Below are 144,179 nucleotides of genomic sequence, written 5' to 3' on the forward strand. Positions count from 1 at the left end.
GCAATACTTAAGGTAATATGACAAATAAGAAAAGAATAAAAAACAAAAACATGCACAACAACTTCATATACTGTGGTCTGTTTCCCAAACAGTGGGTCGGCACCCATTTGTGGGTCGCGGACCCATTGTTATGGGTCGCGAGTAAATATCCCTGTTTTTTGTTTAATTTTTTTAATTATTATTTCTAAAGATTTTCAAAAAAAAAAATTAAAATAAGACATTTTTAATCATTTTATAAATAAATTCAAAGAAAATCCATAATAAAAAGTTTAAGAAGTAGTGAAAATTGTAAATATGCACGGCTATTTTCACTCCCCCGTCCTGGGGAGACACTACTAAAATGTTTGGGATAAATGCTCTAATTATTCTTTCTTTACATGTTCTCACAAACCTTCAAAATCATTCTGCAGAGAATTCCACAGTTTGAGACAAATAACTGAAATACACATGTGTTTAGTAGTCAGTGCGTACCAATAGAACTCTAGCATGGATGCATCCGATCCTATGCAGCAAACATTTGCCGAAAATAGTCGATCTACAAGCTCACAACGTGTCCATACTTATAATGTCTCAATTAAATCTTTAAGTTTAATTAGTCCTGACTTAATAAACAGTCTGTTGGTTTGTTCTCTTGAATCCACCTTATGAATAATTCTTACTGTTCTTTTCTGCCATAACAATGGCTTCATGTTGCTCAGACATGTTACCATGTACTTCCAGAGTAATTAAGATATGGAAAAACAAGCGAACAGTACAGAATTCACATTGCGTTACTTACTTTGCTCTTTGTGTAAAACAAATATACTCTTACACCTTTGATTTCCATGTCAGTTTGTCATCATGCTATATGGGATTTCCATGTTTGTCATCAATATTAACCCGCCCGGCCGCCCCACCCAAAAAAATCCCCATCTAAATTCACATAGGCCTACTGTTTCAATATCATCTCCATAGAAAATACATTTGTTCAAATTTATTTATAACATATTTTCATCTTTTAAGTTTGACCATTCATGTAAAAAGTGTATGCTCCAAGTCCGAGTTTTGTGGGAATCTCAGACTTGCAATGACGTCATAATGAATTGGACACTTTTTGCTGGTAATACATTTGAGATTAAGTCCAAAGGGAAGCACGCACATCTCAAGACAGGTATCATACCTGACGAAGACCGGTCCTGGGTCCAAACGTTGTGTCTAATATACAAGTAACCTGGGAGCTCCAGAACTGCTTTCCTTTTTCAATGTACGTATCTTTTGTTCAGCACCTGTGGAATTGACCTATAGCTAAGCCCCTCCCCAAACTGCTATGGTCCAAGCATAACATGGTTTGACAAACCTCTCCACCAATAGTTTTCCTATATGATAAAACATTGTTTTAAAAAAGAAATGCCACGCACATATTTTTCCACTGCATATAGAAGGCCTTGTTGATGGATTTGGAAGAGATTTTGAAGGTCTGGTTCAAAAAATGAACCAGTATTTAATGTTTAAAATCCATGATATTTACATTGGAATGAATGAGCCTGGCTGGAAAGTGTCCAAGTGGGAGTGTCTAAGTGGGAGAGGCCGGGTCTTAGCTATAGGTGAATTGTCTTGAGATGTGAGTGCTTCCCTTTGGACATAATCTCAAATGTATTACCAGCAAAAAGTGTCCAATCCAGTATGACGTCATTGCAAGTCTATTAACTTTTTGTGTAAACACAAACATTGAATGCCATTGACAATGAATAGCCAGCTTTGAGTGTAAACACAAACATCGTGTAAACATCAAAAAATAGGAATTAAAAAAATTCCAAAAAATCCAAAAATTAAATGGCGGACAAAGTACTCACATTTCCATTGTGTAAACAGTAAACACAAAACATCGAAAACGATGGTGAGGGCGCAAATTGTGATTGGCCGGAATGAGATGATGTATGGTGATGTATGATGATACGAGCGCCCCTCACTTCACACGGGTGTGATATTTAAGTATCACATGGACAGGTAACCACTAAAGACTAAAAGTTTGGGTTTTACTTTCTGTCTTAGTTTTGCTCCTTCAACAGTATTCCCTGACATGTATGGCTTGTTAATCTGAGCACAGTTTAGAACATTTATAAATTTACAGGATTAACAGGGTCTTAAATGATGAAGCCCTTGATCTTAAATGTTATCTTTGTTAATGAGGAGGATATGGTGAAATTGCTCACAAGTTTTATATACCCTAGGGCATAGGAGCAAAACAACAAGAAAACATAATTCATCTCTTAACTGGAACTGGTAATGTGGCTTTCAAAGTGCAACAGCATGCATAGGCCAACATCAGAATATAAAAGATACTCAAGGTCAGTAAGTTCAGTGTTAGAATATCCTGTGTGACATCCATTCATGGGTAAGACCCACACAGCCTATTGTCCTTTTAATCTGTCTGTAACTGGCAACTGCAGAGGTGTAATAGACCAACAGCATAGATAGACAAGCACTCAACCTGCACAAGAGTCATTATCTTGTTGTATTTGTTTATATATATATTCCATGGTTTTAGATATCTGTGTCATGCTAACTACCCAAGGACATTTTGTGGGATATGCGATTGATGTAATGAATGATAAAGTTAAAATCATGCCTTAAAAGAATATCTCGCAGGACATCAAGTCATGCATAATGTATACATGCAGGTCAGTTGTTTCTCTTAGCTTCAGACTCACCTAAACTGTCTATTTACCATTTTATCTAATTACCTACACTTCATTTCTTAATTCCTTCAGCGCCACTAGATCCTAGGATCTATAGTCATTCCTCCCAATTACTCACTTTGGTTGAACTATAGCATGATTGTTAGCATGACATGATGTATACTAGCGTTGATGATGTTATGTGATGTGATTATTGTATGCCTTTAACCCATTTTGACCTGAGATCAGATTCTAAAAATGTCTTCTACATCCTGACAGTTTTCTGACAAAGCTATGTTTCTATGTCAGTCTTCGATTTTTCAAAAATAGCAGACCTACAAGCTCGTAGCGCGCCACTCGGTGGCGCGCTATGAGCTTGTAGATCTGCTATTTTTCAATAGCTAAAGCATAAAATAATGCTAACACCAAAAGGGGTTAAATGTCTTGATTAATTGAACACACAGGACCACAATGGAAACAAGCCCATAAGGCTTTTTGTGTTATCCTTTTAACAATCATTGTAAAATCGTATACACCTCTGTACTATTTGCAAACTGATTGTTTTCAATCAAACAATCAATCAATCAATCAATCAATCAATCAATACAATCAGAAACACTTTCATTTTCTTATAATATTGTGTTTGAATATTTATTTATTTATAACTATTTTGTTAAACTGCTCAAAAGCAGTTTAATTAAATGATTACAATATGGTTATTTAATCATTGTTTCACTTGTCAGTTTTAGTATTACAACCAGAAAAAACCTTATGAGATAGAATTATTGCTCTCCTCCTGGGCACATCACTGCTTGGAACTTCAGATTCAGAAGCCAAACTGGCTCAACTTTGACAACTACGGTATCTTTATAGCCATGAAGTTACTCCTTCAAATCAATCCCAAAGTCTTCTTCTAGCAACAAACCCTTCCCACCGCCTACACTTTCTTTTTTCCCCCTTTCTTTTTTGAGCGACAATCACAAATCACCCGATATATTATGCATCGGAATAATTCTATGCTAAATGCTACAACAATTGGCAAGAAAGAAAAATTGTTCTGTCACTGCTTTACTCCAAGCTCCAGAAATATGCCCCAGTCCATTAGGGGATACTTATCATAAGACATTCAAAACACCAATTAAAACATACATAACTCTTACCCAATCAGTCAAGCAGTCAATAAACACCATGCACTACTAACAGATGTGAGGCATCAGGCAGCTTGGCTGTTATTATCCCTTTGCTTCCACCTTTCTTTTCATCTTTGAGTCTCCGTTCTTCATCTGGCTTTTCTCCTATTAAGAGTTCTGAGATATTTCCCACTCGTTCCTTCAGACCTTCCAAGCGTTTCCTTCCCCGAACGGGACCCCTGCTGTGCCCCAAAAAGTTTTTTTTTCCCCTATTGTGATCCCTTCCATAAATAAAATAAATAAATATGTAATGTACAATATTTTGATCGGAGCATTGCAGCTTCACACTAAATTATGTATATAGCGACGATGGCAAGGTGGTCAAAAGATATTACAGATAAAATATGCTACATATACTGTAGACAAGTTTTATTTTGTAATCCTTTAACTTCTTCAGGACAGCCTGGCCTATGAGTACAAACATGGAATGGAAAATGAGTGAAACTAGAGGTTTCAAGGTCTTAAAACTAAACACCTGTTACACATGTGATAACAGGCTCTTCTTAATCTGCATACAATCATAACAGTAATATGTTTAAAGTGTTTTGGTGGTGGATTTTGTCCTATAGTTCATACCAAGTAACTTTAGGGTTTTAAAGTTTACATAGAAATGAGTGAAACCAGAGTGATCTCCCAGAGATGACCACTCACTGTGATCTGTCTGTACAAAAACTCAAGTGAAAGATAATCATCATTGTATACAAACTATAATACATATGCACTGTATTCCTATAGGCCTGCGGTTCGCAAACATTTAATTTTCAAGGACCCCAAGCATTTAGGCCATCGACCTCCACATCTCTGGAGAGTTACATGCAGTCTTGTAAGGGTCAAATTAGCTGGGGGTTCCTGGACCCTACTTTGACAACCACAACTAGACAAATCAGTGCAGGCTGCACTGGGCGCAATTATGGCTGTGGTGTCACATTAAGCGCATCTTGACACCGCAGCATTGGTTGTGTACACCTGGCCTACAGAGCTATGTCTATGGGTACCATAGCAGCAGTCCATGGGTCTAAGTTCAGACAGAAATTAATAGATGGACTTTTTTCACTGTATTTTAATATACAGCTTTTGTCCCCACAACACGTCTCAATATTTGCCATTGACAATGAAAGGAGAAATTAGGTCAAATGTCTGCCAAATATGACGTAATTTTTTGGCAACACAAACATTAAATGCAATTGACAACAATGAAGGGAAAATTCACGTCATATGCAGACGAGCAAATCGGCTAACCAATCACATATACAGCTTTTGTCCAACCACGTCTCAATATTTGCCATTGACAATGAAAGGAGAAATTAGGTCAAATGTCTGCCAAATATGACGTAATTTTGTGGCAACACAAACATTAAATGCCATTGACACTGAAGGGAAAGTGTATGTCATATGTAGACGAGCAAATCGGCTAACCAATCACATAAATTCAGTTCTTCATGAGATTATGTATGATGATGTATAATGATAAGAGTGTCCCTCACTTAACACGGGTGTGATTTTTTTAACCTATTATGTAGGTTATGAACCCATCAATATACCTGTACCAATACAGTGTATACCATTCACTAACTTTGGTCTTTAATCTGAAAATCCATCACATACAACGTAAAAGGACAATACAACACTCTGAAGAAGGACTGACCGAGAGAAAGACATTGGATCACACATACTGTATCTCAGTTTGGACTCTGTAGTATTAATCATGTTTGCAGTCTTGTTTATTGATCACGTAATCTAAACAATGAAAACTTTAGTCATGCCTGTCTTTCTCTGGGTTAGTCCTTTGGTAGTGCTACTACCAAAAGTGTTTTATTGATCTGTTTGTCCATTTCTGAGAGCACCGGGACTCTGAAGAAGCTGGCAGAGGCACTAGTGTGTTAGGTAGACTCAGAAAGTTTTCTTTTGGCTTGTTTACAATTATTGACAATTGAAGAAAGACCATGGTTTACAGTGATTTTAGAGGCATTGTTAGGCACAATGCAGAAGGTCTGACACTCCCCAATTATTATCTATCGTATTAGCCATTATGAATGTGAAATGAATCAAGAATGCGCAATAATTGTATGGCCTATTCCGCACCTATAATGTTAGCAGAAACAGATCTTGTTGGATAGGTCAAACAGGGATAGTTTCAAGACAAGCCGACTTGTGTAGTGGTACTGATGTGATGCGGCCACAGGTGTGTTTTTATGTAAGACTAGAGCGGTGCCCGTGTTGTGATGTCAGAACAGGCCAGATCCATATATGGAGATATAGGGGTGATCAGGTCCAGAGCCCGGGCAGAGGCTTTTGTGCTGGTTCTGGACAACCGGAAATGCAGAGTACCCGTTCCACCCATCTGTCTGTGTCCCTTTTATGCCCATATATGAAGATTTCGGTATGTGTCTCTCTGTGTCCCTTTATACCTATATATGGATGGACATATTCTGTATCAGGCATGCCCAAATATGGAGTGTTGTGATGTCAGACCAGGCCAGTTTATGGAGCTCTGTGTCAGGCATGCCCAAATATGGAGTGGTGTGATGTCAGAATAGGCCAACTCCATATATGGACCCTGGACAGGGGCCCTGTCCAGAGCCCGGGCAGAGGCCGTTTGTGGCGGTTCTCGACTACGTAGCACAAAGAGACAGCAAAGAAACCTTAAGACAAAGATATGGACCTGCAGAATGGACTGTCTAATAAGACAAACAAATAGAAATTAATTGTGCTATATGATCTACGCTTACAACCACTTGAACATCAGGTTGGCCAAAAACAACAGACATCCCGACGGCCTTTGCCGCGTGTCTTCTCCCATCTCTCTCCCCATTTCCTGTCAGTCTACTTTCAACCTATCAATAAAGGCAGAAAAAGCCAAAAAAAAAAATCTTTAAAAATAAAAATCCCTCCCGAGCCCACCACAGCTCATACCATGCCCGGTGGGTCTTATGCTAAATTGTTTATTTTCGAAAAGCCCAAATGGGCTGCCGTAAAAAAGGCAAACTAACACTAAGATCATGCTCTGAGCTCTGCTCAGGACGGAAGCATGCATTTTTTGACCTCTACCACTCGTTCTTGGACATAATAACATCTTCACCTTTAAGGCAAGAAAATGGTTAGTCCGGAATTCTCCTTTAACTGTCTTGCTCAGAGACACATAGATACAGTATGCTGGGCAGGCCAGGATGCAAACTGGTGACCTTCTTCTGACTACCGGACGGCCTCTCTACCCACTCAGTTACAGCCACCTGGGGCATTCATCAGCAGACTACAATATATAGTCAATCTGAGAAGATATTATATGCACTTCATCATACTGTAGGTCCATAGTTCGCTTCCTGGTTGACATAGAATTAGATCCATCTACAATATTCACCGCTGTCTCTCTCCAAGCTGTCAGATCTTTCCAACTGTCTCAATAGCAGGATAATAAACAGAAACCCCAAGGGTAATGGACTGCCCACTTGGCTGGAAAAAACAACGTATAATATTATAATACTTTAGAAGTCTTGGAACTGGAATATAGACTACAACAATACAGTATTAAATGTCTTTGAATTCCATGGTCCATACAGGATATGGCCCTGAACCTATACTTCTAATGATGTGTTTCCGTTCATCCAATCACAAACCACAAGTGATGCCAAGTGTCTCTGCATGTGTATATGTGTGCGTGCATGTTCGTGTGTGTGCGTGTGTGTGTGTGCGCATGTGTTGAGAGGATAGAGACAACTGGCAGATGCCATCTCCATTTTACAACTCAGGGACAAGTGAGGGGAGTGTGGAATATAAAGAGGGCAGGTGGCACTAGTCAAGTGAAGGAGCACACTGTCCCACTTTGCAGTCTCTATAATTAATCTTTCTTTCTTCCATGCCAATCTCCCAATGATGTTATCAGTTCTTCTTCCAGTATATTTATTATTACTTGCGGTAACAAAACAAGATGGAAACAACGTCTTCAATCCTATGGAGACCTGAGAACAATGTTCCAGGGAGGGACTTCAGTCACCGTGTGAAACCAACAAGAACAGACACGGCGACACCTGGCATTTCTCAGTTAAAGTGTGCTGTTGCACACCGCTGAGCATACGGGCAGAGCATGCCTCTTAATTGTGCTAGTTTGAGCATACGGACTAGAAAACATAGCCTATACAAGTATGTTTTTTTATTTTATTTTGTATTAACAATTTCTTGCAAAGTACAACAAGAGCATAGCATGTGTCAGGCCTTTTCCGAATGACAGGTTGAAAGTTGTCAATAAACATTACACCAGATTTTTCCTTCATAGTAGAATTTTTGTCACCACCAGAGGTTTCAGCCACACCCAAAGCAAAGAAAAAGAACCAACAGCAAGTATTGCGAATACAATGTATTCTTGGTGTACACGTACGATTGCACATACAAGCTGTTATTTGCATACAGTATCATCAAATCAGTCCTTTATGATTGTAGCCAGCCACCTTAATGGTTTATGTATGGCATTCCACCCCCGATCTCCCTCAAAGTCTACTCCCCTCTTCCAATGTTCTAATAAAATATTGTCTTAATTGGCGTTTCTTAATTTTCTTCATTCACTTAAGCATAATAGACACTTGTTTATCAAATGGTCAGAAATAACCATAGACTGTAAAAAATAATGGGCAACGCAAACTTGCGATTGAGTTGTGCACCCACCCAAAGACCCATTCTGAGAAAGGCAAAACCATGATTATGCTTTTCCCAAACTTCAGAAGCCAACAATATTTGTGAGCTCACAATTCATTCCAAAACACTACCACTGCGATGAAACTAAAACTCTTGTACTTGAAAAGAAAAAAAGGACATCTGGACTTGAATGGTCTGTACATTGTTGAGTGATTGAAAGTCATGCTGTGTAACCTTTTCAATTAAGCAAAAGTTAGGTGTTGCCAAAAAAACCCACTAAAATGAATGTTACTTACAGTAGTGTTACACAGTTGGACTTTAAAAAAGCAGCTAAAAAGGGATGTGGATTTAAAAACAACAATTAAGGCAGTTGAAATGACTCAAATGATTGTTTAGGAAATAAAAACTATATTTAGCATACATTGGAGCTGCTATGACCATGACTTGATTTCTACATCTCCTGAGTCCTGAGCCAACTGAAATAACAACCGCTTTCCCCACACCTTCCCTGAAGTCCTTCCTCTGGGGGCTGGCACATTTCCAACCTTAGCAATGGCTTTGGTGACCTGGATAGCATTTTCAAATGAAACGAAAACTCCAAGGGCTCCATTTTCGTCACCGCTAAACCCCTTATCCCTAAACTTCTTTTCCTTTTTTACTATTTTGAAGAACATTTTTGAATAGTTCAACTAGCCAATCTACATTGACACGTTGTGAGCTTGTAGACTGTCCATTTTAACTATTCAAAAATGTTTTGCAAAATAGTAAAAATAGGCAAAGAAGTTTAGGGATAAGGGGTTTAGCAGTGACGAAAATGGAGCCCATAATCTCCAAAATCGCTACTCTGGATGTGGATTTCACACCAGTCAACAGTCCATGCTAGCACCTGTCAAATGGATCACCACAATTTTGCACTTTGACTCGATCACCACTTTTGTCACTATCAGTCCTGTTTTAACAAAAAATATTATAACACAAAGCAGTGCAAATGTAAAAATCACACCTGTGTGAACTGAGCGGTGCAACTATACATTTATTGTTATAGTTACTGTACTCTACAGTGCTCTGTACTGTATTGTACAGAGCACTATATAATAATAATAATAATAATACTGTACTGTATTGTAGTGTACTACAATACAGGGGGTCCCCGAAACATCCAGACCCCCAGGAACGCGGCCAGGGTGCCGGCAAAATAAGACCTGGACCTCTTTGGTGGGGACGTAACAACTATACAAATAGCCTTCTAGCATGGAATTCTCCTTTAAGACTTTTAAAATGTATTAAAGTGTAAATGCCGTCCTCCTCACCCACCATAGCATGCAATGTTGTTTGCACTAGTGGAATCTTCCTAATATAGAACTGTATAAGATCAGTTGGGAAGAAACCTTGCGTGAACACTGATTTCAACTTGAATGTAAGAATGACCATTAAGAGGTTTGCTAATCTCACAACACTATATAGTTACCTTGCTAATCTGATTTCAGATGTGTGAAATGCTTTGGATAGGAAAAAAATATATATAGGTTACTACTGTATGATGTATATACAGTCTATACGCACGCGCGCGCACGCACGCACGCACGCACGCACGCACGCACGCACGCACGCACGACACACACACACACACGCACGCACGCACGCACGCACGCACGCACGACACACACACACACACACACACACACACACACACACACACACACACACACACACACACACACACACACACACACACACACACACACACACACACACACACACACACACACACACACACACACACACACACACACAGTATACAATTACAAAATCCAACATAGTGTTTTTGGAAATAAAATGGCTAACTCTGTGTTGATTTTACTATTTTAATTAGAAAAACTAGCAGCCCTATTTTGCCAGTGTCTTACCCCTTATCCCTAAACCTTTTTGCCTTTATTTACTATTTTGAAAAAACTTTTTTTAATTATGTTGAAATAGCCGATCTACAAGCTCACAACGTGCCGATGTAGATCGGCTAGTTGAACAATTTGTAAATGTTTTTTTAAATAGTAACAAAGGCAAAGAAGTTTAGGGATAAGGAGTAAAGCACTGGCACAAATAGGGCCCTAGGTCCTGTAGGTGTGCTGTGACCCAATCACCGTGTTTGCTATAGCGTGTGTAAGAAACACTGAGAGTACCTTCAGCAGTCATTGTAAACCAACAAAACAAAAAATGCTGAGTCGAGTTTTGTCATTTTATGCATTGACAGAATCTACTTTGTGTTTGTTTGTGTGCTGAAACAGACTTTGTTACCTTGTTTCCTTTCACAATGTATACCAGCGGTCGTCGCTGTCGGGAGGAAACCACCTAACTCCATTCTTTGGATTCTTTGGAATAAATAAGTGCTCTTGTCTGTGTGTTGGTTAAAAAAAATATTGAACCAATGAAAAGTAGTAAAAAGCGCTTCGGACATAACCTCTTAACTCCATTGGACCCTCAAACTGTCTGCTAAAGCAGCTAACTCCACCACCTCTCCCCCTCTCATGCAAGTAATTGACAATATATAAAGTCACAATACCAACTTTGGTGAGGCAGTATTGCTTTGTTTTAAAAGAATATATAAGGTTTTCTTCATTTCCAGCAGCAGAGATATATTGGACCATTAGTTGTTTTATCTACAGAGCAATTATTGAGTTACATCATGGGACTGTAATTACAGAATCCCAACATCTACTAAAGTTTAATTGTACTTGTTTTATTCTTATATAATATTGCATATATTACTGTGCATTGCCATCACACTCGTACACTGCTGTGAGAAAACTATGTTTTTTATTCCATTGCATTTGTGATAAGTTTATAATGAAATTAAGACAATGACCTTCAAACTCATCAATCATTTCTATATTGTTTGTTCAGCTAAAGGGGTCTCCCCATCTCTCGAGCTCGCAGGCGGGACACAGGTGGGACATCCAATCAACAGAGAGAGAACTCCATCAAGATCATTCATCAGCTTCAATTTTACAGTGTTCCAGTTCCAATTTTGTCTACCCCCCCTATTACTCTGGGAATATAGAGCTATTTGATTAAAAAAAGAAAGAAAATGAGATACCTCTGACTTGTTCCTTCTTATTGCTCGGAAATATCCCTGAAGAGTTTCTAATACATGATAAATATTTAATCAAGATCCTCTTAGCAACAAGTAAGAAAGCGATCACACGACGCTGGTACAAACAGGACCCACCAATGAAAGAACATTGGATGGACATTACTGAGGAACTGTATGTTATGGAAAAACTAACATTCATACTTAGACTACAAGAGGATAAGTTCTATAAAAAGTGGGAAAAGTGGGATCTCTTCTCTCAGCCTAGCGATAATGCAAGAGGATTTCAATGAATGTATCTTGTAATATGAAAAATGCTTTGTCTTTTGTTTTTTTGTTTTTGTCTTCCTCTTCTTTTTTTTCTTTTTCGTATTGTCTTTTTGTTTTGTTGTCTGTCTTTTCATCAATAAAAATGAAGTGAAAAAAAAGAAAAAAAGAAAAGAAAGAAAATGAGCACATCCACTATAAAAAATAAGCATGTGCAGGACAAACTAGTCAAAATCTGGCAAAAAGAAATAGAGTCTGCACACTGAAAAATGACTCGCTTCCAGTCGGTATGTTTATTTATGTTTTGGTGAAGACCCAATGTGGGTCGAAACATAAAGCCCCAAACCACACCAAAGGGTCAAGACGGGACGAGACGACCAATGTAACTCATCGAGTAGCAATGAGTTGCATTGATGTGGTTGACCTTAAAACGGTTTTGTCCCAAGGAGTCCCTACCGGTGTGGTTTGGGCTTAAAAGGTATAGGCTAGAGCTATTTAAAGCTGCTATAAGCAATAATATGTCAACATTTTAATGACTTTTTTTTTCATGCAGCCAGCAATGGGTAGAACGCTCCCAAAAAATGTTTAGTCTCTGACACATCTAGGGGCCGCAATCTGCATTAAAAGATTTTCCTAGAAGCTTTGTCATTGGTCGGTTTGCCTGTCTGCTTCCTGATTGGTTAGTCATTGCGACCGGGTTTTTTTCGACCAATGACAAAGCTTCTAGGAACATCTTTGAATGCAGATTGCGGCCCCTAGATGTGTCACAGAGACTACATTTTGTTTGGGAGCGTTCTACCCATTGCTGGCTGTTTGAATACCAAAAAAAAAAAGTTAATTCAAATGTTGACATATTATTGCTTATAGCAGCTTTAACGCTTATTTTAACATGAAGACTTGATATGTCTCAAAGAAAAAGACAAAGTTGCTGTGAGAAAAATAGTATCTGTAGACAGCGTATAGAGGACAGATTAATGAATCTCAAACTCATGTAGTATCTGTTCCTTCATACATACAGTATGTGTGACATCCGCATAAAGCGAAGGACTCAATACAGATAACAGTAGTGTAATTAGTCATTACTTAAAAAGGTAGTAATATCACCCTTAGGACAGTGATGAAGATGAAAGGGGGTCCAAGCAAAACAAACTTCAAGTGGGCTGTTACCGTTCACATCACAGTAGGATTCTAGAGGTCATATGCTAAGTCCCGCTAAGAGCCCCAGAGGCCAACGTGCTGAACACAGATGCACAGCGTTTAGAACACGGGCCAGGTTCTGAGCACACAAACATAAAAAAATATCAATTTCACATTTGGTTTAACGCTTTCACACTTTGTGTCACCGATACCCCGAAGAGAAGGGCTGCGGAAGACAAAACACGGCTCCTGGATAAGGATCATGTTAATGCCTATCAATTAGGATCAAACGGGGATTAACCGGCGTGGGCGAAGCAGTGGGACGGGGGCCCGTGCAAAGTCACTGAATGCTAGAGGTCACACCCCCGACTTCATTAGGCCTGACCTTTCCACGCCATTGTGTGACAGGAAAGAGACCCTGCGGTCTGTGTTTTCCACTCTTCGCCCCTCTCAGACGTCTCACGGAGAGACAAATACGAGGCTAGAACAAGCAGAAAAGCTGCTGGAGATCAGTGAAATATGAAATATTCACTTTCAAAGTCCTGTGAGACTTATTAGGTTGCCACAATTTGGAGGAGGTGGGTATTTACTCGTCTTCTTCATCCTCTCTGCACAAGAAGTTTTTTTTCCCCCCTCACCTTTGAGAGAGGTGAGATTCGCTAATTAGTCATGGAGAAGCCTCTCCCAGCTACAGCACCCATAGGGTCGACTACTTCTGACTTTGCCTCGCAATCTTAATTCATGAAAGGTCACACAGCAGAGTGAAAGCAGGTATTCCAGGTGAGGTTAAATAAGCCCCAATTAAGGAAAAATGCAAAAACACCCGTAGGCCTCAAATGCCACACATGTAAGGAGACAGACATTTCCGGAAATCCTCCTCCTGAATTGGCAGTATCATTGAAAGCTCGTTTTCTTCCCCAATCCCCACACATATTACTGAAGGAGAAGTTGGTAGAATAGAAAATGGCATTTGGTTTTGTACTACACACTGACCCTTTGGCTACAAAACAAACGTGTCCGACAACAATGCCAAGATTCTGTGGGAAACAGAATCATTTTTTGTTCCAAAAGCAACGAGGCTATACTGGCTAGCTCTCTGACAGAACTAACTTTATATCATTCTAGGAGCATTCGTTCATGCTCCACGCCTTATATGTAAAGTAGTTAAGATGTGGGAGATTAGGACCAAATGGCAGTTAAGAATTCAGTAAAAGAACAAGTTCAAGTCAGGACCGAAGTACAGCACATTCCCAACATCATGTAGTAGGCTGTTGTTGAATATGAGTGGTGTTTGACTTGCAGTCAAACTGTGGTCACCCAGGCCTAGAGTGTGCGTCGTACCTCTTATGAGAGTTTTATAGATGAGCACACACCATTTAAAAAGCAGTGGCTGGAGGATTTGCAGTCAAATGAACACAGTGAGAATTGCTGGAGCTGTCAGTGCTATGCAGCTGAGTGGGGAAGGACATGCTGTGTGTGCACATCTTAAGACTAGCTGCATCACAAACACTGGAGGCAAACACAGGCAGACGCACAAAACATTCACACAGAATACTCTAGTCAACAACTAAAACAAGTTATTCACTTACCTTTCAAACTGCTCATAGATAATGATGTTTCCAACAATGGTGTTCTTGACACTTCATATTCACTGAGCAATTCCAAACAGTAAGCCTAATAAGGATGTACTGTTTACTTGATGTTTGCAGTGACTTTACTAGCTAGCTGTGCCTCCAGACTGAGATCTTTACTATTACTCCTTACTGTTCATGCCTTTTGAAAAGTCATTTAAATGCAAAAGCTACGAACGTCAGTTCTCAGTTGTTCCATTTTGAACTGGTGTTGTCCTGATCATATCTTATAATTGTAAACAAAGGTCTGCTCTGCTGTCAGGAGACACTGAACCTGTCCATGCTGTTGAGATTCATTTCATACCTTGGCAATGTCGTGTTCCAAGAGAAGATTTACGATATGCCTGAAGTCCACCTCGTATGAACAAGAAATTGGTGTCAACATTTCATTGGCTGGGCATCTGTCTGAAATGTAGAGGAGCCATGACAATCACTTATCACAATAAACGCTTGACTTCAAAAGATAACTTTAAGAAGCCTACCTATTACATCATGGTCAAGTAAAATAACAATAAAATAATGATAATAATAATAATTAACCCCGCATGAAATGATGAAAAATTAAACAAGACTGTTGGAATTGCCAATACAGTAATATTTTGGAGAACTGTACTTTCTCATACAAAAGATCAACAAGTTTGTGTGAACAAGAAAAAGGAAATACTCAAGTGCAGATAACCTTAAATTAAGCTGGGGTTTTGTAATTCCTCACTCCCTCCTTTCCTCATCATCCCATAACACTCACGTAAACTCAGAGTGGCTGTTCTTCTGTCTGTTGTTGAGGCAGTATAGAGCTTTTAGCTTAATATGTTACTGACAGTCACTGTTGTGTTAGGTGGTGCAGAAACACAGTCTGGGTTTCAAGGTTTTAACAGTAGCTAAGAAATATGTATTTGCAATCTGTGTTTCAAGGTTTTAACATAGTATAGGTAAGACATTATGTATAGGAGATAAGATCCTTCTGACGAAGTTAGAAGTCCAAGAATACCACCTGTGTATTATTTTTTTACTAAACCATGCATTGGTAGACTCCTATATAAGTACATATTCCAGGGTTATACGCAACTTTATCAAAAAAGGGTGAAAAAAGCTATAGTACACTGTTATTGCTTCGGTTTTCAGTAAAGTGTGACAACTACCGGTACATTAGAAAAGGTTTTTAAGAGAATAAACAATTTGATTTGACATAATTATTTTATAATCCAGCCATATCAGAGAAGGTTAGGTAGGTTCATCACAGTGACCAAGTCACATCAAACAATTTATCTATTCTGCCATGTGATATCATGGTCTACAGAATAACCCCATCTACATTCATAACTACAACCACACACACACAACAGACTGAGGCACTGTTTACTGAATTAAATAGTTACCTAACCGGAAGAAAATTATTGTGCAAAATCGTGTACTAATGTGTAGAATATTGGAGCAGAACGTAATTGTGGTAGTTTGTACATAATTTAATATAATTCATATTTATGTATTATACTGCGACAAATATTTGTACATAAAGCTTGTGTTCACCTAAATACACTTTCTGGTAATTTAATGAACATTTCTTTTACAATTTTCTTTTACGTGTTTTCATAAATTATATCACTCAAATAATTATTTACCTCATGTTCTTTTCATAAACACATTGGATAATTTATGCAATAACAAAAACTGTGCCAAACACGAAAGCAGAAACACACAACAAATATAACATGACCTTTTAACTATATTATTGCCCATTATTACTGCGAGATCATCGTGAGATCATCGTGTGCTAATAATTAACAACACAAATTTGAAGGGATGATTTGTGTTTTAACTGACTAATCGTTAGTCTATTATTACATTCAATAATGCATAACCATTTGAAACAACAGACAAACAGCAACAATAGCAGATATTTCTTATAAAAGCAAATATAGGCTACAATGAAACGAATTGCATAGCGTGTAAGTAAACTGCGCTCCATAAACGAAAAACGTTTGAAGAATACCAGTTTTTCAGCATTGTTTTACTTTATAATCCACAGGAAAATGTGTTTTCGCCGTAAAAAAAGGAAAATAGTCTAGCTTTCAACAACTAGGAGTGCTATAAATTCGTTCTTCCATTTCTAGAACCTGCAATACGATTAAAATCTTTCGCCACTGTCTGAAACCTAAAATGGACGCTGCTGGCCTTGAGTTTTCGATGGCGAGGTCCAGCGAAGGACCACAGCTGTGTAGCAGTGATCCCATGCCTGCCATGAGGGAGCAGTAAAATGGGCCCATGCATTGGCAGCGTGCCAGGAGACCCCTTAAAAATACAGTGAAGGCCTTGATTTAAAATGTGCCACATCAATGTCAAAAGGAAACACCCGTGTTTCCATGGAGAGCTGCGTCATAAGACAGAAATGGCTGCTCCCACAAACAACTCATCATTTACAATGCATACAAAGCCTGGTGTGGCTACTGTACATGGCAATGCATATACTCTAGGCATATGCTCATATTTAACTCTACATGCACACAGACATCAGCAATACATTTTAATTATACAGCAGGCAGAATTAGATCCAAGATGAAAGCCTGTGTTCTCTATCCTCTAGTCATCATCATGGCGCTCGCTAGACCTCGTGACTACGATGTGGGTGGAGACAACAAGCCAATAGAAAAGCAGCATAGAGACTCCGAGTCCCTCTTGCCTCAGCATTTTCTGCGCAAGCCTCCAGTTAAAGTTACCAGATCCACATCCATAATTACCTTATGAAGCGATCAGAAATCAGGGTTAATCAAAAAGGATTGCTGCAAATGAGTGAATGGCAGAGCTGAATGCGCAACATGCCATTTCTAAGCATCATATCAATTAGAGTTGGCAATGCAAGTCACAGCTCATTCTCTGCAAATATTAGGCTGTGCGGCAGACTATGCTCTCCCTCCGGCAGCTGCTCACTACAGCACCTCAAAACATTCCTAGAATTGCTTTTCTCGACTTTAAACGTGTCCAAATGTGTCTTAAATGAACAGGGCAATGCAGAGCTTACCATGGGTGAATACACTGTCAGCATCACGAACATGAAGGCATGTCAGACTTCAAGGAATTATGGATCTCCTGTAAAGAAGTAGGTAAACATGGCATCAGGCAACTGAGTAGTATTTGAATATTTGAAATGTAAATGTTAAAATAAACCCTTTTCATTGATGATGATGATGCCTTTTCATATTACACATTAAGTTATGCATTCATGAGAACACTATCAAAGGCTAAAATGTAACATAGGTTTGAATAATGCAAATATCTATTTTTCTTAATGCGAGTTGGACTAGTAGTTATCAAAATAATAATCAATTCATAAAGCGATGTGCGAACATGTGTCAAGCATGTAATTTCAAGTAATCGGGCAAATGAAATCGGATATATCATCAAATAGATTTTCAGAATTATTCCCCATGATAAAGTTTATATACGGTATGCACGTACAGTATAAACACTATATTTGTTCAATACAATTGAATATTTTGCCCATATATACAACAGAACTGCTTAAAACATGCCAATTTCATAATTTGTGTGGGTGTGATGCTGCAACAAATAGTGATATTAATATAAGACAGATTTGAGACAATGAAATTCAGCGTTCTTTGTATTACCTTTCCAACAGTAATTTCAATCAGATCTGGTCAAACCCTGGGGTCAGGTTTTGGACATGCCTTGAAAGATAAAAACAAAGTTTAAGGGTGGCTTACACTCAAAACCACTCAAAACCGATTAAGGAATATGTCATGGAGAGAGTAAATGAGTTGTCTGACAGCAGACAAGTATGCACTAAGCAGGTGATAATGAAGTGATCTGTCCAGGCCAGTCACTGATAGGGCTAACAGATAAACATCACAGAGTTACAGAGGGAAAGTAACTTGTAATGTCAGAGTAAACCCTAAGGCACTTTGAAATAACACTCTGAGATTAAATTTATTGTCAATGCACAGTACAGTACAGCGAAAAGTATTAATCTCACCAATAGTGCAAACATGTCAGTAAGGAGGATACATTAATAAGTACAGTAGTAACAGCAGATATGGGCTGAGCAGTAGTCATTTAAATAAATAATTTAAAGAACGATCAAACAAACAATCTCTCAGACTTTCTGTAAAAGGCAGCGGACGTGGAAAAAAGTTACGCTTTTTGGTTGACTTTTCATTGCCTACTCTACTACTACATCAACAGTGCACAAACTCATATGATAAGTTGGCAGGTGTGTGATATAGAGGAAATACAGGACAGGAAAGACAAGCATCAATAAGTAGACTGGACAAAAAACGCTTGATTGAGTCCTGTGTATAATTGTATGGATTGTTTTCTGAATATTAGCAGTGTGTCCCTGTAAAATATAGGTGTTCTCAGCTTTGTTAGTAAACTTCATTCAAAGGCAAACCACCCAGATAACATATTGAGGTGTTAGTACTGTATGTTGCACACACAGGTGAAATGTTATGTACAAAAATGACTGAATGAATGGCTTTGAACTACCCCAAATTCTAATCTGTTCCATCCGGATAGGGATTAATAAACACTTGGATATCCTGGATATCACAACATTGAGAAGGTATTCTCTTTCACTTCCCTTTAGACTACTTTCTGCTCAATATGAAGTCGACAAATTTAAAGATTTGAATATTGTTGTTACCGTACTCATTTTAAATCTTTAGCAATTATTTATTATGAATTCAATTCCTGTAAAATAGTATTTGTGTCCATAATATCATAATCAAAATTTTTCTTTTATTCCAAACACATCCTTTCGGTAATAAAAGAGGAATGCAAGAGAAAACAACAACACCAATTCTGAATGTATTTTCCAATAAGAGAAGTGCAAAAGGCAAATAATGGGGTGCACTGCTTGAATAATCCATCAAAATAAAACCAACAAATTAAGGCTATGAAGTCTTTTTGTCTTTTATTATAGTCAGTGCATTCTATTGCATAGCTATGATTACATTCACTCATCAGATTAGAAGACAGACATGGACAACAATGCCAAGGCTTGCAGCAGCCATCTTGGCCTGCAGGATCAGACATGGGGGCGGGGGTCCCCCCAAGTCATATGACTATACTGTCTGAAGACGTCTGCTGCAGTCAGTGACACAGCAAAGGTGTCTGGCTGCGTGTGACTGTGAGGCAGCGAAAGATCATATGGATTTCCATATCATTATTTAAAATGATGCACTTTTTCCCACAATTTGATTGTGGAGAGTTAAAGTGTGTTTCTTAGTGGCAATAGTGAAAAATGACCCCAAATTAACACTAAAATCTATAAAGTACCGTTCATTTAAGCTTTTCAGATGAACCAAGATTTTGGGAAAGACAGCATTTTTCCATTTTGGGTCCTTGGGTGAACACTTATTTGGGATATGTAAAATGCCTACAGCTTTAATAACAAGCATTACTTTTGAATTAAGATGTGCAAGTCTGGTTTTGCTCTCTACTGTTGTTCTCTACTTGAGAATGGTCTACTTTTAACCGTGCTTTAATAATGGATGTCTTATTGTCTGCGGTAACCAACCTTTGACTGCATGTTTGGGGATGGTGGCACTCTTTGTAGATTCTGGAGGTGGATACACATCTCCTGCAGAACACAGTTAATATTTGTTTAATTTTGATTAACGGTAGTAGACTGTGTGCACAACTGCACATGTGTCTGAAATCATGCTTTTCCACCCAGACAATGGAATAGAAGAGAGGAAGACTACTACTACAGCCCCACCAGACCAGCATTGTGTCACTGCAGCTAAATTACAAATTAACACTGAAAACCAACAAGTATTACATATTAAATATATCGTATAGCCCTGCAACAAACGTTTAGCCTATACACAAGTCTTTCCCCCCCCCATGTGCTGTGGTAGGCCTATAGGTTGTGAGAGCAGGTAGTCAGTCACTAGTCAGCATCACGCATTAGGAACTCATGGGGTTAAACAACAGCATGCACGTGAGCAAAGGTGCGTCACCTGCGCATCCTCACCACCAACAGTGTGAATGAATGAGGTCAAGAAGAGACTCCAAAACACAACAATGCTCTCTGAAGCATGGACAGTATATATAAAAAGGTATTGTAGCCTATTTTACAATTTAAATAATACACTGCTAATCCAACAACTTTAATTTAAAAGATTGAGCAAACCTAGGATAGTTATTTTTTAATTTAAACAATCAACAATATAAGCATCATATTTGGAAGACAAGCAACGCAGCTACTGCAGTAGTGCTACTCGTACATCAATGGCAGCCTTACCTGAGCATAAAGAAATGTCTGCTGTAGAATAGAAAATAATCACTGAAAGAAGGAAAACTTTCAAATGCGTATCTAAATCAGCCCACTGCTTGTTTGAGTGTGGTAAACACAAAAACTTCTGCGACCGCACTTGGGATAGTCAGAAAATTCCCTTTTCCAATGTTCGCTTTCCAGTGAATTGGTACAGTCTTAAAAAACTCCATCCCCATTTTTATCAGTTTCAGACAGACTCCAGACAGTCTCTGAGCGGTTGCGTGCCTGGCTGTTTTGCGCGTGCACGTTGGATGGCGCGGGAAGCGGCAATAACATTCCAGACTGACAGTCGCACAGCCAATGGCGTTGTGAATCCAGATCTAGCGTCCAATGACAATGGCTCACAAAGATAACCCCCGCATCCCGTGCACTGACACTGCACACACTGAATAAAACAGCAGTCCTGAGTCAAGCAGTTCATCGCACTCAGATATGGGTCACTGGCTGTCGCCTATTCTGCTGAAAACAATAGCCCACATAGGCATTGTCTTATTTCCCTACGCATATTCGAGGAACAAATTATTTTGAATTAACCACTATATGCAGGCTAGTTTACTTTGAAACACATGAAGTAATGGATGTAACTGCAATGAGTCATGACTATGCATCTTACACTTTACATACGTTCACATACGTTCTTTTCGGTGGGGTTAAGGCTATCTTGGTGGTTATTTGAGCATGTACATTATGCAAACGTGTTTACTCATTAATAATAAAACATCCAGGTCCACAAAGGACAGAGTTCTTCAACACCATGGGTGGAAATATTTCAGAGTGTTGATGCATATATATGCAAGGCTTACTTACTTTACATTTACTATAACAATGTACATGTACATAATCTATTTTTTGTACGATATATCGTATACTCCAACTCCATGACCCCAGGATCTTTACTGATCCTCGTAAGTGGACAGCACTAACACATCGTCTCATACAAAACAACTTCCACGTTGGCTATGGATTCTGTCAAAGGCATCTACACAAGGCATACAGATAGGTTTGTTGTAAAGAACTTCTGTCCTTTAACTGCAGAGAAAAAAAAAGTCTTGTCTCCTTCGGCTTTCCGCCCTCCAAATTTCATTGTTATGGAAAACCACTGGATTGGGAATAAGGCCCTGAACCTTTGAGGTCAGCATAATAGAATGTGACAGCTCCTTCTTCACTTCCATTTGGAATTAAACCCAAAATCTTGGGAAAGAGAATCCATGGAACATCGAAATATCTGGCATATATTGTGAAATAAATGTAGAATACATATTTATATCTTAAAGAAACTAATACTATCTTACTGCGTAGATGGATAAAACAGCAAAAGTGCACTAGATGTCACATCTTACAATGTGACAAAGCTTCATGTTTATTGAAATAACATGTTTTCAATTAAGACTGCCATCATTTCACTCGTGGTATTGTTAACAATGTTGAAATTGAGAGGGATTAAGCAAGCACATGGTGTGCCTGTCATCAAACTGAAATATTCATTAGATATATGTGAACTGTAGGTTTTCAACCATGATGCATAAACGTAATTACTTCTAAGAGGCTATAAATATTCAGATTATATTTCCATGTCTTTATTTTTTGAATATTAGAATATGCAAGACCTAAAAGACACACAAGACAAGCAATAAACAAAAAACAACAGAAAAAAACAGAAAAGGTCATGGGATGTACAGCAACAAGCAACAATACATATTAATTTCCATGTTGTTTTAAATATGCTAAATAGTAGGCCATATCTATGTTGTGTTGAATTCAATGTTTCTACATTTTTAAAACACATTTGAACAGGGTCATTTTGAATAGACTGTATTTTATACAGCTTTTACAGAGAAAGGGAAAACATTCACCAGCTCAACATCTTATCCGTACAATCCCCACCAGTCCATTAGAATTCACAGACTGTCTTTCACCAGGAAAGTCCCTTTACGCTTTCTCAAATTAAAAATCTCACGGCTGATCCCCTCCATCGCTCTGGCTTTCAGATATTGACCTTGTGGTGCTACAAAATGGCTTCTTCCTCGCCCCATAATGAGCCAATACAATGAGGCTTCAGTTCACTGCTCACCTCTCTTTGGTGTCTCCAGGGGTCTTTGTTGACGTTTGTCAGCCCTGGAGGAATTTGGGGGCTTGGATTCTGCTGTAGTCGAGCCATAGAGAAGAAGACAGCTACTCTGACTCCAAGACTTATAGCAAGAAAGGGGGAGAGAAAACACTTAGTGAGAGATAAAAAGGATTTGACCTTACAGAAAAGAGATATAAAAGGAGTGACCTGAATAAAGATTAGCCACCATTTGAAATTCCCACTAAATGTGACCATAATTGTAAAGGGTACAGTAGCCTATGTCAATTTGAGTAGAGGGCTCACATTTTAAATCAAACAGTTATATTTTTTTATATTCACTATATACAGGATGGGATGCTGATGTAATTATCCCTTGGGCTATTAAACCCATTGAGTACCTGCACAGAAAGGTATGTTGGGTTATGAAGTGTGCACCTCCCATCCCATCATAGATGTTCCACTGACTGAAGCAAAACCATGCAACCCACTATAATGGCCCCATAACAAATGATGCCACCAACAATAGGCTCTATATGCCAAAGACACAAAAAGGTAGACGCTTCCTTAGGCTCTGGGGGGTGTGTCTCTCTCCTTAGGCTCTGGGGCGTGTGTCTCTCTTGAAGGCAAAGCTTTCCTGAGATTCCTTGCGAAGCATACCGTGTGCCACAGAAGGGGAAGTTCGGTAGGCCTCTTTCCCAGCGGCACTTGCTTTGGCAATGTAAACGTTTGTTTCCTCGTGCCAATAAAGCTCCTTTGGATTGAATTGAAAGTCCAGGAAAAGACGCGCCGTGATCGGCTAGTAGTCACTTCCACTTGACCTCCGCCTTCGCTAGTAGGAGGTTCCTAGCTTTGCTCCAATGAACTGCATCTATAGTGCATCTATGCTCTATATGCACACAGAATAACTCTAAGGTAGACGCCTCTTCCGGCTCTGGGGCTCGTGTCTCTGTTGAAGGCAACATTTTCCAGAGATTTCTTGCGAAGCATAGCAGAAGCAAAGCGGAAGCTTGCAAAGCAAATAGGCCCAACGAAAGGGGGTGTTCGCCAAATGTTGGTGGTCAAATGCGAAAGTGATAACGAGCGCTCAATGTTAAACCCCAGCTGTGTGGGGTTTCCTGTGCTAAATGCATATAGGCCCGCCTGCAGTTCCAGCTTTGACCGCTACATCTCGGCGGCTTCAACATTGGCCAGCCTTTCTGGGGGCTTGGTGCCTTAAGCACTTCTGCTTGACTTCTTGCATTCAATGGAGACACGTTGTTCCAATGGTCAATGAGGCGTCTATTTTTTGTCAGGTGAAATGTAAGTGACCTAGTCATCAATGGAGCGAGCCAATCGCGTAGTAGCGACTCAGTCATGATTGGCTGCCTCCTAAGCTATGACACACGCACCGCGGAAGGGCTGATTTCACCCAACACCCATATGCATACACTGCAGCGGAGCGGAGCGCCACAACACCCATATGCACACACCAGCAGGAAAGATGCACAACGGAGACAGCGTTTGTTTCACCTGACAAATATGACTATGTCATATGTCATCATTTCTTGTTTTTATATCTATGACTCTACCTACTTTCGGCCCGATACCAATTAAGGCTCTGTTCAGTGTACAGTGGTTCTCAAACCTTTTAATTTCAAGGACCCCTATAACTCTAAGAGTGTACAAATGGAACCAAATGGACGTGTAAGTGTCCATTTGGTTCCATGTGTACACTCTCAGAGTTACACACCCAGACGGGCCATAAGGGGAAATTTGGACCCACTCAAGGACACTTTGAGACCCACTGTTGTAGCAGTGTGTCCAGTGAGCCAGCACCCTGACTCTGTTTGACCAGAACGGAACAGAGCCTTCATTATCATATAGCTGAGAGAGTTGCGCCATTGAGGGGTCAGAAAACAGCGCTCGAGCACTGTTCATGCAGCCCTGGAGTGTGACAAGCTGGAGTTTGAAATACATTGTTTTCAACGAGAGCGGCGCAAACATCAGCAATTTTAGGCATGTGTGCAACATGACGACTGTTTTAAAGTATTGTACAGTGACAACTAAAGTCTCTGTGACGTTTATGTTGTACTATTACAAAAAAAACGATCTAAAATAAAGGAATTTAAGATCATTAAAGCTGGGCTGTTGCCTGAGTCCAGTGCATTCTGCCAACTTCACACTTTTCTACGCTCTTTGCCAAGGTAACAGGACAACTCACCCCTTTTACGTTTTCCTCCCGGAATTTTCCCGGGGTGGGAGAGGCTGGACGGCAGCTGGACTTTGAATTTCTCTAACTATAAACTTTCACGACAGCTTAAGTACAAATATAATTTATAAAAAGGCTACAGTGAAGTCAGTTCACAGAAGTTGTTGTAGGCTATGTGAGGATTATCTGACGAGGTACCATTTGAGTGGGCAAAACCTTACATATAGGCCTACTAAATTATACTAAATTGTTTCTAGGGTCAATATAAGTAAAATAATATAGCCTTTCCATAGGAGTATCTTTTTATATTTTTCCAAAAAGAATACAAACAGCCAATAGCATATTACAAAGTTATCTCCCTCACTGGGGAAAATTCAGTGAGGAAAAACGGGCAAGAAGTCTATTAGGCCTATAGGCCTATGTAGAAGAGCCGCCATTGGACTGGGGTAATCAGTATACTCAGTTGACCATATTATTATCTAAATCATTAATGTTAAATATATAGCCAGTTATTAATAAAGGCATAATGTGATTAAATACAAATGTATTATACATTTTGAATATATCATGATCTTGATTCATCCATGTTTAACCTTAAATATATATGACCAAAGGATGACGAATACACTGTATGCCTATATTTCCGTAACTGTGTTTTCCCCAAAACAGCATCTAAAGCTCCTCTGATATGAGCCTGATAAGAAATCTAAAAATGGACACTCAGCTGTTAAGCAAGAAAAAGGAAGTACCAGAGGAGAGGTCAAGGGGCCTCTCGGCATCTTGAAACGTTCCATATTTCTATGTCGTATGGTTCGTCTATGCTTCGTCCTACAGGTTCTGACTAAGCTGACCACCGAATAACCTCGAGGAAAAGCAGAAGTATCGAGGGGAACATGCAGAGAATCGTCATCTGGAATTCACCTATTTGGCCTCATGTTAAAGTATAAATGGGCAAGGGAGAGCATTCTGACGCCCACGCAGATTTAATGTACAATCACCAAGTGACAGTTCGTGAAGTCTGCGCACTGGTCAATACTTTCCCTGCCCATTTATACTTTAACATGAGGCCAAATAGGTGAATTCCAGATGACGATTCTCTGCATGTTCCCCTCGATACTTCTGCTTTTCCTCGAGGTTATTCGGTGGTCAGCTTAGTCAGAACCTGTAGGACGAAGCATAGACGAACCATACAACATAGAAATATGGAACGTTGCAAGATGCCGAGAGGCCCCTTGACCTCTCCTCTAGTGATGGGCGTCTGGCACTGAAGCGTCGGCACACGCTTCGAAACGGAACTTAATTTGCATATGGGTACTTCCTTTTTCTTGCTTAACAGCTGAGTGTCCATTTTTAGATTTCTTATCAGGCTCATATCAGAGGAGCTTTAGATGCTGTTTTGGGAAAACACAGTTACGGAAATATAGGCATACAGTGTATTCGTCATCCTTTGGTCATATATATTTAAGGTTAAACATGGATGAATCAAGATCATGATATATTCAAAATGTATAATAAAATTGTATTTAATCACATTATGCCTTTATTAATAACTGGCTATATATTTAACATTAATGATTTAGATAATAATATGGTCAACTGAGTATACTGATTACAAATCTCTTTAACCAATAAACCAACACTGGCCCCATAAGTGAACGGAGATGTCATAACTCTGTCATATTTCAATGGCTCTGCTGTGCCCGAGTTCTTTCCAAAATGGCTGCTGTGCATAGAGCCCATGATAGAACCCACACATTCTACACTTCTACAGTAGTGAATAGAGCTAAGTAGTGAACAACATTCATCTACATTTTGATTGATTGATATATGTATTAACAGTTTGCAGAATTACAGTACATTTCAAGCACAAACTCAATACTGTTAACTGTGAGTGGACGACCCAATTAAGCATTACACTTGTTTACAAGAGGGTCCACCTTGTTCATTCCACAACATATCATCCAATAATTTACAAGCTTCCCAGTAATACAAACTGACAGCAGGAGGATGGCTAAGCTTTCTGTCTTGAAAATGCTCATGTAGCATATAATAAAATGTATTAGCTTTATGTCTTGAAAATGCTCATGTAGCATATAATATGATTTCGAAAACACAGGACATGATGTTAATCAATTCACCAAGAAAATCTTGAATTTTAAATGTCGTGGTGTGTCGTTTTGTAATTATCCATTTTGACATAAAAGTCAGGCTCGATAAAATACATCTATGATAGTCTTTCTCTTTCTTGACTCTGGATCAAAGGCTACAATAGCTGGTAATGCGACGGCTACATGTCATGTAACATTGTAATGAACACCAGATAACTCATATTTTTCTCACAGAAGGAAGGTAAACAGCAGGTCCCCATGTCAGAATCCGTTGAAATTATCATCAAACTGACCTGGGGTCAGATCGGGACAGATTAGGGATTCGGGGACCGAGTTCAGTTTTCCCACCCACAATGCAATGCACCATCACAGTCCTGCCATGTTTGTGCTGCTGCACTGTGGTGGTCGTGGTGGATATTGGATAACATGGTAGCACAGACTGCAGTGGACAACCTGTTAGCTTCACCGTCTGTTTCATTCTGAAGGCTAAAAATAATCGAACACGTCAATGTATTTCCACGTTTTATAATCAGACTCACCGTGTGAAGCGTCTTCTTGCACCATGGCGGCCAATTCTCAGGGTAGGTACACTGACTATTAGTGTGTTATTATTGTTGATGAAGCTCGCTAGCCTCGCCAGCTAAAGGCTACGTAGCTTGTGATGAACAATAACCGCAGGAAACGACGGCTCTCTAGGGCTAGGCCACGCAGTGCTAACTAGCTAAATGCTATCAACAAATGTTAATTTGAACCAAAACGCCGTGGATGTATCATTGTGCTGCTATGGTGTGATCGCTGTAACGGCTGTTAATTGGACCAAGTACCGTTGGATGTTAGGTTGTTTTGTCTGTGATGGTGTTGGCTGTGATGTTAGCAGCAACAGCTAGCTTCATAGCTAATGCTCGCGCCGACAGTTGACACTTGAAAATGTCGTCATTTTGTGTTGCGATCAAAGGCTTGTGCGACAAATTATAAAGCAAGGCGAGAGATGGTTCATATTCATAACTCACAAATAATTGTGCATAAGAGCCAGGAAGCTAAACATAAGCTTCCATAGTAAAAGTGACGGACTAATTAACCGCCCCATTTCTACAATGTACTTCCCTATTAAGCCTACGGCATCTAATCACGTAGAATTCAAAATAATGGATACTAATTTGACCTGGTGGAACAGAATGCTATTAAATTGTTATTAGCCGCTGTTCTAATCAGTTCAGTTGTATGGGTCCATTTGTAACTTAGCAGCCGAAAATGCGGCACCTGCCAGTGCGCCATGTATGTGACAATTATAGCTGTTTGTGTATCTTGTATCGAATCGATATTGTATGTACCCCTCCCCACATACACTTTAAGTGGCAGGTTCACCTATGCATTCACTCAGACTTAGTCTTGTACACACATGAACTATATACATTCATGTACATATGTACATACTAAGGAAGGACGAGGACCTCAGTGAAAACAAGCTGTAAGCTTTTTTGCGTTATCCTTTTGATTATTATGGTGGTGAGTCAGATTTCAGATGAATCTTACATGTGACATGACTCATGTTTTTGAGGGGGGAATAGCCCCTCCTATGCCCAGCTTTGTGTGTCTGTGTGTACCCCATAGCGATGATTTGATTGGCTGAGGGCTTAAAAGGTGAGGACAGAAAATTGAGGATGCTGTAATGTCAGTGACCATAGTAACCATGCTCACCTGTGCATGTACACAGGTACACAAACATAGATACAGACAAAGCTGGTTGTTGGAGTGGTTTGCACCACTCAAAAATAGCAGATCTACAAGCTCATAGCGTGCCACCGAGTGGCGCTACGAGCTTGTAGGTCTGCTATTTTTGAAAAATCGAAGAACGACTGACATAGAAACATAGCTTTTTCAGAAAACTGTCAGGATGTAGAAGACATTTTTTTTAATCTGATCTCAGGTCAAAATGGATTAAGCAAGGGCTGAGTCCTTTCTGATCTGTCGTTCTGAGTTTTTTTTAATTAACCCCATTAGTGGTGGACTGGGGCTCTACGGATGGAACTGCAACTATTTATTATTTATTTGGGCATTTTCAGCCAATTAAGTTATATTATGTACAGGTACATAATGTATGTTATAACATACTAGGCATGTTGCCTTGTGAAACTACCATGATTCATTTCCTGTAAGATGCTTCCGCTTGGGTGACGGCAGACTGCTGGGCAAGCGCTGGCGCTTTGGCATGGGGGTCAGATCAACATATGGAATGAATTCTGTACTGGCCATGGCATATATGGAGCGTGTTTTAAGTGTACAGGGTTTGATGAGGGCCCAGGTAGGGCCGGGCCTTAATTTTCGGGCCTGTTGAGGACTAGTTTTTGCCGGCTGCCGGGCGTGGCTGCACTAATAACTTTGGGGCTAGAGACCAGAGTTTGAATGGACAAGTAGGTATTGGTCAAAAGGGAGACATCGAAGAGGAAGGACGGGTGGGGAAGGATCAACATACGGAATGTCAGAACAGGTCACCTCCATTTATGGAGATCTAAGGGTTTGAGGTCTGATGTAGAGATGCTGGCCGGCTCCATATATGCAGATCTAGGTGATGATCCAGTCTTCTCCATGTATGGCTATCCAGGGTTTGATGAGGTCAGTGTCGTGATCTTCATATATGGAGACGGTCATATATGGTGGCGTGACATGTCACGAGGCGTGACCATATATGGATGGAGGTGTGATGTCACGTGGCGTGACCATATATGATGGAGGTGTGACCGACTGACAGTTTTGCAAGTTTTCATAGTAATCTGCGACCTTCGGTCGCAATTAAGCGAGTATATTAAGTACGGTAATTACTAGGCTCTGGACTGGAAACTTCCTTTTCCTCAAACCGATTTTTCCTAATAATAGCCGCAGGCTACGAGATAACGAGTCACACTTTTATTGTTATTCTTCCGGTTTGAGGGAAAGGAAGTTCCAGATTGAGGGTTCTGGCCTGATGACTATATCATCACGCTATCATCCGCTCCCGACCGGATCACAAGGCAATTTTGTAACAGAGCAGGCTTTCCAATGAGGTGGAAATCCTGGTAATGTGGGGTTAGTGCAAAATAATATACTTGGTTTGCAAGTAAATAGAGTTTATAATGGCATAAGTTTATGTTCTATTTAAGACATAGTACTTGTACACAACTTAAGTTAATTTTCAAGCTGCACTGTTTCTGCTGGAGGTAACTTGGTAAGATCCAGATCTAGCAGCGAGGCTCTGACCGCCACTGATCACATCTACAGTTGGGATCAGGAGAACTGGATCCAACATTAAGGAACCAGAGTAGTTTCCGTCACATTTTGAACTTCCAGTTTTATCATGTACACTACAGGTTTATCACCACACTTTCAGAGCTGGTATGTGAACTTCACAATCTGCTATACAATTAGCTCTAAGGTGTATAAATGATGTAGTTTAATGTTGAAAATGAGTGGTAATCTCCATTTCTTTCTTTTTCATTTAGTCTATTATGACTGATGATTATAACCTAGTCCTAATGCCATTTGCTGCCGTTGCATTAAGGCTCTGTCACACTTGCTTCTAACCCTCGCATGAAATGCAGACCAGCCTCTCCTCTGTAGCAGAAATATAAAAAACGTTTTACCTACTACTCACCATTCACCAATACAAAGGCAGTTTGTGTAATTAGGAAGCCTACTTTCCTTAGTGGACGCACTCTGAGCCCCCCACCACACATATAAAACGCACTCCTTTGGACGCTGATTTAAATGTTGTCTAGATTTGTTTTGGCATACGACGACCCAATTCTGGGATAGAAGACACCTGATGTATGTATGCTGTCAAAAAGAAAAAAAAGCACTTTTTGGCCAGAAAGGGATTGTTTTTCCAGTTTCCACCGATTCTTTTTTTTACTTTTAGTTACTCCACTGCGTCCTCTACCGATGTGTATATCTAGTGTGCGTCTGAGCATAGACATGGTAACGCCCCACCTGCCTCTGATTGGCTTACCGACACTGCCCGTCTCGACTGTCCTCTGAGATGCGAGGTTACAATCTATATATACAAGTGAGAAGTTGTACCCAACCCAGGAAAAGGGACCCAAAGTCACACACTGCATACGCCACTGACACGTCACTGACACACTGCAACACACTACACTCACACGGCAGTGACGTCACACACTTACCCTCCGCGTCGTTCGGCCGCTATCTCCTCATATCGCGCCGAACGCCGACCCTCAAAACCACCCGCGGAACATTACTCATTGCACTGACACCAATGTTGCCTCACTTCCACACTCACCAACTCGCCTCCCTTCCACACTCACGCCACAATCGTCCCAACCACCCACACCCCCTGAACACTGTTGCCAGGTCTATGAAAACCAAGCCCACAAAAAATGCCACTCAACACGCTACTTACACACACTACAACTCGCTTACAACTCGCGCACCTGGCAACACTGCATCCTGCATCCATTGGCTACCATTTTGCCACTGCTAATTTATTGCCACATCTATGAAAACCAAGCCCGCAAACCCTGACTTCCTACAGGCTACTTACACACACTACCACTCGCTTACAATACACGGACCTGGCAACACTAACATGCCCTCTTCCATTGGCTCTATCCCCAACACCAGCTTCCATGTTACATTGCGCACTTCCGAAAAGACAACCGGAAGTTACACACTACACACACATTACACGAACAAGACGAACACAACACTACACGCACACACACACACACGGGTTGCCAGGTCTATGAAAACGAAGCCCACAAAAAATGCCACTCAACACCCTACTTACACACACTACAACTCGCGAACCTGGCAACATTGTAAGCACAGCACAACACACACACACACACACTCATTCTAACTTGGATGGACAGTGCCGCGATTACATACACAGTTTACCATACGTCCTCTTTTGGGGGCCTGTCCGGCCAGTCCGGGTGGTTTTATAAATTCCTTCAAATGTCCGGGGTTTTACACGTATCGCCTGTAGTGTATCGCTACGCTCACAGACCATTCAGACCAATGTGTATTACAATGCACGTTCAATGGTTCGTAGTGGAAAAACATTGTGAGAGGTGGACTTTCAGCCCGAACCCCGGAATGTGTATTCTTCATAACTCTGCAGGCTCGCTGGCTGCTCCGCTGTCTGCAGATAGACAGACAGCGGAGAACTATCTCATCATTGACATGCAGAAAAAGTAGGCTGCTGTTTTCTTAGCTTTGTGACTGACCAATGACAAGCACATTGTATTGTCTGCAAAGGAACTATGTGTCTGTCGCAAATAAAAGTTCTGTCCTGCAAGCCCATGTCATGTCAACACAGACAAGCCAGCTGTGCGCGCGGTGAGTCCTGCAAATTATATTGACCCAATATCATTTTGTACAACCTAGCAAAGCATAAGATATGATGGTTTGGAGAATAGGCTGGTCTCTCTTTTTACAAGACATAAGCCATTGCATACAGGTTCTCACACTTTTTAATTTCAAGGACCCCCATAACTCTGAGAGTAAAACCAAATGGACCAATAAGAGTCCCATTTGGTTCCATTTGTACACTCTCAGAGTTACAGACCTGTAAGGGTCCATGTGTTACACTCTCAGAGTTACAGACCTATAATGGGTCCATTTGGAACCCCCTCAAGGAACCATGAGGGTCCCTGGATCACACCTTTTGAGAGCCACTGCTTTAAATAAATACATAACTAATATAGAGCATATTTGATCAATTTATTGTTAGGCTATAGATTATTTTAACATCTGAATTTAACAGAACCGCCCACGCACACCACATGCACATGCACGACGTGCACGCGCATGTGCACATCCACATCCACGTGCGCATGTGTCCTCTTTTTGGTAATTCAGAATATGGTATGCCTACACAGTTACAATAATGCAAACACGACAATTGCGCGAACGACTGCGTCGACACCTGGCGTGGAACAAACGGGACGAACCGAGGCGCATATATGGATAAGAACAACAACACTACGCGCGCGCGCGCGCGCACACGCGCTGCAACACAAAACAGCTGCATAAAACCCGTGTCACTGTGGACTTCTGTATCTGTGGCCTTCTGTATCGCAACGCGGGGCAACGCAACTCTGGGATGAGCGGGCCGAAGGCCCGCTCAATTCTAGTAATAATACAAGAGAATGACAGCTTGGCACACGCGACAGAATGCAGCCTTGTAACTAACTTATTTTTGTACAAGAGCCAAACTAATATTGTTTATGCTGTTTGCTTTGATTGAATAATTGATTTAACACACGTGTACGATGTACTATGATTTGATTTCGGTGTGTACTTCTAAATCAAGTGTTAGTGTTGATTATCGTGTATTAATCTAATTATAGTAAACTAATACTATTATACTAAAAAGGATAAAGGTGAAGGGAAAAGAGACCTTTTTACAGTACAATAATGTTTCACGTTTACGCATACAAATAAATTACACAATAAACACAAACACTTTATTTAGAACACACCCAAATCAAATCATATTATGGTGTACATGTTCAATCAATTATTCCATCAAAGCAAACAGCATAAACAATATTAGTTTGCCTCTAATACAAAAATAAAACGTTACAGGCAGTTTAACAGTTCTACTGCCGCTAATTGTTTGATCCAGTGTTGCGCCGCTGCGTAATACGACATCCCCGCTATTTGTTTTATGTGTCTAAATCGCATTGCATTAATAATAATAATATAAAAAAGTCCGCCTCTGCCGCGGAGCAGGGGGAGAGAGCTTCATGTTATGATGACGAAACCGGAAATCGATACTTATGCTGGGCTGCTAGGGCTTTTGGGAAATTGAGCCCAATGCAAGTGGACGGGGGTTTGTTTGGACTACAACTTGCTCTGCACTTTGGTTTCATTTCGCATTGTCATGGCCACTGGCTCGTCTCATCATAACAAGACAACGGACCATTTCTTACCCGATTTTCGGAACAAACGCCCAAATACTTCAGCATGCTCCAAAGGTAATAAAACAATCCAGGCAGCGTAGGATATTTGATTAAAAGGCGGGTTCCGCGTGATGTGGCGTCAAACTGTTAATCATACTGATACCGTATACTTGTATTATTTTCCACCACCTCGCAGCAGAGATCAGACTATCCAGCATAGCTATATCCACCTCAGTGGACAGTCAAGACGGGCACTGTCGGTAGGCCAATCAGAGGCAGGCGGTGCGTTACCATGTCTATGCTCAGACTAATGCTCAGACTGTTTTTAGGACTCGAACTTCGGCAGTAATGTTCGAGCGAACATCCGGACCATTTGTTTCTAATTAATGAATTTCTCAGAGTGCTTTTAACCAGGCTGCAATTCAACACGAGATATCCGCCTTGAACATGATTAGCGCAGCTAATCTCTTTATCAATCTCTCTCGTCTCTCCCAACACAAACACACACACACACACACAGAGCGTCAAGTGGCTCCGACATGTGCTCCGTGAAAACAGCTGATATGCAAGCTCATCATTCCATAAAAATGAGTTGAATGAGTTCTCAAGCAGCCCCCAAAACATGGTAATTGTGAGTACCTGTACGACTGTCCATAACTGTTTATTTTGCATCGAGGAGCGATGTGTGTTATATGACGCCTCGGCTAAAAACAAAGTGAAGCCTGACTTATGCTTCGTCGTACGACATGCATTCATTGAATGCTGAAAATAGCCAATCTGCAAGCTCACAACGTGTTGCGGAGGAGACGAGTGTAGATTGGCTATTTTCAGCACGTGGAAATATGCAGGATGTGAGACGTTCAGAAACTTTGGCCTTCACAATAAAAGCATCTACAAGCTCATAGCGCGCCACCGAGTGGCGCGCTATGAGCTTGTAGGTCTGCTATTTCTGAAAAATCGACTGACATAGAAACATAGCTTTTTCAGAAAACTGTCAGGATTTAGAAGACATTTTTAGAATCTGATCTCAGGTCAAAATGGGTTAAACAATTTAAAAAGAGATGTGGGGCATCATGTTCACATGGCCCACATGACAAGACAGAAGCAAAGTGGAAAAGGATTACTGATTCTGTCGATGGCATTTCACATTGCAACAGGGTGCAAAAAAAGTGTTCGCCTAAACATTGTGGGCACCGCAGTGTTAAATTGACTATTCTTTTCAAAATGTAAAAAACAAATTAAAGGGATTAATTTGGATAATGTTGGACATTAAACAAGTTTTCACTTGTTTAATTCCAAAGGCAATTTATCTTTAAGGTTTGGACTTTATTCCCAATAGGAAAATTGAGATTTTATTTTTAGGCAAAATCGAACAGCCCTATCACACAGATTATGGCAAGAATCTAAGCACTGACTGCACCAGAGATTGTTGGCCAGTGGCCACCATTTCTCTTTCACCACCGAATGTTGGTCTGAAGAAACAGAATCATAATGAGTCTCGCATGTCATTTCATAGAGTAAGACAATGACTGGGAAAGGAAAGAGGTATTGTTAAATGTCAAGGTCATTTCTGGCTCACACACTGAGCAGTACATGATCAGCGACATGTTTCTTAACATGTTGGACTTAACATGTTGGACTCATCCAAGAGCCAGTGGTGCAAACATGATCAAAGGCATCAGGGAGTTTTCCAGAGATATCAGACCTCAGCAGCATACACTGCAGCTTGTGATCAACAATGGCATGACAGCAGTCGGGAGAGCAGCAAGACATTATCGGCAAGTTGAAGACATGACACTTCAACCACTCTGCTAGCGAAACAGCTTCTGAGTACCATTCAATTAGGGATGGGATCCATAGATATAGAAAATAAAAGACAAACAACCCCAACCAGCGCATGAAGCCACAGAAGTACGCTCTACTTCCGGTATTGACACCAGTGTTGGTGTCAATAGAGCAGGCGCACTAGTGTTTCAGACGATAGAAGCAAACTAGCGTTTTTAAATGTGGAAAAAGAAGAGGAACAGATGATGCCCCCCCCCCTGCACATGCAGACCCGTGCACGCGCATGTGAAATTTTGGTGGTTTTGTGAGCTTTTTGGCATTTTTATGTGGTTATTTTGGACTATTCTTGACAGCCAGGCAGTAACAAGCACAGTATTTTTTATTTACCCCACATAGTAGCCTAAGCAAATGGGTGAGAGAATCCGCCAGTGAATTTCAGTGTTTTTCAGTGCCACCTGACACGCTATGCGTGCAGAATGTAAACAAAGCCATACTGGATGGCAGACACACACACACACGTCTTTTATTCCACCAGAATCACCTCTCCATCTGACCTCACACAGGCCAGTGGGTCCACCCACCTTAAACAACAGCCAATCTAGCGCATCGTTGCTGCTTTACACACACTTGCACTTTCCAGCTGCATTCTCACCAACAATAAAACACTCATTGACAATGTTTGAGGGGTGCTAGCCCCTCCTATATACAGCTTTAATGTTTGTCTGATGCTTGTTTAAGAAAACGCCATAGAAAAAAAAGATAAATCTAATGTTTGTTCTGAGGACTAAAACAAACATTAGCACCCGTTTCTTAAACACACATTATAGTGTGGTACGAGGTGTATTTCCGTAGGATTTTTTTGCTAAGTGTTTTTTTTTGCTTTTTTGGCTTTCATAGGGACCAAACTGTCAGATGATGATGGGGTTAAAATGTTCCTGACCCCCACCCCTTACTTGGGGGGTTATATATTTTGGGACCACCCATAATAGTACGCCAGACAATTAATGTCCGGTTTTCATAATATTAGGGTTGTTTTCTAGGTTTTTAAATAATCTGAGTTGATTTCTTACACTTTGAAAGTAGCCAGAATAATCTTTTCTGACTTTTGGTTGGGGTCTTTCTTCACCCGTGACCCCCCGGACTCATCTCAGTACTCATTACATTCCTCGCTCTGCTCCTGTTCCAGAACAATGTCAAATTAGATAATAATTTAAGCATTAAAAGGTTTTGTAGCTAGGCACTGATTACAAAAATTAGTAGCTAATACATGGGGTCTTCCACAGGGGGTCCGGGACTAGTTTTGCCCATATTCTTGCACCCATGTATGTGATTTGCAAGTATTTCGAATAGTATTAGAATATCTTGCATTTATGTAAAGTACTTTGATAGTTTATTAGTATTCTACCATTATAGTTGACAGGTGTTACTGCAGGGAATAAAGATATTGCAACTTCTCACTCTTGAATGTCCTCCCTAATAGTGTTGACACAGTCTCCACCATAGCATTTGCAGAGAGGAGTGCAAGGCAGGTTATTGTTTGAGAAAATGTCAGAAGTTGGAGCTGCAATGCATTCACAAGACACCAAGTCAAGTAACGGCAGGAGAACATCAGTGTCGGGTGACCAAACACATATGTCTCGCAAAGCACCATTAGCAACAGAGGCCCTTGATGAGGAATCAGGGTATTAGCCTCTTCATGTGTGTGCACCTTCTCAAAATCACGTCCCTTGATGAAGTTATATATGACAACCAGCGTGAAAGAGCTGTCCCTTGAAAAATACTAAAGCAGTCCCTGGCCTAACACACATGTCAGCTTCCTCTTGGTTGATGATGCAGATAGGAGTTCCTTGATGGACATGGTGAGCTTCATCTCTGGATGGATTTCGTATTCTACAGATGCAGTTTGTCGAGTCGAGTCTTATTCTTTAAAGACTGATCTATGTACCGATCAAAGACAATGCGTCCATCATAGCCAGCCATCATCGTTTTGATGCGTTTGTTGAATGCATCCTGAAGATCTGCCAGCTTCAGCATGGTTGGTGTCTTCTTCATGCTCTGAAGCACACCCATGGCCTCAACTATCAGAACTTTGACAGGCCGTGGGATACCTGGAAGATCTTCCTGCATCAGATCAGGCTCTGGGACAACTTCAAGAGGCTCTGCCTTGGCATCTTCTACTGCATGCATCAGACTGGCTTTGTCTGTGGGAATATACAGGGTTCCATCAACAGCACACAGAGAACGGGGAACTATTGACATCTCATATTCACCAATTGTCTCCTCAAGTTTAGGAACTAAACTTGGTCGGCTGCCTTGGATGATTAAAAATCGTCCCAGCAGTTGACGTTCCTCACGCAACTTGATGACTTTGTCTCCGATACGTACTTTCGTTTTTTCCATCTAATTTGAAAAGGTCTTCAACTTGAGTTTTGTAATTTTGTCCCACACTGAGAGACTTGATGTAGAGATCAATCGTTCAGAAACAAACTCCTCAAAGCGCTTCTGGCCCTTATCTGCAAAATTAAGAATGTAATTTTTTGCCCCATCTGACACAAACGCTGATGAAACCAGACTCTTCAATGGTGTGTTCTCTTTGAACGGATTGCCTCCACAGTGCAACTTTTAGCTTCTTGATTTCCTGCTCAAGGGCTTGATCTGTGAAGAGATGAGTGAACGGTATCTCTGACTTTGCCACCACAAATTCACCTGACTTCAGTGCGTTCCATGTTTCTGGGTCATCCTGTTCAAGAGCGTTCATTTGGGCAAGATAGACTGGCATCAGTCGAGCATAGTTAAGGAGATCACGAGCAAAGAAATACTTGATGAGTTCCTCGAAGGATGACAAGTAGCCCTCCCAGTCACCTGACCGACAACAGAAAGACGAAGAGAAAGACAGCAGCAGCCTGGCTGATCTTTATTTAGCAGCAATATTTGCTACACTTGGGTCTGAGGCACCTTACTTTGAAAATAGCTGATCTACAAGCTCAAACTACAACCTTGTAGATCAGCTATTGTTGGCTAAAGTTCTCCTTGGAAAAGGGATGCTATGGTTCAAGTGGTTTAAAGTGGTTTAAGAAAAAAGTTCCACAATGATTTGGAAGGCCCCTGTAGTAACTATGAGGACCCCCTAGGGGTCATGGGCCCCATGTGGAAGACCCCTGGTATTGGCTACTACTATTTTTTGATATCAGAGCCCAGCTACAAATACCTTTATGCTTAATTTATGATCTAATTTGACAATATTCTGGAGCAGGAGCAGAGCGAGGAATGTAATGAGAACTGGGATAGGCCCAGGGGTCAGTCCGGGAGGTCCCAGGTGAGGAAACACCCCTACCAAAAGTCAAAAAAGATTCTTCTGACCACTTTAAAAGTTTAAGAAATCAACTCGGAATGTTTTAAAACATACAAAACAATTCTAATATTATGAAAATCGGACATTAACTGGCTGGCATACTGTTCTGGGAGGTCCCAAATAGATGACCCCCCCAGAAACGGGGTGGGGGTCGGAAAGATTTGAACCCCATCATTTTCTCATAGTTTGGACTCTATAGAACCAAGATCTGGTCAATTTTAGCACAAAAATCCTACGGGAGCTGTTTTTTTGACGCCTCGTACCACACTATTATGTTGTAATTGATGTTGTAAGATGATAAGAGCGCCCCTCACTTCACACGGGTGTGATTTTTATTTTCATCGAAATGGGAGAAATGTCCGTTGAGCTAATAAAAATCACACCCGTGTGAAGTGAGGGGCGCTAATATATTAAAGTCTAACTTGATTGATTAGGTGATGTAATGGTGCCAACACAAACGCAAAACGCCATTAACAATAAAGAGACAATATGACATAATGAGGGATAATATGGCGTAAATTTTCCCTTCATTGTCAATGGCGTTTTTTAAAACAAACATTGAATTAAAAACAAACATTAAACCTGTATATACTGTAGGAGGGGCTAGCATCACTCAAAAATAAAACACTTTTTTTGGAGGGGCCCCTGATGCCCAAGGGCCCCTAGGCATGTGCCCAAAGTGCCTATATGGTAGGTCCTGTGGTGCTGCCTTACGTCCCATAAGATGGGACTACGGAGTCATTCAGCAACCTGGAGAAAATGCAGTTGAGGAACTTTGTTTACTGCATTGCAAGTTTGCAACCAGACTTTGTTCTCTCTATTGTCTATTATGACCCCTTGGGATTTCAACATTGAAGCTGCACATGAACTTTGTTCTCTATTTATTTATGATGCAAGCGCAATATATATGATATGATTCGCTGTGGTCCACCCTTATTTATCTTATTTTTGTATTTTATTAATTTTAACGGTACATAGATGCTTTTATTAATGGACTGAGATGACTTGACTATGACGGACTAACAGTTTATCACATGGTGTAGCTCCATCTGTGTTTCTTTCTTCTTATGTTGATACTGTTTGTTTGTATGGATGGATGCACTACACAAAGTTTCGTTGTATGTCTCATACAGTGACAAATAAAGATATTATCTTATCTAATTTGCTAATCTTAATTGGGAGTAAAACACAGTTTTACACAGTTGTGGAAAGCCTTAAACGGCAATTTTCTCTCCCAGTGATGTGATGTCACGGCAACTTTCTCTCCCAGGCAGCAATGCTATGTTGGGAACAGACTTTCTCTCACTGATGGGATGTTACTGTTAACAATTGTGCAGCCCTACTCCATAGCATTACGGACCAGCTTCCCATACTCTGGAGGGACAGTGGGTCTGAGATTATGAATTCACAAAATGTATGTAGTTGTAGTTGATGAAAAAAAATCACACCCATATGAAGTGAGTGGTGCAAATCCATGTGGGGGTCCCCGGAACATCCAGACCCACAGGAACGCGCCCAGGGTGCTGGCCCCGTTCCGGCAAGCCGCCGCCCCACGTCCGAAACAGTTGAGAAATGACAGTTACCGTGTGGGGGTCCCCAGGGGGTCCCTGTACTGTACTGTCACACCCGAAATCGTGTGTGTGTGTGTGTGTGTGTGTGTGTGTGTGTGTGTGTGTGTGTGTGTGTGTGTGTGTGTGTGTGTGTGTGTGTGTGTGTGTGTGTGTGTGTGTGTGTGTGTGTGTGTGTGTGTGTGTGTGTGTGTGTGTGTGTGTGTGTGTGTGTGTGTGTGTGTGTGTGTGTGTGTGTGTGTGTGTGTGTGTGTGTGTGTGTGTGTGTGTGTGGCTGCGCAACAGTGACAATTTGTGGTGAAAACCAACCAACCGCTATTTTCGTGCTCACACACACGGGGACACACATAGCTGTCTATAGGAGTGGTTGCACCACTCAAAAATATATTTGTGGGGTGAGTTCCTTGGCCTACTGGCAGCATGCACAAAATACTATGCTGATCAGATTAGCCTTGGACTCAAATGGACAAAATGGCACAAGTCACACACACACAAGATGTCCCATTTTGGTCTGTCTGGAATAATGACCGGTGTATTTGCTAAACATTTACACTAATCAGACAATGTAAACATGATGGTGTTTTCTCTTGCAGATGAAGGCTTTGACGAATATGACAAGCCAGGAGCAGAACGGTCACGTAGGAGAAGAGGAACAGATGACGATTTAGACAGGTATTCATTGCACGGAGAGAGAAATAGTTTTTGGGGTTATCTGCTGTAGACTAGTGATGTTCACAACAAACTGCTGTGGAGCATGTAGCCCATGACTAACTGCATCCACAAATGGACCTTACACAGTAAAAGCTTCTATCTTACCAGAAAAATAAGCCATTTTAGACCGTGTTATGCATTTTTGGGGGAAAACGTTGCACTCTCAATAGGTTTCAAATGGTTTGATTCGCATTGGTTAGCCAGTAGACTTCAGCCTTTCGATATCTTAGTAAGTAATTGAATGGAAAATTCAATGTGCATATATATTATACATTATTTTTTGCTCTAGGCCAAATCATTTAACTTTGATTCATCTGCCAATTTATGCGTTTTTAATTAATTAACATGGAGATACTTATTATTGTCCTATATTAACGAGAATGAAAGAACAGCCACATGTTAGCCAAGAGCCTACTTTACTTTATTGCACCTATTGAAACGTCTTTATATTAAGTGTGTTCTAGTTTGCATTCCACTACACACATTGTTGAAAATATAGTGGTTTTGGATTTGAACTCCCTTTTCCCCATGACTAGTGATGGGGAAACGAAAAATGCATTTTCAGTTTTGGGCCGACTGAGTGAATCACCAGTTTGCACTAGTCTGTGGGCATGTTTCAACATTTCAGAGAAAGACACAAATTGCTCTTTGTCAAAGCTGTTCTGCTGAAATATATATTAAAATGCATTCTATATGGCCAATATCAATCCCCCATGTTTGCCCCGCAGGTAGGTTACAGGAGCTAAAGCCAGTTATGTAACATTAATTTGTTGTTGCATTGTGGTGAAATTAGCCTTAAAAACGCATGCTAGGTTTTAACTGGGGATTTGACCAATAACCTGCGGCCAGGATTTATAATGTAGTGGCCTGAAGGGGTGAAACACCAAAAGGGGTTCCCGCCCAGAATGGGTTACTATAATTAGAATTTCTCATTCATAAAATAATTGCAAATGTAAATCTAGTAACATGGTGTATGTCATTACATTGGCCATATTGCGTATGCTCACTGCAGTGCATAAATCAGATTTCTCAATAGGCATGTTGCCGCTAACCTGATTGTGGGAGTGTTGAGTTCACAAGTTCCCTCCTCCTACTATACCTTGATCTGGTCTCTCAAGCAGAAACGATGAACCTGGAAGCAGTGGGATAAAAATCTGATATCTCCATAATCATTTTGAGTTGTAGTCTTAGCCTGTGGCACAGCTACAATACGTCATCAGTCTCCAGGATACGTTGATCCCGCCTCTAGCGGCCGCATATCGGTCCGATCAGATTTTGTTCGGAGTACATCGTCTCTGCCCGAGAGAGACCAGGTGGAGGAACTCACTGCTGCCACCAGCTGGCGGAGTCAGGTTATGTCGACGCTGCCGTCGACATGCTATTGGCACCAAGAGATACCGCAGCTCAGAAAGAAAGGCATGTTTGTGGGCGGACCAGATTAGTTAACACACAATGGTGCAAATAATTTGCAATACAAATATATTCGGTAGTTGGCAAAGTGTTTACTTTTGGTTTCAGCCAAAACAAATCATTTGGGTGCATTCCTCCCTACTCATGACATGCCTCGGGTCACGGCCTGTGTTCTGATAAAGTACATGGAAACTCAAAAAATTTGTTACTGTTGTTAAATCGAAATGGATACCCTATGAAAAAGAACATGTGGGTCTATTCACAAGCAAACATCCTCTTAGGATCGACAGACGGTTATGGCTTAAGGCTATATCCCACAAATCAGAAGGCACTATGTTGTGTTTTACCCGTCCAGCTATATTGCTAGACTAGAGCAAGACCTACAATGCTTGTTTTATCACCAGCCAGAGCCAAATATTTAGCTGTATTTGACAAGTGCTTGACTTCTAACCCTAGGCCTACAGAACTTGGCAAGTAGTGCTCACAGCAGCTAGGGACTTCAAATTATATTCAGTTGATACAATATGAAGGCACAGCTACCCTATAGCTATAGGTTTACAATTTATTATGTCTATCATATGTTGTAAAGTTTCACTAGACTGAAGGTAGTGTTTCATGGGTGCTTTAACTTAGGATCAGTGTGCATTAGAAAGGAACTACTAGACTTTGATTATTACAGATGTAGTATTGGTACACCAAGTAACAGAAATTTCGCTATGAATAATCCATTTAAAAGCTCAGTTTTAAAATATAACTCAAAATATAAAAGAATCGGGGAGACAAGATCGGATTTTTGTAAATCTCAAAGAAAGATGTATAAGCAAGTCAGAGATCATCAAACAGAGACTAGTCGCACTCAGAGGCGTGAAAGACACCTATGATGGAAACAAAGGAAATGCAACCCCCGCTATGTACTGTAGGATGGCATAGGTGTCTGTAGTACTCTCTCTGAATGAGAGAGATACTCTTTAAGAGATTTAACTTGACTTCAGTTCTATAAGCTGTAGAACTGTATTCACTCTAATTAACACCCCAATTGCCCAGGACGAAGTTCACCGTCCTTTCTATTAGTAACACCCAGCGCCCAGGACGAAGTTTTATCCAAAAGACGAAGTTTATTGATATGAAAACCGATCGCATCGCTCTACAGCCTAGGAGCGCCTGTTGCGCAATCCTCGATGTTGCACACCAGTGGGACGTCATCGAAAATGTTCCCCCCCTGTTTAGCCAACGACAACACAATTTAGCAGAAAGAAGCCTTGGCATAGTCACGAGTCACAAACATACTTTTTATGATTATTGGGCCACACAGGCAATTAATATAAATTTAACAAGCACTTTTGTCGCAGAACAAAGCGTGATCCCCCTTGGGTCACGTCTGGGTTTAAGGGCTACAAACTGGCACGCTATCGGACCCTTAAATGACAGCGTCTTTGAAAAATCACAACCTGCCTGTCTGCTGAAAACTACTTGAACTCATTTTATTACATGAGCTCATGTGAAAAGTACATTAAACACTTAACACACAGACCAACCAAACCATCCTCATACACACACTTGTGAAGGAGCTTGTGTCATAGTCACAAGTTGTACTTGTATCTGAAATGGTGTCTTTATTCTATAATATGATGATAATATCATAGTTGGAACAAAAGACATGCAATGTCAGGTACAGTAGCTACTGGATCAAAAAATACATTGTAGATTTAGCAACGCAGGCTCTTGAGAACTTATTTTCTTCAGAACTCTGAGGTAGTCCTCGAGGGGAGCTATTTGGTGAGGATCTTTCTGCTCTAAAGGACCTATGAGGATGAATGACACCCTCTCGTCACATGCGCACGATACATTTAATATTATGAAATGAATGTGTTTTTAATGCGTTATCTTTTCTGTTCTTCAAGCGACCTAGAAGACGATTTGCTGCAGGAGGACTGGCTGTCGGTTAAAAAGGTAAGAAGATATCAAATCCATCCCTAATATCCTCACTAAATCAAATTCTAGGTCTGCCACCTGAAAGTAAATGATTTGAATCATCAGTCAGAGACCCCTCAGCAGATGGTGGTTCTTTTTATTCATTTTTTGCCATGTCAGTTGTTTAATCAGGTGAGGAAATGAATAAAAAATTTCACCATTGTCCCAAATCAAATGTATTTTCAATCACAATGGCAAAGGATGACATTTTCTTTTCAATGAAAATGCTAGCACATTGAAAGGGGGTAGACTAGACACCCTCATTCTTGGCCCGGTACTGACAATAGTCAACTCTAACATACAGTACTTAACTTACTGTACATGTTGCAGTAGTGGTGTCATTTTAATGCATGTTGGTTTACAGAACTTTACTACAATGAAACGCTTATATCAACACAGTCCATTACATTCATTGCAGTTATTGATAGGTGTGCATGATTATGAAATTATGACCGATCTCCGATTTGCAGGGTCATATCTGCCGATACCGATTCTGACCGATTCCGATATAAGGATTATGCTGCCTTCAAACATTAGAAATACACAAAACAAAGAGCCATTGACGGTTACATTATTATGTTTTTAAACATTTGTTTTAGACTTTTCTGCCTTTATTGATAGTATCAAGTGGAGATTGGCAGGAAAGAGGGAGAGAGAGAAGGGGAGAGACATGCAGCAAAGGTCATCTGTCATCATGAACGGGACTCGAACCCTCGACGCCAGGCCAAAGCCTATATGTGGCATGCGTCTGGACCACTTGGCCAGCGGGTGCCCCGGTGGTCACATTATTATTGCGTCACCAATATCTGTGAAAATAATCTGGATTATTTTGAGACCGATCCGATAGCGATATGTTATTTCTATGGCCGATTTCGATAGGCTACCGATTATATTGTGTCACTAGTTATTGATTTTAAATGCTCTAACATTTTAATGTAACTTTACACTTGTCCATGTTAACATGGTCTAAATCTGCACGGAAATGCAAGCCAATGTAATATTTTACCAGAAGGTCTTAGACTTTTATATAAAACAAATCGTCACATTGAACTGCCAAATCCAATCTGAGTCGGGGACAGCCCTACAAAATAGGCACTTAGCAGCTACCAGCACATGGCAGATGCATTTCCTCCAATGAAGGAATTGAATAAAGCAAACAATTCGAAGCAGGGACACTAAGCACTAAGGGATGGTGAAACATTTGTCTGATAGAAGTGAACAGTGGGAGTGGGTGGCAGGTGGTTCCTCCACAGGGGGAATTATTGATGTGAACCAGGAGGAAGTGCTGTGGACAAAAAAGAACTGTCATGACCTGGCCAGATTGCCTACACCACATGGGAATAGAGCATCCTCTCCTGGGTCAATGGAGATCCTCTGACCCCCTTCTCTAGTACACACACACACACACACACACTAGGGCTTTCACTTCTAGTGATTTTTAATAATTGACTAGTTGCCTAGTTTACTAGTCGACTAGTTTAACTACCTATTATGTAAAAAAAACATTTAAAAACTGCACATTGGTGACTATAATCTAGCATTCTAGCTGATCTTGAAACCTACAAAAACGGGCGGGGGGGAGTTTTTTTTTTCTCCAACTAGTACCAGCAAGGTCAACTAGTTGAATAGTCGACTAGTTGCTTAAAGCCCTAACGCGCGCACACACACACACACACACACACACACACACACACACACACACACACACACCACTTTGTTAAGTTTGTTTTATCCGTCTCAAACAATTTATGCTAGTGCGTTATTGACACCTCTAATGAAACTTCAATTCATATTCCTTGTTACTGGATTCTGAATTATTGCAATTATAACTACACATTGTTATGATTATGTCTGAATGGAGTGTCCTAGCAGGAAATGTAAACAAGGGAGATAGGGAGCCATCTGCATTACCATTTACTGGGAAAGGAGAACTTATTAGCCAAAATACTGCACTAGGATCTGCGTCAGACTGCCATTGCCTTCCAAGGCACTGGACCATTTTCCATTATAATTTTCTTTCATTACTTTGGCTATTCTAATTTCAATACATTATTCTCTTTCATTTTCATATCACCTTTGCATTATGAGATGACAGAATAAATCTACCAAAGACATTTAGTTGCAATTCTTCATTCTCTCACTGGGGAAATATTTACACCCATTTTGTTTTCTTTAAGAATCCCTCCGAAGTGTCTGATGAAGAGCTCAACGACGACCTTCTACAAAGTGATGATGAACAAGATCGAAATATAAGGTAGGCTATGTTAAGCATGATACATTTTAATGTTTTTAACCCATTTTGGGCGGGAACCCCTTTTGGTGTTAGCATTATGTTATGCTTTAGCTATTGAAAAATAGCAGATCTACAAGCTCATAGCGCGCCACCGAGCTTGTAGGTCTGCTATTTTTGAAAAATCGAAGAACGACTGATATAGAAACATAGCTTTTTCAGAAAACTGTCAGGATGTAGAAGACATTTTTAGAATCTGATCTCAGGTCAGAATGGGTTAATTGTGGACAGCACCTTGGACATATATCTTTGTTTGTGTATTTCTGACTGACATTTGAAAAAGGAAACAAAGGGTTTCAGAATGTACTCATGGCTAGAACAGGAGCAGGGATTTGGTCCAAAAAAGAAAAGGAAAAAAAAGGTCAGTATCGAGCAGTAGTTCTCAAAGTGGGTTCCTTAAAGGGTGTCCCAGCTCACAGCATGTTACTTTGTGACAGCTTGTACATCTGCTATTTCTGAACATTTAAAAAAAAATGAATCTTGAAAGTGTTTGAACATTTTGTATTACTTGATCATCGGTGGTTCCCTGGCACAAAGCATTTTCAGATGGCGGGGGCGGGGGTGGGGGGGGGTCCTTGGCATGAAAAAGTTAGAGAACTACTGATATAGAGGGTAAGTGGTTAACTGGCCTCAGGTCTACCGTAAGGGGCCGTGTTCAGAGAGGGTCATTATGGTTGTTGTGGGTCATAAATTACCGGGTTGTCGGACACAGTCAGGGCAATCAAATAGCCGCTGTCCTCTCCAAAAGTTGAACTGTTGTCTCGTTGGCTTGAAGCGCCATGGGTGCTCCGCCAAAAAACTCTTTGAGTGCCAAAGGCAGAGTGCACAAGCTTGTCTTTACCGCAGACACAAAAAAACCTTTCTTGTGGAGAGTGCACTGCCCCTAACAAAATAGCAGATATAGAAACAAACATTGTCTATTTTTGAACATTACAAAATATTACATAACTTGAATCAGCTGTTTGGAGGGAAATCTTGTAGGTTAACACAATACTACCCAGCCCTCCAGGCCAGAGGGTGGTGCTAGTGCCAGAGAAATCCAGAAAAATAAGCATGGGAGACGGATCACTTCCACCCACGCCGGAAGTGATGTGTTGTTTCTATAGTGTAAGCCTAGGGAACGGACGGACAATGGCCCCCAGAGCAGCCATCATGATCAGCGTGGCTCTGATTAACGTTTTAACCCAAGCCAAGAACTGGGACTTGTTCTTCTCTCCACAACCCGCCTTTGCCAGGACGAGGGAATTCATCTTTCTTTAATTTAATTTAATCCAGTAATTAAAAATATTTAAAAATATTTTCTTTCTTTTTTTTGGGAAACCTCCATGCCCAACAACATAGACTGTACAGGGTGTACCAAAGACTGTCGGCAGTCTCAGCACAGACTGCTTTGTTTGAATCGACCTCATAAAACCTTGAACGGCAGCCACACCATACTAATCGAATATATACTTTTTGCAATCGATTGCTCATTTCCCCCCAAAGTCGACAATTATTCGAGGCTCAATTTATTTGACAGCCCTAATACTTTATGTAATGCATTAAAAAGGACCTAGGGGAAGGAGAAGTTGCTCACTCAGCCTGAGACTTAGTTGAAGTTTGTTCTTTGAGAGACTGCACACTCTTGTTTGAGTCCTATTGTTAGGAGAATATTAATTCTCCTCTCGCTAATATACAATTAATTCTCTATAATTTTTCATTTCACATGTGTATTGAGATTTCCATATAATGCTGAAGTCTGCTATTCTATTTTTCCATGTGTCCTCCTTACATTCTTACATGTCAAGTACTCAGACCATGCTCTCCTCGGTCTCATAGTTCCTGTTGATGAGAGGAGGTTTACACTGATGAATTATGGACAAGGTCAGAGGCTCTGAAAGAGAACGGGCATCTGCCGAGCGTATAGTATTCGGCTAGGCAGACTGTACCTTTTTCTCAGACGCTTATCTTATCAGGTCGAGACTCCCATGCTACAATTCATCAATGGGTCACTGTCTTGTTCCGGCCTAAACTGCACTCCTTGCTGGAAGCGAGCCAGTTGTTGTCGTGTAAATTAAGAACGTGTCATAATAGGACCACCTCTTTTGCAGATTCTGTGTGTTTATATACCCGAACCAAAGTGCATTTATCCATGTTCATGCGAAGTCTCTGTCCGGAGAAGTCGTGTCTGCATCATTTTGTTTACAATCTTAAACTTGGAATAAATATAACACTCAGACCAGGCGATTCTTCAGAGGTCTTTTATTTACCCACCTTGTGTATAAAGTCTTGGTATAACACTATGTTTCAGAAATATAGAATTAGAAATCGCAACCCTATTTGTTACACCTACTGTACCTGTTTGTTTTTGTGGAGAATCTGAACGGGTATTTTAATCTTTTCAGTGGCCAGGATGTGGGCTTCAACGCCACCATGAGCATTGCCACATCCTACGAGCAGCAAGCGAACCTGCAAGAAGGCTACACAGATGACATCGTCAACCTGGGAGCGGAGGACAGCTATGAGGACGTGCAGGAGGGGGTCTACCCACAAGAGGGGGCGGGGGAAGAGGAGTACACCGAGGAATACAGCCAGGCTGTCGATGGCGAGATGCAAGAAGACCAAATGAACTACAGCGGAGAGCTGGCCCAAGACGACGCCTATCAGGATGAAGTGCTAGACATCCAAATCACTGAACCCTTGGACAGTGAATTTCAAGTGAGTCCTCATGCTCGCTCGTTCACACGCACGCACGAGCAATCGCACACAAAACACACCCACACACACACCTCCACTTTCTCCCTCTCCCTTTTCAGTCCAACTCTATTGTATACTAGAGATAATGTCACTTTTCCTGCCTTGGCATAGGGATGGTAGAGGATTGAAATCCATTCAGGGGGACACAGGGAGACGCATGGTGGTGTTGCAGCGGCAAAACCAGGATTAGATTCATTATCACTTCCTGCCAGTTAATTTCTCCATCTTGCTGACAAAGTTTTGCCGTTGACAGCTTGTTTGGCGCGGGGTAATGCTCCGCTGTCGCCTCCAAATCCCCGGGCCATTGTGACCTTGGGCCCGGTATCTTTGTGGGAGTAAGAGGCTGCTTTGTGTGGGGGAGACGCGCTGCCATTCGGCGGAGGTTAATGTGAGAGGCTTTTATCTGGGGCTTCAGAATGGATCTGATAAAGTCTCACATAGGTGAAAAGATTATTGACCTTCCTAAGGACGACCCCATACAGTTTCCTAATGATTGATGCAGGTTTCCCTTTCATTCGTTTCCCTTCCCTCTTAGCCTGCGCTAACAGGATCAGAGATAAGGCCAGTTCCATGTGCAAATGTCCGTTACGGTCCATTTGCCAAGGTGCGATGGTGTTTGGCACCTGACAAAGATGTATTAGTATGTTCTTTTTACCATACAAAGATAAGATGTTGACCTTCTTACTTGGCAATGACACTACTCTGCTCATCTTGCATTTTGGGGGGAAATTGTCTGCAGGTGCAGATGCACATTTGTATTCTTGTGTGTATTACTATGTTTACAAGGTCACTAAACTGCCTGGGCTTAACATTTGTGTTTGCTGTGGTATTCATTCAGAGGTAATACGTGGAACAGTTTAAAGGATTAAGCATCTGCATCCCCTTGAGGCAGTCTGTCCATCCATCTCGTTTGCTGAGAAGGGTATTTTTTCCTGCATTAATGTGTTGTTGGCTGGCAGGTTAATGGAGCGCAACACCAAACACCATATCTGACCTACAGGCCGACCCTCATTTAGACATGAACTTGTGTTATCGAGTGATGCAGCGCGTTTCACTGATTACCATGTCCAGGCCTGCAATTTCATCCTTTTAGGGGCAAGGCCACTTGGCCTTTAGTGTGGTCAACTTTTTGAGGGCACAAAGGTCGAGTGCCAGGGCATGAAGGCCATCAATTAAAACAATGATTTTAAGTCCCCGGTAATTATTTTAGCTTAAAGGTTAAGGATGATTACTTTTTTTTCAAGGCGAACATTGGTTCAGAACAGTGCTTCTTAAATAAATAATCACAGCTTTAAATAACAAAAAGTGGATGGAGCTGTTGTATTCCACCTTTACTCCATCTATCTTGCCCTCTTTTGAATGACAGCCGCCTACATAACTTTTGAATGAGGGCGTGGTTTAGAAAAGCCTATATTTTGTGCTAAAGTAATATATTGAATAACATGTGGGCTGCAGGACTGAGGACTCTGGAGATAAGTCAACACAAAGTGAAAGTGCAGCTTCAGATCAGTTTTTTGTTCTTACCTGGAGTTATCTGCGCTGTGCACAGGGGAACGGAACATTGTGTTTAATTATATCCATGGTATTTTTCTGTCGCTATCCATATGTGACGCAAAAGTACATTTATGTTTGTTTTGGTGGGCACACGCTGTTTCGTGTTAGACAGTGTGTGTGTGTGTGTGTGTGTGTGTGTGTGCGTGTGCGTGTGTGCGTGTGTGCGCGCGTGATGACGACCAGCGGGGGTAGTTATAAGCAAAATAATCAAACCACTTGGCAAATGGCAACACAACTACAATACACAAATATATCTCCGGTTGTTCATGTGCGTTGGACGTTTGGGGAATATTGGTTACCGTAATGACTGGAAAATTGCGCAGAGGAAAACCGGTAAAATGAACTGCTGTGGGCGCCGGTCGGGGCACAACGGCCACTGTGGCCATCTGGGCATACCATTTTTCGAGGGGCACACGGCCAAAGAGAGGGGTAATGACGGCCGTGGCCGCCGTGAAATTCCTGCCCTGACCATGTCAAATATCCCAGTGGTGTATTAGTCAAGGATGCAAGGAACGGGCAGTTAATTGAAGAAGTAGTTCTGTGCTGTTTACTTTCTATGTAGTTTACCTTTAAGCCTTGTATGTGTAATGGAGACCAATGTTCCTTTGCCTAATTAGTAACTCTCCTCACCTGGTAGCCTCACCAGGGTATTTAATAGGTGATTAGTTTGGTCAGAGTCAGTTCAGAGCTCACTCACTGCAGGTTGAGTGTTTCCTTTCTCTCAGGCCTTGGACAGGATAAGTCTGTAAGTCTGTGTGTTTTTTGTTAAAGTTTATGGCTCTTAAAGCAATATGCCTATAAGTTTGTTTAATCTTTTCTAAAATGTTTGTAATTTGATTCTTTGAATAGTACAGTGAGTACATGTTCATTTTGCAACTTGTGATGCATACAAAATAAATGGTTTGGTTTATGATTCTACACTTTGACACAATTGTCTGTTTTTCTATTTTTCTGTATTGCAGTTTTACAATTTAATCACCAGTAAAGATTAAGAAGTTAAACCAAGTCACTGCCTAAGGAGCTTTATTGGGAACTATGTTAGCTGTCTGCCAAGCCATACACCAACGTATAGTAAGGGCAGAACACGTTCAAATGGTGATCTTGGTGACTGCACTATCCAAATTGCTCGAGAATCAGTTCAGAGAGGATGTTTTTTCTTTGGTAGAGAACACTGTGTTCCAGCCAGCTTCCTAAATCGAGTATTGTCTTGCAGCGCAGAAGGACTGTTCAATACGTCTGGTTAAATCCTTGAGACTATCTTTACTTTAGGGATAGCTGTCAGTATTCTGCGAAAAAAGGGGGGAAAAGTGTTTGTTTGTCAATATGAGATGGCCATGATGTGTATTCATTGGGTCCAACTTGTTGGTCGCCATAGACCAAGGATGTACAGAAAGATTTGTATGACTTTTTTTGTTTTGGAAGGAGATTAGCTATTACGGTGAGACAGGTTATTTAGTTTTTGTCTTGAAGTAACATAAATGGACTTGTCGTCATCTCCCAGAATGTGTGTGTGTGTGTGTGTGTGTGTGTGACATGTGACATTGCCCGCTCAGTCATTAACACATAAAGAGACGAGCCAATGAAAATGATTTGTGAAAGAGTCAGTCGATGATAGTTTCACCATCATTGAACCAGAGGGGTGTTTTTTTATTTTTTATCTTCTCATGTATTTCTGTATATCATGCCAAACATTTACATCTCATTGAATTTCAAATGCTGCCAGGAATGGTAATGAAGCCTTGCTTCCAATGTTATGGTAATGCATGATTGGGTGGTGGTGTGTTGGGGGGTTGTTGGGGCACCGCAGTGGCCCTCCCAAATCCCAACCATAACATTTCAATGTTTTCCTTTTCCCACTGTTTGTTTGTTTTTTTCCTCATAAAGAAATTGACTTTTCCAACCTTCGCAAGCAGGCATTTTTCTGCATATATTGGATATATATATTATGGGAAACGTATTGTAGCTGAAGCAACCTGAATGAACAGTACTATTGACTCATACACCCATATCTCATGTCCCATATTGCTACTATTTCAAACTTTTACCGTGATTACGATGATAAATATTCGTCTGTAAATATTCAAAGCTAATAAATCTGGGATAATGGTTTCGATACTATAGGATGTCATTGGATATCCTTATGCTTGTATTTGTCTCAACACGGAGTATGCCAAACCCGGCGAAACCGTAGGGTTAAATTAGTACCCTAGCCTGCCAGACCCGGAACCTACGTTTTCCAGGGTTTATAGTCTTTAATCCATGTTTTTATCCGATCGAATCGTTAGCTACCGTTCGTTAGCCTAACACTCAAAGTGGGACAGTGGCCGCGGCCATTTTGAAGATGCGCATCCACTTGCATTGTATGGGCAAAGCCCTCTATCTCAAACGACATTCATTGCGCCGTTTCTGGGGAAGACAAGGTTTCTCAACGGCCTGTAGCAGGCGCTGTGATACCCGCGGTCGGGATTCTTCACCACCGACCGAGACAACAACCGGTCAAGACACCACACACGGCATTTTGTCATTGTAACATGCGGTTAGGATATTTGGCTCTTCAAAGTAAGTGATACGTGCGATAAAACCTTGGCAATACGCTATCGAGGGATTAAATAATGCTGGCAGAATTTGGTTTAATACATAATACATATTGAATTGATAAACTTGAATAGTGAAGCCACCGGGGTGAACGAGAAGATCCGTCACAGTGCAACCAATTCCTTCCATTGTGCTGATTGAAATGTGAATGATCAGTGCTTGCTAATTAGCGCCAACAAATAATGGATTTCCATTTATGGTTGTCAGGATGATGCTTATGCAACAAGCTACGCTGGTGAGACACTAGGCGAGCAGGGAGTGGAACAGGAGGCGCTTCCCCAAGACCAGGTGATGGGGGGAGAGGAGGAGGAGGAGCAGCAGCAGCAAGAAGAGGAAGAGGATGCTGGGGCTTCTCAGGTCTTCGAATCAGAAGAGGTAGATCATTAAACCATCTAGTCCTGACCTGAGGACTATTCCATTTCCATTGTCAGTGGTGCTCACCCTCTTTCATGTCAAAGACACCCAGAATTATCTGTATTTGGCCACGGACCCCCATCTGAAAATATGTAGTTCCAGGGACCCCCCCCCCCAAGCAAAGACTTGACTTAAAAACCTTCGCTCCGAAAGAATATATATCCAAAGATTTGTGCCACATTTTTATGATTTTTCAAAGTAGTGCCGCGCTACGAGCTTGTAGATCTGCTATTTTTCAATAGCTAAAGTATAAAATAATGCTTAAAACACCAAAAGGGGTTCCCGTCCTGAATGGTTTAAAGCAATGGTTCTCAAGCGTTCATGATGTCCACGACCACCAAATTGATTTGAATTTGGCTGAAATCTGAAAAGATTTTGTGCCAGGGTAAGAGAAGATTTGTGTTTCAAAATGGAAATTGCATTCTCAATTCTTCTATTCAAATTCGCTCTAGTGCCACGCAAATACAAATAAAATGTAACGCAGAAACTTGTGGCCTGTAGAATGATGTTACCATCGGTGCGTGCCGCTGTTTGACGTTGCGAAGAATGGGCCTAATGGGCAAAAGTGGCTGAAATGTGCCTGAATAATGGTTTTATATTAACTGTACAATATGTGAAGACATTGAGTCTGCAAATTTGGAGGCAGGTGGATTGCTGGTCAGACCGTGATGAGCTGACGCACACAGCGACGTTGCCTCTCTGATTCTGGTAGTGGGATTTCAAAAATAGCAAGCAAACAAGCTCACAATGTGACATTTTGAGCTTATTGATAGTCTGAAACATAAAATGGAGTGGTAAATCTTTTCATTATGCTATATTAACCTTAAAGTCCCCATTTCGAGAACCACTGGGCTAAAATGTTTTGAAATTAAGCATGAATTTAGCTTTAAGGTCTCGTGCCAAAGTCTTTACTGATGCCTCTTGTTGTACCAATAACTTAAATGCCATATAAAGCTTTCATATTTACTGTTTTGGGATTACTGCGTTATTTGTCAATGGGACCCGGCAACTACCGGCGATATCAGGCGAATAGGCGATAGTCGAAAGGTGGGCGGAGGAAGGTCTCCCTAAAACATGAAAATATTTTGTCTTTGGACGACATCGCGATAGCCAATCAAATTCTTGTGTTGCTTTGTTTACCCTCCATACCACCAATACGAGGACATAGGTAATGACAGCAGGAACGCCCACTAGGAAATTTGTATCGCCCAGAGTCGCCATTCTCCCACTGTTAAATTTGTGCCCTTTCATTCTTTCAAAATAGCGAAGTGGGGTGCCCACATTTAGACATTTTGAAGAACCCCCTCCCCCCTTTATTTTTTTTAATTCTTTACAAAGACGCCCCTGGGCACTACATGCGTCTGTGGACGTCTTGGCATATATTGTGTTTTTTCCACTTGCTGTTCGTTGCTCAATGTCGTAAATAGGCAGATGATCACATTCTCTACAATTCTACCATTTTCTAGTACACAACCTTCACCAATACAACTATTTGGCTACACGAGTAAGAATGAATACTTGTTTAATAAAAGTCTAAATAATGTAACAATACAATATATATACTGGCCAAAAGTCAAGGAAAAACATGCATTGTTCTTGCTCTGACAGCAACACACAGGCTACACTCAAACATACAACACAAACATAGTTGTCCACATGGAGCTACCCCACCTCGCACTCACACTGCTGCCCTCTCAGCTCTCATACTTGACCCATCCTGTTTGTTCCACTTGAACATATATAGTGGGTCTTGTTACAGTTTGTGGATTTCTGTGCGGCTTTAGCTTGATAAAGATGACATGTGCATGAAGCCTCCATGGTCTGTTTTGATTGACAAATATGAGGTGCCATTCTGGACAAAAGTCAATTCAAATGGTGCTTCCTCTTTCAACCACTCCCCTCGTGTGATTTGACTTGTCTTTTGTCCGGAGTGTCAACCTCACTCAAAGAGAAAACAGCATGTGAGCTGTTTGGAAGTATTTCACATTTTAACATTTGAGGTGAATGAATAGGGAAAGGCAAAGGATGCCAGCCATCCAGCAAACAGTGTCTACAAAATAGTGCTGCTAACACAACAATACACTTGATATATATAGCTGGTTTATATAGCTTGTTATGGTTATTATGATGTAATAATTACACTACATTGAAATATAATGCAAGCCTCTAATTATTGTGGGTTTTCCGAAATCTTAGACAACAGCACAATGTGTTTTTGATTTCATTTCTGTTTCTTGTGCAGCCCCATTTGCCATCGTAACTTCATTTAAAATATAACTCTTCAATTGTCTTATCAAGGGCAAATCAAATGCTAAACGGTACAATTGGGAATGGATTTCCTCCAACCATTTTGGTGTCATTATTCCAGGCCGAGAATGAAGCCGAACCAGAGGAAGAGGCAAAGGAGGAATCTGACGAAGAGGAGGATGAGGACGAAGAGTCTGGTCGATTGAGGTTCAAATCAGAGCGCAAGGATGGCACTGTCGTGCGGCTGGCAGATGCAGCTGGGAAACGGAGGAACATCCCTGAAACACTGGGTACTTTTCAGTTCTGTCTTGGATCACGTCTCTTGCATAAAGAATCGCCCTAATTGAAGCCACTGATACTAATTTTTATTTCTGTTTTCTCCTGCTTATATTCCTTCAAGACTATAGTAGGCCTAATGCTGCTTTGCTTGCCTCAGCCTTGCTGAATATTACAGAGTGTCACATTCTATCCGTAGCCCGGCAGGCAAAGAAGGAAAGAAACATGTTCAACTTGATGCTTGAGTACTTCAACGTCATGCTCCTGTTCTCTCTCTCTCATTGACAGAGCTCTCGGAGCAGGCCAAGGCCGACCTGATGCAATTTGAGGAGCAGGAGAGGCAGAGGAAACAGGACCGCTTCGGAGGCCGGGGGAGAGGGTTCAACCGAGGAAGAGGAGGCCGAGGAGGCTTCCCAGGGTTCGGGATGATGGACTTCAGGGGTGACAGAGGCGGGAGAGGAAGAATGAATAACCAGAGGTTTCCACTGATGGGAAACATGGGAAACATGGGCATGCAGGTAAATATGATATGATATAGTACTTTGTCAGTTCACACTGAAATTTGTCTTGTGACACAGCAGCCAAGTATGCAGAACACATTTACACACATTTGACATAACACAAAGAACAAGACAATTTACATACATGAAGACAAGAGCAATATCCACCGCTTAGATTATCCTGTGGCTACTACGACTCCTGATTAAGCCTCAGGGTCGACTGGTGGACAAAGGACCTCTTTAGTCTGACCTTATTGTATGCTGCTACACCATATCTCCTTCCTGAAGGTAGCAACCTATATTCTCCATACAACACATGCTTAGTATTAGAGGTGATATTCCTTGCTAACCTTAGGATGCTGTTATCATACGTGGATGTATAAAGTTTCTGAAGTTGTTGTCCAACAATCTTTGAACAAATGTTCAGTTGTTGCATTATTTGTGACTTTAGGGCTGCAGACAAACATCCATACCAGGTGGTACTACAGTACTGAAGAACACTCATAATAACAGAAGTGAAAAACAAAATATCATGTTTGATTTTAGTTTTTTCCAAAAAAAAAACCAAGGCTAAACAAGGTAGAAAGAGCCTCCTGGTTAGTCAGTCAGGGACCAATCAGAAGGCTGACAAATGGTGAATTCACTATATTATAGCCCTTGTCCATAATATATTAATTCAATTATATTATTGTTAATAATAATGATAACGGTATATTAAATTAATATCAGTTCAACCACTTTAATACATCGGCTATTTGAAAATGGCTGAACTTCCTTGTCATGAATAAGTTTGAGAACTACTATTCTGACTACATCTTGTGCTGGCCTCCTGTGTGATCAATCATACTATACAGTGGGTTGCTTATTATGTGGATCTAACTATTGTGTAAAAGAAAGAAAATGTATCTACGGTAGATTGCCGTGGACATAAATTGGAAATCCATTTGAACACCTGCTAAGGGGATAATCTATTGTTTTGCTACATGGCGTAATGCATCTTAACCCACCGCTCTTAACCCATTCTGGGCGGGAACCCCTTTTGGTGTTTTAACTAAGCATTACGTTATACCTTAGCTATTGGAAAATAGCAGATCTACAAGCTCATAGCGCGCCACCGAGTGGCGCGCTACGAGCTTGTAGGTCTGCTATTTTTGAAAAATCGTAAAAATGCGGCACAAATCTTTGAATATATATTCTTTCAGAGCGAACGTTTTTTTTTAATTTCGACGTCAGGCCTGAATGGGTTAAAGATTAGCTGGAGTGAGCGCACAGGCTTCAGTGGATAAGATGATTTGAAATGGTTCTCCCCTGGGTTTACCTCATACCGTCTGTCAAGCATCAAAAATACAACAACGTATTTGCTCAGTATGATTTTCAGCTCGCTATCCAAGACCTACATGTGCTCATGGGGAAAAAAAGTCAATTACCTCCTTATGACTGTTGATATATGGATTATAGCAAATCATTTGGCCATATTCCATTTATACAGCTTTATACCAAATTAACCCAATCTAGCCATGGACGCGAGAATCCGTTTTTCTCTCCACAACCCGAAAATAATATTTTAAAATATTTATTTTGTTTTTAGTTTTTACTCTCATCACAGCCTACATACGGAGCCGACGTGCGTGCACGGCGCACGCGTGGCCGCGTGCTTATTTGTCCTTTTTTTCCTTCAGAATCTGGCATCTTTAGGACCTTATAAAACCTGAAAACAAGCTAAGCTGATGCTACCGCCAGCCGTTGCTGCCCCTTCATGAGCAACAACAATCACTAACATGGGGGCTACACCATAGACCAGGGTTCCCCAATAGGCTGGCCCGCGGAGCGCCCCCTTGTGGCCCCTGGAAGAATTTTAAAAAAACAAACCAAAAAAAAGGGCACCCCCTCAAGGACCACTGGTGGTCCCCGGACCACTGGTTGAGAACAATCTTTAATTAATTAATGAAAAAATTGAAAACCCAATTTTTCGCGCGTGCAGACTCGGCCCCCAGCCTGGTTCCCTAGTCAAAATATGGCCCTTGAGGAAAATTAATTGGGGAACCCTGCCATAGACTTATATAAAGGCTAGATGGCTCAAGGCCGAGTCTCCGACTTAGTTCACCCGGCGGCCAGCTTGCTTCGGTGCTACAGTACAGTATGTTCTATGGCAGCTCAAACAAAAATACTCGTAACTCACTCAAATCTTGACAGATTTACAAACGGGATCAATGTGGCTATGATTCAGGATGCTTATCTGTTATGTTTTTATATGAACATCATATAACAACATAAGTATGCAGATGTCTATGATGTTTATAACAAACCAAACTGTTTGAAAATCGGTATTTTCTTTTGCAAGTTATGGTTATTTAAAAAGAACATGCCCCATAGACACAATGTTATGCTGCACCGAAGTAAGATGGCTGCCACGTAGCGACGTCGCTCTCCATTGGCCAGCAGCGCGGGTGACCACGTCGTTAGTCAGGGAGCCCTTCTTCTTTGGTTTTTCACACATTTGTGTTAAATTTGCTCTTCGCCCAGGATTTAGTTCCTTGTGGGTTTTTATTATTGGATATCTCTCCTAGCATATAATCTTTTCATTTACAGTACATTGCTTGTCAGTTTCGTTCAAGGCCTTTTTGAAAGCATCACTATCTGGGGAAGAGAAAGTTACCATACTTTTATGTAACCTACATAAATTGCCTTCCGATGAAGCACTGGGAAGTCGAGGGATTTGTGAAGGGTACTATGATTGATTAATATTGCAGGACTTGTGAATCATTCCGTAGAATCTACATGTTGGGGAATTTGGGGAATTAATGTATCTGTCAATTTAGCAAGGCCAGAGAAAAAGACGGTAGCTCCGATGATCAGTCTCTTATTCTCATTGGGTCCATTTAATTGCTTATTGCAAGCAGCAGCAAGTGGAAATAATGAAATGGGGCAATAGTGATCAACTCCATGGGTATCCGGAACTTGAACGAATGCTATCAAATGACAGAAAACCCTTTAAGTGAATTATGTGCCTTCATTTATATATTATTAGGGCATGCATCTGCCTAAAGCATCCATGTTCGTAGTGAGTACCTATTGAAAGCAGATTGCTTTGAGGAAGTAATTCACCGTGACTGTTTGTTTTTTAGCCTCGAATGCCTCTTCCTCGTCATCACCATCCTCCACACCACCAGCAGCACCATCACCACCAGCAGCACCACCAGCAGCACCACCAGCCGTCGGGCCCCCGAGGACCCCCACCCTTCCAGGAGCACGGCGGGCCACTGGCCCAGCAGCCCCTGCAGCCCCTCATGCCCCCGCCGCACCTGGCCCACCGCTCGCCGCCGCCACAGCCACGCCCGCAGATGGAGCAGCAGCAGCCGCCGCGCATGATGAACTCCCCGCCACTCAACTTTGGCCAACAACAGCAGCCCCCGCAGCCTCCGCAATCCAAAAACATCCACATCAACCCCCACTTCAGAGGCCCCACGCCAACGTCCAGCCCCGCCCAGCAAGGTAGATTCAAACGCCACCAGGCGTCTTAAATTGTACATAGATTTTTTTTTTCTTTAGGCGGGGGGCTTGTGTGTGAAGTCGGTTCTCGTTTAGTAGTATATGGTTTTTGCCAGCGGTAAATGATTTTAGGGTCTTATGATCAGTGCGATGTGTTGCTCCGTAGCGGAACACGATGCCATTCCGGTTGGCAGTTAGCCTCGCTCTGTTCTGAAAGGTGTCTGGGATTAGAATGTCATTTTCTTGTTTGGTTGAATGGCACATGAATATGTCTCCCAGCCAGTAATGGGTTTATCCTCCTTTTTTCCCCTGCCAGCATCACCATTTTATTCCCTGAGATGGTTTTATCTGACCTGTCTGTCCAGTTTACAATTGGAATTCTGTGTGCGGAGTGCGTGCGTGCGTGCGTGTGTGCGTGCGTGCGTGTGTGTGTGTGTGCATGCTTTTGTGTTACATTGCTCTGTAGGGAGTGGGTGATTCATTTGTTGTGCTTTAGAAAAGACTTATACTCAAAGATCAGGGATATCCTTTAGTCATGATCAAATGCTTGCCTGACTTTGATGGGCAAAAAATGAAATAAATAAAATGACAAGCTGCGGGACAGAAATTTCTGTTGGTAGAAATGGATTGTGCCAAATGTTGCATGAGATGATCCTCTTTTTTTTTGGTGTCAAAACATGAATATGTACTATTTTCACTTTTCCATTCTGAACTCTATCACAGAATGTGATACTTCTAATTAGGGATGCAGTGGGTACCAGGCACACCATGTACACGACAATTCATGGCTATCAATTTAAGGCTAATTAACCAAATATTGAATAGCATGGTAGCAAGTTGCTACCACTGGTGTGTTCAGAAGTAACCACTAACCACCACTGATTATTGGTTGTAATCGTAGATGCATGGTGAATTTCACCTTGCAGATGCACCGACAAAATGGTGATTCTTCTACAGTAGATTTATATATTTTGTCAGGGTAAAATAGTGTGCGTGTGTGTTTCTTGGATGCACCGAGAGTGGGTTTAATGCAACGCTTTGGAATAATACCGGTATGTGTCTTAGGTGCGGGACGCGTAGCTAACATCACTGCATATATGATGACGTTTCTTTGTCCAAGGCTCGGGATGTGCACTGCAATGTTAATTTGTATAAATATGACGTCACAATACGATTTACCACATTTAAACGATAATAACACGGCAAGTGTATACACTTTTGCCAAAAATATGCCCATCTCTACATTTATCTCCTGACCTATGTAATTGCTGTATAAATGTTATCACGTAACAGCCTTTAAAACACAGTTGTCTAATGGACCCTTCCTTTCATCTATCGCCCCTGTGTCTCTGTCTCTCTCTCTCTCTCTCTCTCTCTCTCTCTCTCTCTCTCTCGATCTTTCTCCTACCCCTCATTTTAATCTCGCTTCCCCTTCTCTCTCACTCTCACACACTATCTCTCTCGCTCTGTCTCTCTCTCACCTGCCCCTCATTTTAATCTCGCACCCCCTCCTCCTCCTCCTCCTCCTCCTACCCCTCCACCCATCTCGTTCTCTCTCATTGCAGTGCCCTTGATGCCTCCTGCTCAGAGCCAGCCCAGACCTGCTGAGGGTCCTCAGAGGTTCCCTGTGAGTAGCAGCTGCTCCACTAGTCTCCGCCCCAAACTCCCACCCCCCCCTTTTACTCCATCACATTGGTTAGCGTGTCTCTTTTGTGAGGGCAATATCATTACGCCAATTAGACTGCCCGCCCCGGCCAAAATACTGTTATAGCAAATCTGTAAACACCGATACGAGTCTATCTGCGCAACTGGAAATGCTTGATAGGGACTTTAGAGCCGGGTGGACTTTTGGGGGGTGGGGGGGTGGGTGCAGTGGCAGGGCTTACTTAGCAACTCTTCATGGATGGGCTGGTAGTGCTCAGACATAATGAAATCCTGAAACCCAAGATATGCGGCCAGCAAAATGTCACTTTCCACAAATTTCAGTTTGTGCCTCAAAGCTGATATTTGGGACGCTGTTTTGGAATGAATAAAATATGCCCAGTGGTTGTTGGTGGATCGATGTGGGGGCATCTTGCCTTTTTGTGCTACACAATCTGAAGGCCAAATTTCACGTCAAAGAAAAGGGGGATTTTAACTCGCCAGCATGCCTGTAAAAAGGAGGTTCTTTATTTTAGCAACAAAGAAACCATGCAAGAGATGATGGGAATCCCTTAGAAGTGATTACTGCATCGGGGGAGAGCGAGCTTGCCAGCCAGCCAAAGGGCCTTAACCCATTCTGACCTGAGATCAGATAAAAAAAATGTCTTCTACATCCTGACAGTTTTCTGAAAAAGCTATCTTTCTATGTCAGTGGTTCTTCGATTTTTCAAAAATAGCAGACCTACAAGCTCGTAGCGCGCCACTCGGTGGCGCGCTATGAGCTTGTAGATCTGCTATTTTTCAATAGCTAAAGCATAACATAAATGCTAACACCAAAAGGGGTTCCCGCCCAGAATGGGTTAAGTTACTCTGTCCTTCCAGCTAATGATACCCACGCATCAGGTGGCGCTGACTGACATTTTCCTGGAAGGGGCATTTTATATGGATTTATGCAAATCAGCTATTGGAAAATAGCTGCATCCAATTGTGATTTGGGGTGGATTTACAAACTCTGTCGACAAAAGAGCCAGGCATGTTGGTGTCTCTGTGTTTAACCCATTTTGGGCGGGAACCCCTTTTTGGTGTTAGCATTATGTTATGCTTTAGCTATTGAAAAATAGCAGATCTACAAGCTCATAGCGCGCCACCGAGTGGAGCGCTACGAGCTTGTAGGTCTGCTATTTTTGAAAAATCAAAGAACCACCGACATAGAAACATAGCTTTTTCAGAAAACTGTCAGGATGTAGAAGACATTTTTAGAATCTGATCTCAGGTCAAAATGGGTTAAAATGAGGAGGGAAAAAAATAAATTGCAATTGTATTCAGCTCGTCCAATGCTGTACATTGAGCTTCACCCAGTCAGTGCCTATATCTCAGAAGCTAGTGATTATGGGTGTTTATAGTGCAGTTACAGAAAGCTGCCCAGTGCCCACCCGCCCTTTAACGGAGGGTGTGAGGCGGGGTTTGGAGGGCAGCAACAGGGCTGATGATGTGCAGCATAGTGCTGGATTCCCCTGCTGTCAAATCGCGGTTAGATGGCTGTTACCAAGGACACAGTTTGAAATTCTGGTGACATACCACCCGGCAACATTCCATTTACCCCCGGAGTACCAGATTACCTGCGATTATCATACATTATCATCCCATCAAATTTAATTGTTAAAAAAGAAATTCCAAAATGGGGGTCATAGCCCCTAGTATGAGCGCATTTAAATATTTTGCTTGTGGAGACTGGCCCTGAAATATTAATCTAGAAGCCAGTCGAAGTTAAGAATATATAATCAATTTTGATTTTGAGTGATGTTCACAAAAATGGCTTCATAAAGACTACACACACAAACACTTTTCCATACAATATTGATTATTTCCTATTCTTCTTAGGCCTTTTAATTTCACAGGTGAAAAAAGTTACCATCCCTGCAAGTCTGCATACAGCTTAGCAAACAATTAACTGCAAATAGTCCCTTGCAAGACCCTAAAACAAAATGGCACTTTTAATCCCTAAATTATATCCTCTATTGAATTTGGCCACTGATTTCCTCCTTGTATGACATTCGTCTTTGGCCAACGCTCTCCTTTGCTGAGAGCTATCACACACGGCATCAGTTACATATTGAACACCCCTCAGTCTGTTTATCAAGGATTAACAACCAGAGGATGAGCCATGTTATTCCAGAGGCATTATGTGGACACCAGAGCCCTCGTTGCGCAAACCTGTCTGCATGACCTTTGCAGATGCGTGCGATAGTGCCCACAATAACAGTGTGATCCCCTCGCAGAATAAAGCCCCTTTGATTAACTTTCTATTAAGCAACTTTTGAGACTTTGTTCCCCTCTAGCATTCAAACACATCTCCCTCTAAATACCGCCAGGCAGCAGTGGAATAAAGAAGGATTAAGCCTTGATAGGATCTTAAGTAATTTACAATGGCTCAGAGGAGGTATGCAGCCCCATCTGTGGAAGTGCCACGTGTTGAATAGCAGGTTAATTTTTCAACACAGAGCGGATGTTTAAGAGAATAAAAGAGACTGTTATAAGGCAGATTTCTAATTCCAAGGAGGGATTAAAGGGTTGTTAGGTGTTTTTTTTCCTTGAAAAGTAGACGGAAGAAGCGCGGTGCATGCAGTGCGTTTGGAAAGCCCTTGAACGTGCAAAATGGTTGAAACAAAGGAGCGAAAGACTGATAACGTCTGTCTGTCTAAAAAGCCCTGTTGCCTTGTTAGATGCCCAGGCATTTTGAATTCCATACGAACAAAGCTCCACCTAGCATCAATTTTGCAGTACTCACAAATTCACGCTTAACCCATTCTGGGCGGGAACCCCTTTTGGTGTTAGCATTATGTTATGCTTTAGCTATTGAAAAATAGCAGATCTACAAGCTCAGCGCGCCACCGAGTGGTGCGCTACGAGCTTGTAGGTCTGCTATTTTTGAAAAATCGAAGAACGACTGACATAGAAACATAGCTTTTTCAGAAAACTGTCAGGATGTAGAAGACATTTTTAGAATCTGATCTCAGGTCAAAATGGGTTAAGGGTTTTTTATCAAATATTGGCACGCATATTGATGTTTGCAAGATTCGGCAATCGGCATCATTTTTAATGACCCCAGCCATTCAATTACAAGCCGCCGTTCAATGCAACACTCAAGTCCAAATCCCCATTTTTTTCATTAGTTTAATTTGTTTGTGATTATGGCATTCCCTGCATGGCCTATAATTCATGAGTTGTGTGTGTTTCCAGGGACCTGGAGACTTCCAGCAGCACGTGCCTGATAATTTTGGCCAGCCCCAGCGGCCCCCTCATCACATGGAGCCCTTCAGGGGCCAGCCGCCCCCGGGCCCCCAGGAAAGAGAGCCCTTCTTTATTGGTGGTGAGTCTCTCGCACCCTGCCCTGCTGTATCTGTCGTACACACACACACACACACACACACACACACACACACACACGCGTGCATGCACACACATGCACGCACACACACACCACAGGTAGGCCCCATACCCCGCCCTGAAAGGAGTTAAAAGAGCTCCCTCTTAGCATATTTAACCCTACTGGGCATCACCTCTGGCAGTTATACCTACAGGGTATGCTACTAGCGTTCTGGTGCCGCTCTATTAGCAGCACTCATGTTATATGCATGTGCACATACATACATGTGAATGAGCACTCAGAAGGCCACATTGGACACATATATTTCCCCTTCTTTCCCGCTCACTATCGAGTTAAGTACAACACAAACGGTTGTTTACTTGATTCCCGCTGATAGAAACGTAGGTTTTTTTCATGTCTCCTGCCTTCAGAGAGGCAGCCTTTGACACGCTCACGACGACTGTTCAGAAACCGTGAGAGTAATTTGACGTCTTTGTTTTGTTGTTGTTGTCGTTCACTTTCCTCATCCTCCCCCCTTTTTTTTCCCTCTCCTCCCAGAGAGGAGCTTTCCAGGCCAGCAGCAGCACATGTTTGACCACCAGGGCCCTGCCTCGTTGATGAACAGTGGCAACAACCTGCACCAGCAGCAGCAGCTGCCGGGCCAGGGAGGACACATGGGCTTCGGCCAGCCGGGGCAGTCCTTCAACCAGCCGGGCCAGGGCCTACTCGGCATGTTCGGGCAGAGAGAGCCCCCTAGACCCAACCTCCCTCCCCAGGGCCACCCGGGCATGAATCAGCATGGTGGCGGCGGGCCCCCCGGCCAGCCCAGGCCCTCCTTCATGGGCCCTCGTCAGCCCTTCAACCAACAGCAAGGGAACCCCTTCCCTCCGCCACAGCTCCCGTTCGGTATGCAGGTACGACTGAGAGTAAGTGATATTTTACTAACAATATAGGTGTACGTGTCTTTACTGTCTTGTGGGTTGTTTTTTTGTCTTTCTGTTTTTTGTTGCATGAAGTGATTCTGGCATGTTTACGCAAAAACTGCATGCTGTTTATTTATTTGTCTGTCCCTCTGCTAATTGAACATGAATGCGCCAGCGAGCATATGTTAACCCATTTTGACCTGAGATCAGATTCTAAAAAATGTCTTCTACATCCTGACAGTTTTCTGAAAAAGCTATGTTTCTATGTCAGTCGTTCTTCGGTTTTTCAAAAATAGCAGACCTACAAGCTCGTAGCGCGCCACTCGGTGGCGCGCTATGAGCTTGTAGATCTGCTATTTTTCAATAGCTAAAGCATAACATAATGCTAACACCCAAAAGGGGTTCCCGTCCAAAATGGGTTAATTTATATCCGCTTACTGTGATATTTTCAATGCCATCCTCCCAACGCTGTCTCTTACAATTATTGCACACTGCAAACAATAAGCATCCTTTTTTCTATTGTGAATTCATGAATTTCATGAAACCATTGGTTTGCTCTAGATTATTAAAATGGTGGAGAGTAGACTAATGAACACATAAATAAACCAAACTAGTTTTATATTCGCTGTTAGTGAAGCGTTGAGAGAAAGACTCATGTTTATTTGAGAGTCCCCCTTTTTTGAGGCTGCAATGGAGATGCATAGACAAGAGCGCCCTCTAGTGGCCGAGTCACTGTTATAGTACTATGCGGCTATATGAGGACACCCATTGGAGGTTAATTATATGCAGAGTATATAAACTTGGAAGAATATTAAAAGTGACTTTTATTGTGGTAGGAAACTGGGATATACACCTAAACATTCTTGGAGAGATTCTGCTTTTGCTTAGGCTCACATGTCTGTTTTTCTTACTTTCACTCACTTTATTTTATTACATCATTTTGAAGGGCTTATTGCAGGGCCCTCCTCTCCCCCAGCTCCAGCACCATGAACACCAGTCCATGCACCAACAGCAGCAACAACATCATAGGCAGGACTTACCCCACCAGCACCAGCTAAACCCCAGTGAGCAGCGGCCCATGATGCACCACGGCCAGAACCCCTTCCACCAACAGCAGCAGCAGCTGCACGGCAGCCCCAGGCAAATGACCCCCCGTCCCCAGAACGTCCAGCAGCGCAATGCTCCCATCAGGCCAAGGATGGTGAGAAATTAACATGAAGCAATTTCTGCTCAATGCTTTTGCAAATGCGCCGCTGAAATCGGCGCCTGGCTTGACATTCACGCCGGTCTCTTCTGACTTTAGCGCATATATCTCTCTAGCATAATTTCTTTAGCCAAAATGTACGCCTAAGAAACATTGTGCTAATACAGATATATATATTTTTTTACTCCTGTGTTTCAGCAGAACCCTCCTGCCTCCAAGCAACAAATCCAGATCCTTTCCCAGCGCAACAGCAACCTCCGAGAGCTCCCCGTTGCACCCGACAATACAAACATGAACAATGCCCGGCCCACCTCCGCCCCCAATTTCAGGCCGGTTGCCAAGGCAACGCAAGGGGTGCGACCCGGGCAGAATGCTCCGTCGATGCCTGGCGGTGGCAGAGGAAGGGGCCAGGTTGCTGCCAAGACGACGATGCCGCCGCAGCCAGGCTTGGCGGGTAGGACAGTGGTTCGGAAGGAGATCCCAAGTGCTCAGTCCACCCCGACGCCACAGGTCAGATTTTCAGCGCTATAGCGAGATAAATGTATTGTATTTATTTTACTGTATTGTAAAAAAGATATTTGTTACTGTATTTTCAGTAAAGATATCTTAACCCATTTTGGGCGGGAACCCCTGTTGGTGTTAGCATTATGTTATGCATTAGCTATTGAAAAATAGCAGATCTACAAGCTCATAGCGCGCCACCGAGTGGCGCGCTATGAGCTTGTAGGTCTGCTATTTTTGAAAAATCGAAGAACAACTGACATAGAAACATAGCTTTTTCAGAAAACTGTCAGGATGTAGAAGACATTTTTAGAATCTGATCTCAGGTCAAAATAGGTTAAGATGACTGAGTATTCTGTTTTATTTTATATTCAGTAATTCTCTGTGAAATTAGAATGGAACTGTAGATGAGACTATGAGATTTACTGAATGTTGTCCCCCCCACCCCCATGAGTCTTCCTCCTTAAATTAATTCAGTCTGAATTTAACATTGAATTAGTGAGCTCAGCTAAGCTCATTAGTGCACTGAAGAGGTCTCCCGTTTTATTAATGGCCTAATCATAAGGTTATTAAAGACAGTGTTCAGTCCAATGGAAGAAACAAGGAAAAAAACTAAAATCAATACCATCATATATTTCTCTGGGGTTTCGACTCTCATTACAACTGCCAATGTCATGCCAATTGCTGCGGTTGTCCCGGTCCGATGGGGGGACGCGCTGTGATGCTTTTTCTTTTCTCCATGTGTTTCTATGTGCCAGGACCCTGATGAAGACGAGGAGACACGGCAGTACCGCATGAAGATCGAGGAGCAGAAGCGGCAGAGGCAGGAGATCCTGAGGAAGAAGGAGATGAGGAGGCAGATGCAGGCGGGCGTCAGGAAGAGGGAGCTGCTGGAGAGACTCAACGCCCAGGCCGGCCCCCAGAGCCAAGGCCCGACTTCATCTCAGAACCAACACCTGCAACAACAGCAGCAACAGCAACAACAACAACAACAATATCAGCAGCAGCAGCAAAATCGACAGCTACCACCGCAGGCCCTACAACAACAACAACACCAACAACATCAACAGCCACCACGACCGCAACCCCAACCCCAGACCCCACGACCACAACCCCAACCCCAGACACAGTTCCCCCCTAGACCCCAACAATCTCCAATATTCGCGGGCACCACCTTCGCCCCCAACGGCACGCCTCAGGCTGTTTCCCCGGCTCGTCCCAACGTCAAGACACGGCTGCAGATGGGAAGGGGAGGCCCGCAGCTCCCACAACAAAGCCCTAGGCCTGGTCCTAACCAGCCATTTGTGCAACAGCAGCAGCAGCAACAGCAGCAGAGACGGAGCATTGCTCCACAGAACTTAAACAGGCCCGGCGGTCAGATCCAACAGCCCCAGGCTGGTCAGAGGATCATGCCCATCCAGGCAGTCCCTGGCACCGCCCAGGGCCAAGCACTGGTCAAGCCTGGGGTCAAAAGGACTGTGATGCAGCGAGCCAAGAGTGTTGACTGCCCGCAGGTCCCACCAAAGGTCCGAGTGGTCAAACTTCCAGGAGCGGTGAGCTTCTTTTCTTTATTTCAAAATTTAATTTGTTTTTGTTCATTTTCCTCTCAAAAAGTTGCTGTATTTTAGTCGTAATATGTAGGTATCATAGCATCCTTTTTTTTTAATGTCTTTTTTTTTTTAAAGTTTTAAATGCCAATGATTGCCCTTCCTGGGCCACTTTTATTATCAAAGTGTTCTAACCTATGGGAATGACATGTTGTGATGTCTGTGTCGTTTTGGCAAGAATCGATCCATAAAGAGTACCACGAGCCGAGATACCTTAACCCATTTTGGGCGGGAACCCCTTTTGGTGTTAGCATTATGTTATGCTTTAGCTATTGAAAAATAGCAGATCTACAAGCTCATAGCGCGCCACCGAGTGGCGCGCTACGAGCTTGTAGGTCTTCTATTTTTTTTAAATCGAAGAACCACTGACATAGAAACATAGCTTTTTCAGAAAACTGTTAGGATTTAGAAGACATTTTTAGAATCTGATCTCAGGTCAGAATGGGTTAACACACATCTTACCTTTTAGAACCGAGAAAGGCAGCAGTCATTAAAGTGAGCCACATGACATTTATCTATAGCGTTGGGGACATTTCATCACTGCTCTTAAAGGTTGACGTCCTTTAAGAGCAGCACAGCATCCTCTTAACCCATTCTGACCTGAGATCAGATTCTAAAAACGTCTTCTACATCCTGACAGTTTTCTGAAAAAGCTGTGTTTCTATGTCAGTCGTTCTTCGATTTTTCAAAAATAGCAGACCTACAAGCTCGTAGCGCGCCACTCGGTGGCGCGCTATGAGCTTTTTTTCAATAGCTAAAGCATAACATAATGCTAACACCAAAAGGGGTTCCCGCCCAAAATGGGTTAAAGACAATCGAAGTGAAACGGGAATCGCAGCAACACAGATTCCATCCACAATTGTGCTCGCGCTCTTGCCATTGGGTTGATTAGTCACCACCGCGGCCTTAATTACACATTAATCTCCACTAGGAAAAATCCCCTACAAAAGGCGTGCATGTAAAACATTCACACTTGCCATTGATGAGGCGCACGTTGCGGTGAGATGCGATAGTATTTTGGAGTAAGCCGCTTTTCCAACTCCATCCCAGAGGATCAAGCGGCAAAGCCAGAATTGCATGCTCACTGCAGATGAAGATAACTGGGTGTCTGGGTGCATTAATGGAAACCTGTGCCGAGCTATCTGATGTGCTGCATCTCTGAGGGGGAGGGGTGGGTGGATGGATGGATGCGGGCGGGGGTGGGGCTGGGATTGGAGGTGGAGAGGGAGACGAGGGAGTAAAGACGGATATGGAGAGAGAGAGAATGAGAGCTAAGGCCCGTAGATTCTCCAGATGCTCCCTCGTAGGCATTGTTCTGCTGTCATCGACGGCAGCCTGACTGTTATCTCCTCTCTACTTTTCCGTCTCTCTCCCTCTATCTCTCGTCTGTATGTCCCTCTACCGCCCATCTCTCTCACTCCATCAGCCTGTCTCTCTGACTCAAGTGCGAGCCCTGAACAAAGGCACACAAATCAAAGATCCAAGTAATTAATCTTTTCAAACGTGGTGTGGCTTGGGGGGGGGGGGAGGAATGCCACCATAATACCTGTGTTAACCCATTTTGTGCGGGAACCCCTTTTGGTGTTAGCATTATGTTATGCTTTAGCTATTGAAAAATAGCAGATCTACAAGCTCATAGCGCGCGCTACGAGCTTGTAGGTCTGCTATTTTTGAAAAATCGAAGAACCACTGACATAGAAACATAGCTTTTTCTGAAAACTGTCAGGATGTAGAAGAGATTTTTAGAATCTGATCTCAGGTCAAAATGTGTTAAGAAAGTTGCCACTTTTGAGGGATTTGGATTTGTATAGCTTAGGCACACAGATAAGGGCCAAATTACATTTTCATCAGGAATAATAATACAAAGCAACGCAAGGCTCAAAAGCTGGTAGCGGTTGCAGAGGGGAGCTATGTGGGGAACAGGCTGGGGGGGCGTGAGGTGGGGTGGGGGTGTACACATCAAGTCTCTGTTCCAGTGTAATGCAGCTTAGCATTTGATGGGTGCAATCAGGAGCTGTGATTTCTATAGAAGGGATTAATCCATTTACTCCCGACTGGGGACAGGTCAGAGATATGTCTCCCCCCTCCCCCTCCTGTATTGATCTGTCACATCGCTCTGCAGAGGGAGGAGGTGGAGAGACGACCTTCAATTCCTTCCCCGCGTGCGTCAACACAGCCGAGTCTGTGACTTTATTTGATAATGAGACCGTCACCTTGTTGGGACTGATCCCTCATTCTTTCCCCCCATCTTTTCGGTGTGACTGTCGCAAGACGGTCTGATGGGGATCTGACTGTCTCGAGTGGTTGTGGCCTTCTGTATTGTCCATAAAACATGACACTTTTAGCTGAATGGCTGTTGTGAATATGATGATGGCATGAGACGCAGGTTGCATTGATGATTGAGATGCTTAAACGGAGTCTCGTCTTCTTGTTATCGCAGGACGGCGGCGGACCAGCACTGCAGGGCGTCCGGGCGATACCTCAGTTCTCCCAACCGGGACCACAGAGGAAGGTCACGCTGCCGGTGCAGCAGCAAGGCGCGGCCTTGGCGGCCCAAGCCGGCCGAGGGACCACAACGAGCGTCGTCCCTCAACACAACAGAGTACGTCACAGACAGCAAGTTGGGACCGGCGGCAGGGGTGAAACCCTCTCCTTTACGCCGGTCACCTGCGAAAACCCCTGTCCAGCACCCGGCAAGCAGTAAAGGCAGAGAGACTGAGAGATTGAAATGCCCCCACAATGTGCTGTGTGTGTGTGTGTGTGTGTTCAGCAGACATCCCAATCGAGTGGCGGCGGTAATAAGACAGGACAGTGTGCCAGGTGCCATAGTATTGACAAGCGGGGAGTGCCGAGGAACACGGGGTGCTACAACCCCGGGCTCCCCTGGTCTCTCTGCACCATGCCTGTCACCAGCAGGCTGCTGTCAGACCCCCGCCACACCGCCTGACACTGACGGCGAGAGGCAGCCACCAGAACACTCCCTCTCTCTCAATACACGCTGCCCCTACAACCCCAACCCCCCCACACACACACACACACACACTTCTCTATTTCTATATCTCTCTTCTCTCTCTGCCTCTTCTCCTCGCAGGGTATCTCCCTCCCTCCTCGCCCTCCTTCTTGGCGGCTCCCAGAAACACACCTCTCAGTCACTCCGTTCATGCGGCTCGCGCCAGCGGCAGCAACGCTGCATGTAGGAATATGATAAGTCAATCAAGAGAACCCCGGAGGTGTCTGAGAAAGCCCTGCATGAACATTTCTATTTAAATTTCCATTTGTGCCGGTAAACAGTAGAGCCTTGTAGACGTGTCACACACACGTCTTCTCCACACAGCTGCACTCACACGGGATTAACACCTCAACTTTTCCTTGCATAAGCAACGGGGTTTAATCCACCTTTTCGACCCCATCTATCCACCCCCCCCCCCACCATCCCTTCCCACTTTCCTACCTCTGCCATTCCCGTTTTTTCTCTCCGCTCACCTCTGTTGGCTTCTTGGCCTGGGTTTTTGGGCACAGGTGGTGGTTCCGAGCCGGGGCCGAGGTAGAGGAGCCGCGGGGCCGGTTGCTGCTGCTCCGATGGCCAGAGGACGACCGACCACACGACAGGCCCCGAGGGCCCCGGAGGGTCCCTGTACGGTGTCCATAGAGGGCCTCTCCTCATCCACCACCGACACGCAGCTGAAGAACCTTCTCAACTCCATTGGCCCTGTACAGGTGAGCGCTCCATAGATGGTTTACATTGTCAGTCAGACATTTACTATTTTTCATTCATTCATTCATTCATTGAAAAATAGCAGATCTACAAGCTCATAGACAAGCTTGTAGGTCTGCTATTTTTGAAAAATCGTGAAAATGTGGCACAAATCTTTGAATATATATTCTTTCAGAAGACTTTTTTATTTATTTCGACGTCAGGCCTAAATGGGTTATACTTAGCAGTATACAAATAACCGAAAACAATGCAGACCCCCAGCATGTGCACACAACATCAAAACAACCCCACCTAAAAACAAAAGCATGAACCGGCCCCTCCCTACTACACTTGGATGGGTTTGAATATGTAAAGGTCAGATGGGGAAAAAAGTATAAAATACAGAAATATTGGGTGAATTCATAGCTTCATTGCATATAATCAAAGGATCATAAACATAGCTTTTGCAAATTACATTACAGATTAGTAGCAGTAGTGTCTCGTACTCTTAACGAGATGGAATGCATCCATAAACATCTTTATACATGTGAACCTGCCCCAGATATAAAGAAAATCTAATCTAAGCTATTCTAATCAAAGTTAATTTGCTGCCTCAAACCATTGATCAAGGATGTTTCCTCAAGGACACATTCGAGGACATACAAGGTTTCCACCTGACAGTTTTTCTGTGACGCCAAGGGTTCCGTCTTCACACACTGGCAGTTCATCATAGCACATGTAATGAAATCCCTCTACTGTGATCATGTAGCACCCCCTGTGTGATACTTTTAATATTGCAGGCAGCCTCTTTCTGTTCACCACCCCCACCACCCTCTTGTGGTGGATGCCGGATTCTTTTTTTTATTTTAGTGTAAACTCATTTGTCTTCACCTTCCCACATGTTTAGATGTTCAAAATGCTGCCCCAGCAGAGGAAAGCCATTGCTAGATTCTCCAGCGCCCAGCATGCCTCCAGTTTCCAGATGAGCTTCCACAGGTAACGGTTTCACCATCATTGCGTGTCTCGGTTTGGCTAAATATTCATATTGTCACGTTACAAGACGGTGGTAGTATATACCAGAATAATACACACTTGAAATCACGGCATGGACGGATATTGCTGACATGATCAGGAAACCAGTCTTGATAACTGCTTAGCTACCGCTGGTTCTGTTGTCATGATGCTCGATCATGACCGCAAAACATAATTCTTTAAAGCAGCACTATGTAACATTTATAGCATAAGTCTCACAGAATTATCTTAAACGCTAGATCAATACCCAACTTTTGTCACACATCACTAAACCCGGGTATATTTTACCCGATGTAATAATTCCATAAATAATATTTGTCATCAAAATATTTTAAAGTACAGCAATAAATCTCAATTTGAGGCACTCTCTCTAAATAAATTCGCTAAACCCGGGGGAAATTCACCCGAACACCTGCGTGTAGAAAGAAAACAGGAATGTGGGCCGGGAAACAAACCTACCTGCTATGATGTCACTGAGCATCATGAAGCTACCCAAGGAAACCACCCACCCGCAGCAACAGTATGGAAAATCACATAAACATCATTATGGAAAATCACATAAACATAATTATCCGGGAGAAAATCACCCAGGTTTAGTGTTCTGGGGTTAAGCGATAACAATCATCCTACCATAAATGTATAGACACAGGGGGGTCCCTGCTAGGGGCTTGACTGTATTACTGGGCATAGGGGAGAAAATGAGTTTCATCCTGGTATTGCCCAGGCAACAAAGGCGGAACTGCCAGTCAGAGCGAAGACTGGCCAATCACAGCGCGTCATCCCCTGACATGCGTTGCAGAGACTCTTCTGTAATGAACTCAAAGACGTCGGCTGCCATGTCGTTTGTGTCCCAAAATGGCCACTGATACCCCAAACTACGTAGTGCTGCTTTAATACCACGGCTCGGTGTCAGACTAAAAACAACGCTGTTAATTATCCTTGTCAACTGTTATTACACAGGCACATGATCGATTTATCCCACATCGACGTGTCACTGATTGATGGATGAGGAGCGCGATAGAGCAGAGTGAGATCTCCTCTGATAAGAGGTGGCTGTCTCCTGATGTGTGAGGCTCGTGCGTGCAGCCAAAGGACGACATTGGACCAACTCTCTGTGTCCTTTAGCAACTCACCGAAGCTCTACGGCTCTCTAGCTCAAGCCCCAGCACAAGCTCCGATCTTCATTCATCATTTTACTGACTCCCGGACATTTACCCTAACAATGAAAAGCGTCAGCCACGTAGGCGCACACTTGCCTGTGGTTGTTGAACCAGTGTCCGGTGTTGTTGAATGGCACTGGATAGAAGAAAGATACCGGACAGTGGCTTTATTTTGTAGTTTGTTGGATCACTTTGTGCAACCTGGCATGGACAATAAAGTAGCCACAGACATGGGATAATGGTTGCTCCTCTCAGCGGTCAGGTTAAAGATTACAAAATGTATTTAAATGTTGAGGATTAAGAGTGTTTTGGGGAGTCGTCTATAATTTCCGACCCTAGTTATGCGTCTTTGGATTTGCGGCCCGCTGTTTGGTTTGGATGCCGGAGCAGTTGAGCCCCCCGTTCTCATGGAGTCCGCCTTGGCAGTGTCGTTTTCCCTTCTGTAGATGGCAGTATTTCATCACTAATGTGGAACGTTATATCCAACATGGCCTTTCAGGTAGAGATCACTCTCCAGTTTTCTGTTAAATGGCACTGCCTAGTGGAGAGCTTCTGTTAAAGCATTATACTGGCCTGACTTTGTGTTCATGACCATTTTAATGTTTGACACCGTTAAGGAGGTTGAATTCCATTTTGTTAGGGCCTCTTAAACGTAGCATTCGTTTTTTCCTAGTTACCGTTGTCTTGGGAATGGTCAGTTCTGTGACCAGAGGATTGGTGAATTCTTGCAGCGTTCTTTGCGTAATTGGGTTCCTCTGATAAACTGATGTGAATGTTCCGTTGGAGTAGTATAGGGCCCTTCACCATCAATTGTACTTCATCATTTGACAATTGCTGTCGTTTTAAATCTAATTGGGTCTTGTCACTCATACTGTGAATACATTTATGAAATCTGGAATACATTTCTGTTGGTATTTCTTTTACATCTTTTAGTTGTTATGACTTTGTTTTCAGAATAGTTCGCCTATTGCTATTCTGCTCTGCGTGTAGTGTGAAGGGAGTGAGTGTGTGAGTTTTGTAGAGTTGAACCTCTTTAGGAATATTATAACCTGAACTAGAATATGGTTGGTTAACGTTAACATACCTCATCGGTTTTTTGTTTATAGGAGATCACTAGGAATGGCTTATAAATTTCACAGTCAATTTCAGACAGTCTTGACCTAGTTATTTTGGCAATCAAAGCAGTATGCAATGTCGCACATTTGCTTCTTCTTCTCGTCCTTAAGATGGCAATTGAAATGCCTTTTCACCGAGTCAGATGGGCCCTTACTGTAGATCTTTGGTTCATTTTTCACGTGTGGAGGTCGGAGCGAAAGAGGCATTTTTTTTTTCTTTAAAAGAAATACATAGGTGGGGATGCCTAAGATAGGGGCATCCTTAAATATTTGGCACTCGGGTGTATTGGCTTAATCGTTTCAAATTTGAAAATATACTTTCTTGATTTAAAGTCATAGCCAGTAATGCTAAATTGTTTCAAAGAATGCATTGGGAAAAGAGGCGTTGTAGTCAATCGCATTCGCTTGTACAATAGTACTATATACTGTACAATACTACATTTTAACATTTGATATCAGCAACTCAGCATACGGTTGTGTCCGAGGCCGAGCATTGCATGCTTAATATGTAATTTATCAATCACGGACGGTAACTTTACTCCCCTGAATACTTTTTAATCAATTGCCAGTGACTGCTGTCTAGAAAGAATACACACAGGAAATACGTAGCATTTCCTTGACCGTGCAGTTTATAATATGGCTTTACAAGTAACAACGACAGTGTTCTACTTCTCCCCAAAACGATCACACGATAGTTTTTCTAAAGTATTTTTTCTTTTTTGTTTAATTTTTTTGTCTACATGTGTTACAGCGTGCAAATTCTTAGTTGAAAGATTACTTGAAGAATTAGTGCTACTAACAAACCCATTCAGCTTTGGACAAAAGAGGTTATCCGTGTACAGTACGCGTCAAGATGCGAGGGGGCAACCATTATCTGTGTAGTCGTGATCATGTACATAAGTAGACTAGACCTTCTCACTGAATGTTCATCTTTTCCAAATGTTTTGAGTTCAACTTTCAAAAGTGTTGTATGTATCAAAATAACATTTTATATAAATGTCCAGACAACCAACAAGTCTTTATTGTAGAACCAAAAGCAAAGAACATTGCACCACATTTCTGTTTATAGATCTATGAAAACATTTTAATTAAAGGGAGAAGAAAAATAATAATAAAAAAATATGGCCAATGTACCATGACCTTGCAGGTATTGTGAAGCCGGTTAACTTTTCTAGCCCAAAGATGTGTGTTTGTGTGTGATGTCCATGTGTCTGCCTGGAGGTTTTACGGTTATTTGTGTGAGCTGCTGATTTGTTGTCACAAGTATTCAGTACTGTATTTCACATCTCTGGCATTCCCTTGCCCCAGTTGTCAGTACTATGAGGTTTTAACAATTTTCTAATGCCTGACACACACAACAAATGAGTATTTCTAAACGTCTTATTTACAGACAAAAACTAAATATAGTGATTACACAAGTTCATTAAACATTAAGATTGGAATGCCATTGGATTTTACCATACAGTTGTGTTCCTCTCAGGAAGAAGTTTGTGCGACATTTGCAATTGACTGCTGTCTTCCATTGTCCGAAATGAGAGACTATTTTGACCAGCTTATTGATCTGTGATGTCATACTGATGTGTGGGACATGCATGCTCTGTGAATACATGTGCCCAATATAATGACTCTGTACATGAGTTGCATTAGGTAATTGTGGCACCACCCTTAATATTCTTCCTTGACCAATACATAATTTTAGTTTGAGTTCAATATGATGCAGCTTTTCTGGAACTAGTAGTACTGGATTCATATTTATCATGATTTGGGTATTATAAGTGAAGTCTTTTAATTCGGTACCCTATTATCCTATTATATCATATTTATTATTTATACACCTTAGGCCATACATTACATCGTGATGACATCACAGTTGAGAAACCAGATTGTTCATGTTGATAAATACTCATTGGGCTGGCCTAATGGGCATATGGAAATGATTAAATTCATTGGTATTCCCTTTAAATTCTTCATTTTCTGATTATTTAAATGCATACTACACACATACACAAGATTAAACAAATAATAGGATCAAATACCTTACAATTAGTACTAGATATTGAAGCACTTACGATACGATTACACACGTACACAAGGTCTAAAAATATGGGTGCACTTTTTGGATGTTACATGGTGGCTTCCTAAACTTCTTGTAAAGTTTAAGAGGTTGCATGTTTGAAAATGCTTTTGTATATTGTTAGTTGTAACTTGTTCTTATGTTACCAACTGACTTTTTTATTGGTACTGATTTTTTATTTTATTTTTTTCTTTGTTTTATTCCTTTTGTGTTTTGAGCTAAAATGATACGGTAGTCATTGTACCTCAGATATGCAATGCTATCTACTACTTTGGATGCTATGCATTACATTTTGGGATGAAATGTCCTTTCATTTTATAGTTTAGTTTAGTGAATCCCATGGATTTTAATTGAGTATTTGGCAATGCCATACATGGTAACATCATTACAAGACTGTCTTGTAATGCCAGAACAGGTTCATATTGAACCTATTTGTATCTTCATTTTAGGAAGATTAATTTACACACATAAGACATAACATGTAATAGAACATATTTGTACCTTTTTTATTTTAAGAGGATACATTTTATAGATACATTTTTACACATTCTATATACTATAACACCACACAACAACTTGGTTGGCCTAAAATACTGTTTTACCTTGACATCAGGTTGTTTTCTATTGAAAATAAGTCCTGAATTATTTGGTTGTTCAGTACAAATAGGCTTCATTGTCCATTAAGCAATTTGATATTAAGTTTTGTTTTTAAGCTATATGTTGGGGACTTGACAATCACCATCCAAAATGTCAACTAGTAATGTGTGAAATAATCTGTATTTTATTTTTTCCCCACAACACTGTTTCTTTTTATCAGGTACATTTGATGGCACTGAGTTTGATTTTGCAGGTTGGGAGCATGGTCCGCTGCTGCTGCTGCTGCTGCGTCCTCCTGAATTAATCATTTTCTCCCATTTCTCTAGGTGAGATGATCTTTACTGAAGCATAAGAGGAATGTCACAAAGCATGATCTAAGCAGTGCATTATATAAATAATAAACAAATTGTACACTTTTCTTAACTCACTTACCGTATATTTCCAAATAACAGCCCTTACTCAAATAGCCGCCCACTACCTAATAACGGCCCAGGTTCTGACACCATTTTGCGTAATAACCGCCTCGTCCAAATAACCGCCCATGGGCCGTTATTTGCAAACATGGTCAGCCTCATTTATATTATTATATAATAATGCCTCCCCAGTGTCTTCCCAGTGCCTCCCCAGTGCCTGCAGTGTCTCCCCAGTGTCCCCCAGTGTCCCCCCAGTGTCTTCCCAGTGCCTGCAGTGCCTCCCCAGTGTCTACCCAGTGCCTCCCCAGTGTCCCCCCAGTGCCTCCCCAGTGTCTCCTAAATAATGGCCCTGTGCTGGCCGGTGCAAAAATAAATAACAGCCTACTGCAAATAACGGCCTGGTTCCTTATAAACGCCCGGGGTCCGAATCGATTTTGCATATTAACAGCCCGGGCTACTATTTGGTAATATACGGTAATTTGCACATTAAACTTAAACTTTTACAAAGCTGTTTTCCAGCTTGAGAAGCAATCATGCTTTGTGACGTCCTCGTCTTTTTACCATTCTAACGGTGCTTTCAGTCCTTTTTTGCAGGATGGTGGCCATGGACCTATAACCGGAGATGTTAATTTTACCTGTGTTTACTTCCTTATCACAAACTGTATAATATGGCGAGATACTTCTCAACTCTGCCACATCAGTTCACATGTATTCTTCCTGTAATGATTTGACATTGACTAAACTTATTTTCCTTGTTGCTGCCATTGTTGAATTGAACCCTAAAGCCTGATTTCATACTTTGTCACGCGACAGTGTTGCACGCTGAGACTAGCCGACCTACCAGCTCGCAACGCATCGCGGATACGATGTGCTGTGAGCTTGTAGGTCTGCCATTCTTGGCCATTCTCAGCGCGTGACACCATCGTGTGACGGAGCATAAATTAGGCTTAAGCCTTTCATATCAAGCAGGGCGGACTACCTGGATTACCATTGTTTTTTAGCCCAGTGGATGGAGGTTTCCATCTCTGTGACGACGCCGGGCTTCTCAGATCAGGCACTTGTAACTGTAAAAGACACTCTTTTTGGCTTCCACTCCGCCAAAGTCATGCCAGCTCTCTTGGCACGCTTTGTACTATTGGATCTTTTTTGAAAAAGACACCACTTCCTCATGTTGGAAACTGTGCACCTGACAGTGACTGAAGTTGTTCAAACATGACGGCTAATGTACTTGACAAAATGACCTGAATATTGAGTGGAACTGTTGATGAAAATGACCTGTTATTCAAACTCTTTTTGAGGTTTTCATGGGTGACGTCATGAGGTTGCTTGTTTTTATGTTGTATAAGTTATTCTGTCATAACAAAGTTTGTTATCCGATGCCATGCATTGAATTGTATGTTATCAAAAAGAGATGCAGAGTTTATACCTTGTTTCATAATGGAAACTAACTAAAATAAAGATGATTTTATAAATGACAATTCTTGTTCGTCTATACTCACTTACCTATACCGTATTTCTTTTCTTGTTTTGGCCATTGAAAAATAAGGTCAAATGCTCCCATTTTAAACTAAACTAGAATGCCAATAACTTGGAATCAACAGTGTTTGGAAACTGTCAGCATCTAAACCAGTCTTGTACTGAAAAAGAACGTTATAAACCCAGACCTGGAGCTTTGGATTGTGAGATTAGGACATGTCTTAAGAACTACAGTTCTGGGAATGGTTTTGAGGCCATTTGTAGGCTACAGTAGTCTGAGTCACAGGACATTCCGAGACCTGGGACACTACCGTTAGTGGTTCTCAAATGGACCCTTGCAGGTCTTTAACTCTGAGACTACACATTATGTGGGTCCTTGAAATTAAAAAGTAGTTTGAGAACCAATGCAGCAGGATTTACTGCCAGATGCACTGTTATCACTATAGACATTTGTTGGGCAATAAAGCTACAGTTCAATCTTATAATCCCTGAATCTAGAGGGAAGGGAGCAAAGATTGCCAGGATTTTCTGCTACGTGTAGCCTACTAGCTGATGTGAACAACACTTGAGGTTAATATAATTGCAGGGGTCACTTCTTTTCTCAGTTGTGTAAGTATTGGCATGGCAAATTGTTGTTGATCCAGATCAGTTAAAACCCATTTTGGGCGGGAACCCCTTTTGGTGTTAGCATTATGTTATGCTTTAGCTATTGAAAAATAGCAGATCTACAAGCTGGCGCGCTACGAGCTTGTAGGTCTGCTATTTTTGAAAAATCGAAGAACCACTGACATAGAAACATAGCTTTTTCAGAAAACTGTCAGGATGTAGAAGACATTTTTAGAATCTGATCAGACTCAGGTCAAAATGTAAAGGTGTGTGTGTGTGTGTGTGTGTGTGTGTGTGTGTGTGTGTGTGTGTGCGCGTGTGTGCGTCCTGATGACTTCGGTCAGTACCTCCAGTCAGTGGTTGCCTCCAGAGCGGTACCACCGCCTGTGCACCATCCAGCACACCACTTAGAAACAGGGGGAGGGACGTTGTGCTTTTCCAGAGAGAGAGAGAGGCAGACTGTTCCATGTTTGCAGATGTCAACATTTGTAGAAGCCGTTCCTCAACTCTCCAGCAGACGCGAGGAGGGCCTCCGGAGGGATTAGAAAGGGGTTCTGTTTACCTGCTCTGTGGAATGCTCTCGCTCGGGTGCCTTTGTATCTCTCCAGAGACCCAAGGTCATGGCTCTGGAAGAGACGGGCCGCTTTGTCCCCTCCCAAGTTTCCACCTCACAGTATCAACAGCACAACACAATGTAGTCAACTAGGGGAGAAGGAAGTGGAATTCCTATTCATGTTACAACAGTGTTCGCAAAACCCGAGGTTCAGTTTTCCTTTATGCCTTTTGATAAATCTGCATGAGGCCAGGGTATTTCTTTTGCCATGAATAAATAATTCACTATATTAATCAGTTTTTAATAATATTTTGCACTTGTCAGGGCACTTGTTTGGTCGATGCCACTGGTTCTCAAAGTGGGGTCCGGGGACCACCAGGGGTTGTTGAGATTTCCTGGGGGTCCGCAGCTAAATTGACTGTTTAACCTCTAGTCTACAGTACAGCCTAACCCTAATTTATTTATTTAATTTTTTCTTTCATTTTGGGCTTATAGATCTGCTATTTTTGAAACATTTGGAAAGATCTTGAAGAATTATGAAAAGTTTAACAATAAAAAGCTTCCCTTGATTATTTTTGTGTGTGTGTGTGTGTGTGTGTGTGTGTGTGTGTGTGTGTGTGTGTGTGTGTGTGTGTCATCATTAGGCAAGTCTTTTTTATATAGACAAACTAATGACTAACAAACCCATGTACACCTCATGTCATGTCCCTAGTGTAAGTTTGTTTATTTCTATGATACATTTCCCAGTTTTTCGTGACAGTTGGCTCATTCATTTATTTTTTATTTGTATCAACGCACAGGGGACGGACAGTTCTCAATCTCAACCACAGGGTGTCGCTCTTGTACAATATGAGATGTCGACCTCGTTCAGCTGAATGCTGCTGTCAAGTGACTGGCGTATTATCAATAAGGCAAGTTGCGGTAATGTTTTATCAATTGCCTTCGCCTTAGTGCTTGTGCTGTCGTTTGATAGAGAAATCTGACCTCACCAAGCAGACAGGACTGCCGCTGTGAAGCAGATTTAAGACTGACAAACACGGTTCTGTTTAATTTGTCTGCAGGTTTTTCAGAAGTTATTTGCGGAGGGCAAACCTCGTTAAATTTGACACGGGGTCTCAACATTTCGCAAGCATGCTAAAGGTATAGTTCAAAGACTTTTCTGCCAGTAACACTATTGAACATAGTCATACCTGGCTATAAGTTATTTTGGCGTGAAATCAAGAGGCCTGTATGCTCGAGTGGGATTTTTAATGGGAAACTTCCTGTCGATTTTCTACAATGAGATGAAAGTTGTGGGCTATTCGTTAAAATATTCTGGATAATATAGTGTTCATGAAAAGATAAACACTGCAGGTCTTAGTATAGGTTATATAGACCTGTATATCTTCATAAATGAAGTGAATAAATAAACTATTTCCCCATAAATCATATTCTCACTTCATGGTTTAGGCTATAATAGCTTGAGACAAAGACATGTAACAACTGCAGTTTTGAATATTTTCTTTATCTCATTTTGTAATAAACATATAAATAATAAACTCTAGACATTTTTGACACATCTTCCTGTTATGAAAGTTAACTGGTATGGTCTTCTTTGCTATATATACTATCCAAACTGTGCATCTGCCGCATGGTAATTTCTATAAAACTATTTCCCTATTACAAAATATGAAAAGAAAAATACATTTTAGTAAATTTTACAGGAGTTACTTATTAATTTATTCAACAAAAAACGTTTTTTTTATTCTACTTATACTGTTTGAATTGCCAGAATGTGCAGTTTATATTTTCTCAGAGAGGAAAGAAACATAGAAAAGAGAAAGTAAGCAGAGGATGTAGACATGAGGCAGAATATCTGTCCCACTCTGACAACTTAAATGAAACAGTCTTCAAAATAATAGAATTCTTAATAAACAAACAAAACGCCAGTACAAGATTTCCAATACTTTTCCCAACTACTGTATTTAAATTAAAATATATTCTCAATATCTTACACTATTTCAAATAACGAAATGTGATTCGGTAACGATCTGTCAAAATCTAATTTACAATTCTGTTGTATAAAAATATAATTTATGGAACCCCGCGCGAAGTTTGTTCAGTTCTCCCCAAAATATAACAGTCAGTTTGCACACACAACATTATGCACAAGAAACATTACAACCTGTCAAGAAAGTTATAGCTCCTTTCCTACACAGTTCTTCTTTCTCTTTGCACTTTTTTTCTTTTTACTTGAGATACATACAAAAATAGATTATGCACAATTTGCCGCGTCACACCATTTTTAGAATCCATCTTGTGTGACACCGGCAGAGTTCGCATGAGAATAAATTATTCAAAGAAAAACTGTTTTAAGGCTCCATTCATTCTTTGAAAGGGACACATCATGTAAAAGTCACTTGAAATAAATATCCCAACTCCGCTGGGGGGCCTTTGTCTGTCTTTTTCTCGTTTTTAATCTACTATATTGTTTCATCGTCCTACATTAGTCTTGTGTTTTTTTTGTTTGTTTTGTCCTTTTGTAGTAAAAAGGTTTTCAACTCGAGTACATTGACATCCCAAGTGGATGAATCGTGTGGCTGTCCAGTAGCCATGTTCCTAACTCGTATAGAACCTTGGAATACCAGTGCACCCCGTCCTTCTGTGACGTCACAAGGGACTGTGGCGATGATGATGATGATGATGATGGCGTCGAGAGCAGCGAGGAGAGCCAGTGGCCGAAGCGGACCGGCGCCAGGGCCCAGTGCGCGAGGCTGTGGTCCTCGATCACCGCGTAGCACGACGCGAGCACCTGGTCCACCACGATGGTGCCCTGCGCGGTCAGCGGCGCGAAGGAGCCCTCGTGCTCCCGCGTGGAAATCCGCCGGACGGCCACGGCCTCGAGGCGGCTCCGCGCGCCGTCAAACACGAACACGCTCTGGCCGGGCCGCACGTCGCTGGCGAACACCGCCCGCGTCGTGCGCGCCGGCGCCTTGTCCGTGGCGTTGCTGTTGCTGTTCCCCCCCGCGACGAAGAGGAGATGCGCCGCGGTCAGCGTGATCTTCTGGTCGGACTCGGTCTCGATCACGTAGAACTCTCGCATGGACACCTGGTCTCTGTCCAGGAACATGATGAAGTCGCTGTAGACGAGGCTGCCCTTGTCGTCGGCGGCCAGCACCCTGTCGCCCACCCGCAGGTCCTTGATCTGCTTCCTCCGTCCATCCTGGAGGGTGACAGACGCGGAGCCTGGGAAGCAGCCGCCCGACTTCGCTGCCACCGAGTTTTCTGTGGAAATAAAGGATTATTTATTCGTTTTTGTCAGTCGAATGAAAATCTATTTATTACAGGCTATTGTATTATTATCTGCCTTTGCATCGCAGTGGGGCCATATGCACAATGATACCTGTTTGGCTTCTCCATGCCAAAATGTGTATTGGCACGTCTGAGGCGAGTAAAAGCTGAAAGCCCTTGGCTCATCTATTCTTAATTAAGAAAACAATAAAGCGCGGGGCATAAGCTTGTGGATTCCAACTACTCTTGGTAAAGAACTCTAACGCCTTTCCCAGCTCTTCCTATATTGACTCAGGTGCAGAAACCCCTATGCGACAATTCACACAAATAGCCGAGACTCTCAGAGAGAGAAAAAGAACGGCCACAGCTACTATTTACACAGTGAAGCCACTTTTCAAGCCCCTCTCTCTCTTGTAGATGTAGATTTGAATTTAAATGAGGGCCCAGACTTTAAACGCTTTCTGTTGTGTGCGACATCAATGTCCCCCTTTCTTTCTATCACATCTAACTGCTTTGTTGACAGTCTTGATGACAATAATTTGGGCCTCGGCAGAACTCATTCCACATTCCACTCTCCATCACGCTGTCCTTGGAACACAGAGTGAGGGTGTCCTGCTCTTAATTTAGGCTTTTAATCTTTTTTTCCTTCAGATTCATGAAATAAGGTGATAATTTAAAACCTGGTTTACTCCAACGAATTCAACATTGTTCAGCCAAATCCCTTTGGTATAAAGCCGCATGACCCCCAATGACACGTGGGCTAGGGCCTGCCATGATCTCAAGACGTGTGTCCTGAATTATAAATAAGGGATTTACAATAAACTCGGAGCCTCTTAGAGGGAATATACACCAAAGATTATCTGACGTTAACTTTTAAAGAAATAGCCTCATAAAGTTGTATAACCCAAGTAATGACATTATCATTTATATCATGTTATACTATATAGAGCAATTAAGTTGTCGATTATACTGTTTTCGATAAAATGTAGCTTTGTCGAAACGAATATTCTTAGATTTATATGAGAAGAGCAGATAGAAATAAGCCTACTACATCTCAGGCAAGTTTGAAGCTATATCCTTCGCTTCCCATTATCTTTGTCTGACTTTTATTTTTTTTACTTCTGCTGGTGTGCAAAAGAAAAGTGTTTGTTCCCCAATAGGTCAGCAGTGGTGGAAAATGTAGGCTACAATTTTCTTTTTACTTAAGTAAAAGTATCAATACTGCATCAATACTGCAATGTAGAAATACTGCAGTTACAAGTAAAAGTAAAAAAACGAGTAAAAATACAACAGTATTGGCATCAAATATACTAAGTACCAAAAGTAAAAGTACTCATGCAGAATGTTGTTTCACAAGTATTAAAATATTAATATATCAGATCTATAAGCTCTCAGCATATAGTTTTTAGGGTTGAAGTGGTTAATGTTGTTTTGTAACAACAAAGTAACTAGTAGTATAGGCCTATTAGAGTTTTCTAATAATTATGGAGTAAAAACAAATAGTACAATATTTGACTCTGATATGTAGTGGAGTATAAGTAAAACAAATATTGCAAATTGCAAACTCAGGTAAAATAAAAAATACTTCAAATTTGTATTTAAGTAAATGTACTTAGTTACTTTCCCCCATGCAGTGCACTGAAGGAGCCTTGTCAGACCTGGTGGTTCCCTCAATGAGACAGTGTGGGGCGATGTAAGATCAGGAAATACGCGACGCTGCATGAGATATGATGCCAAATGCCAATAACACGATGGAACGTGTCCGTGCATGTGGATTTAATTACAAAACCAACGGTCTTATATTGGACAATTTGGCAAATAAATTAGTCTATATAGGGCAAATAATTTACTCTATGGTCCAGGCTTTAGTAGGGCAAGTTAGGCTATATGTCAAAATTATAATATATCTACTGTGAATCGATCATTGGGACTACTTGTTAATGTGTTAGGAACTTTCCCAACTTTTATATGGCGTGGAAATAGCCGACGACTTTAGTTAGGTGGTTTTGGCAAGGATTTAGCTGACCCAAATATATATAATATATAGACTAATAGTACAAAAATAACTATTTGCAGAGGAAGAGCCGCATGTCAAACAAACAAATACATTTCAATAGCCATTCCTGCTATGCGGGCTTATAATTAGATTTTTGTGTCAGAATTCACCCAATTATAGGCATGCTCACGTGCAGGTATATGACTAATGTCAGACATTAGACATATATACTAATGGAGGAAAGAGACAATCCTCTATACCATTTAAATTCCATCCAAGGGCCAGTGGAGATCCGACGTTTTAGATGTATAAGTACATAGGCGTGTTTCAAATCAAATGTGTAATTGTAGCCTTTGTGGAAATTCCACGTTCATAAATCATATACTTATCGAGTATCTTCTTCGTGATGGCTATTTAAGGTGTTTTTCTTACATATATGTCTGATGTCTGAATGAGCCCTACCTGCTTTGACAGAGCAGTGGATGTGGGCTTTAGACTCGTAATAGACCCAGTCGAATCCGGCCTCCACCGCCAGTCTGGACAGGGTGCCATATTTGCTCTTGTCCCTGTCGGAGGTGGTGATGTCCACGGCTCTGCCCTCGTAGTGGAGGGACTCCTCGAAGTGATGGCCGTCCTCGTCCCAGCCCTCGGTGACCCGTAGCTTCACGCCGGGCCACTGGTTCATGACGGAGATGGCCAGGGAGTTCAGCTTGTCTTTACATCTCTGCAGGGGAGGCAAATAGATCAATTAGTCAGCCCATTATAGCCTATAGAAACCAGCCGGTTCTCAATCTTTGTCCACGTCAAGGACCCCCAAATGGATGTGTATTTGGCTAAGGCTAAAGCTATTTTCTGGCGGAGTCCGAGGGCACATCTCGGATAAGAAAGCTGCTGATGAAATATTGATAAGTCACCGCATTCGCTTCACTGCATGGCCTATAACATATGGATCTTAATTTGGTCTTGGATGAGGTTGGACGAGGTGCGACCAATGCCCCTTCTTTCTCTCAACACACACCATGCATGAATTGATATAATCACAAATTCATGAGCACGAATTAAGGCCGCAAAAACGATGAGTCGTTTGTAAGTTACTTTCAAGCTGTCTGTATTCTTTGAATAAATAATTGATCTGCAGATGATATGAAGCTGATCTTCAGCAGCATGCATGCTGGGGTAAAAACGTGGAGTTTGTCATTCGAGTATTTGCCCTGCATGCTCTGAGTGAAGATGCTTAGCCTTCTCCAAGACAACTGCTCTCGACATAATATGTCAAATAAAACACCACAAAGAGTCTTTTCACTGCAACGGGAGAGTGAAAGTTTAATTATCCCTGTCCTGCAACGTCGTGGGACGTGACATGCCTACTTAAATCGGCGTGTTTAAGGGGGCTTTTCTGTGCTTATGAAGAACTTTGAGCACAAAAACAAATATCCAAGAACAGTATATAGGACATGTCATGCTACAGTAGGCCCGTGCGCGTATATGCGTATAGGCCTACATTTGCCACCCTTTAATTGGTCATGTTCTTATAGGCCTGTGTGAATGTATAGCCTACATACGAATATGTCCAAATTTAAACCGTGCAAATGCTCATTCGTGTGTCAATGGTGTAACAGCAAAACGGTTTAAGAGAACAAGTGATTTAAAAACCCGTTTAATCGTTTTGTAAAGACCCAGCCAGCACTTGTAGAATGTGTTGAATAAAAAGGGCAATATCTCTCTCGCCCTGCACATTCTGAATGGGATTGTCCGAGTCAAGAGAGCCATAAAGCTTTAAACTATTTATTAATTAATTAGGTCGTGTGCCGCAAATTAAGCCAAATTCTGCTCAGCCACCATGAAGCGCAGCGGGACGCCCAGGCCAGCCCCGGCGCTTTTGTATTCAACAAGCGAGCCTCACCCGCAAGCAAGCAGCTCCCTGCTAATCTCCCCACAAACGAGTCGGTTAGAGAGGAAACACTTAACAGGTATCTGTCAGTGCAAACACCCTGCCAGCCCATCTCTATTCCACACACCACTGCATTCATATTCATTTGCACGTTTTGTTGTGGCTGATCGGTTGACGTGGCGTCGTCAGGCTCATTTACTTTATGTGGCAACTGGCACAAAACCGTTAAAATATTGAAATGACCCGTTCCAAAGCCGTTCTTTAATATAGTTCTCGCCCGGGAGAGAGAGAGCTGCCTGTCTTAATCCTGGATGCTGATTCAAGCGTTCACTCCAAACCAGCCCGCCGCCGGGTATCAAGTTTTTATAGGCTAAAGGCTAGACTGCATTGATTTTGTGCCATGCATCTTATGAAACCACAACAGACACATGTTCCATCTCTTTCATTACAGTTACAGCTGCGGCTTTGCACAGTCAAATCTGTGATGACAACGATTCGTATACACACATAGACTATCAGCCTTTCCATTGTATCAACGCATACAGTACAAAAAAAAGGGCCACTGGATTCATGCGTAAAAAAAATAAAAAACGTGGAAAAGCACATGGACTTCTGGCACAGCAGAACACCCACGTGACAATGCTACTGCATACCGAGTTATACAGTGGGCGCCTTTGCAGGTGCATGCCTGCCTTTGTTAGATTTTAAATAAACAGCCATTGCGTCATCAGCTGATCTAATGTGAAGTAATAATGAAGCTTCGATTTAAAAACTAGCATTGCCTCCTTTTTTTGCTGCCCAAAGGTCATACGTTCATATTGTTGCTATAAGTCCATGCCCTGCCTATAGTGAAGGATGCCCAGCAGTCCATTTTACGCAGGAATCGGATGTCCACATACATCCAATAGCCTACCCAGTACCCTGCATGGTTATATATTGTAGCCTGCACATTCTTTACGGTTCATGTGCTATATGAGCAGGCAGCAATTAACAGGAACACGCAACTATTCTTAAATCGAGACGACAAGGAGGGATCCAACATTGATAGCGTTGATATAGGACCAAACACTTATATGCTATTATTGATATATTTCTATTTGTGTGGTTCAGCAGAGACCCTATATAAGACGTAGAACAGAGAGAAGGAAGCAGAGATGTTCAGACTGCACGCACAGTGAATATTTAATCGGAGCTCGTGCCCATGATGATGGCGCGAGGTATACGGTTCTGGGACTCCAGCGCGCGCTTGCATGGCTCCATCATCGTCGCACCGCTCTCAGTCCAGACTGAGACGTTAAGGTGGCCGCGCTGTCATCGTTGCGCAACATCACCCCCCAGGCGCCTGGATTTGTTGAAATTGACTGCTAAAATTGTGCTATACGTGCAGGTGTTCTGGAGCCTATAGATTAAAATAATATCTTCAAAGTCTCGCCTGTGTAACATATATATACAGCCAGGCCTATACAACATTTGTCATTAATTGCACACTATAGTCGCGGATTGTAAACGATATCTGCACACAGTACACACACTGGATTGTGATAGAAAATGGGCCAAAACCGATGCTATTCCATCTTTCACTTTGTAAACAAATGCATTTACCCAAGGCATGGTCTGTGCGCCTTATATTCACTGATTGGCAGCATGCCATGCACCCATACTGATACTGTTCCGAACATTCAGATAGAAATGTCAATGTTTTCACGCACCGCTACACACCATGCGGAAGGCTGAATTACAGTAGCTTATGTCTGAATGAGCCAAACCATGCATGCAGAAGAGCGGCTGTTTTGAAGCGCTGCAGATTGTAGCCTATATACTCCCCATATATTGGGGCTAAGAACTGAGAGATAAATGCAGTCCAAACCAGGTAGAATGTAAACCTTAAATAGGCTACAAATCGTGGAATATCTTCAGCATCCTATCCTTTTGCATGCACACAGTGGTGTGCGCCTAAAAGAACAACTAGGGCCTCTCTCTCTCACACACACGGATACAAATATAGATATGAGGAGAGGGCCACATTAATATTTCAATAAGCTGCCACAATCATCAAGGCCGCCTGTCCTGACTGCCCGCTTGCACATCGCGTCTCCAGTGCGATTCCTATATTCGCTGGGGGGGGAGAAAAAAACCTTGTAAAACTCCCATGCTGTACCAGAAAGCCTACATAAATACACTGAAGTTTAATGGGCTCAGGGCTGAGAGTTCAGTGCGCATTTCGGCGTGACGAGCAGGTCATTGCAGTGCGCAGTGATGGTGCGTTTAGGAGATGGAAAGGAAAAAGGTATTCTTTCGTTCTTTTTACCTGAGTCATTAGTCGGTCGGCGCCCGTGTTCTCCTCATCCTTGAATATGATGTCTGTGTTATAATTGGGAGTTAGTTCTTTAAATCGCTCCGAGTTCCGCGTGATCTTGCCCTCGTATCGGCCGCTCGCTCCGAGCGTCTTCTCCGCGACGTTCGGGATGAACTGCTTGTACGCGAGAGGCGTCAGCTTCTTCGGATGTCTTCTCCTGCCGTAGCCCCTGCCCGGTCCACATCCCATCCCAGAGGACACCAGAGACAAGCATACCAAAACCACCACCACGATTCTGGTCAATAGCAGCATGTTGGGTTGTGTGTGTGGGTTTTTTCCCCCTCTTTTTTTTTTCTTTTTCCCCCCTGAAGATTTAAAAAAGACTCATATAGCTTATCAGCCGGCGGACGTTTCTATATCTTCTCCCAAGCAGCGCTCGCTTCTCGTCCGCTGCCACAATGTCCTTGTTTCCTCCTCTAGTGGCCGAACTGCCTGATCACTACCGTGGCAGGTGCGGAAATGAACGCCTCAGCGGAATGATAACGGGGCACATTGAAGGAGGGTCGCTGTTAACGTGGAGGGGGGTTTAAAAAAAAAAAAAAAAAAAAGGGCTGTGGGAATTAGCGACGGAGTCTCCTGGAGCTACAGCCGCTTGTGCGAGGCGGCCGCTTTTACTGCTATGTATTATAGCAAGCGATCTATAGCAGGGGAGGGACTTGATTGGCTCACCCAGACAAACCCTTCTGATGTCTTCTTATCCCACAAAAGAGTTAAAAAAAATCTAAAAAGATTTATTCCACCTGAGGCTATGTTGTAGGGGAGGGGCCCCACCATGGGAAAACATCAATTACACACGAATCTTTTTTTTTCTTCTTTTTCTTTTTTTTAACCATCTCGTATTCCTGATTTCATAGCACGCAGCGGCAGCACACAAGACAAGACAGAGACACACTGGGATAAGGATACAAATCAAAAGCTACTTAGTTGTTTGGTTTGGTGTGATTCGGATGTATACTGGCTTTGCGACATTTTTTGTGCAGAATTGCTTTCCCATGAGAATGTGTGCGCGCAGCGCGTAATCCTGTGCCAATTAAAGCACGTCTTGCCTTGTTGAAAATACAATGAGAGATAATGGCAAACGGTATTGGATCGGGAAATGTTACTTTCCCGCTGTTCCCTTAAGTTGTGTATGCTAATGCAGTATAGGCCTAATGCTTTATGCTAGGATGATTGTGCGGCCGCGCTGGCCATAAATTGCTTTGGAGAGTGGACTGAGTGGAGACTGACTCGCCGTATCCTTTAAAAGTTTTGATTTTGGAGCAGAGGTAAAATATACTTTTTCTTGCAGTTTTGTAAAACTATGTGCGGAACATCAAATCAACGCAATGATGATGTGCCTCGCGCGCAATACGCGCTCTTTCACGCGCCCGCCTTTGTGCGTGCTGTGCACTATAGGCATATATAGCCAGTGGCTACTTAGGATGAGATAGGCTATAACCATTTAATAAAGTATCTATTAGCCACTTTATTAATGGTTATATGTTATATCTCATCCTCATAGTTGTGCACATGGGCTCAAACCGCAAATGTAGCCCGCTACTGCATGCATGCTGGCCATGCGTTTTAATTGTAGGAGGACATGTTATTGATTATTGGAAATCAATCATTTAGTAAGCCTAAAACGAGTGTATAGCTACTTGGGCAGAATAAGTCATGTAGCCAGAGGTTTAGTATAGGCTATACGAGGGATGCTAAATTGTTGTAAATTGCGCGTTTCCAGGGGGTGACCAACTTAACAGGTGTCATGCATCTTCTCTTGATTGAGAGTCTCTCCCCTCAATCATCCCGCAAGTGTGTAGTGTCATAGTTTCGGACAACTGTGGCAACTGGATCAATAATAACACCAATAACGCCAATCATTAAACATGAATATGTATGATCGTAGATGTCAGCAAAACAATTGGAGACAACTTCCTTGGACAGGATGTTATACGTGTATTGGCGTTGCTGTCTGTTTTCCATGATGAACCTCCATCATTAGAGAATTCCAAACACGTGCAACTATAGTTGGAACACTTGAAGCATTCATGGCACATCGCCAATCATGTAATTAATAGAATATGATCCGTGGAAGTGTCTAAATAATAAAGGGGCATTTTATTTATGTGGTAACAAAACAGCCATTAAAATAAATGACTTGAGTGAAATGATTATCCACTGACTCTCATTGCAGTGCAGGTGCTGACAGCAATGCCAGTCTCTGGTGTGACAGGTCTTCTCATTAAAAACCACACTGGCTGCCCTCCAGTTTGGTGACCTCAGCCAGGACCAGGCACCTGCAGGGGTGACTATACCAACCATGAACAGTGCACATCATCTTGGCCAAATCTTATACCCAAAAGATAGTTAGTAGACACTTGGCACACCTCAGTAAACCTCAGACCGATGGAAAAACCTCAGACCATGTGTCAAAAGGTTATTACGGGGAAATACAAATAACAAGGCAATGCATGGAAGTGTTTTTGTTTTTAGTAAATGCCAAAGAAAAATCTTGAGTTGTCTGAGCCGACCACATTTCAACAGTGAGTCATTTTGATGGGGAGGTCCTGTTAAAACACTGCCCTGACATGAGATGTGGAGGTATGGAGGAGGAGAGGCCAGGGAGCTTTCTGTGTGGTTTGGGGGTCAGAGTCTCGGGTTCAGGTGTCACAGCACTGAGATTAAGCTTGTCATGTCACATGGGTGCCTCAAAACCCCAGAGAGGAAGAGGTGAGATGGAGAGTTCAGAGCCCTCTCTGTCTCCACTCCTCATCATCCAGTGAATTATGTAAATGTTTTCTTTAGAGTACCCCTTTGTCTCCCCAAATTAGTCATTATGCCAATTGATTCCTCCCCACACACATCTCTGTGTCGACTAGTCACTGCTCCTGATCCTACTGACTCACCTGCCAGTGAGGAGTTCCCACTGGAAGCGTTTCATCCTATACTACTCCTCCCGCTCAACACTCCCCGCTGATAGCTGTCGCCCAGCTCGTAGAAGTACGTGCAATGGCAAATATCACCCTGCACCCCACCCGGGCTTCCCTCCCCTGAACACGGGCCAATTGTGTTCGTTATAGGCGCCCCACAGTGAACCCACAACCTCTGTGGTGCTGCGCCACCCAAGCATGTTGTACATTAATTCTATAGAGCACCGAAGTCTGACGTCAATATCGGTAGAGGGCGCAAATCCAGGGGTTCATGTACTTTTTTTTGCATTGTAATCCCCATAGGGGGATTTTAGACCGCCTCATATAAGAACTATTTTTGAAAAATAAACATGTCATCCCGGCAGTTTCACTCATATGGATATAAAGAATCACCTGACTGAGAGAAAACGCTATTGTTACTGCTACTGAATTAGTTAAATTTTCGCTAGAAACAGACTGTTATGAGTGACCGACTGTCACAAATGATACAGAGACGCCTCCCTGACAATAACGCAGAGACAGCTTGTTTATTTTTGGACCACAATGCTTATATGAAACGATTTTAAGATGACCCCATGTTATTCTCCATAGAGAAATTACTTCCGTGAACCAGGGGATGAGCGAGTGATGTCAGGACTTCGGCGCTCCATTGCACTGCAGGTGCACTACCTCTCAGTCACACCAGGGCAAGTATGGATGACACCTTCTACACTCATGGTAGAATGTGTGAGTGAAAGCTTCATAACGACGTGGTGTGAGCTTGTAGTGTAGTAGATCTGCTACTTTTGAAGGATTTCATACATTTAAATTTTAAATGAAGAGAGCGGCGATGCCATTACACATAAGACAAACACAATTGGAATGGGAAATAGAGGGGGGAAGGGAATTGGTTGTGGTTTTTCTTTGTATATAAGTTGCGTTGTAGTGCTACTTTTAGAAGTGGGGGGGGACGCCCCATAAGAATGAAAACAGTATGTGTGTCATTTTTATGTCAATCAAAAAGGGCACCTTAATTCAATGGCAGATGCCAAAATATTTTATCATTTTTATATTTAAATGATATATTTTTAGGGACATGTCATGTGGTCTACCTGCACAGCCTTTGTGATCTACTGGTAGATCACAATCTACCTTTTGGGCACCCCTGATTTAAAAATCACACTCATGTGAAGTGAGAAGCGCCTAATGTCCATAGACTTAGCTGCCACATGATGTTACGTTTAGTACGGGCGCCGTGTGTGCACTAAACAAACATTAGAATGTCCATAGACTTGGATGCCACATGACGTCACACAGGGTGCTGTTTTTGAGGGGTGCTAGCCCCTCCTATGTCCAGCTTTGGTGAAATGGGACATTGTAGTATTTCTACAATATAGTGTTGATACTTTTACATATGTAAAACAAATAATACTTTTTCCATCACTGCCTACCAGATTTACAGTTTGACCTCATGGCTTGGTTTATTTACATATACTGTATACTGTAGGTGGCAGATGGGTGGAGTTTGCCACCATTTAGGGCAAACGGTTACACATAATTATGTAAAGGCCATTAGCATACGTTGCTGTCCGGAGGAAACCTCATAACTCCATTTTTGAGTTTTTTTTTCTTCTACATAAATCAGTGCTATTGAACACCCTTTTCGTCTGTGTGTTGTTTCCAAAATATTGAACCAATGGAAAGTAGTAAAAAAACGCATTGGACAAAACCTCTTAACTCCATTGAACCCTCAAACTGTCTGCTAAAACAGCTAACTCCACCACCTTCTCCTCCTTCTCATGCAAGTAATTGACAATATATAATGTTACAACACCAACTTTGATGAGGCAGTATTGCATCGTTTAAATATAAGGTTTTATTCATTTCCTGAAAAATGAACATTTTGGAGTTATGAGGTTTCCTCCGAACAGCAGAGATATACTTTGTTTATTTCACAATATTATTGTCCTGGTATAATAACAACGTCCCATATTACAACACTAAGATTTATTTACTGACTGAAATCTCCCACAAGCTGCCAACCAGGTAAGCATACACTGACACCACGCTAGACAGGAACGCCCAAAAAACGTCACATCCGGTTTTAGCCTGGGGTAAGAATTTTCTATGGCTGCCAATGCAACTTGGTCTAATCCTTAATCACATACGGTCAAACATCTATGCCGATGCTATCTAACTTGCGGAGGTAGCGTGCCTTGTCCACGGGCAACAGATCTTTCAACGTATGGCATTGCAAATACGTTTGATAATCGCTACTCTGCTCAATATTGTTTTGAAAATGCCGCAAATTGCATTGCAGTGAACGAGCGCAAATCACAACTTCCCCCGGTTGTGGGCGGAGTCACAGTTTGAGGCGTTGTTTACGCGCCGTGGTGTCAGTGTATGCAGGGATGTATGCAGGTTCTCAACATTTCAACCAGGGCGGTTCTGTGAAATAACTTCAACACCAATCATGCAACACAACATCACTGATCACCTGCTTGTCAAACACCTATTGTAAGCCCCCCCAAAACACTCAAAATATCTTGTGATAAAACAGGAAAGTATCCTTCCTTTTCTTTATTACAACAAACACCTGCTTGATACCATAGGGGTGTAAATGTAACAGAGAAAAAACTAAACTCCTGGCCCATTGTGTGGCACATTGACTCAACAGAGGCACAAGTCAAGAAATTGACACAGAAACAGGACGGCCAATTTTTTGTGAAATCACTCAGGAAGGATTGAGCGTATTACCAAATGCATATTAAGAAGCCTGTTGCATGTGATGGTTAATCCGAATGTGAGGAGTGAGAAAGGCCAATGACTCATCAGTTCTCGGCTGCCACTGAAACCCCTGAAACCCCTGAAACTATAGCCTGTACTGTGCAATACGCTCTTTACATTAAGCCTACCCTTTCCCCACCAGTATAGCTGCCATGCAGCACCGTCTTCTGTTCTGAGCAAATCCACACCCATGTCTGTGTTCAAGTGCCATGGTCTTATCCAGCATGAGCGAGATGCAACGCCAAGTTTTCTGGTGTAAGTCCCTCAATTATGGCTTTAATGCCTCCTCCTGTCTGAATGTTTTGTAACGTTGTTGGATGGATTAGGGGCTGCCGAATAATCACGCACAAGGACAACTAGTGCCAGGCTTTGTTATTTTCCTTCAGGGGAAAAAGAGATTTCGGGGGCATTGTGTGTTATGTGTGGCCATGTCTTGCAGGTGGGGTATACTGTACATTACAATTTAAAATTTAGGCATTTAGCAGACGCTTAATCCAGAGCGATTTACATTAAGCAGGAACAAAAAGCATGGGAATACATCACATATATAAACGCATTTATCAAGAAACATGCGTAAGCCAAGAACGTAGCTAGAACATATCTATATAATGACACTGTACATACAAACTATACATATACTATACTATGCTGTACATTCAGGTCTTTGTCCTGTTTGAACCTTCAACAAACTGTTTACAGCACTGACACATTGCCATGTATTCAACAAGAATCTATTTTTAACATAATACAAGTTTGAATAAACTTTACGTCAGTGGTTTATTTAAGCATATGAATGCACGCATTATGAAGAAACAGAGGCATTTTGACTTTAACAGATTCACATATCCCCAGGCTATTCTGTGAGGCACAATGGGAATTTCACAATGTAGTATCTGGAATCACAGCCCTCGGCATGCCCTGGAGTCTGTAAAGGCATTTTATTTGCTCCCTACAGCCGCTCCCAATACTTAAACATTAAACGCCAAGGCTAGACAGGCAAAACCACTTTGAACTGCTCTGCAGGGTGAACCTAGTGCGAGGGGAAGGAGGAGTGTGAGGAGTGGGGGCAGGTGTGGGATATTTCACCAGGTGAGTCAGACGTGTACACGGCGCAATGGGTGATAGCAACATGGAGGGTTTCAGGTCCAAGGTTTGACGTATGAATGTTTCTCATTCGATTTGGGACCACGCTGTATATTGTTGAAGCTCATACTTTGCCTTCTAAATCGTAGTTCCATTCACAGAGGGCTCAATCAGGGAACTTACAAGCCATGACGCTTTCTTTAGATGAAAATAAGCCCCTGGGTTGTTTCCATCTACATTAAAGTCTAGTTGTGTAATGTTGACCATTCTGACTACAAACAACACAGTGCCAGAGTATTGGATATACAAAAACACTACCCCTCAGAGGTGAGAAATCTGCTTCGACACGAACTTATACATTTGCATTTTTTTATAAAACCAAGGACACTGATTCTATCTCTGTAATGAGCCCTGAGTGCTTCAAGTGTGTGCCATATAACCTCGGGCCAAGAAAAATGGAGGTTATAATTCCCTCCTGAGAAAAATGAGAGCTGGGAACACAACAAACACCAGCGCAGCTTAATCATTCCCCACTAGCAGGCTACTACACTACCCATGCCGACCACACTAACCACCTCTGTGTCTGATAGTCATTTATTATATGAAAGCTTGCCACTCAGATGTTCCTCTGCTCAATCAGCTCTTTCTCATCTCCTTTAATGGCATCTGTGAAACCTTGTGTCTGTCATCAAACAGAAACAACACGTCCGGTTATTTGGTTTGTTTAAAGTTAAAGGGTAAGGCAACAGATAAGGGACAACTTCTGATATTTGCATAGTTGTCCATACCTAAACATAAACAACAGCTTCTGTTTATTTTTTCATGTATGGGAATTATTTTAAATGGGGAGATTTTAAAAGATGACCCTATACGGGTAGGATGGAATTCACCTTTAGCTAAGCCCTGCCCTCTCCCACTTATTCATTCCAATGTAACTATCATGGATTTTACACATTAAATACTGGTTCATTTTTGGAACCAGACCTTCACAATCTCTTCCAAATCCGTCAACAAGGTCTGCCATATGCACTGGAAAAATATGTGCGTATATTTCTTTTTTCAAAACAATGTTTTATCATATAGGAAAACTATTGGTGGATAGGTTTGTCTAACCCATGTTATGCTTAGCTGTGATTGGACCATAGCAGTTTGGGGAGGGTAATAGGTCAATTGCATAGCGTGACATGACATCACGAGCAGGGGAACTTGCTAGCAGCCTACATTCGGTACTGCCAGTACTTAGACAATATTAACTATATTAGCTTATATCTAGCATTCAAAACCACATATATTTGCATGTTTTGTTTTGGTATGCGGTCAGGTTTAGACCTGGCTCAGGGAAGAGGACGCCCCTGCCATGCATAGTCCACCATGGTCACAGTTGGAGGTGCGACAGGACCAAGGCCTAGCAGAAACGCCATCTCTCTGTATGAAATAATGCCAGAGTGATTAGAGTGCAATATTAACCTATGATATTAGCCTATTATATCTAGCGTTCAAAACCACATATATTTGCAATGCTCTATTTGTGCCCATCTACTGGAAAAGTTTAATTTAATGTATATCAATGATATGACTATAAAGTGAGCTGACCAGGGTGGTTGTCTTGGACTCGTGACGTCACAAAACTGCTCAACCCTTTTCCAACTTTTATAAAACATTAATTGCTTATGAGAATGCCAAATGAATTAGTAGTTATTTTTTCTTCACATTATTTGAATATCCAGTATTTAAAATGATCTGTTGCCCGGCTCTTAATACCTGTCATTTCCACCACACCTTTGGTACATGTTGTTTATCACTCCCTGTGTATTATTTAATTATGAATTGATTATCGACAAGTTCTCTTCAGCTGACTGCATACGTTCCAAACAACAAATCAGACAATCCGTTGGAACCGTTCTCCCTTGGGTGCCGTCATACCGAACTTTGATTCTGCTAATGCTTTTATTTTCTTATTTTATTTTATTTTAAATCTGTGAACGGCAACAAACCGCTCTGTTCCCATTGAAAAGCACTGGCAGATTTCGCCACAACGGACTCCACCCTCCTTTCCAAATCTCTGCCCAGTAAGCCACACCTTGTCTGATAAACTGTGTTAATATATACTTGATGCAAAGTGTGCCAAATTCTCACCAGAAGTTTTAGCGATTTCTACTGCTGCGGTTTCTACTAAATGCGTGTATACGAACCATCTGAACACTCATGAAGTTGACATGGAGCTTATATGCTTCGTCCACGCCTATTTCAGATCACTGCACACTTCTGGCCATGCATCTGCATCAGTGTACTTTCTGGCAGTTTGTCTTCTACGAGAGACCAAATGCTTCGAGTTCTCATCTTCTACGCTCTCTACGAGAGACGAAATGCTTCGAGTTCTCTCTCCTCTGCTACCTCTGAGACACGGACCGCTGCCTGTTATGACTCTTCAGTCAACTCGAACCATTTCGTGTCTTGTAGAGAGTGTAGAAGACGAACTGCCGGAAAGTACACGCCACTCCGCCTTGCTGCACAGAAACAGTGGAAAAGTTGATCTTTTCTCAACTTTGCCACACTTCCTTTTGCTAGCAGCACCCCGTTCTGCAGCAGGGAAGGCAATGGTCGCTCCTCTCCATAGAGATTTAGAACACAGAAGTAATACTGCTGCTGATATGAGTTCGGCATAATGGGTTCGTCATACATGCATGACTGAAAGTTAGTAGCCAACACATACCAAAGCATCAAACTGTCGCACTGTTGCATGCAACGTTATACGCAATGAACCACACCCTGAAGCTCCACCCCTTCGCTCGCATGGAATGGAACGGTCTTTGCTCCGTGGTTAGCAGACTTTCCTCTGAGGTGGATAGTCTGGTGTTGGCATGGCCTTGGGGGGGGGGGTAATAAATTACTATTCTGTCCATATCGGGTTGCAACTCGAACGGGGCTGAGTCGGCTCTAGCGAACTTCGCAACGCTCGATACGGCAACTCGCGCCCTTTGGGGCGCTCGGTGGTGTCTCCTGTGGCTCAAGTTCGCTAGAGACGGTGCTCCTCCGCCGTGGTCTAAAACTATACTTTATCGGCCAAAAAAATTGTCTGCGGTTGTTGGAAAAATAGTGCGGGATACGAAACCAGGCAGCAGGATTCGTAGTCTGGTGATTAGACCATTATGCTAACGAGTTCGCTAGCTGAGTTGTTTTGGAGGCTGTAGTAGTGGGCGAAGCCCCTCCCTACTGCTAGTAGGAGGGGGGCCAATCAGAGGCAGGCGGGGGGCGAGTCTTTACTGGACCGGAACGTAGTCTAGTATTAGGCGACTTAATGTTCAAGCTTTGGGGGCTGCAGCCCCATGATGCAAGGCAAATGACGCAATGCAAATGCTGCAGGAAAGTGTGGAGTGGAGTCTAATGGATGAGCAGTTCTCCTGAACCGGCTCGCCAGTTGACGGTATAGGCTATACAGGCATGCACTATAGTGTCAGAATGGCACAGAAACCATATTGTTCCTGCTTTGTTTGTGTGTAGCCTACAATCAAAACAAACAACCTGTTGTCAGTGAGTGATCATTAGTATTGCCTGGAAGGGATGAGGAAGTAATTTCACTGGCTCAGTCCTTATAGGAATGATGTGTTAGGGCAGATGAATAGTTAAAGGGGTTTTAGAGACTTTGAAGTGTACCTCTAATGAGTTGCATTAACCTATTACTGATCAATGGTCAGCGACGAAAACATACTCTCCGCCTCCCGGTTGTTTCGGTCTAGCAGCTTTATTTGTGTGCGCACCCCCACCTTCCAGACCTTATGGAGTCTTCCGTTCTAACTCGGTCAAAGCAATTTACACAGACACACTTGTTTTCACAGACATAATCCATCATTGTCAAGGAGTCGGCTTTTAAGGAAGATACAAAAAATGTTTGTTTGTAATGATTATATTAGGATTATATTTGTATCAGCTTTGGGGTTATTTTACTGGCTGACAGAGAGAGGTAGGCCTCGTAGGGGTACGTCATTTGGCAAATATGTTTGCTCTAGTCTAGAACTGCAAAATCACACAATTTATATATATTAGAGCTATCAAACAATTTTAATCAGATTAATCACAGATTAATATGATTACTAGACCGGTGCCAGACTGTAGTGCACAGAGTCAGTAACAATGGAAGTTGGAGATGCCCCACCCAGCTATGCAATACCCATTGTACCCGGCGGACTCGACATCCGGCACTGCACTCCCTGTGGTGGTGTGGAACGTGTGTGTCGGTGGGGCGAATGGTTCTCGAGTTACGTGCATTACAGCCATACACAGACAGACAGAGACATGGTGCATTGATAGATAGATGATTAATCCATCACCATTCGTAACTTTTCCCAAAATATGCTCATTTTTGTAGGAATGGAAAAATTATTCTGTGAATCCAGGTCTTCTCCCTCCCATCCTTCTTCCAGGGAGGCTTGTGTAATCGGTGGTATGGTTGGTGGTATAAAATTGTATAGATACGCCTACTTTTCATGCGGCCATTATATAAAATAGTACAATACACACAGGCGTTACCTATTATACTATTAAAGGAGCACTTCACCCATGCAGTATGTATCATGGTCAGTATCATGTCACAGGGCTGTGGCAGGGCCTGACGTCCCTCTGACAGGGCCTGTCACAGCCCTGTCACAGGGATGTCAGGGCGACTGAAGAAGTTCAGCACATTTAGGGCCCAATATCCTATATGGTTTTTCTAGAGAGGCACCACTGAACCGGTTCAGTTCTTAGTCCATGAGCCAGAGCTCATGGAACGTTAATTATGAATTGAGTGGGCAAAACCATACCTATATTAGATTGTTATCACCATGAAACTTCCCCAATTGAGTACTTTCCCATTGGGACCAACCGGTGGAAAGGGGGTCTGAGAGAATCCTGACCAGGTGAAGGCACTGCTCTCAACTGCAAAGCACTGCAGAGGGTCGTGTGGACAGCCCAGAGTAACCTCATGTACTGTATGAGGGTGATTTGATCATCTTTAGTCCGTATAGTGCTGGTCTCCCACAGCTTCTGATACATTCACAGTATGGTTTTGATTTAAATATTAAATACTACGCTAAAAAGAGGAAGATCAGTAAGATCACGATTGCCCGAAGTTTGGAAATTAGCCAGGCAATCAACCTTTCCTGATTTTTATCTGTCTGGCACGGCCCTTAGTTTGTGCAGTGAGATTTGGGCCATATCAGCTTCAATGACCTTTTGGATGACAAGGACATATAGACAGTCTCGGAAGCTGGAAGCTCGAGCAAACATGATATCCTACTATAAATGCGCCACGTCTCTGCGTGCATGTGTGTACGGTTGTAATGCACGTAACTCGAGAACCGTTTGCCCTACCGACTTCACATTCGACACACGTGTTCCACACCCCCACAGGTAGTGCAGTGCCCGGTATTGAGTCGGTCGGACCCACGGTTCTCCAGAACCACCACAAAAGGCACTGCCAGTGGGCCTAATCAGCCTAAGTCCCCTCACCTGTGCAATTCCCAGCCTCTGCCTCAGCCAATTGATTGCCATGGCAACCCCACACCTGCAAATTGATTACTTAACCAGTACACTTTTCACAGTCAGTTTGCAGTTTGCACTCTTCAGGCACAGGCAGCAAGAGGCAGACAAACAGATACAGAGATCTCCATATACAGTATGGGCACAAAAGGGACACAGACAGATAGTTAAAATGGGTGCTATGACAAGTTGACAACGGGTTGGTTCCCAAGTTGTATCGTTCTCAAGTAGGCCGGTGGCCGACGGGCACGTACAGGTCCAGTGTCACAAATGTAGCATATGCCTGTGAATATCTCTCTCTTTAGATCTTTTTGTATGCCCCTGTATACCACTTTTGGTGTCGCTACAGACAAGGCAGCATCAGGCAACTCACAGTGGCTTATAATAACTGCATGAGGCTGCTGCTGAGAGCTCAAAGAAGCTCCAGTGCAAGCCAGTTAGTGTCGGGCTACCCACCTGCTCTGCTGTGCTACATAACCTTATGTATAGGTTTATGTGTTGGGCGTCTGAGTCAGTGAATGACATCATCGCTGTCATAATAGACCCTATACGCAGTTCTGTCAGGTTCTCCTCTAGACTGTGGAATTGGCGCACATGTCAGAAACTGAACATTGAGGATTTTTGTCTTTCTTTCTGTTATTTTATTCTGTTTGTTTCTTTTAATTCTGAAATAAAGAGATCAATTGAATTGAAATTGAATTGGATGTGAGCTTTCCTCCATTCAGGATGTGTACACTGGCCAGCAAACCTGAGGGATTATCAATGACCCTAGCCTGTTTGAGCTGCTATACCGTCTGGCAAGAGATTCCATTGCCTCAATGCCTAAATTTACAATTTAGGCATTTAGCAGACGCTCTTAATCCAGAGCGATTTACAGTAAGCAATAACAAAAACATGGTAATACATCATATACATAAAAAATCGCCATCACGAATAAGCTAAGAACCTAACAGTGGAATATCTATATAATGAAACTATGCATATACTATATAGTGCTATGTCTACATAAAATGCTATCTATGTTAGATAAGTTGAGCCATTGCATACGCCTGTAAGGTCGTCAGGGCTAGGGCAAGTACTACAGGCTAAAATATAGAGTCTGAAGAGGTGGGCTTTCACTCAGACTACGGCGGAAGATTGGGAGTGAGTCTGCAGTTCTGATTGCAATGGGAAGTGCATTCCATAATTTTGGAGCCAGAAGGGAGAAGAGTTTGGACGTGTGGAGCGTTTTTAGTGAAGGTACTTCCAGCTTCCCTGCATTGGCTGATCTGAGCCCGCGGGAGGGTTTTGGAGGTTGGCGGTTGGCGGTTGTGCCTCGTCACAATACAATGCACATCTTTCTCAGAAAGCGGAAATATGTCCCCACAAGCTTCAAGATGGCTACTATTATACCTGCCAAGCACTTCAAGGTAACAAATTTGAACAACTGGAGACCTGTTGTCCTCACCTCAATTGTCAGTAAATGTTTTGAAAGGCTGGTGTGGAACATTTAATGTTCCATTGCATTCCATGCATGTTCCATCGCAATTTTCATATTGGCAAAACAAATCCTGTGATGATGCAATCTTAACCTCACCAAAACTATGCCTAACCCTAACCTTAACCTCACAGAAAATATGCCTAAACCTAACCTCAAAACCACACCCATTTAGGCAAATCACCAGAAAAAGAGGTTTTTGCCTTTCTCACCTGGAGGGGAATAACTGTTTATTGTATGAATGCTATTTGTGGACTACAGCTTGACATTCAACTCAATTCCTTCCAAGCTTGACACAAAGCTCAGAGATCAGTGCCTGCATCTGACCATGGCTGGATGCTGGACTTCCTCTCCAGCTATCGCCAGGTGCCATGTGAGACTACTTGGCAGCCATCGCTGGCCCTCGACATGGGCGTGTCTCTGGGCTGCGTGCTGACTCTGTGTGGCTATACCCACAATTCCAATGTCGTCATGAAATATGGTGATGGGCCAGACTGTCAAAGACGGCGAGATGGCCTACAGGGATGTCAGATCACTTACACAATGGTGTCATGACAACCTCGCACTCAACATCAAGAAGACCAAGGAGCTGATTGTGGGTTAACTGGAACAGTGGGCTCCTGAGAACATCATTTCTCAGAGTCAGGGGCTCATTTGTTTAAATATGTATTTATTTATTTCATATTTTATGTTTATATTTATTTTGCAAATGAGAGGCCAAAATAAATATAATCCTAGTTTAAATTACATTTTAGGCCCAATATTTCTATAAATGCTATACATTGTTACAAAACCTGTGTGTACATAAACAAGAAGTTGAAGGGTAGGTCTGATAATTGTGTACCATGCATGTTCAAATGTAAGCTTTACATTACTTCTGACCATTTTTCCAAAGCATACATGTATTTTTAAATGGTAAATGGTGCACTTATATAGCGCCTTTATCCAAGGCGCTTTACAGAGATTGTGCATTACATTCACCCACCGATGCCGGAAGAAACCATGCAAGGCACCAACCTGGACATCAGGGGCAATTTGGAGTCCAGAGTCTTGCTCAAGGACACTTCGACACTAACTCTGGGGAGCCCGGGTTCAAACTGGGAACCTTGCGGTTCCCATCCGGTAACTCTACCCCTGAGCCCCTATTCTTGATTTTCTTACATTTTGGAGAAAAATAAAACAGCCAATTTAACGTTGAGGTGCTCACAAAATGGAGGTGCCCACTGGACCTACATCCAGGAAGTTGAGAAATTCCACCATCTACATCAGGTGGGAAATTGATACATACATATGGCTGCTGTGGGCCGGACACAAATCAATTTCACTTTATTGTCACATCACCAGTATATGTTTTGTACAAGCTCACCACAAATTGTAGTTGCATTTTAAGTAATAAGAATAGAAAGACCAGCGATAAGGCAGGTCCAAGCAGGAAGGCAATAAGCAATAAGAATAATATGCACAGTAAGCCATAGAAACATGGAAGACTAAATCTGAGGGCGGAGCTTACTGGTCAAAGTGACAGATATGTTCCCCATGAGTCAAGGGACATGTGGAAACAAGTGCCATGAATTTTGGCCAAACGAGGCATGAGTTATGCCTGTTCAAAGGTTTCATTTTCCAAAAATTGCCATAGTGCCCCCCTTTAACCAATTGGAGTAAGACTGGTTTCAGTGCTATTTGGCATGACCCTCTACCATACTGTAAAGTTGCATAAGCATATGACGCTGCATGTATGTATTAGGGGCAAAAGAAGAATTTTCACAAAACGGCAATTTTCATTGGCTCATAAAACCTTCATTCGTACTATACTTTCCCTTGTCCGTATATGTCCAAAGTTCACGTGTAGAACTTTTCGTGCATTTTTATCAAAGATCATGGGAGGAGCTGCATTTTAACTGATTTTCATATAATTCCAAATGACGGGTGATCTAGAGGTCAGAGGTCAAAAGTAAGAGCATGAAACTTGTTCGGTATGAGGAGAATCATATGTGTCTCGAGATTTAATTGCCGACGGTCAAACATTTCATGAGCTATGCACGTTCAAAGTTTGGATTTTCAATTGAGTGCTATAGTGCCACCCTTTGGCCAATGGTTGTGGGCTTCGCATCCTCACCGTTTGGTATGGCCTATACCAAACGTCCAGTCCAACAGACTGCACGGTTGAGCCAGAACTGCTATTTTTGGCAGAAGGAGAAGAAACTAGAAAAAGTGCCCCTCGGTGCACAGGTCTCCACCAGGGCAGGTCAGGTTGTGGCTTCCTGGTGGCGCTATAATAGGCCAATGTGAAAAGGGTGACATTTCTTCTTAAGCCTTGGATGGCAATTAGATGATTTGAGGCATTTTGTTCCAAAAATGTGTTTTGCAAAAATCTGCCTGTTGGTGGCACTATAACAGGCCAAGTGAAAAGGGTGGGATATATTCCTCAGCCTAGTAGGAAAGTCCGTAAAATATTTCATGTAAATTGCACGCTCCGTTCATGATTTGAGGCTTTTTGTTCAAAACAGGCCAATCCTGCAAACTTTGAAAGCCAATGTTAGCCAATTGGGATGGAATCTGAAACACACTTGAACACATGACTATAGAGATAGTGTGTAACGACTCCAGAATCTGGAGGAGTAATATCAAAAACTGTGTTTTTCAAAAGTCGGCCTCCTGGTGGCGTTATAACAGGCCGTTCTGGAAGATGTGGGGCAGAGGTTCATCGTTGGCATCCAGGGAGTGTGTGTGCAAAATGTGGCATCGACCGGGTTAGCGGTGCCGGAGATTAGCTGTACAGAGACGGACGGACGGACGGACGGTCATAAGCACACAGACACACACGGACGGACGGAGTGCAAAACATACTCTCTCCCCATGCCTTTGGCCTGGTGGAGACAAAAAACTAACAAAAACAATAAAGGACCAAGTCCTTTCAGGACTGCTTGGTCCTTTAAAAAATAAATACAAAATCAAATCCCATCTCCTTCTTCCGCAGACGATGACTGCGGAATTCACATCCACCCAAAGTACTGGTAATTATTTTATGAATTCGCCCTGAGCAAATGGCTTGCTGTGATTCATGATCTTGTGAGCCAGTAATTAACTAGTCCTGATGAGACCATTATTTGTCATGTGGTTGGTTGAAATGTCTTAATTTCTGCAATTAATTACAGATAACAATTCTTATGATTTACTTGCCTTCTCATCGGGTGCCAAGTCCTTATATTTTCTGGCCCGTTCCCATTGCCACTCAGTGAGTTGACAGGTGTGGTACCCACATGGAACCTGCCAGTTAGACTCAGGCCGTAATCTGCCCAGGTGGTATCTACATCGTTGGCATTGCAGTGGAGATGGTCAGTGATTCCAAGTTCCCTGTCTTAGTATTCACTGACATAGTATTCACTCACTGACTTAGTATTCACTGACTTAGTGTTCAACTGTTCACTGACGTAGTATTCACTGACTTTGTATTCACTCAGTGAATAGACACTCTCTGGGTATGAGCACACCTATTCCATGCGCGGCCAAAAGCCGCTGTCTGCCGACGTCTCTTCCGGGTTTTAAGACCATAGATATTATAAAAAATAGATGCCGCTGCAGTTCAGTGGAGCGACGTGTATCCCAATGAAGGCAGGAAGTCAAGCGGAAGTGCAGTGCTGAAGGCTTTTTTTAAAAAACAAATCTGTAGAAAAGGCTCTGGCAGGGGAAAAGTACTGAGCCAATTGCTCCCCATGGCAACCCCAGCCTAGGCCTGATTAGGGGAATTCCATACACCTGCTAAATCCCCTACACCTGTATCTTGATTAGAGCAGTCTCCAAACTCCCCACTCAGTCACTCTCCAGCCACTGACACAGACAGTCATTCCACACAGAGACTCTCCACCAGGACCTTTCTTCCTTTCTAGTTTCTACTGTCCAATAATTCTACAGTCCTTCCAATGTGTGTGCGTAGATGCACATATGTAAGTCTCCTTTATGCTTTGAGTTAGATGTTTACAGACAGGTGAATTTATACTTTAGTTGTATTAGGAGGAATGTTTTGTGAGTCATGTTAATTCCTAGCCTCCACTAGCCAATGCTGTGTGCATTACTAGCCAATGCTGTGTGCATTTAATGTCAGTTGGTAATTGTTCTGACCGACACCCCATACTGGTGAAATTATCCAAACCACCCACCGTACCCCACTACAAAATCTTTATAACAGTCATGACAATACAAGAATACAAAACAAGACAAACAAACAAACACAAACAACAAAGTTATTAATACAACAATACAACATCAGAGCCAGGGGAGATTACTAACAGAAAACATAAAGAGTGAACACAAAGCAACAGTTCTCTGCAGCTTTCTTATTTAGAAGTGCTGAAGGCATTTGCTGAAGGCACGCTGCGTCGCTGCCCAAGTGACGTCACTCATGCGACTCCTCCAAGTCTCTCGCTGTCACTCAAGTGACTACTGGCCAATCACAGCGCGTTTTTTCCGGGACTTATGTTACGCACACGGAAGCTGCTCATTGAAGGCAAATGCTTTGCAAGGAATCTCAGGAAAATTGTGCCTTCAGTTGTGACACGCGCCTCAGAGCCGGAAAGGGCGTCTACGTTTATATGTCTATGTTTTAGACAGCTGGTGGATGGAAATTAAGCTCCACCCTTTCCTTCCCGGAAAAGCTTGCCCCAGCGGCATTCTGCCGTGTGGGTGGAGCTTCATTTCCATCCACCAGCTGTTTAAAAACCAGGAAGAGACGCTGGCAGACAGAGGCTTTTGGCCACGCATGGAATCTTAGGTGTGCCTGGGCTGACTGAGTACTGAGCAGGCTTCAAACGTGCTCTTTAATATCCTCCGGTAGCCACACCCCCTACACACACACACACACACACACACACACACACACACACACACACCTGATGCAAACAAACAAGGTCCTTAGTTTTGGTAGAAAAAGAGTGAAATAAACAACTTATAAGGTAACTTTGCACCTCATGGAAGTTGAGTGGAGTCTGGGTTGTTAGAAGTGAAGACTGCTCAGTCCCAAGTGTGTGACAGTTTGAAAGAGTAGTTAGGTAGTAGGCTAAGAGTCGATTGGTTTTTATTCTGCAGCCAGGTTAATTTTCCAATGATGGCTTTATTGAAAGTGATATTGAACCAAGGGTTACAACCTGAATTGCACATCTAGATTTCTATTTCTCTCAATTTATTTCACAGCATATTCTAGTCCCCACAGTTTCCTTCCTATATTTATCCAATACAAAACTAACATTACGTATTTATATGTACTCCTACATATACTAGGCTGTGTTATGACAGGATACAATACAGTAGATATGTACTGTATAGTGTATACTACTAGGCTGTATATTGTAACCGGAAAGATGCAGTATACGTATACAGGCTGTGTATGTTTGTCTGCTGTTGCTAGTAAGTTGTGACAGTGTACAGTATGTGGCATCTCACTTTCTTTCTTATACCTTACTTACTTATACTCAAAGCTTATGGGGTCTCTCTCAACCTGCTCCACAGGTACACAAGCCAGGGTGATGACCCCAGACCCTTAAGCTCAGCTTCTTCTCAGCCCTGAGTCCATTATCCTGTGACATGCTGTGAATACTGGACCCTAGAGTCTGCCCTAAATCCCTGACCACTGCACTGCTATATGTGCAATAGGCCTACTATACATCCAAGGCTGAGTGAGAAGATGGCAGCTAGGAGAATGAGGCTGGTCGGTGGCATTGATACTGGGATGAAAGTACTGGCCTGCTAGCCAGATGTGGAGGATGGAGATAACTGGAGAGACGCCGCTGGAGGGCTAATCATGAACTAGAGAGAGAGCCATGGGTTCCAAAGTTTGACCCTGACATCACTTAAGTCAAGTAGAAGACGGCTCAAGGTAGAAACTTTGTCTTTTAAGTTCTTTGCTGCTGCTGCTGCTTGCGTTGTATACTGATGTGATTCAACCTGGTGTACTATTACTGTCATTTTGGGACCCAATGACTGGGTGGCAATGAAACATGTTCAGTAACTGTTTGTGGCTCTGGAATTGAATGTTGATGTGAATCTAAAGTTTGTATGTTGTGTTGTATCTGCCATTGAAGGCAAGTTGTAACAGGGACATACTGTATGTGTATGTGGCTCTTGATCACTTCAATAATCCAATGAGTGAATTTGCTATTTCCTTTTGGTTCAAGCTAGAGGTTTTGGGCTTTACATAACATAACAGCCAACTGTTCATTTTCAATTCTCCTCCTCCTTCTTCTTCCGCCAAAAATAGCAGTTCTGGCTGAACCGTGCAGTTGGTTTTCGCTAAATTTGGCAATATGTTAGAGGTCTATGCCAAACAGTGAGGACGCGAAACCCACGACCATTGGCCAAAGGGTTTAGCACTCAATTGAAAATGCTAACATTGAACAGGCATAGCTCATGAACCATTTGACCGTCAACAATAAAACTTTGATGCGTCTCCTTATACCGAACAAACTTTGTGTTAACTTCTGACAGCCAATGAAAATTGCAGTTTTATGAAAAGTCTTCTTCTGCCCCTAATACAAGTAATACATACATGCAGCGTAATACATGTCTGTCTGTCTGTCTGTCTGTCTGTCTGTCTGTCTGTCTGTTTGGGGTACGAACATCTGCAATACCGCTGGGTGAACTAAAGTGGCACTGTTGAGCAGCCTAAAAGGGCTTATTGCTTGGTCCTGCCTTAACGCTGCTTGCGGCTATATTTATTTTTGGCTTGTGTACAGGGTTTGATGCGGTCAGATCAACATATAGAATGTCAGAACAGGTCAGCTCCATATATGGAGATCTAAGGGTGGCAGTGGGGGCATTGTCTTGAGTGTACAGCCCGGGTTTGATGAGGTCAGATCAACATATGGAATGAATTCCGGCCAATCGCAATTTGCGTCTTCACTTTTCTGCCCTCACTCTTTATCCTCAATATGAACTTTGCTCAGCCAATCAAATCATCGCTATGGGCTGATCAGCCAATCAAATCATTGCTATGATTCACACAAACACACAAAGCTGGGCATAGGAGGGCCCCTCAAAAACTAATCTTAACCCATGGATTGGTGCATGAACCACCACTATTGTGTCAGGTAGGTCTATGATGGACCCACCTAGCTGACACAATAGTGGTCCCTGGGTCAAAATCTGTTGAAAACCCCTGCTGTAGCCCAAGAAGAAGATGAAGAAGACTGTCCCTTTTTTCAAGCTCCTTGGCAGGTGACTGGATGGGACCAGCTGTCTATCACAGTCTGGGCGTGCTAACTCGAGCTACCGTGTCTACTGTCTACATGACCACGAAAAAATGTGTAGCCTATATACTGACTGACTAACACTAACCTTAGTATTCACCTACTTAGTATTCACTTAGTATTCACTGACATAGTATTCACTCAATATTCACTGACATAGTATTCACTTTGTGTTCACTGACTATGTATTCACATAGTATTCAATGACTTGACTGTTTGTGGCTCTGGAATTGAATGTTGATGTGAATCTAAAGTTTGTATGTTGTGTTGTATCTGCCATTGAAGGCAAGTTGTAACAGGGACATACTGTATGTGTATGTGGCTCTTGATCACTTCAATAATCCAATGAGTGAATTTGCTATTTCCTTTTGGTTCAAGCTAGAGGTTTTGGGCTTTACATAACATAACAGCCAACTGTTAATTTTCAATTGTCCTCCTCCTTCTTCCACCAAAAATAGCAGTTCTGGCTGAACCGTGCAGTTGGTTTTCACTAAATTTGGCAATATGGTAGAGGGCTATGCCAAACAGTGAGGACGCAAAACCCACGACCATTGGCCAAAGGGTGGCGCTTTAGCCCTCAATTGAAAATGCTAACTTTGAACAGGCATAGCTCATGAACCATTTGACTGTCGACAATAAAACTTTGATACACATATGCGTCTCCTTATACCGAAGAAATTGATGAAAATTGCAGTTTTATGAAAAGTCTTCTTCTGCCCCTAATACAAGTAATACATACATGCAGCGTAATACATGTCTGTCTGTCTGTTTGGAGTACGAACATCTGCAATACCGCTGGGTGAACTAAAGTGGCACTGTTGAGCAGCCTAAAAGGGCTTATTGCTTGGTCCCGCCTTAACGCTGCTTGCGGCTATATATATATTTTTCTTGTGTAAAGGGTTTGATGAGGTCAGATCAACATATATAGAATGTCAGAACAGGTCAGCTCCATATATGGAGATCTAAGGGTGGCAGTGGGGGCATTGTCTTGAGTGTACAGCCAGGGTTTGATGAGGTCAGATCAACATATGGAATGAATTCCGGCCAATCGCAATTTGCGTCTTCACTTTTCTGCCCTCACTCTTTATCCTCAATATGAACTTTGCTCAGCCAATCAAATCATCGCTATGGGCTGATCAGCCAATCAAATCATTGCTTTGATTCACACAAACACACAAAGCTGGGCATATAGGGCCCCTCAAAAACTAATCTTAACCCATGGAATGGTGCATGAACCACCACTATTGTGTCAGGTAGGTCTATGATGGACCCACCAAGCTGACACAATAGTGGTGGTGGTCCCCAGGTTGCTCTTAGTCAGGATGGTGGTCCCTGGGTCAAAATCTGTTGAAAACCCCTGCTGTAGCCCAAGAAGAAGATGAAGAAGACTGTCCCTTTTTTCAAGCTCCTTGGCAGGTGACTGGATGGGACCAGCTGTCTATCACAGTCTGGGCGTGCTAACTCGAGCTACCGTGTCTACTGTCTACATGACCACGAAAAAATGTGTATATACTGACTGACTAACACTAACCTTAGTATTCACCTACTTAGTATTCACTTAGTATTCACTGACATAGTATTCACTCAATATTCACTGACATGATAGTATTCACTTAGTGTTCACTGACTATGTATTCACATAGTATTCAATGACTTAGTATTCACTGGTAGGCCGCCTATGCATTGCATACCTATGACATGAATGTATACCTTTTGCCAAAGTCACTGTATTTAGGTACATCCGATCATGAAACCGTCCGTAATGCAACGTACTGTATTCCTAGAACTAGATTTCAGGAGGCAAATATGAAGCAGCAAAATGCAACCATATCTTTCATGACCCTAACAAATCAATCCACTTGATCAGGGGATGACAGGCAGAGTGCCAGAATTGCAGCTGCATTAGTAGTTCACACTCCAGAATGTGAAGACAATAATGTCAAAACATGTTCCGACGCACAAACCCGTCAAAGCATCCAAAACTACGGCGCTCATGCAGCCACGTGTATAGCCTGCATCTGAGGGCACGCATGCATCTGTTCCCATCAGAATAATGGCCAAACGGTAGTTAATGAGGCGAGTGACTGATGGAGTAGTCGGCCCACGTGTCAACAGACCACGGAATAATGGCAGTTTGGCGAGTGTGGAGCTCAAGTGAGGAGAGCAATGCCGGGAGCTGGTGTTGAAGGGAGATGTCAAAGGCTTCTCTGGGGGAGTACCACGTCCCTAATAGTGAGCTGATTAGCACAGAGACTGCAGCACAGTAAGCATGCACCTTTCTCATTTGCAACTTGGCAATGACCCCTTGCTGCTCATCAATGTACCACTCTGTCAGCCGCCCACACCGCGCACATCACACCACATGTCTCTTGCATACAAGCTAGCTGCAACGCAAAGAGAAATGCAGCTTCTAGATGTTAACGCGGTCAACGGTCAAATTCACTACCCTTTTCTTTTTAAAGAGGCTTTTATAAGACTCAGAGGAGACCTCAAATAAAACGAGGACTCACCAAATCCCTTTATGACGTGAAAAGCAGCCAAATAATCAGCCGCCGGCATCTCATACCTCCTTTTATTATTTGCTTAACCCGTGTGGTTGTGCATTCTCTACATTTACCTGTCATTTGTGGTTGAGGCTTCTGTTGGTGGCCCCTCTGAGAAATTGTGGGCTATTGACCTGCATTGACACTGCTTTGATGTCTGATCAGTAACCTGACGCAGACAGACAGACAAAATATTAAACTGACAGACTTGCAAAACAGGCGGATAAAATGACTCATACAGAAGACGACGGCCTTGCACCATCAATCTGAGGTGTGTCTATACTCACAAAACAGGCCCATACCTCACACCACATTGATAATGCCAGTCCCACGAATAGAGGGAAACCTCCCTCTCTATTGCTGTCACCCTTATATTCCTGTGGTTTTCTCTTACTGTCTACCGCGGCATGTGTCATTCCATGCGTGCGTAGTCTGTGTACATTTCAGAGTTTCACTGTGTAGCCTTTGTTGTTGCGGCAGGCCTCTGCTGAGAAGGAACACCGCCATGTCACTATGAATTAGGGTATAGCTGTTTAGTACAGTTTAGGGTACAGCTGTTTAGTACAGTCTGTACTGTCTGTACAGTTTGTCCCCTTTGCCATTCAGTGCCCAATATCAGCAGAATGACTATAGTCTGCCTGCCTGGGTTCAACTCTGGGTTCAACTCGGCAGACCAGAGCACATCTCTGGCGGCTCCAACACAGACGGCCCAGCCATCGATCCAGGGTTACTGCCATTGATCGCGGTGTGTGTGTGTGTGTGTGTGTGTGTGTGTGTGTGTGTGTGTGTGTGTGTGTGTGTGTGTGTGTGTGTGCGTGTGCGTGTGCGTGCGTGCGTGCGCGCGCGTATACTGTATGTGACCTCCACTGATGTCACTATATGGTCCTCACTGCCCAGTCTCCCATCGAATGTAGTCTCTGTGACTGTCCCTTGTTCCTGAACATGCACTACAGCAAGTGAGACCAGGCACATTCTTTCACACTGTGGTAGGGATCATGGTGTAAAGAACAAGGTGCCCCTCCTCTTACAGCTCGGTAAGCCGGTACTAATCCTGTGGTGGACCTGGAAAACAAGAACAAAATACATTTCAACAATTGAAACAACAAATTGGAGGAACATGGTTTCAGGTGCAGGGGGGGAGAACGTGGAAAGAGAGGAAGGCTGCGCGTGCCCGTCGGACTTGGGAGGGAGGTGGTGGGGTGGGGGTGTGCAGGGCATGTCAGAACACATGCTGGTGTTATATAGACGTTCAAATTGCCATATTTCTCAGATAAAGGTCAGGCCTCAACAGCAAGGCGACACAGCGGTGGGGTCCGCGAGCGCAAAGGTCACTCCCGCCATGACACGCCGCAACAAGCGAAGGAGCAGAACCGAAAGAATGAGTGACAGATTCAGTGCCGTGCTCTCCAGTGCACTTGCCTTTCCCCCACCAGCCCCCCTCCCTCCTGCCCCCTCGGTGCAGGTGGGGAAACACCCCATCCTTTATCTTTACTACCTTTAGAGAAAGGCTGCCTCATCAGGTACAGCAGTGGGGAGAGGGAGGAGTCTGGTTGAAAGTCGTCTGTGCTACTGTAGGCTACCGCACTGCGTGGATGTGTGCACGCGCGTGTGCCTGCGCGCGTGTGCATGTGCGCGCGCGCGCTTGTGTGTGTGTGTGTGTGTGTGTGTGTGTGTGTGTGCGCGCGTTGCAGCAGCGTATAAAAGACAGATAGATCATAGGCTTGGGGGATCCCAGCGGGGTCTGTTGCAGGTGCAACCTGTTTGAGGAACGGTGCACCGAAGGCCCTTTTCGTAGCATGTACCTATGAGCGGAACATGGTATTGTGCGTTATCTTGTCATCTTCGTGAAGACGTGTTTCTGTGCACAGTAAAATCTTGAGTGTTCAGACATTTATCTCAGAGTGAGCACGGGAGACAGACAGACATAATATATTAATGTTATCAGTGAATGGTGAATGCTTTAGTGCAGCAGGGAATCTTGATTGAGGCTGTCGCTCTGGAATAGGTCAAATGGGTTGATTGCTTTCAATTTGTTCCTGCTGCAATTGATGTTTGTAACAAGTCAAGTCTGTAGTCCATATATATATATATATAAATATATATATATATATATATATCCCCTCCATTCATTGCATGTACTGGTTCATTCCTGTTCAGTTCCTGTCTGCTAACAAAGAGGTCAGTTTTGAGGTTGGGGCCTGGGTTTGCGGCTGATGTGAGACTTTGCCACATCCTCGGCTTGCGAAGCTCCCCGAAAACTAACACGTGAGTGTGCAAAAACGCGCCCACTTGCTACATTATCGGGCAAGCTACTATAAGCTACCAACCCGACTGGTGCACTACACTCAGAAATGTGTTGAATTTACTGCCCCAAGGCATTTCTTCAAATAGCAAAACTTTCAGACATAGAAGGGAGAGTTATTGTCACAGAACTCTCAGTCTTCAGGGAACCCGGTCGATTTGTTTGTCTTCTATGTTCTTAACCCGTCCCTGCACTGACCTCGTTTCAAACTGAAGCGAGCCCAGTTAGCCGACTCAGCCCACACTGCTATTATTAACAAACGTGATTTCTGAACATTGTTCCAGTTTGTTTGAATAAAGGATCCTCCATAATAGGAGACTAACTTGCATCGAAGGCATTGCAAAGAGGTGTGGACCTGTGTATGTGCGTGTGTGACCAATTTGGATGCAATTTGGTTGGTCTTCTCTCTGTCAGTATGTTTGTCTGTCTGCCTGTCTGTCATGGGGGATGCAGGGTCAACGTGCTCACCCTCCCGGGTCAGGGTTGAAACAATGTGCAGCGTGACACTCTGCAGACCAATAGGAAGCAACAGCACCCAGGCCTATATAGATAAACTGATCAGGCCTGTCACTGAGCGCTTAACCTGCTGTCTGAGCTAATTTATGTCCCAGTCCAGAACTTTGATGTTTGACAAGAATCACCTTGACTTCCCTTTGAAATACATTTTCAGCAACAGCTCGTGAATTGACACAAGTCTACTCCAAAAACCAACAGATATAGTCATAGATGATTAATAATAATTACATGTAACTTATGCACATTAATTCTCATGGGTAAAACAGCGGTTATGCTAGTATTGCCATCAAACAATCAATATTATTATTTTTTCCACTGACAGTGTGAGAAATGTAGGTCTAAGTAGAGTGAAAGTATGTGCTACAAAAGTGCTTGACAATTGTTTGCGATTTACATTTTTTCAGGTGAAAATTAGGTCTACTGTAACATTCCTTAATTCCAAAACCATGAAGAACCTTTTAACAACCCCCCACTCCCCCATTTCAGTTAGTACTTCGAAAAGAACAACAACAACAACCTCATGTCCAAAATGATCTAGAAAGAAGCTTGCAATATGTGACATTTTCTGATCCGTCTGCCATTGTTGAAATGCTAAGAGCTCGGAGAGCGGAGGAGGTTACTACCGCAGCGCTTGAAGCACTTACAGAGCCCAAGATTGCATCAATGAAAGAATATGAGCAAAGAAAAAGAAAGCAGGGGGGGGGGGGGGGGGGGGCAATTGTGACAATTGCAGCCTGCATTCTTGCTATGTAGCAGCGAGCAGGGATATAGGAAGTGCGTCCCTTTCACCCCCCCGCTGTTTCCCATAATTCCCTGTCATCAGAACGTCTCTCACGGTCTCACCTCATCCTTTCACCTATAGCACTACATCAGACAGGAGTGATGGGTTGAGCAGGGGAAGGGGACGAAATGAGAAACATTTTGAGGGAGAAGGAAGGTGAGAGGTGAGGAGTATAGACATGGTGCACCGGAAAGCACAAGAGCAATACATTTATTTTATTGTACGGTCTTAACACATTAAAACTGGGAAAGCATATGTGTTATTTAATTTTTTGAGTGGTGTAAACCACTCCTACAACTGGCTTTTTTGTGCAGAAAAAATGAGCATGGTTGCTATGTTCACCCTGTTGTAATGACGTAATGAAATCACACCCGGGTAAACAGGGTGAACATAGCAACCATGCTCATTTTTTCTGCACAAACAAAGCCAGGTAATGAAATCACACCCGGGTGTGATTTCATTACGTCAGACATGATTTCATTACGTCAGACAGACCTTACACCACTCAGTTCACACGGGTGTGATTTTTTAGCTAGCACATTGGTTTGCTATTCAAAAATAGCAGCTATACAAGCGCCCTAGCACTTCGTGCCACTCTACAAGCTTGTAGATCTGCTATTTTTGAAAAATCTTTAAATTCTTTTGCAAATCTTTGAGTATATATATTCTTTTAAAGTGAGCATTTTTAACTCAAATATTTGCTTCTGGTGGAGCCAAATATTTTGAGATGGTGGTCGGCGGCCAAATACACATAATTTTGGCACCACTGATTTACATACAACATAAGTTTTTTCCGAAAACTGTTTTAGGTTAGAGACTTTTAGAAGACAGTCTCTTCTCTTAGGTTTTTAGAATCAGTCTCAGGTCTTGATGGGTTAAAAAACAAATGAGTCAGAATCCTTCATGTGGGAAATATGCTGGTGTTGATTTAACTCTGAGAGTGATTTATTTTACTGTGAAGTTGCTTCAGATTGTGTAAGAACAGGACCAACAGATGATTTGGGGGCCAATAGGGGGCACTGGGGACCTGGTCCATGGGTTTAGGAGTGATTTAAATATGCTCAGGCTCACTGCACTGTACCTCTCACTTCAACTGCATTTTAAGTTGTGCACTTCAGCACCCTTTGACTTTAGAGGACATTATGGTAAATGGCTTCATAATCGTAAACCCAAATATAAAAAAAAAAGTTTTCTAAATCATGACAATTTTCTGAAAGATTTGAGGCACATTTTAACGATTTTTCAAAAATAGCAGACCTACAAGTTCATAGCGCGCCACTCGGTGGCGCGCTATGCGCTTGTAGATCTGCTATTTTTCAATAGCTAACGTTTAACGTAACGCTTAAAACACCAAAAGGGGTTCCCGCCCAGAATGGGTTAAATGATAGAATAGTATGTTTCTGGAGGACAACTATAGGATAAGGCTGTCATCTAAAAGTGAAATCCCCCCAAATCATTGACATTCAGTTAGAGTTTGATTCGCACCCCTGGTAGAAATAATCAGTATGGCAAGTTTTGGGCATGTCATTATAGGCAAAGATGTTCTAAGATTCTCAATATCGAGAGATTTCAGAAATTTCCAAAATATAGACAATAACACATATACAAGCTAATTATGTGAGGCCAGTGAACAAAGCTTCAGAGCTCAAGCCTTAATTATCTGTTATTTAGCCTATTAACTGTACACAAAATGTATGTTCCAACATTTAAGATATATTTAATTCAGTATCAATACTGTACTGTACAAATAATGTGTTGATCCATTTCATAACTTTGCAAAAAGTCCATGACTGTGTCCAAAATCACTCTCATTATATACAGTACACTTTACAGTATAAATGTACAGTAGTCAACTACATAGTGATTATGCAGTTTTAAAGTGGTGTCTTTAGTAATTATGACACCCTGTGGACTCATATACCACAATGCATCGGGAAAGTAGGGTATACCATCATTCATTATGCTGAAAGAACAAATCCTATGTTTATCTGGTACACGACAGCATGCAATGACGTCATTAACTACGACCCCTATAGTGTCCAAATGTAGTTGATTTATTACATTTTTGGTCGATGAGTTCACTATATGATTTGGTACACAGACTGAGTGCTGTTTTTGTCTCCGCATATGAGATTAATTGTGAGATTAATTCTAGCTTCAGGCAACATGGCACGTCTATGTCACCAATCCTGAATAGGAGAAATTACCTTTTTTTCTCTACATTGTGAGCAGTTGTTACTAATGGAAACAGTGCAACAAGGTTAACATTTAGCTTGAATGTTTCATTTGATGTATTTCTTACAAAAGAAAAACGGCAGAATTTGGCAATCCCATGGAGTAGCATTGTTTTGTTGGTGGATAACCAACCAGAGGTGGACTTGGGAAAACAAATGCACGAACAGGAGACCCTGAGCCTACCCGACTTGCCTAATGTATTCTGCCTATATTGCAGTGACAAAGATAAATTAGGCAAAGACAGAGTCGGGGACGCTTCAACAGCAACCGACCCGCCGACACCAATTAGCAGATTGATTATGCGCCTGAGAGAAGCGGACGCTTGTCAATCAGCGCCACACAAGGGGAGCGACAGGAAGGAGCGGGTGTGGATGTACCAGGAATGTTAAAGGAACAAGAAGCTTGTTCCAGGGGGCTCCATAGAGATGCACTGATCCATGGGGCTGGTGTTGCGCTCAGCACTGACATACTGAAACACCAAAGGTGCAAATACCACTATGCCACACATAACTCCAAATACCTCCACAGGACGGTGAAGTCAAACACCACTCTCTGACTGTGGAGTGAGAATCATCTCGACTCACACAGGCGGCCTATTGTTCATGGGAGATTCTGTTCCTTGATCGTATATATGCCTAACTTTCTGCCCACCTTATAAGGTAAACCTGAGAGGACGAACATTGCAAACACTGGTGGTTGTTTTGCAAAATGACTGCAAAGGTGAGTAAATTGGTGTACATGCATGTGCATACATGAGTAATAGTGTAACCAATCCATGCACATAAATAAACATGCTTGCTCTCTTTTGCAGTGTGTGTGTGTGCGTGCGTGTGCGTGCGTGCGTGCGTGCGTGCGTGCGTGCGTGCGTGCGTGCGTGCGTGTGTGTGTGTGCGCGCGCGTGCGTGCATGAGTCTGTACAGCACGTGCATCCCCACGTTATCCATCAGCTCCCGAGGGGCTGCGACGGCAGCGCTGTCCTCTGGATGATGACAGTCCTGGTCGCCTTCATTTAGCAAGGACACACCAGCAAGGACACAAGGTAAATAAACGCCAGACGCTAAATTTAGTGCTGCCTGACGGATGCAAAAAGGCACACGGCTTGGGCCGGGAAGATTGAGTTCATGGTATTTTTCCCTCAGATACATGCTGGGAGGAGAACACTGCTATACTACGCCGGCTGCTTCTGCTAAAAAAGAAATCAGGTTACCAGTGTGCAAATGCAAACATCAAATATACACAAATGCACCGATGTGATTTAAGAGATGTCAACATTTGAGGTTGCACAAAAATGTGCATGTGCACACATAGCCTATAACGGGCGACTCAACCGTTAAACTACATGGAGCTGCAATCCTCTTCCACACGATAGTTAAACTTGCCGGAGATAAGATAAGGGCACAATTAGATTTGGCTAGAGGAGGAGAGAGACCATTAGGTCTGATTCTCTCCCTCCCTCCCTGCCTCTCTCTGAATATATAGTCCACAGTCACTCTTAAAAGGATGAGCCGATGACATCACCTCCATATTCCCAGTACTCACTGCATGGGGGGGAAAAAAGCAGGAAAAAAAAGCGGCAGAAACCAAAACCAATTTGTTAGATTAAACATTTCTCATGCGGCTGCATGATTTAGAACAGTGGTTTTCAACCAGTGGTCCAGGGCACAACCAGTGGTTCTTGAGGAGGTTCCAGGTGGTCCCCAGCTAAATGATGGAGAGTTGGTAAACAAATGGACCCTTATAGATCTTAACCCATTTTGGGCGGGAACCCCTTTTGGTGTTAGCATTATGTTATGCTTTAGCTATTGAAAAATAGCAGATCTACAAGCTCATAGCGCGCCACCGAGTGGCGCGCTACGAGCTTGTAGGTCTGCTATTTTTGAAAAATCGAAGAACGACTGACTGGCTTTTTCAGAAAACTGTCAGGATGTAGAAGACATTTTTAGAATCTGATCTCAGTGTAAAATAAACAAAACGGATCCATTTGGTTTCATTTTACACTCAAAAGTTAAATTATTGTTAAACATCTGCATTACTTAGTTTACAGGAAGTGTACACAATTAGAGAATGTAGAATAATTGTTATTATTTTGATCAACGTTTTGCCTGTTACAGTATGTCTCCTATGGTACCACATATTGAGGCTAAATTGAAGCTAAATCTCATCCAATAGTGCATGCATGGCTCAAATAGCAAATAAATAATGGGCCTTGACGTGAAAAAGGTTGAAAACCACTGATTTAGAAGGTCTGCTGACCAGGTTTTACCTCCTCTAAGACACATCATTCTGTCCATGTAGCCTGGCACAGACTTTCTAATTATAGTCCGCAGACATGAGAAGGTCAAATGCCTATTAAATATGAAGATTAAAAGTCCCTTTGCATATTATGAGCTACCTGTCCTCCACCCATGACTGGCAATTATTTGCTAACTCATGCCAGTGTGCCAAACTTCTTAGGATACATTTGTGTGTGTGTGTGTGTGTGTGTGTGTGTGTGTGTGTGTGTGTGTGTGTGTGTGTGTGTGTGTGTGTGTGTGTGTGTGTGCGTGTGCGTGTGTGCATGCGTGCGTGCGTGCGCCCGTGCAAGAGAGAGAATGGGTGGGTGGGTGCCTTGGCTAAACAGTTACATTACATTGTGCTTTGCACACAGTCTTTTGTACTTCCCATAGAATGAAACACTTATATAACATAATTAACATTCAACCAAAAGGCTTCTTAGATAAAGGAACAAAATAATTGTTACCTTTTGATAAATATTCTGCTCCTCTGATCACAAACATGGTGGAATGAGTTTGGTATTTAAATTTTATGCAATGTTTTTCTTGTAAAGCGGTTCCACAATGCGAAAGTGCTTCGAGAACTTTCATTTGTGATGTGGATGTTATGAGATTATACCAGGGACTAGTTGACTTGGAGTTTAGCTCTTCCTTCAACCACCCGTGGACTATACGCACCTTGAATAATGTACCTTGAGAAATGTCCTGCACCTTGAATAATGTCCTTAAGTATAATGCACGGTACACAGCGGATGCTATGCTCACGCACCTTATATTATCTCAGGTATGTCATGTGTAAATGTAAATATTTTTGTGGAAAAGGTTAAGACACCCTTTGGTTGTACCGTTTGTGGCAAAAGCTTGTAAATATCTAAGACCCACACAGAAAACACTTTACCTGTACTTTTTGTGCTAAAAGCACTCAAACTTTCTTTCTTTTCCTGCCATCATGTCCTTACCCCAACCCCCTCTCTTCTTCAATTTCTTTGCTTTTCTTTAAAAAATGACATGATGGGAACTACTCACAAAAACGAATTTCACCCACTTTTTTACCTGTAAAACTGTGACGTGACAATAAAGCTGATTCTGAATATAAATGTTCGCTGCAAGTTGATCCACAGTGGACTCCCTCCTAACCACAGGTTGTCTGAAAGTCTAGCCCTGAAGTAGCATGTTTTTGTAGTGAGGGAGAAAGAAGCACTGAAATGTCAAGCAGGTTCATCACAATAATCCCCCCCCGCTTTCTCAGAGAGACTGCTTTAGTCACCTTCTTTAAAGAACCCCCCAAAAGATGTGTGGACGGATGCTTCAGTGGACCAGCTAAGCTGTTGCTAGCAGACATGGTCTGTTATGAGCCAAGGCCATGTCAGTCAACAGGATCGATCTGGCACAAAAAAAAGGTCTTGCGCCCCCCCCCCCCCCCCATTCCTTTTTCAGCTATATATCTATTCTGGGATGAGTTATATAATCATTTCTCATCTTTCTTTAGTTAGTAGGTTTTAGTTTAAATTAATTTCATTTTTGTCGTTGTATGACAATGTATGTAAGTAAGTAACCTGAACCCTTAACGGATAAATAATCACCTCTATCAAATTGGGTTTGCATTAAGCATACAAACACACCCACACATTCACGCACACACAGTCACACGCACGCACGCACACACACACACACACACACACACACACACACACACACACACACACACACACACACACACAGACATAACTATCCATGTCTGCAGATAATTAAAGCTGCGATGTGAAAAGCACTTTATCAAATGAATGGCTAAAGCAGCACAGCCCATAGTGATCATCAGTAGCTGTGGAGAGTCCTGTGAAGAAACCTGGGGATGCAGCTGAGGGCACACGTAATCTCTACCTGGATCTAATTGCTAGGTGGAGGGTGGTGGGCTTTGGGAGGGGGGGGGCCGGGGGGGGGTCATATTTATGAAGGTAAACATGACACCTAGCATCCATGATGTCTCCTCACATGTGGTTTGTCAATCCTGGGGTAATCTCAGCTTGCATCTGCCCCTCATGAAGGTAAACTAACTGGGGGAATACAGTATTAATTATAACCGGCGTGTGGTTGAATGGATGTCTGGGCGAATCAGAATGGCAGCGAGCGCGTTTGTTAATTCTTTTGCCCTTCCATGATTCCTGTAGTTTGAGGTCCCATGCAGGACTGGGCTTGTTGTAGTGTCGGCGTTGATGCACACAGCTATGGGTCTGAAGAGAGACCCTGTGAAATGAGCGTTGCATTTTTATTCATGTATTCCCAAATGTAACAATGACCCTGTCTGTGGCCTTACAAAGGGATAAGTGTGCTACACCGGCTATCTTGTATCCGCACCGTGTTCAATTTACTTTGTGAGACAAATCTGTCCCCCCCCCCCACCCCATCTTTTCTCTAACATATGTCCTATATTGGTTGTGTTATCTCTTATTGCGGTAATGACGGTGTTATTTGATATTGGCTTTGTTGTCCGCGTTTGTGTATTGTACCCTGCATGACAACTGCACAACACACAATATGACACTTCATATCCTGTGGTTGGTGAGGGTTGTGTTCGTTCGTTTTGTACATTTCCCGTGTGGCAATCAAATGATTCTGAATTTGCGTGGTGTGTGTGTGTGTGTGTATGTGTGTGTGCGTGCGTGCGCGTGCGTGCGTGCGTGCATGCTTTTTTATTTCCGGACCGAGCGTTTCATCTCCCTGGACTTAACCATACACTGGATCACCTTGTTCTCAGTTTTAATTTTAATCTCCGTTTGATGTCTTCTTCCACTGAGGAGAAAGGTGCCTTAATGCAAAGACATCACCATGGAATTACAAGGGGGTCCTTCTGCGCACCGTCAGCCACACTTTCTTGTGGCTTCCCTAAGTAAAGTTGGCTGCTGCCAAAGATGAAGGGATTCTGTGAAGTTTTTCTTCTTTTTTTTTTTTTTTACGTAGACAATCATGCCTGATTTTTTTTTTTTTTTTTATGTCCTCTGCGCTAACCTTTGAACACAGGATGTGTTTCTCAGGAGAGTAATTAGCTTAGGGCAGTTGGTTCACAAACTTTCTTTATAATTTCAAGGATCCCAGTTAACTCTGAGGCCTCTTTTCCACCAAAAGAACGTTGGTTCTAGAACTGGTTCCGTTCTAGATTCTTGGAACCTTGGTGCTTTCACGGAACCGGCGGCCATTCTTTGGTTCCAGTTCCGAACCAACGTTTAGGGTTCTGAACCGATTCATTGTCAGTGGGAACACTCTGAACTGGTTCAACACTCTGAACTGGTTCAATATTATAGGCGGGGAAAAATAACCGAACCTGTTCAACCCCGGTGGAAAAGTGGAGTGTAGACATGGAACCATATGGGTCCACTTGGTTCCATTTGTACATCTCTCAGAGTTACAGACCTGTAAGGGTCCATTTGGAAGCCCTTCAAGGTACCCCTGAGGATCCCTGGACCCCACTTTCAGAGCTCAGGGTATTTATATCCATTTAAATCCAGAGTCTGTCTCCGCTTGCAGTGCAAACGTTTCCAAGTAACGAGACTGCAGGATCAATATTGCAATATCACAATCCTCAAAGCATTATTCCTAATGTGCGTGACTCATTTGCAAGTGATTACTTAAATTGTGTAATGAGGTCATCGAAGCAAACTTATTTTGAGCCAGGATCTCTAACACCCCCCCCCCCCCCCCCCCCTCTTTCAACTTGGGTCATAATTCAGCGATGCCTTGGTTGAACTCATTGCTCTGCATTTCCAAAGAGGAAAGTATATTAGGGATTATAAATTGCAGTAATAATAAATGACAAAGCACTTTTTGCCCTGAAATAACTCTGTGTGTGTGTGTGTGTGTGTGTGTGTGTGTGTGTGTGTGTGTGTGTGTGTGTGTGTGTGTGTGTGTGTGTGTGTGTGTGTGTGTGTGTGTGTGTGTGTGTGTGTGTGTGTGTGTGTGTGTGTGGCAGTATTTGAGTGCCAAACTCAATAACTGGACTTCCAGATGATCTCATTCACGCAGGCCAGTAGTTCATTAGAAAACTATATGTGTTCGTCGTCACATATTAGGTGCATACGCACTTTTACACACGTATACAGTACCTGTACATAAGAGAATGTGATCGGAGACGATTTGTTGACCAGTGTTCTGTGTAATGCACATCAGCAGGTGGCTTGGAGGAGACAAAAAAACAATACCCAAACCAGGCTGAGACCTTTGAAACCACTCAGAGAATGATGCAAGACGTTTTGGAAACCATCATTGTGACGCCATTTCAGACGCGGGGCCTCACGCGTCAAAACAGTGTGTGTCAGTCTCTCTGCTCCCATCCCATCCCCACCGTGTGACGTGGAGGCGGAGAGGGAGGGAGAGAGCCAGGTGTGAAGCAGAAGTCACTGCATTCCTCCTCCTTCGCAGAAGAGCTTGGGTCTGCTTGTACCTCTGCCAGGATGTCACTCGATACAGGGCTGAGGAGACAGCTCCACGCAGCTTGACTGGCAGCTTCCTCTGTCAAATGTGTCACAAGATTGATGTTTCTCTCTCCCTCCTTCTTTCTCCCTTCTATATCTATATCTCATACCCCATCCCTTCCAGTTGCTTTATTTTTTGAGGGGCGCTAGCCCCTCCGATATATGGCTTTAATGTTTGTTTTTCAACGATGTTTGTTTAAAGATGGAGTGCCACAATTTTTGTATTTTTCCAGTTTTTCATGTGTCTATGAGGTGACAGTACTTCATTAGACACCCTGGAGTCGTTTTTATGTGCAATGGTGTATTAACTTTGTATTTAGGGTTTCTTCCTGGAGGCTGAACCCTTGACAGTCAAACGGGCCAATGAAATAAACAGTAATATAGTAACACCACACTATCAGCCCCTCCCCTAACCCCTCCCCTTTTATCATACAACTACAGCTGTGGGTGTGGCTTCAGTTCAGGTGGATCACCACCCATCACCACCCACCAGGCAAACCAGGCATACTTAATGAACTGGTGGGCGTGCCCACATAAAAACAACATTTTAACAAATACTGTACACTTTTTTGAAAAAACTACCTCCAACAATAAGAACTGATGATCATGTTTTAGGGTGGAAAAAAATCACGTCACTCCATCTTTAAGAAAACGCCATAGACAATCAAGAGAAATGTAATGTTTGTTTTGAGGACTTAAACAAACATTAGCACCGTTGCTTAAACAAACATGTTATAATTGATGTTGTAAGATGATAAGCGCACTCCTCACTTCACACGGGTGTGATTTTTATATTACATTAGACAAACACAAGAGACCCCCCCCTGTCCCAACAGCCCACCCCCCTGCAAGACAAACCAAGACAGCGAACAACAATACAAACCACTCAGATAGGCAAGAAGATAAACCAAAACAAGGAAGTAATGAGTACGAAATAAGTAAATATATAAATTAACGAGTAATACAAAAGTAAAATAAAAACATCACATTGGAACCTAACCAGGGAGCAGATACTAGAGAGTGCTATAATTGGACAGGGGTCTAGATAAGACCCCTGACAGAGTATCTCTGGTTTACTTCCGGAAACACAGTTTATCAAGCGAATCGAGCAAGAGAATGGCCTAAGGGTGGCACCATTTCCATGGCCTAAACACAGAACAAATTCATTCACTCACGAAACAATTCCAATTGGGTCGTGCAACTGTCTGTCACGGTGCGGCTGCAAGTCCCGCCCTGGGTCCTTAAATAGCGGCCCGTCACCAGGCCAAGCTGTGTTGTACCGGTGTCTAGTCGAGGGAGCCCTGGCCCCTAAAACAGTCTTGATGGCATTGGGGGGTAAGTCTGTGGCTTCTAGAGTCGACCCTTCACAGGCCAGACCCAAAGGTCTAAATCCTGCGGGTGCGGGTGGAATATTTTGTGACGTGCCTGGGTTAGCAGATCTCTCCGCAGAGGGAGCTGCCAAGGCTGGTCATAGAGGAGAGGGAAAACGTCCTGTCTCCAGGACCCCCAGGCCGGAGCCACCAGGAGCATTTTGGAGCCCTGAGTCCTCACCCTGGCTAGGGTGAAGAGAATTAGTTCTATAGGGGAGAACGTGTAGAGTAGCCCACAGGGCCACCGATGTGCCATCACGTCGAGTCCCAGGGTCGGCGAGCCCGTCATGGAGAAGAAGAGTTGACACTTCTTGTTCTTCTCTGTGGCTACACACGTCTGCGGCTCACATCCTACCGGATCCTGCTGTCTTACCCAAAGGCCGCGTTTGAAATATACAGACTCAAATCATCTGCATATAGCTAATTTATTCTCACCAGCAGCTATTACAGCTTTTACAGAGCACAGCTGTCATTCAGCGAAACGTTATCATAGCATTCACATAACCTTTCTATATTGTCTCAATCCCTGTCAGAATATGACAGACACGTTTGGCTGTGCCAGATGGCATTGGTTGTTAAGAGGTTGTTAATAATTGCAATCTAGATGACATCATCCTGGAGATCGGCAACCAGGCCCTGATGGAAAACAACAAACCAAACTACCGGTATGCTCTGTCTGACATCATCCCAGTGCCAAAATCTGGTGATCTCTCAAAGCCAACCATAAACATAATCATTTAAAATTGATTACTTTGGCAGATTTAAACAGTTTAGAATTACTAGGGCAATGCCAGTTGGAACACACACCCAGCCCTCTGGTTATGCAATATCCACTGTAGCTGTTGTCAGAGTACCTGTTGTACACATTGTACCCGTTGTCAGAATTCTTAGTACAGTACCCATTTTCATAGTATTTGCCTACTTGGAGGCCAGTCTAAGTCTATGATGTCAAATTGATGACATCAGGGACATATATGGGTATTTTAGATATTTCTGTATGACCGCCAATCAGTCAGGTCCAAGTCCGAAGTTAATCAGTTGGACAGTTATTGAGATATATGGGGGGCAGACAGACAGACACAGAGATACATATACTGTCTCTCTACTTCAGTATATTATTTTGTGTGTTCTTGTGTTTCTGTACCTTATTTTGTAGCAATGACCTTGTGTTTCCAGACTTCTTGCAGTAGTTACTACATGTCTTGTCTGACTAACCCTGCAATTATGGTTAATTTGGTAGTTCACCTGTGTCCTTATTAGTTCCAGCTAATCCCTGTGTTGATTGTTCTTCAGTTCACCTGTGTCTTGTTAGTTCCCAGTGCATTTATGCCTGTCTGTAACCCATGTTACAGTTCAGTTCTCGTGTGCTGCTTTTGGTCTCCATTTCTGGATTCAGAGCCTGCAACATATTTCATTGCAGGGCTTCCTTGTACTGTACTTGTCTAACTCGAAAACCACCATGACATTCATTTAGTTATTATGATTAATTTTATGAGTACTCTGTGGAAAAAAATAAATCGCACCCGTGTGAAGTGAGGGGCGCTTATCATACGTCATCCCATTCTGGCCAATCACAATTTGCATCCTCACTTTTGTCTTCAACGTTTGTGTTTACACACTTTTGTCTTCAACGTTTGTGTTTAGACAGACCCTCAAAGCTTGACAAAAAAGTTATTTTTTGGGTGAACTATCCCTTTAACTGGTTCGGCACCGGCCCCAAGAAAACAAGATGAATTCACCTTTGCAATGGATGCCATGCCCGGCATCCCGAGATTTGTTTTATTCCCCATTATCTAAAGGACCGTGATGTTTACCCAAAAACAGCCAAAATACTCGCGTGCACGGTCGTGCACGCACACGTGCGGTCTTTATGTGCATTATGGATCATAATATGCTTAAAAAGCGATATTCGGGGCTTGATTAGAGCTTAATTTGACTTAGATGTGACAAAAAAAATTATTCCCCGATCGGCTCACATCTCCACCTGACCTGTAAAATAGCTAGTGGATGTTGTGTAGTGTTTGAACCGGAACTGATTGTCAGCCATTTTATGAGTTTTTTCAAAAACGTCTGGCACTGCTGGCGAGCTAGCGGCCACTATAGCACTGGCGCGGAAACAGTTAACACACAAACGGAAAATATTAAACAAAACAATAAATGGTGATTATGACAGATTTTTTGCATCTATGTTGATGACTGTCAATGACAGTCAATCGCACAATTATGAAATGACCCCAATTTAAAGTAATTGGTTTTAGACCATGCGCCACCATGTGCGTCACAGAGCATCTAAATCGGACCCCAAGCATCTCTGTCAGACAGTGCAATCCAGGAACCCATTCTGTAAAAAGAAATGTATTTTTTTTAACCTGGGGGCAAGCCTGTTTCAATGCCTGAATAACAGGAAATCAGACTTGGCTGCGCCAATTTAATGCAAATTAGCTTCAAGCGTGCGACCCCTATAGGATAGCTCCTATATATTCAATTGAACAGCTATCCTATTCCTGCTGACATATTTTCATATTAAATTTAAATTTGTCTTGAGAATACTGCCAGTGTGACCGAGGTTGAGAGTTTCTGATGATGTAATGCACATTCAGAGACATAGTATATGATATTACATCATCTGGTATAGTGAACCCACATATAGGCACTCAAGTGTGTGTGTGTGTGTGTGTGTGTGTGTGTGTGTGTGTGTGTGTGTGTGTGTGTGTGTGTGTGTGTGTGTGTGTGTGTGTGTGTGTGTGTGTGTGTGTGTGTGTGTGTGTGTGTGTGTGTGTGTGTGTGTGTGTGTGTGTGCGCGCGCACGCGCACGTGTAAGCGTGCTCGCGTGCAGCACTCACAAACTCATGCACATCTAGGATAATTAAGCTATTGCTGCTCAGGCACCATTGTTAACATTCAGCAGCCTTTTCAGAACTTTTGAATGTGGCACTAATTTGGCAGCGACGGTGCCTTTTATCAAGGAGCAGATGCTTTTCAATCATGTGAGACACTGTGGCGAGAGCGGGTGTCTCGGGACAGCCTATAGGCGAGTCGTGGGGTGAGTTTCTGGGGGTGTTTTGGGGAGGAGGGGTGAGGAAGCTTTCAATGTTTCTGCACACGAGGGTGGGCGTGACGAGACCAGGGTGCAGGAGGAGGCAATTATATCCACCTGAATAGTTGTTTGACAGTTTTATAGTGCAACATCTAGTTTCTCTACCCTCCATATCGACGTCTGTCTGGGGAAAAGAGGGCCATTAGTTCCCTCTAACCCACATCTCAATAATTAATGTTGTGCTTTGGGAAATCGCTGAATATCCCCTTGGACGGAGGTGTCACGGTCGGGTACCATTGTTTTGACTGGTCTAACCGAACGGTGGGATGGTAGGAAGTGCTGAAAGATATCTGAAATATACACAGATACAAAATTGTCTTCGAATGTCATTATTGTGTCCATTGGAGTTTATCCCTTAGTGTTATGAGAAGCTAACGGGAACTCTTTTATTAGCTACATTCGCTCAGAGAACTGTGCAATATATTTGCATTAAGACAGTGATGCGTTTTCTAAAACAAGACTTGCAGACAGCAAAATATGAACCATTGTTGGTGTCTATATGAAGGCAGTCATAGTAGAGCCACTGGTGTTTCGTGCATGGTAATTTTAATTAGTATTGTGTCCCATGTGTTCTGATCTGTGATTGATTCATTGTTTTATAGTGAGAGCTATTTATAATCAAATATTATTAGAGGTCCAATAATCAACGAGAAGCTAATGCAATTACATTTTTGCAATTAAATGAATGCAATTAAACTGCAACAAACAGTTTTTGTTGCAGTTGCGTTGCCCAAGAGTAGAGTGGAAAGAAACAGCCTTCAGTCGCCTACGTGAATGCTACACATTGCGTGGCTGTATGAGAGTGGCTTAGCTGCTTTGTTGTGGAATTTGTTTTACAACTGCTAGCTAGTGTTTGTTATTCAGCACTGTGGCTCTTAATGCTAGTTTGCTAAGCTAGAGCCAAACAGTATACTGAGTTTACTAACAGATCATTTTAAAAAGCCTGATCTACCTGTGTCATTATTTTTCTGTACAGGCCTACCTTATGCAAACAGAACTAAACCACTTCTCCTCTCACCGCAACCTGGCTTCCATAGATGAATGAATGCTATATGCTGCTATATGCTGTTTGTTTGTTTGTTTTTACAGTGTAATAAATACTGTTATGGTCACATATTCTATCATGAATGCTGAATGACTCAAATCTTTAATGTAGCCATTGGCTCTCTTACTCGTGAGGATGTACAGTAGGCTATGTACACTGACAGTGTTTTCGTTTTACAGTGAGAAATGGCCCCAGGTTACATTACATCTGCTCTCAGCCAAGTTGTAGGGTTCCAATCTACTCTGTTTAACCATCTGTAGTAGATGCAGTCAAGGTGTTTGGAGAGTAAAGAGTGCACACAATATGTACAGTAGTCCTTTCATAAATCACAATATTTTATGCCTATGGTGTCATCTGAAATGTTCGCCAAATGTAAATCAAGGTATGAGATCAATGAGGCATTCCTGTGAGCTTTGTCAGAGCCTGCAACATATTTCATTGCAGGTCACATAAAACAGCAAAAAGAAAATTAAGATCTCTGCATTATGGTCCACAATAATTCATCTAATTATGTCGCTCTAAATGTTATTTGTATATGATACGTTGTTTCGTTTGGATATAACTATGAGGGTGAAGGGGGCACAACAGGTCACATGTTTGCTTAGCCTGAGCAATTCTCAAATTCAAACCTTTATTTCACTGTCTGATAAATAAAGCATTTGCACTCAGGTGTTTTGAGTTAAGTCAAGTGTGAAAGTAAATACAAGAGTATATACCAAGGAAGCAACATGATTACAGTTTCCAGACACCAGAGAAGAGGGAGTTTCCATGTACGGCTATCGTCGCATCGGGCAGAAACCTCGTATCTCCATTTTCAAACTTTTTGTGTTGTTTTTGGAAATGAATGCCCTACGTGATCATACTACATACAGTTGGAGGCCATCGATATTGTCCTTTTCTTTTTGCTGAGGTTTGCGTGATCTGCGCAAAAGGACAGTTAACCCATTTTGGGCGGGAACCCCTTTTGGTGTTTTAAACATTGTTATAATTTAGCTATTGAAAAATAGCAGATCTACAAGCTCATAGCGCGCCGAGCTTGTAGGTCTGCTATTTTTGAAAAATCGTGAAAATATGTATTTCAGAAAACTGGAGGATTTAGAAGGATTTTTTAAAATTTTTAGGTCAGGCCTAAATGGGTCAATATCGGTGGCACCCAACTGTACGTCACACTAAAGCATCAAAGGATCGATAAGCTCGTCGATCTGCTATACTTTTGCTGTTTTTGAATTTGAGTTTTGGACATATGAGGTTTCCACCAGACAGAGACGATATGTACAGTAAGGCCATATCCCCCCCATAGTACATGTGACACGCCCATGCTTTTCACACAGAATGAGTTTCATAACCATATTGTCATGATAATGTTCTATTTATATAGCTGATTGTCTCCAACAAAGTCCCGATGTATTGGAGCTTATCCAGCAGTGAGAATTCTCATCGCTATACTTACAATTATGTGCGAGTATCATCACTATTTAGCTGAATACCCTGTAATATTAGTGCTTCTCACCGTGTATTAAGGACTACGGAAATTACAGGTTGGAGGTCTGCCTCGCGGTTTTATGGCGTTTAAGTGCTGATATTGATGGGAGGGTAATGGTAGTCCTCGGCCCTAAGTGTAAATAGTATCTAAGGTGATATTTACTCTGTTATCATGTGAGGTGGAGAGGTACTGGGGTAAAGGCAGGAGAGAGAGGCCTGACACAGGGCTGTGTGTGTGTGTGTGTGTGTGTGTGTGTGTGTGTGTGTGTGTGTGTGTGTGTGTGTGTGTGTGTGTGTGTGTGTGTGTGTGTGTGTGTGTGTGTGTGTGTGTGTGTGTGTGTGTGTGTGTGTGTGTGACTGTGTGACTGTGTGTGTGTGTGGTAGCCCTGCAAACCACACATGGGAGGGCCACTGCCTGAGCAAACTAATGAGGCTTTTGTTTCATCTCCATCGCCCCAGCGATGGCCGATAACAGTACAGGGGAGGAGGGAGGCTTCTGTGGACACGGTTGTTGAATTTCTCAGTCATTGTCCATTCCTCTCTGGAATAAAAAATAAAAACAATAAAAATAAAATAAAAAAAAACAAAAACAAAAAACAAACAGTGTGTACGGACATGTTATTATGATACAGTGTACAGGAGGGGAGGGCCCGGGGAGCAATGAAATACTATCACTCGCGATTTCACTTCTTGAATTCCCAGGATAATTTGAAGCTTGCACAACATATGCCTTGAAGTGCAAAGTCTTTAAACCGCAGCAGGCTAAGTATTTTTCTTTTTCGCCTCCTCCTCTTGAAACTTGTTGGTGTTTCTGAACGCAATCTGAGTGTGCGATCAAGAGATCCTGGCTCCGCTCCACGATCTGTTCAGCTTTGGCTCCATCGCCCGAGACCTCAGCGCCGTGGAGGGGCAGAATACAACCTGAGACAGAGGTAGAACCGTAGCTTCACTGCTACACGTCCAATCAATCTGCCTGGCAGCTCCTCTTTTCATGCTTAAGGAGCTGTTAAATTGTTTTGGTTAATTTAAATTGTGAAGCTCTCGTTACGCAAGATCTCCTGAAACGGCTCTCTTGACACTTGTTCTGAAGGGTTAAGATTTTGCATTTCCATCCCTGTGAGGTAACCCTCTACTACACCACTGCCCCCCCAACCCCCCTCTCTCGCTCTCTCTCTCTCACACACACACACACACACACACACACACACACACACACACACACACACACACACACACACACACACACACACACACACACACACACACACACACACACACACACACACACTACTTCATCCTCTTTGCAATCGACCTCCTCTCCCCAGGTATAGTGAAAAACGTATGGCTGATATCTTTCAATCAAGAGCTCTCCTGTCCTTGCAATCACAGTGTCATTGTTCACCTCATGTTGTGGAAAGCTCCTTTGACAGAGTGCTGTGATGAATCACCTGGCTGAGGCTTTTGGAAAGGAAGGCTTCAGATCCCATCGCCCTCTTTTTCACAGTGTTGGGGAAAAAAACAACATTCAATTCATTTCTCCTGCTCTTTCATGTCTCCTGTCGCTTTTCATTCGTACACACACACACACACACACACACACACACACACACACACACACACACACACACACACACACACACACACACACACACACACTCAGTGTTTTAAAAGTTATTCACTGCAACCCCTTCCCTCTTTTCTTCTTGCTGAGCTTCGCAAAGCAAATATCTGGCGGGTTTAGCTCATAAAGGAAGCGCTTTTACTTGCTCAAGGTGCTGACGGCAAGGCACACTGTGTTATGTTGGAGGCTTAGAAAAACAAAACTTAGCAGGGCTGGTCTCGGCCGCCAAATTAAGTGGCGGAGGCTTTTCTAATTCTTCTCCTGTTCATCTTGTGGAAAAATGAATCCCCTCACTCTTTTGTCCAAGTAAAGCCGCAGCAATGTGGAGAAACTTGTGCTCTTTTTTTCAACTTTGTCAATTTCTTCTACCTTTTTTTCTCTCTTTCTAATATCAACTTCCAAGAGTGAAAAGAAAGGGACAAATATAAACTTGCAGGCGCGGCGTGTGAGCACATGATCTGAGGTCCAGGGTGAGTGTGAGTGTTTTCTTTTTTCAAAAGGGTGAACACATCACACACACAAGCAACCGACCGACTCACTGGGGGAGAAGTGCAAATGACACTCCCTCCACGTAGGGTGATTTAGAGCACCTGTGATTTCATGCACAGCATGAGCACAGTGTGCATGCAAATCGAGGCCGAGGCCGCTCGCTCATTGTACCATGTTGACCGTTATGTGGGTAGAGCTGTAAATTAGCATAAAGTATATTTTTGTAAACTGTAAACGAGAGTGTCGATATTAGCAAGTGTGGTTTGTAAACCTGCACGCTATAAAATCCTCCGTGAATGAATGAATTGGCTCTCGGGAGTGTCAAAATTGGATCCTATGGACCCATGGTTTTTATAGTGCGAGCCATGACCAAGGGGGTTGGGTTAAGGTAAAAGGGCGGTCGATGGCTGAGTTCCATGCATGGCAGCCAAAGGTAATTTATAGATTCAGACACATTGTACCTGCCAGCGCTGTGACACTCACTCCGCCCAGTCCTCCAAATGCAGACATAACAAGCTTCCTGAGTGATGGGACACAAACCTTGAACCGGCCTCAATATTACCCGATACAAAGAATCTTTAACCTTAGCCAAACAGTTCAAACTCCACATCAATAACAACCAGATCAAACCGTATAAATACAATTTTACTTTTCCCATCTATATTTATCTATCAAGAAGAAATTCCTAACCGCACGCTGGGGGACCTGCCAATAGCCTCGGGGCATGACTTTTTTCTACACTACAGAGCAATTAAAACACTTATTTCAGCACTATACAACTTGGGTTAATCACATTGTGTTGGGGGGGAATGGAGTACATGATGATTAACGTTTGGAAGAAGCACTGTGACAGTGCTGTGCACGCACGCACGCACCGTACATAAACAGGATATCAGTAAACCATTGTCATCATAGCCCCCCCAGCCCCCCCCCCCCCCCCCCCCCCCACACACACACACACACACACACACACACACACACACACACACACACTTTTTTTAAAATTTTAAATCACCAATGGGGATTTGTATTATTATCCCTGCTTCTGGTCAGACTGAATTAAATACATGCATAAGTGTCTAATATGTTTGAAATCTATGTTTGATAATACAAAATATATACATTTTATGTATTTTAATGTATGTTAACCTTAACACCGGTGTCCCTGTTTGGGACAAATTATCAAAAAGTTTTACAAGAAAATGTAAAAGAAAAAAGAAAAAAAGAAAACAAGTTTATAAGGCCTTTGTTTAAGCCCCCCCCCCCTCCCCCCTTACATAATCAAACCCTGATCATAGGAGTTCACTCAAAGCTAGTTTGCATGAGGACAATCTCATTATGTAGAAATGTAATTTGGAACTATTTCAAAAGAGCTTTATTTACTTCTAACTGCCCTTTCATGGCCTAGATTTAGTTATTGTACATATGGGCCAAGATGAAACTGTTTAACATGCATTAGGCCACATGTTTTCTTTGTTTTGTTTGACTCTGATTATTCTTTATGATCACATAAGCACAGTCCCTATCCAACATTATCAGAGGTCTTTCTTTGGGAGAGTGACTGAATGAGGTGATGTGTACAATCGGCGCATAGAATACGTGCAGTGTGTGGAGGGCTTGGAGACCTGGACAAAACCCCAGCGCTGTCTGCTGCGAGGAGGCCTGACACCTGGGCAAACACTGCATCCCGATGATCTGTCATCAGCTATGGAAACCAGCACCAACCTGGTCGCTTTTGTCGAGCGCACAAAAGAAAATGCCTCAAATTAATTTAGCACTCGGCATTCATCTTCGGCGGGAGCTTAAGACCTCTTCTTGAGCTTGCGAAACAGCGAGGGGGGGCCTTCGTGTAAGAAGTTTGGCTCGTATAGGCGCAGCTCGAGAGCACTGTTAAGACGTGACATGTTGACTGTTTTGTCAAAGTGTGTGTATCCTGTTAATTCAGACAGTTGGTAATACCTGGGATCTGTGGAGTCCTCAGATGTAATGCATGTATATACCCCTCTTCTCTGATCTCCTTTCTACTCAGCCTGTCCTGCACAATGACAGACCTCTTGAGGACATACAAGATAATTGTCCCTCAGCGTTCTCTCGCCCGCAGACAACTTCAAACGGAGCATTCCAAATTCGAGATTATGTTAAGCATGTGTAGAGATGACTTATAGGGCACTCAGAGCAGTGACATGTTGTTGAGTTTCTAGTGGTCAACCGTCAGTGACGCATTGCTCAGACCGAAAGGTAAATATTCATAGTGTCTGGAATGCAAATGATTAATGTGGGCGTTTTGCATCCACAAACCTCCCCACCTGTGCATGGATGGACACAACATCATGGTGTTGTCAATGGATTCTAGATAACTGGTCAGTTTGATTCACAGACATCTATACTGTATGTCTATATAGAAATGGCTTGTCTATATAAATCTATAAGCGATCCCAATTTTGAGTCATAGAACACTGATTACCAATGTTTTGACTGATATATACACACACATTCAAAAGTGCTTGAAATCAATTTGAAAAAACTTGTTTGAGAACGTTTAACTTGAATTATACAATAAACAAGCAAACAAGTGAACTTCATTATATTTAAACACTAGCATGACTGAAGTCAAATCAGACAGAAGTAGCATGTGCTTAAATTCATATTTAGAAAATGTCTCAGATGTCAAATATTTCTGAGATGATGGAATGGTGATGGATGATGACGGTCATGGAAGGGGAACCTTCTGAAACAGTCAAAATGACCTCTCAGACATGCTAGTGTTACCTATTCAAAATATAAAACATAACCGTTCTACGCAGGCTGCCATGACAGCACAGTGATGTTTACAGTGAAGCACAGGTTTCATGCCAGTCAATAATTGCACTTTGTCTATAACTGCACTCTTAAGTTGCACTCTTACTGTATTTATGATTGTTGGAATTTATCACAGGTATGTGAGAGTGCCGCGGTAGTTTGCCACAAGGCATTGCGCACACAAAGGAAGTAACCTGGATGCCGTTTCCATGGAAACGCAATTTGGCTTGTCTGCAATCACAGTGCTGTATAGCTATGGCTGTCATACAGTCCTGTATAGCTATGGCTGTCATACAGTTCTGTATAGCTATGGCTGTCATACAAAGCCATTCAGACTGTTGAATGACGAGAGAACCTTCGGAGAAGACGGAGGCAGACGGAGCCTATTCTTCTTGCTGCTGCATTATAAGGCACGGTGCTCAGACTTGATTGCACACCAAAGGAACTTGTCCTAAGCTCTTTAAACTTGCCCCGTAATCCACCAATGTGTGCAATATGACATGGATATTTTTGGCAGAGAGAGAGAGAGAGAGAGAGAGAGAGAGAGAGTGGGGCACGCCACTGCACTGCATTCTGTTGTTCACCTAATTAATGTCCTTAAGTATAGCTGCTATATGCTCACACAGGTACTATATGTGTAAATATGTTTTGTGGAAAAAGCTAAGAGACCCTTTAGTTGTACAGTTTGTAGCAAAGCTTGTAAATAAGGTATAAGAGACCTTTTGGTTGTACCGTTTGTGGCAAAAGCTTGTAAAGATCTAGGACCCACACAGAGGAAAACCCCTGTACTTTTTGTGGTAAAAGCGCTCAAACTTTCTTTCTTTTCCTGCCTTGATCTCCTTACCCCCTCTCTTCTTCCCCTTCTTTGTTTTTCTTGACATGGGTAGGTACCCTCACAGAAAACATGCAGTAATCCTGGTCTCTAAACTGCCTCCCCCTGGCCAGCCGGGGCGCCTGATGGAGGGGAAAGGAACTGGTTGGAATAACGTGTTCCTTCCACGCGCTACGGCCAACCAGGGAAACTCCCCCCTGTCAGGTGTAAAGGAGCAACTTGGACACTCAGGCATGAAGGAAGCATGAGTTCAAGTCCGTTGCTCTCCCCATGTCCCCCATATATGGGGACTAGGTTGGCGGAGGGTTTGTAGAGCCCAGGATCACATTAGATAATTGACACAGGGGTGAAAAATGGGTTACAAAATCGTGGGATAAAAATTATAGAAAAAAAAAGAAAATTACACAAAAAAAATGACATGATGGGAACTACGCACAAAAACAGATTTCACCCACATGTTCTTTTACCTGTAAAACCGTGATGTGACAATACAACTGATTCAGATTCTAATTCGCCGTCAGTGTTATCTGTTATAATTCATGGCCTCAGCTGCCTGACTCAGTGACAACACTTTTATCTGCATAAGCATATTGATAACCATGATGGTGACTGTATACTACTGCATCAGAGAGACTGACTGTATGTACAATATGATATTGTTCTTATCATGGTTTCCATAATCTACTATAGGGACATCATAGATCCACTGTCCTATATATTTCTCTGTGTGTGTAATAAACTTTAGAATGTATGTGTAATACTGCGCTGTGTTGGCATATGTTCTCTGCGCCTGTGGCTTGACGGATCCTCACCCACATCCCCAAGGTTAGATGGTCACCATTTAAGATCACTACATTATCCATCCAGCATCCGCCTGCTTGTTCTTCACAATGCTGGTTTTCACATCATACACTTAGAAGGGTCTGGATTTATTTGAACGGCAGGGCTATAGAGCGTCGCAGTCCCGCCCCCTACCAGGGCCCAGGAAATGATTCTCCGTTCATTTTCCTCATAGACTTTTCAAAAAGTATTTATTTAAAGACGTTTACGCCGTGGACAAAGCCAACTTGAGTCGTGACAACTCATGAAAACACAATTTTTTGAGCCGAACAAATAATTAGAAAGAAGAAAAAAACGGCAGGTTACAACACTTTTTTTGTTGTTTTTCTTCTTTGTAATTATTTGTTTGGTTTGTTGTCCTGAGTTGTCACGACTCGAGTTGGCTTTGTCCGCGGCGTAACCGTCTTTAAATAAATACTTTAAGAAATGTCTATGGGAAAAATGCATTGGGATTCATTTCCTGGTCCATGGTAGGGGGCGGGACTGCGACGCTCTATTGGGCAACATAGCATACAGGGCCAGGTGTAGAGAGATCCAGAAATATCTGGACATTGGTACTTTTTTTATGTAGGCCTATTTATTTATTTACGAGTGTTGAGGCTGCTCCTTCAGCCTGTCTAATGTCTCTGGGTAAACAAGAGCCTTCAAACCAGTGTCAAGCCGTCATGCTCACATACAGTAACAGAGCTTAGACATAAGCACAGTATCACGTCTTACAGTTCTCTGTAAGTCATTTCTCAATCAATTGGAACCTTTTCAAAGACAAACGTCAGCTGTGTGCCACTTGAGCTACAGTACGTGATGCGTTAAAGTGGATTTGTCTGATGGCTGCTGAGTTTAAATTCTCAAATGGATATACAGTTGGGTGCAACAGTCTTGCAACAGTCTTGTCAAAACTTGACTATTGTAACTCCCTCCTTACTGGCCTACCGGCATGTGCACTTAAGCCCCTCCAACTGATCCAAAATGCCGCAGCCCGCTTGGTCTTCAACCAGCCAAAATTCTCACACGTCACCCCTCTTCTCCGCTCCCTCCATTGGCTCCCGGTCGCTGCCCGCACAGAATACAAAACTCTGATGCTGGCATTCAAAGCAACCAAAGGCATGGCCCCCCCATATCTCACAAGTATGATCGTACCCTACAAACCCTCCCGCGCACTCAGATCAGCCAACGCAGGGAAGCTGGAGGTACCTTCACTAAAAACGCCGGGACAACGCTCCACACGTCCCAAACTCTTCTCCCTTCTGGCTCCAAAACTATGGAATGCACTTCCCATCACAGTCAGAACTGCAGCCTCACTCCCAATCTTCCGCCGTAGTCTGAAAACCCACCTCTTCAGACTCCACCATGGCCCGTAGCACTTGCCCTAGCCTAGCCCCTTAGATAGCACATTATGTAGACTTAGATAGTATTTTAAACAGACTTATAGCTTGTTACGTAGACAGCTCTAGAATTGCACTTTATGTAGTCATAGCACTTTATAGTACACATGTATAATATATTATATAGTATAGTATGTATAGTTTACATAGATACTCCACTGTTACGTTCTTAGTCTACGCATGATTCATGATAACTACTTTTTATATATGTGATGTATGCCATGCTTTTGTTATTGCTTAATGTAAGTCGCTCTGGATTAAGAGCGTCTGCTAAATGCCTAAATTGTAAATTGTGCCACCGATATTGTCCCTTATCATTTGACCCATTTAGGCCTGACCTCAAAATTTAAAAAAACCCTTCTAAATCCTCCAGTTTTCTGAAATAAATATTTTCACGATTTTTCAAAAATAGCAGACCTACAAGCTCGTAGTGCGCCACTCGGTGGCGCGCAATGAGCTTGTAGATCTGCTATTTTTCAATAGCTAAATTATAACAATGTTTAAAACACCAAAAGGGGTTCCCGCCCCAAAATGGGTTAACTGTCCTTTTGCGCAGATCACGCAAACCTCAGCAAAAAGAAAAGG

At 42.5% G+C, this 144,179-nt stretch overlaps 2 protein-coding genes across 6 annotated transcripts; one reads left to right on the forward strand and one right to left on the reverse strand.

The window, feature by feature from the left end:
• The first annotated feature begins 27,581 nt into the window (after positions 1 to 27,581).
• On the forward strand, positions 27,582 to 78,443 carry rbm33a (RNA binding motif protein 33a). 5 transcript variants are annotated; one of them, XM_079490050.1, is made up of 19 exons: positions 27,582 to 27,833; positions 41,456 to 41,534; positions 44,885 to 44,933; positions 47,132 to 47,208; positions 49,629 to 49,941; positions 54,337 to 54,504; positions 56,912 to 57,080; positions 57,355 to 57,584; positions 60,692 to 61,058; positions 62,621 to 62,682; positions 65,937 to 66,066; positions 66,622 to 66,989; positions 67,933 to 68,187; positions 68,389 to 68,700; positions 69,450 to 70,244; positions 72,739 to 72,900; positions 73,818 to 74,015; positions 74,900 to 74,988; positions 75,985 to 78,443. In XM_079490050.1, exons 1-19 carry the CDS (start codon positions 27,815 to 27,817, stop codon positions 76,031 to 76,033), a joined length of 3,891 nt encoding a protein of 1,296 aa, XP_079346176.1. In that variant the 5' UTR covers positions 27,582 to 27,814; the 3' UTR covers positions 76,034 to 78,443. The 5 variants fall into 5 exon arrangements, with proteins under 5 accessions (XP_079346176.1, XP_079346177.1, XP_079346179.1 ...); XM_079490051.1 differs by having other exon boundaries at positions 68,392 to 68,700; XM_079490053.1 differs by having other exon boundaries at positions 67,963 to 68,187.
• A 7,052-nt stretch (positions 78,444 to 85,495) lies between these two features.
• On the reverse strand, positions 85,496 to 92,825 carry shha (sonic hedgehog signaling molecule a). The gene is made up of 3 exons (XM_079489350.1): positions 92,484 to 92,825; positions 88,747 to 89,008; positions 85,496 to 86,282 (listed from the first exon to the last, which is right to left on the reverse strand). Exons 1-3 carry the CDS (start codon positions 92,781 to 92,783, stop codon positions 85,555 to 85,557), a joined length of 1,290 nt encoding a protein of 429 aa, XP_079345476.1. The 5' UTR covers positions 92,784 to 92,825; the 3' UTR covers positions 85,496 to 85,554.
• Positions 92,826 to 144,179: the final 51,354 nt, after the last annotated feature.

Source organism: Electrona antarctica (genome assembly GCF_951216825.1).
Source record: "Electrona antarctica genome assembly, chromosome: 20".
NCBI lineage: Eukaryota > Metazoa > Chordata > Actinopteri > Myctophiformes > Myctophidae > Electrona > Electrona antarctica.

Excerpts from the sequence above, each read along its gene's own strand:
- rbm33a (XM_079490050.1), top strand. Across the intron at positions 70,245-72,738 it reads TGGTCAAACTTCCAGGAGCG|GACGGCGGCGGACCAGCACT; the intron begins GTGAGCTTCTTT and ends TTGTTATCGCAG. Across the intron at positions 74,016-74,899 it reads ACTCCATTGGCCCTGTACAG|ATGTTCAAAATGCTGCCCCA; the intron begins GTGAGCGCTCCA and ends CCACATGTTTAG.
- shha (XM_079489350.1), bottom strand. The coding sequence starts at position 92,783 with ATGCTGCTATTGACCAGAATCGTGGTGGTGGTTTTGGTATGCTTGTCT. Across the intron at positions 89,009-92,483 it reads CCGACCGACTAATGACTCAG|AGATGTAAAGACAAGCTGAA; the intron begins GTAAAAAGAACG and ends CCTCCCCTGCAG. Across the intron at positions 86,283-88,746 it reads CCACTGCTCTGTCAAAGCAG|AAAACTCGGTGGCAGCGAAG; the intron begins GTAGGGCTCATT and ends TTATTTCCACAG.